The 134,290-nt window shown below is 32.5% G+C and overlaps 3 protein-coding genes across 5 annotated transcripts; 1 reads left to right on the top strand and 2 right to left on the bottom strand.

Annotated features, from left to right (window-relative positions):
• Positions 1-15,181: 15,181 nt before the first annotated feature.
• LOC141333616 (chemokine-like protein TAFA-2) lies at positions 15,182-40,897 on the bottom strand. The gene is made up of 6 exons (XM_073838668.1): positions 40,524-40,897; positions 24,341-24,432; positions 20,592-20,747; positions 19,297-19,421; positions 17,184-17,233; positions 15,182-15,642 (listed from the first exon to the last, which is right to left on the bottom strand). Exons 2-5 carry the CDS (start codon positions 24,429-24,431, stop codon positions 17,204-17,206), a joined length of 402 nt encoding a protein of 133 aa, XP_073694769.1. The 5' UTR covers position 24,432; positions 40,524-40,897; the 3' UTR covers positions 15,182-15,642; positions 17,184-17,203.
• Positions 40,898-43,489: 2,592 nt separating this feature from the next.
• Positions 43,490-70,465, bottom strand: etv6 (ETS variant transcription factor 6). 3 transcript variants are annotated; one of them, XM_073838226.1, is made up of 8 exons: positions 70,074-70,465; positions 65,092-65,218; positions 52,413-52,577; positions 48,927-49,058; positions 45,522-46,085; positions 45,310-45,452; positions 44,032-44,132; positions 43,490-43,948 (listed from the first exon to the last, which is right to left on the bottom strand). In XM_073838226.1, exons 1-8 carry the CDS (start codon positions 70,239-70,241, stop codon positions 43,846-43,848), a joined length of 1,503 nt encoding a protein of 500 aa, XP_073694327.1. In that variant the 5' UTR covers positions 70,242-70,465; the 3' UTR covers positions 43,490-43,845. The 3 variants fall into 3 exon arrangements, with proteins under 3 accessions (XP_073694327.1, XP_073694326.1, XP_073694328.1); XM_073838225.1 differs by having other exon boundaries at positions 65,092-65,221; XM_073838227.1 differs by lacking the exons at positions 65,092-65,218; positions 70,074-70,465 and adding an exon at positions 56,897-57,307.
• Positions 70,466-75,488: 5,023 nt separating this feature from the next.
• Positions 75,489-90,962, top strand: LOC141333692 (protein mono-ADP-ribosyltransferase PARP12-like). Its single transcript, XM_073838785.1, has 12 exons — positions 75,489-75,760; positions 77,351-77,486; positions 77,554-77,923; positions 81,783-81,833; positions 81,902-82,028; positions 84,588-84,753; positions 86,168-86,288; positions 87,580-87,676; positions 87,754-87,829; positions 88,289-88,419; positions 88,494-88,645; positions 90,107-90,962. The coding sequence occupies exons 1-12, from the start codon at positions 75,489-75,491 to the stop codon at positions 90,778-90,780; spliced, it is 2,373 nt and encodes a 790-aa protein (XP_073694886.1). The 3' UTR covers positions 90,781-90,962.
• The last annotated feature ends 43,328 nt before the right edge of the window (positions 90,963-134,290 follow it).

Below are 134,290 nucleotides of genomic sequence, written 5' to 3' on the forward strand. Positions count from 1 at the left end.
ATATATATATATATATATATATATATATTTTTTTTTTTTTTTTTTTTTAAGTTCCATTTTTCAAAATTCAACATTATTTTTTATGGTTTTAGATTAGGTTAACCTGCTTGATGCTGAAATAACACTGAGTTTAATCTCTCCAGATGATCTAAAGTCGATCAAAACTGATTTAAAACATAAAAAAACCAAATAAAAACATAAAGGCATAATAATAAATAACATAACAATGATGCATGAAAAATAAAAGCATAAAACTTTAACTAAAATTACAATTAAAGGTAATCCTAAAAAAAATATAATAATTTTAAATTAAAGTAATTTTGTTTCTTTAGTACATCAAGTTAAACTAAATGAAAATAAGAAACATTGCCCCAGCAACAAGCTGAAATAAAATAAGTTTAATAAAAAAATATTGCATTTTATTTTAATTTAAGATTCATTTTTCAAAATTCAACATTATTTTTTATTGTTTTAATCTCTCTAGATGATCTAAAGTCAATCAAAACATAATTTAAAACATAAAAGAACAAATAAAATTAATGGATAAAAATAAATAACAATGAATGCATGAATAATAAAAACATAAAAGTAAAACTTCAACTAAAACTACAATGAAATAAAATCCTTTTTTAAATTAAAGTAATTTTGTTGTGTTTTTGTTATTTTTATTAGTTTTTTTTTATATGTTTATATTTTTTTTAAATTCCTTTTAATTTCAGTTTTACTTTAAGTTATTTTAATACATCAAAGTCAATCAAAACTTCAAATCTGAAGCATTATGATCCATCAAAATCAACAGGACAATGAATGTGAATAGAGGCTGTATTTTGGCAACACTTTGGCATATTAAAACAAAACTTGAAATTTGCATTGCCACATATATCACCTCAAATATGATTTACAGGCAGGTCGACGTGTGTTTGTGTCCCTGAAGCCGAGAGTTTGACTTTAATCTGATTATTTTAATGGGCCGCTCAGATTAATTGAGATTATCCTAAATGTCAGACACCATAAGTGCTGGCAAATGTCAATACACAGAGAAAGATTTCATAGGTACAGATGAAATGTCATGGGCGGGTGATAATATTACAGCTTTAATTAAGCGCGTGTGTGTCTTTTCAGCCTCTCGAGGATCGAATGAGAGTCACATTCAGCTGATGGCAATGGAAAAACAAACTGTTGAACTTGATGTGGAGTGTGATTGAACACATGTGTTTGTCACCTCTGCAGGTGTCCGTGTCTCATTCGGTCCCCGGGCTCCTATAAACGCCGTTCGACTGCAGATGTTCCTCCAGGGGCCGAATTAAAGAGCCGTCGCACCGCTGCTGCTGCTGCAAGAGACACCGGGACGTTTATCGGGATCGGCTCTCGTTTCAGGAGACAGACGGAGACCTTCTGCTGAGAGACGACTGACTGTCATCAGACCATCCGATCAGACCCTGTCTCTCTCTCACACACACACACACACACACACACACTTGATTATTATATTGTCCAAATTATGAGATATAAGGGCAAAATAATGACATACTTAGGGATGATTATGATGTTAAATGTTGAAATTGTAACATAGAAAGACAACAGTCAAAATTATAAGAAAAGTCATGAAAGTTGTAAAACACAGTCACAATTTTGATTTACTTAATCATAATTTAGATGTAAACAGCTGAAATTACATTAAAAAAGTCCGAATTATGACAACGCCATAATTATGAGATACAAAGCTTGAAATATGACAGAAAGTCATAATAATGACAAAGTCAAAATTATGAGAAAAGTCATAACTATGAGATAAAAAGTCAAAATTATGACAGTGGTAGTTATAATATACAAAATATTGTATGAGATTAAGTCATAATTGTGACATAAAAAACAGAAAGTCATAACTATGAGATAAAAAGCTTAAAATGTGGCAAAAAAGTCATAATTATGAGACAAAATTTCAAAATTATGACAGTGCTAATAACAATATTAAACATTTTAATAATGAAGTCATAATAAAGATATAAAAAGCTCAAATTATGACAGAAACTCATAAATATGAGACAAAACGTCAAAATTATAAGTCATAACTATGAGATTAAAAGCTCAAATTATGACAGAAAGTCATAACTATGAAATAAAAAGTCAAATTTATGACAGTGATAATTATGATGTAAAATTTAAATCCTGAGATCAAAGTCATAATTATGAGATAAAAAGGATGAATTATGACAGAAACTCATAAATATGAGACAAAACGTCAAAATTATAAGACATAACTATGAGATAAAAAGTCAAATTTATGACAGTGATAATTATGATGTAAAATTTAAATCCTGAGATCAAAGTCATAATTATGACATAAAAAGGATGAATTATGACAGAAAGTCATAATTATGATAAAGTCAAAATAATAAGTCATAATTATAATTAAAAAGCTTACAATATGAAAAAATTATGACAAAGTCAAAATTACAAGAAAAGTCATTATTATGAGATAAAAGCTCAAATTATGACAGAAAGTAATAATTATGGTAACAAGTGATGATTATGATATAAAAATCGCATTTTTATATCATATAATAAAATATAATTTAAATCATGAGATCAGTCATGATTCTGACAAAAAGTCAATTATGATAATGGTATGTAATAATTATGAGATAAAAAGCTTAAAATATGACACAAAGGCATAATTATGAGATAAAAAGTCAAAATAATGACAGTGAAATGTATTATATAAAATTAAATCCATGAGATTAAAGTCAAAATTATGCCAATGTCAAAACTATGAGATTAAAAAGTCAAAATAACGACAGTGATAATTATTATGTAAAATTAAAATGATGAGATCATAGTCAAAATTTTGCCAATGTCAAAACTGTGATAAAAAGTCAAAATAATGACAGTGATAATTATAATCTAAAAATTTTAATGAGATCAAAGTCATAACTATGAGATAAAAAGTCAAAATTATGACAGTGGTAGTTATAATATACAAAATATTGTATGAGATTAAGTCATAATTGTGACATAAAAAGCTCAAATTATGACAGAAAGTCATAACTATGAGATAAAAAGCTTAAAATGTGGCAAAAAAGTCATAATTATGAGACAAAACGTCAAAATTATGACAGTGATAATAATAATAATATTAAACATTTTAATAATGAGATCAAAGTCATAATAAAGATATAAAAAGCTCAAATTATGACAGAAACTCATAAATATGAGACAAAACGTTACAATTATAAGTCATAACTATGAGATTAAAAACTCAAATTATGACAGAAAGTCATAACTATGAAATAAAAAGTCAAATTTATGACAGTGATAATTATGATGTAAAATTTAAATCCTGAGATCAAAGTCATAATTATGAGATAAAAAGGATGAATTATGACAGTGATAATAACAATATTAAACATTTTAATAATGAGATCAAAGTCATAATAAAGATATAAAAAGCTCAAATTATGACAGAAACTCATAAATATGAGACAAAACGTCAAAATTATAAGACATAACTATGAGATAAAAAGTCAAATTTATGACAGTGATAATTATGATGTAAAATTTAAATCCTGAGATCAAAGTCATAATTATGACATAAAAAGGATGAATTATGACAGAAAGTCATAATTATGATAAAGTCAAAATTATAAGTCATAATTATAATTAAAAAGCTTACAATATGAAAAAAATTATGACAAAGTCAAAATTACAAGAAAAGTCATTATTATGAGATAAAAGCTCAAATTATGACAGAAAGTAATAATTATGGTAACAAGTGATGATTATGATATAAAAATTGCATTTTTATATCATATAATAAAATATAATTTAAATCATGAGATCAGTCATGATTCTGACAAAAAGTCAATAATAATTATGAGATAAAAAGCTTAAAATAGGACACAAAGTCATAATTATGATAGAAAAGGCCAAAATTACGACAAAATCAAAATTATGAGATAAAAAGTCAAAATTATTACATAATTATCATATACAAATTTAGAGATCAAAATCATGCCAATTATGCCAATGCCAAAATTATTAAATATATAGAAAGTCATAATTATCACAGTCTCAAAATTATAATATAAGTCATAATTATGAGAGCTGAAATTCTGATAGTAATAGTTATGATAGAAATAACTGAATTCTTGAGATTGAAGTCATAATTATTACAATTCTAAAATTATGAGATAAAAAGACAAAATTATGTTTTACACATTCATAATTGTTAGATAAATAGCTGAAGTTTTGACAAAGTCACAATTATGAGACAAACAGTCAAAAGTATGACACACTTTGTGATAACTATATAATAAGTCATAGTTATGAGATCATGAAATATCTTGTCATATAATTATACCAAATGTCCGCCAATGGGGTCAGAAAAAGAAAACTTCATTTCATTTTTTGAGTCCAATGGCGGACTCAAACTCTCTCTTTTTTCGAACAGCAATTAATACCTTTTAATTGAGCTCCTCCAGTAAATGTGTCTTGATTTAATAACGTTTAGATGTTTGTCCTGGAAAACACGACCAAGATACTGAGTAAGAAAATCATATTTCGCAGTGTGAATGTTCATCTCTATGTACATTACTGATAAATGCAGACTTCAGATTTCATGGTTCCTGTGTGTGTTTGAGCGTGTTCCTCCCGACGTGAGCATCAGTCTGCTAATATTAACAATTAATGTGGCCTGTGAAAGCGAGGTCACCTGATCTCAGGCCGCGCGCTGATCAATATTACAAGCTCGTTAGTGCGCTTCGTGTTCTTCCTGCTGCAGCGCCGCATCCTGAGCTGCCATCTCTTCCAGTCACCGCCGTTATAAAAGACACCGAATGCGACGGCCGTTCCTTCTGCATCTTCAAGATCACTTTCGGTTCTGAAGGAGGAAGAAAACACTTGTGTGAATGGAAAGACGGAGCCGGTTCGGCAAACGCCTGAGTGGCTGCCAGATCCGACAGGCGAGCTTCCCAGAATCCCCGGCGGACCGGACTCCTGAGGTTGGAGGTTTCGGTTGCTATGTGAACTGCACGGATCCGCATCTCTCAATCTGCCGTGTGCAGCGGAGCGATCGTTACACCTCTGGAGCCGTGTTTCCATCAGAGCCGTGAACCGCCAGAGATACTCCACTCTTTATTTATTAGACTCAACTGGATTTTGAACAAAATGTGCCTGAGCAAAAAAACAGATACATTGTTGCATTGCAGTTGCTAAATGGCTTGGGCCCGTCCTTCAGTGTTTTTCGAACTTATATCAGCAGAGATGACATTTTAGGTTTCAGAGCTAGATAATAAATTCTGCATATAATGATTAAATTTGAATACGGGGTCAACAGTCCTCATTATTTTCTCTGAAATATTAAAAAACCTCTTAATATTTCATGGGGTCCCAAATCTGGAGATGAATTCATTTGGTTAAAAAATGTTTTCTGCTGTAAAAGTTTCTTTAACTATGAAAACCTACTTCCACCACATAAGAATGATATAGAAGTTGAAATTCAATAAAAAAAAGTCTTTATTATGAGATTAAAAGAATAAATTATGACATAAAAGGTCAAAAATGTAAATAAGAAAAATCATAATTATAAGATAAAAATAATGACATAATTAGTCATAATTATGATAAAAAATGCTGAAACTGAGATAAAAAGTTATAATTATGACAAAGTCGATATTATGAGATCATTCAAAATTCAAACCTAGTCATAATTATAAAAAGTTGAAAGTATGAGGTAGATAATCATAATTATAAGAAGTCATAATTTGGAGATATTTCATAATTATGAGATAAATAGTACAATTTATGACACAATTTGTCATAATTATTCAATAAAAAGACTAAATTATGACATAAAAGGTCAAAAATGTAAAAGTCAAAATTGAGAAAAATCATAATTATGACAGAAAAAAATTGATAGTTATGAATTATGAATATTACGTAAAATTATGAGGTAGATAATCATAATCATAAGAAGTCAAAATTCTGAGATATTTTACAATTATGAGATGAATAGTACAATGTGAGAAACAATTAGTAATAATTAAGATATAAAATGTTGAAATTATGAGATAAAAAGTCAGAATTATAACAAAGTTGATATTATGAGATAATTCACAATAATGAGATAAAAAGTACAATTAGTCATAATTAAAATATTACAAATGAAAATTATTAGATAAAAGGTAATAATTATTTGATAAAAAGTAAAAATATGACAGAACTATGATAAAAAGTATAATTATGAGATTTAAAAAAAATGAGGACAATCATAATTACTGTAAATATTATGTCAGAAAGTCATAATTATGAGTGCTGAAATGATGAGATATGTCATAATTATGAGATGAAAAGTTAAAATGATACAATAGAAAGACAAAAACTCAAAAGTCAAAACTGCTCAATTTAATAAATATGACATTAAAATTATGACATAATTAGTTATAACTATGATGTTGAAATTATGAGGTAAAAAGTCATAATTATGACAAAGTTGATATTATGTAATGTATGATACTAAGTCATAATTTTGAGATAAAAAGTTGAAATTATGCCGTAGAGAGTCATAATCAGTCATAATTAAGTTAAAATTATGAGATAAAATGCCATTTTGAGTTAACATTTTAATCAAATTTGTAACTATGAGACATTATTAGTCATAATTAAGTTATATAAAGTTGAAATTATGAGATAAAAACTGATACTTTGATAGTTGATATTCTGATATAATTTACAACTATGAGATAAAAAAAAAAGTCATAACTATAAAAAGACAAAACTTAAAATTTTGCCATACTGACTACTGTCATAATTCTGGTATAAAAGTCACACACTATAAGATGTTTCCTCCAATTCCCTGAAATAAATGTGATGTTCAGTGAAATTGCACTGCAAAAGCTGCTTTTCTTAGATTTTTTTGTCTTGTTTCCAGCCAAAATATCTAAAAATTCTTAAATCAGAATTTTCTAGACGAGTAAAAATAATTTTCTTGTTTTCAGAAAAGTTAAAATTCAAAATATCAAAATATAATGCCAATGAATTATTTCACTGATTATATCATTCATCAAAAAATCTTATTTCAAACAGAAAACAAGACTATTTTTCTTACCCCATTGGCATTTTATTTAGCTTGTTTCAAGCAGAAACACACTTAATTTTGACTTGATTTTTCTGAAAACAAGAAAATAAGTTTTACTTCTTGATTTAAGAATTTGTAGATATTTTGGCTGGAAAAAAAGACACTTTCTTGCAGTGTAGCGCTGTTATTCCATCATTATTCAGCTGATGGACGCTGGTCTGAGATCTGATCACTCCAGCACAGTTCCAGTGTCTTTATCTGTCCTGAAGGAGCAGATAAACACAAAGCGAGAGCAGAATTACCTCTGAGACGATGAACTCATCCGTACTAAACAATCCCTGCAGTGTTTATCCAACATCTCATTAGAGCTGCTCTGTTCATCAGCCTCGGCCTCAGCGGAGCGTCCCATCAGGGGTCACTGCATTACACAAAAAAAGCCTTTTCATTGTTTTATAGTGTGAAATATAACATGCTTTAATTGAGATCTGCTTGAGATCATCCTCTTACTGTCATCCTTCTGAGGAAGATCACGTCCAGTTTTGTCTCACAGTTTAAGTCGTTCAACCCTATAAAAGCAAAGAGAGGTATCTCATATCCAGCACTAAGACTTCTTGAATCTGAGGCTTTGCTCTGTTTGATTGGTTCTGAGTTTGAGAAACTCAAAGACATGAAGCAGACTGGAGTTAAGTGTTCCCTTCATGTCTCTCCTTTACGCTGAAATGCATCACAGAAGCTAATGAAAGCAGACAGTCCCACTGAGACAGAAAGTCCAACAATATTTCATCACCTTTGTTTTAAAAAATACACTTACTTCTTAGTATTTCCGTCATTAATTATGCCATTTTGCTTCTCCAGTAAATGTATCATGATTAAAGAATGTTTCAATGTTTGTACTGTTAATCAAAACCTCGTTTTTTGCAGTCTGGTAGATGTTTCGATGTTTTTACCGCAGTGTGTCGTGAAATCAATGGGGTCTGCTGGTCGAGGTCAGTTATTTTTAGCAGCTAAAGATACAGTAGTAGGCAAGCGAGAGGCATTAAGTAGCGTGTTTGTGGGGTCACATTAATGTCATCATTCATGAAAACAAGACGTCCTGCTGTTTACAGCGCGCAGCTCTGATGTCTGCCGGTCGATGCTCACGGATCGTTCTGAGACGTTCATTCATCAGTTACACGACGGCTGTGGTTTTCAAATGTTTTACTGTGACCCGACGTCTCTTACGGCCGGACCTGCTCAAGAAATCACAAATACAAAACAGAAATGTTCTGGCAAAGTTATCTCTCTCCGTTCTTCCACACTGCAAAAAAATGATTTTCTTACTTAGATTTTTTTGTCTTGTTTCCAGCCAAAATATCTAACAATTCTTAAATTAAGAAGACTTTTCTAGACGAGTAGAAATTATTGTCTTGTTTTTAGAACAAGCAAAAAAAAAAATCTGCCATTTTTAAAAAAATTTCAAACAGAAAACAAGATTATTTTTCGGACCCCATTGGCAGATTATTTTGGTGGTTTCAACTTTCAAGCAAAAACACGCTTAATTTTGACGTGTTTTTTCCTGAAAACAAGACCATTTTTATTAGTCTAGAAAATCCTTCTTGATTTAAGAATTTTTAGATATTTAGGCTGGAAACAAGTAAGAAAAGCATTTAAGTTTGCAGTTAAGTAACATTAGTGCAAACACATTATTTATACATTATGACATAAAAAAAAAAAAAAAAATTAGATGTTTGTAATATTTTTACAAACATTCTTATAAAAACATTTTATAAACGTTCAGAGAACATTCAAATGTAATGTTCCCATAATGTTTGCGAAATAATAAAACGGAACGTTCGCATAACCAAGAATTTTTTTTTTAAACTTTTTTTTTTTTTTTTTACTCAGAGAATGTTCAAAAATAATGTTTTCATAACTTAAACCAAAACATCAGCAAAACGTTCTCAGAACATACACTACCGGTCAAAAGTTTGGGGTCGGTAAGAGTTGTAATGTTTTTAAAGAAAGTCTCTTATATGCTCATCAAGGCTGCATTTATTTAATCAAAAATATAGAAAAAAACTGTAAAATTGCGAAATGTTATTACAACAAAAAATAATGGTTTCTATTGTAATATACTTTATAATTTTATTTATTCCTGTGATGCAAAGCTGAATTTTCATCAGCCATTACTTCAGTCTTAAGTGTCACATGATCCTTCAGAAATCATTCTGAAAGGATCGACTCACTGCCCCGAAAACAAAGTCCAGCGATCTGCTTGAAGGTTTAATGCATGTTCGGTCTTTTCACAGCGCTTCTACAAAAATCACTTATTTAACAAGGTTTAGTTTCAATTTTAGTCTGGCTCCGTATTAATCTGACTCCAATTTCAAATGATCATTAAATTTACACTGTATTTCCAATCAAAAAGTGATCACAAATATCGATTATGAATTAATTTAACTATTTGATTATTCTAGACATTCCATATCTTCAATTATTCGTTATGGAAGAGAAATTCACCCAGCCGATTAGTGAATCCACGGCACAACCTCGTCAGTTCTGGACTTATTGAGAGGATGAGGAGTGATTATAAAGCCTCTTAAGTGGACTACACCCTGCAGTCCCATACTATAGAGTGCCCTTTTTCTATAATCACGAGAACTATAACGTGTTAAGCCAGCAACAGTCAGAAATCGGAAGCCCTAATGGTGTTCCCCACACTGTAAAAAGTTTTCACCAGTTTCAACTTAAAAACTTAAGTTTAGCAGCTGCCTTAAGATTTTAAGTTAAATCAACTTAAGTCATTTAAACTCACAAGTTATATCAACTCGTTTTTATTGTATCAAGTTAAAATGACTTGTAGTTTTAAGCTGATTTAACTTAAAAACGTAAGGCAGCTGCTGAACTTAGGTTTTTAAGTTGAATCTGGTGAAAACTTTTTACAGTGCATGGTCCATCCACTGGTACTTCGGAAATACCAGACTAGTAGACTAGCTTTATTGTTTTGTTGCATGCCATTTGCATGAGTTCCTGGGTTTTAATTCCATGAGGAGATCATTTCACTCCTTACAATTTTAATATACTGATTTATTATTAGAATGATCTCTATTGGATCTATATTGGATTAGATATTGCAACAGTTGCCCTGAAGTATTTATTTAGAAATTGTGATATTTTTTCAGGATTCTTCGATGAATAAAAAGCTCAAAAGAACAGCATTTATTCAAAATATAAGTATTTTCAAACAATCTAAGTATTTGCTCACTTTTTATTAATTTAACACACCCTTAGTGAATAAAAGTATTAATTTCTTTCAAAAAAAAAAAAGAAGAAAAATTTACTGACCCCAAACTTTTGACCAGAAGTGTATTTCGAAAAGCTGAGAATTGCAAGAAAAAAAAAGCCGCAATAAAGGTTTTCTTTCTTTATCCCATATGTGCCCTCGTCTAGAGTTCAGACTTATTATTTGAGTTACTAGAACTTTTCAGAATCTCAGCTTCAGATTTTTAAAGGTCATGAATGACAGAAATCACTGTGGAGCTGTGAGCAGCAGCGTGAGCTTGAGTTTGAGGAACGTGAAGCTGCTGGTGTTCCTTTGCTCAAGCTCTGAGAGTCACGCAGCCTGAGATCCGTCAGCATGTTAATCAGACGGGTCTCTGTGAGCACAGGCGAGAGGTTCTGTTGCCCGCTGACATCCCGCGGATCATCAGACGGCCGAAGAGAGAGGACGCCGCTCGCCTGGAGCCACAGACGCCTGCGGTCTAGAGGCCATGAGCGCCGCGAGCGCCGCCTGTGTGTAAGGACTTCTGATGACGCTCATATCAGCACAGACACGTCACTGATCTCCACCGCTAACTTACATTTCAAGTCAAGTGGAACGTGAAACGTTCGCCTGCTTCAGTCAGATGCTCCTACAATGTTACTGCTTGTTTCTGCTATTTACAGTTGAGGTCAAAAGTTTACATCCCCCCTTTCAGAATCCGAAAAATGTTCATTATTTTAGCAAAATAAGAGGAATCAAAATAAATTGTTTATTTAGTAATGAATGAATAAGAATATTTCACATAAAAGATGTTTACATATAGTCCACAAGAGAAAATAATTGTTCAAAAGCACAAAATTTTACATCTCCTTGATTCTCAAAACTGTTGTTACTTGAATGATCCACAGCTGTGTGTTGTTGTTTCTTTTTTTTTTTGTCCTGAACAATTAAACTGCCTGCTGTTCTTCAGAAAAATCCCATTTTTTTGTGTTTTCCAGCATTTTTGTGCATTTGAACTCTTTCCAACAATGATTTTGAGATCCATCTTTTCACACTGAGGACAACTGAGGGACTCATATGCAACTATTACAGAAGGTTCAAACACTCACTGATGCTCCAGAAGGAAAAAACATGCATTAAGAGCCGGGGGTGAAAACTTTTGAACCGAATGAAGATGTGTACATTTTCCTTATTTTGCTTAAATATCATATTTTTTCATTTAGTACTGTCTTTCAGAGGTTACAGAAAATACTTACATGTTTCCCAGAAGACAAAATAACTTAAATTTACCCTGATCTTCAAATTCAAAAACTTTTCTTAATGCATGTTTTTTCCTTCTGGAGCATCAGTGAGTGTTTGAACCTTCTGTAATAGTTGCATATGAGGCCCTCAGTTGTCCTCAGTGTGAAAAGATGGATCTCAAAATCATGCAGTCATTGTTGGAAAGGGTTCAAATACACAAAAATGCTGGAAAACTAAAGAATTTGTGGGACCTGACGGATTTTTCTGAAGAACAGCAGGCAGTTGAACTGTTCAGGACAAACAAGGGGCTCATGAACAACTATCACTAAACAAAAAAACACAGCTGTGGATCATTCAGAGAACACCACAGTATTAGGAATCAAAGGGATGTAAACATTTGTACTTTTGAACAATTATTTTCTCTTGTGGACTATATGTAAACATTTTTATGTGAAATATCTTATTCAGGTCAGTACAAAATAAACAATAAAATGCATTTTTTTTGTATGACTGCTCTTATTTTGCTAAAATAATTTACATTTTTTCAGATTCTGAAAGGGGGATGTAAACTTTTGACCTCAACTGTATTTAATGTTACTACTATATTACTAATAAATTTTGAATGTTTTGTTCTAGGCCCTATTATTTATTGATTTGTTTGTTGAATGTTTTTAAAACTCTTTTTATTGGTTATGTTAAGGAAACATTCAATTTCATCATGTTGCAAACATTATGGGAATGTTACTTTTAAATGTAACATTCTAAAACAAGTTTAAAAAACATTTTAAAAAATGTTACATTTTTGAAATGTAACTGCTTGTTTCAGAACATTCATTTGAAAATAAATGGAATGTTTCTTTAAACGATCACATAACCAAGAAAAAAAAACGTTTCTACAACATTTAAAAAACTGCAACATTAAAAAAAACATTTAAAACTGCCTTTGCAACATCAGCTCTGTACATCTTTTTTTATGTTTTATGTCACAAAAAAATCACATTAGATTTAGCACATAACTGTTTTAGAATTTCTGACCGTGGTCGTCCAGATCGAGTCACACGATGAGAGCGAGAACTTCTGCTCCTCACGGCTGGAGAACAAACACCTGCGAATGAATGAGAGGTCTGCCAGATCTTTGCATGATCATCCTGTTCTTCTATTCTTTTCACACAAAACCACACAAAACGACGAAATCATCTTAATAGCACGCAGAATTTCATTATTTAATCACACTCATGTAATTACAAACCTGACTGACTCTTTTACACTTGAAAAATGAAAGTGAAGGAGAAGGTGGATGCTGTCAAACTCCTAAAAGGACAAAAAAAAAAACATCAAATGACATTATATATACAAACATGATTATAAATGAGTAATGTGTGGAGCTTTGTTTCTGAATGCATTGTAAGTCACAGTGAATATAAGCACTCCTGAAAGTTCATCTTGAGGTCTTCAGATGATCACAGATCAGTCATGACTAATCCTCATGCTTTTGTATCGTGAGCAATTACAATAATCATCCAGTGAGGAGAATCTGACAGTATAACAAAAGACTGTGAGGTTCCTCAGACAAACCCGACGCTTCAGAAACGCTCGCTCCTGCCAGTCAGATCTGAGGTGCTTTGTGCTGAAGTTCTTGTCAATCTCTTCCGTCCAGCGGCTCATTGTTACGAGTGTGAATAGAGGATTTCAGCACACAACAATGAGTGCAAACAATAGCTGCACAGACGAAGAAACTCTGTTCATGTTCGGCATTAAACAGGTGTTCAGGTGTTCATCACAGTTCATTACTGAATGGATAACTGAAGTGTCACACTGACAGTTTAAACATGTGAATTCAGCAGTGGATCAGTGTTTGTTCAGTGAATTAAACAGGCGTTAAACATCATCGTGATCCAGCCTGACACAAGCGTGTCCCGTCTGCCTCTGGGACCCCGATTAGAGGAGCTAACCGACCCCAGAGATGCGCTGACATGTCATCAAAACACAGTAAACCTGCAGTCGGTGTCCCGCGAGACTGGAGACCGCAGCAGAGACAGACATGTGTTTAATCACACTCTCCATCAGAGGGACAAACAATGGGGTCTAAAACGAAACAAAATTTAATAACATAAAATGATTAAAAAAAAAAAAGTACATTTCTAAAGAATAGGCTCTAGAATAAAATAATAAAATATAAAATAAAATTAAATAAAAATAAATAAATAAATAAATAAATAAAGATTTTTCAAATTAAAAAAATGTAAAAATCTATATAAAATAATAGTAACAAAAAAAATTAATAATCAAATAAATAAATGATAGAGTATAAAACTAAAAGTTGAGCAACATAAAATAACAATAAAAAAGAATAAAGAGAAGAATAGTAACAAAAAAGTACATATAAAAAACAGGGTATAAGGCAAAACAAAATTAAACAAAAAAAACAGTAACAAACAATACATATAATAAATAATATAAATAATATGGTCTAAAACTAAAAGAATAACAAATATATAAAACAATTTTTTTTTAAAATAAAATATCATTAAATAAATAAATACATGTAAAAAGGGGTCTAAAACATACAAAATAAAATAATACTAGCAAAATAATTAAATAATCAAATAAATAAATTATAGGGTCTGAAACAAAACAAAGCTGAGCAACATAAAATAATAATAAAAAAGAATAAATAAAAATAGTAACAAAAAATGTAACAGGGTCTAAAGCAAAATTAAACAACATAAAATACTAATAAATAATAATAATAATAAAATAATAAAGTAAAATAGTAACAAAAAAATAAGTTTAAAACAAAATAAGCAAAAAATATAAAATAAATTAATAATATAAATTAGTGCTGTTCAAATATTTAATTGTGATTAATCACATCCAAAATAAAAGTTTTTGTTTATATGATTATAAACATTTATGATTATATATAAATAGATTTAATATATAAACACAACATTTTCCTTATATATATATATACATGCATGTGTGTGTATTTATATATACATAATAAATATACACAGTACACACACACACTTTAATTTGCATGCGATTAATCACGAGCAATCATTGCCCAGCACTAAAATGAATAAAATATAACAAAAATATAAAACAAAAATAGCTAAAATAAAATAACATTAAATAAATAAATGTAAAACATAAATAACGGATCTAAAACAATAAAAGTGAACAATAGTAACAAAAAATTATTGGTTCTAAAAACAAAACAAAAAAAAGAAATAAAATAATATTAATAACTAGATTTTTTTGTAATCATTTCACCAGACTAAGGATTCTTTTCTAATGATTTTAATGCAGATTTCATATATTCTAAAAAGCATGTGTACACATTAAAGAGCAATCTTGTGTGTTAACCCCATCTGGGATTGTTTACCCGGCTGTGTAGATATTGCTGATATGAAGTAAACGTATCTGCTGCGTCTCATGGGGCGATTCTGCAGAGCTGTCACAGCGAATAAACGCTTCATCCACATCCAGCTCTCAACAGCAGCCACCAGCAGGCTAAAATTAGACAGCACCGTGTTAATCTGTTCATTTAGACTGAAAGCGTCCGTGGGAACATGAGTTTGCTGTGGTAGTGTGAATGACTGAGGGTCACCTGAGGGTCACGAAGCACTTCCTGCTCCGCCTAGATCACCTGGAAAACACCTGGACACAGAACAAGCCCTGAGACGCACAGAGAAAGCCAGCAGATTAAGACAATCATGGTTTATTATGAGCGTATGCATCATTTACACACAGATAAAACCTGCTGGAGTCTTCTTTGATATGATTTCATTCAGGAGGATATATGAACATTCATATTAGAACTTCAAGAAATGCAGGAACAAAGTGTTCATCTGTTTTTTTCCCATTATCCGTCTGGATACCTTCATCGGTCTAGATCCAGATCTGTCAGTTCAATCAAGGTTCATAATGAGAAGGTCTGAGTGTCACAAAGCAGCGCTGTGAGTTCACTGAGCCGTAAGAGTCTCACTGCACATCCTGGGCTTTTCAATAAAGGCTGAACCTGTGAGTCTCTGCTCCGTAGGATTCCTCGAGTACAGACGTGACGGACACAGAAGATGACCTGAAACAGTTAAAAACATTATTAGAAAAAACAGCTGAACCCTCAAAAAGCTCAAAGTCTAGCTCAGACACTTCCTCCTGAGATTTTACATACATTTTGTAATAATTTAACAACACATTTAGATATTCACAGTTCCCTGATGTTGGTCGTTGCAGGTGAACAGGTTCATGGTCATATGCTGGTAAACAAATAAAATCTTTTTACTTGTATTATTTTATTAATATAATTAATAATTAATACTGAAATTTTTAGCAAGTGATATTTTTAACTTATTATATAAAAATTTTTTAAAAAAAATTTGCAAGTTGTTTTCTTTTTATTTATTTTTTTATTAATATTTACATTTTTTAGCAAGTTTTTTAAATTTCTTTCAATTTTACATTTTTTAATTTTTTTACTTTTTACTTTTTTAACAAGTGTTTAATTTTATTTAAATTGTAAATGTTTTATTTAATTAATATATGTTAACTATTTTTTAATTAATATTTAAATTTTTAGTTTTTAAAATTTATTTTAATTTAATTTTACATTTTTTACTATTTACATTTATTGCAAGTGTTTCATTTTATTTATTTTAATTGTACATTTTTATTTACTATATATATATATATATATATATATATATATATATATATATAAAATAACTTTTTTATTAATATTTACATTTTTTAAAAGTTTTACATTTATTTTAATTTAATTTTACATTTTTTATTATTTACATTTTTAGCAACTTTTTTATTTCGTGTTTATTTTAATTGTTTATTTTTATTTAATCAATATTTACATTTTTAAAAAGTTTTAAAATTTATTTTAATTTAATTTGACATTTTTTATTATTTACATTTTTAGCAACTTTTTTTATTTTGTGTTTATTTTAATTGTTTATTTTTATTTAATCAATATTTACATTTTTAAAAAGTTTTTAAATTTATTTTAATTTTAATTTTTTTACTATTTACATTTTTAGCAAGTTTTTTATTTTGTGTTTATTTATTTTAATTGTTCATTTTTATTTAATTAATATTTACATTTTTAGCAAGTTTTTAAATGTTTTTTTTTAATTTTACATTTTTTATTTAATGACTTTTTACATTCTAGCAAAAATTTTTTTTTTAAATTGTCATTTTTTAAATTAACGTCTACATTTTCAGCAAGCGTTTTATTTATTTATTTTTATTAAAATATCTAAAATATAATAATTTGAGATATTTTAATAGTGTCATCAGTGAAAACCAGACAGTTTAGAGCTTCTACTTAAAGTTAGGTCTTACATTATGATTGATAAAGTGTGTTTGTGAACAGAATAGCTATAAACCACATTGTATTTGAGTTCAGGCACAAAATGTGATAAAGACGGTCATATATTCTGTCAGCAAATGTGCTGCTAATTCCAGAATTACACGAATCAGTGAGAAGGAAATAAACACAAACTTCACCATCTAAAGAGTTTTCTGGACGTTTCAATCCCCTGCTGCGTGAAGAAATCGCTCAAAACTCTTTCATGATGTTTGTGATGATGAAGATGATGAAGGCCAGCTCACCTGTATCATATTTCCAGCGGTTACCAGAGCTGATCCCGATCTGAGGAGATCTGTGGCGCACGAAACATGGGAAATGAAAGCAGGAAACGGCATTAGTTTAGTGTTTCATACGGAAAAGAAAGATATAGGCTCTTTGAGGTTGATACGGTTTATTTTGAATCGATGAAGACCACCGCAACGCCGGCCGATCGGGGAACCTGCGGATATTTAGGATCAATAATTAGGCTCCAGACAGGTTTGGCGAGGCCGTTTAAATAATTGATAGAAGTTGAACGGGCTCGAGTCATACAGTCGTCATAACCAGCGGCAGAAGGACATTTGCATTGGGTTTCTATTAAAAGCTTCTAATTAAAGCGCTGGTGATGTTCAAGGGTGTTGCGGTGACACACTAGTCATTAATGGGGCTAAAAGCTTCATCTGCTGGTAACAAATGATCCCAGAGACAGATGGATGTGAGCGTCCCACCGCTGACCTTCAGCAGAAGAGACCCGCCGAAACGACCCACATAGAGCTACACCTCACGCCGGACCAAAGACAAATAGCATCTTAAGATCATTCAGTCATCATTTACTCACCTTCATGTCGTTCCAAAACCTGTATGAGCTTCACTGAAGGCAAAAGAAGATACTCTGAAGAATGCTGGGAGTCAAACCGGTGACGGTACCCATTGACTTCCATTGTATTACTACGGAAGTCAATGACTGTCGGCGACTATTTAGATGCTGTCATTCTTCAGAATATCTTCTTTCGTGTTCAGCAGAAGAAAGAAACTCATTCAGGTTTTCTGTAATGATATTTTTATTTTTGAGTGGGCTATGTATTTAATAAACACATTATAAAAACATTCATATAAACATTCATATGATTCATATAATTATTACATCAATACATCCTATACGGAGTCTTAAACAAGCTTAAAACAAGAATAAAATATCTAAGAAAAATAATTTCTCCCTTTGAATTCAATTGATTTTTCTGACCCTGTTAGCAGATTTGTGTTCTAATTTTAAGCAAAAACTTTAACTTTTGATAACTTTTTTAAAAAACAAGACTTAATATCTAATAACTCAGTATCTCACAATTAACAAAAATATGTCAAAAGTATAAAAAAGGTTATTGCATTTTTTTTTTATTTTACAATTTTGACTTTTTTTCTCAGAATTGCGCGAAACAAAAACTTGCAATGGCGAGTTATATAGTCAGCATTGAGTGATATAAACTCGCAAACTTTATATCTTGCAATTGTGAGATTATATCTCACAATTCACAATTCTGAGAAAAAAAGTAAAAATTGTGAGATATAAACTGGCATTTGCAAGAATAAAAGTCTTTATTTCTCACAATTGTGAGATTATATCCCACAATTCTGACTTTATATCTCGCAATTGTGAGTTTATATTTCACAATTCAGGAAAAAAGTCAGAATTGCAAGATGTTAACTTGCAATTTCGCGAAAAAAAAAAAAAGTCTTAATATCTCACAATTGTGAGATCATATCCCTCAGTTCTGACTTTAGAACTCGCAATTGTGAGTTTATATCTCACAATTCGGAGAAAAAAAGTCATAATTGCAAGTTTAAATGATGCAATTCTAAGAAAAAAGTCATAATTGTGAGAGACAAACTTGCAATTGCGAGAAAAAAGTCATAATTGCGAGATGTAAACTAGCAATTGTGAGAATAAAAGTCTTTATTTATTATCTTTTCCTGCAATTCTGACTTTATATCTAAGTTTTTATCTCACAATTCTGAGAAAAAAGTCAGAATTACAAGTTTATATAATGCAATTTTGAGAGAGAGAAAAAAAATCTGAATTGCAAGATGCAAACTTGCAAGAAAAAAGTCCTTTTTTATTTTTTATTCTTTATTTTTCTTTATTTAATTTTTTATTATTTGAACGTCCAGTTTCTTTAAATGCAAACATTAAGTGAATTGTATCATTTTGAAACATTATGAGAATGTTACTTTTGAATGTTCTCTGAACATTCCGAAACAAGTAGATACATTTAAAAAATGTTACACAAACATCCAACTGAAACATTCCATAAGCAACGTATTAATAATGTTTCAGTGTGCTTTGAGAACATTTACTGTGTTTTCTGAGGGTTTTTATACCTTTGTGGTCTTGATCTTGTTCCCTGTAGCGCAGCTCCAGCCTTTGAGATCCGGCAGGACTTTACACTCCTCTCCATCCAGACACGGATGCATCTGACACCACCACTTCTGCTGGACTATAGAGGCTGAAAACACACACAGAGCTCAAGATAAATCACTGCTTTACCCTGTTTTGACCTGAAAGATATACATTAAAATGCATATGCAAATACATATGTTTGTAGAAGTTTTTTTGGTGTGGTTCGTGTAAAAATTCTACATTTTTGAATTAAATGAAAAGAAGCAAGTGCAGTAATACATGGTAAGATCTTTAACATCAGTAGCTGGTCAGATAGAGGCTAGTTTGAGTTGATGTGGAATGCATTATTAGGACTAAACCCGTCAGAACGAGGCGTGATGATGGAGGGAATCATTACCAGGTTAAGCACTGATGGTTTTTTAGAGATGACCCGCCGATGGAGGACATTAGAAGCGCGCTTTAATTTGCAGAGAATGTCAGAGACTAAATGTCAGTGAATAGGTCAGACGGCACTCAGGGGCCCGAACCCATCCGAACGGATCCGTTAACATTCATTTCACACAGATAAAGCAATACGCCTGGAAAGATTAGAGGCGATCAGAGTTTAATCAGCTTCTTCATTAAGCGACAGACGTTAAACACGGCGCTAATGACGCGCTCAGAAATGCATTTGATAATCCACTCATTAATTGAATTAAAAGATTTTATTTCCAGCGTTTAGAGGTTATACAACCAAACGTAAAAACGTTGTTGTTTCAAGTTCTATTGTTTCTGTTAATATTTTTAAATACAAATAATTTTTTTTTTTTATATTTCCTGCCTTGAAATTAATTTTAGTCATTTTTATTAGCTTTAGATTATTTAGTTATTTACTTTAATTTAAACTAAATGAATATTATTTCAATAAATGTATATTCTATTTTAAGTAACAAAATGTTTTTAATAGTTTTAGTAAAAAAGTAAGTAAAAAAAATAAATAAATATAAACATTTCAATACAAGTAGCTTAGACAATCTAATCAATCACACAAACTATTTTCAGTGATACAATGCAACTCTATATTAAATGTTTAAGAAATATCATTCATATTTTTATTTAATATTGCAATCCACACTGATTTTATTTTTACTTTGAAACAATTTTTTTTGCTTAGAAACTGCTAGTGAATGTTACATTTCTTAAAATTTAAATTTAAAAAGTGATACTTTTTTAATGTGAGGATTCATTCATGCTTTGATGAATATCTCCAAATGACCGTCTGGTGCGTTTTTAGTACCGTCTACGCAGGACGGAGCCGCTCTGGTGGTTCCTGCCACTTGTCCCGGGAAACACGAGCACTTGACGGTCTGCGAACGCTCCTCGATCTTGTTCTTATTGCAGCATCGGTGTAACGCCACCACCTCACACGTGCCTGTCCGCACGTGATGCACCACTGAAACCAAAACACAACACAAACAGAAATGTAACATACATATAATAGGGTTGGGTCGATAGTCGATCCTCGGCCCCGCCGCAGCAGCAACCCGCTCGCGAAAAACACACTTAATCACACTATATAGCCAAATGAAATGCATGCTTTCAATTTCCGCATCTTTACTTATTTTATTACTATTATTATGAGGAAATAATAACAAGGAAGTTGTTGGCGATCACAATACAAATTACAGCGAACTCCAAACGAATTACACGAACTAGTTCGTTTACATTAATAAATGAGGCATACAAAAACAGCTGAAAAAAATCTAAATAATTTTAATTAAATTAGATTAAATAAACTACACCAAATATGCCTTTTTCATGGTTTTACCATAACGAACAGAGCTTGGAACAAAAAACAAGTTTAAATGTGAAGATTTCTGAACATTTTTGCTGAAGAGAATATAATTTTTTCCATCGAAATACGAACGTACAACACAAAGCCTAGTATACATTATAAATAATAGTTTTATCATTCAAATACATTGGGAATATGGAAACACTTGGATTTGTGTCGAATTACAGAGGTACGTGAGCCCAACGCCTGCTATTTCTAGTTTCGCTTTGTTTTGGTTTCTTAACTTTATATATTTTGTTTCATTCCTGTTCTGTTCTGAATACCGTTACATTTAACTGATTCGTTTTGGAGTCAGGGTAACTCACTTATAGCTATGTTTATAGTGTTTATAATGTTAATATATAATAATATTTCGCTTGATTTGGTATTATTTCTGATATTATACTTTCTCTCTAAACATTCTGCTGCTCATTAGATGCGTTTGGAGAGAGTGGGTTAAAGGTTGTATCAGCGATTTCTAGCCTGAAACATAAAGCGTCAAATTCAGCTGACCTTTCATCACGATCCGCTCGCTGCCTGCCCCATAAATTGTCTGTGAAAAAAACGCGTCTCTCTGGTCAGCCTAGGGTCCGAGATATGCCAAAAAAACAATCGGCACTACCAACCTTTCCACACATAAACAAACAGTGTTCTCTGACCCTAGGCTGACCAGAGAGACGCGGTTTTTTCACAGACAATTTATGGGGCAGGCAGCGAGCGGATCGTGAAGAAAGGTCAGCTGAAATTGACACTTTATGTTTTAGGCTAGAAATCGCTGATACAACCTTTAAGCAGTAAGCAATCAATGAGAGCGATTTTGAACTTAAAAAAGCTGTTTGGTCGAAAATATGTTAAGGACCAACACATCCTCCAAATACATCGACATAAACCCGCACTTGCTCTGTCTCGTATGCACGCATGCATGCACTGTCACGATCTAATGCACTTGTTAATGCCGGATCTTTAAAAACAAATACCGGAACACAAAAATCCAAAATCTGACAGGATGCGGCTCAAATTAAGCACTGGTGGAAACGTTAGGCTACAATTAATTAATTTGTTATGAATTAATTATTTAACAACAACCCCCAACCCCCCCACTAGACCACAATCATTATCATAGAAGAATCATTTTCATAAAAGTCACATGAATAGAAAATATAAAAATTCAAGGCACACTACTTTTGGTATGCGTTCTTTAGTTTTTTGTCATCCTTTCCTTTCAAAATGCTTGCGACAGATGCGAAAACGCAAAAACATCGATCCTCAACATGAAATGTTACGTTGTATTATAAGAAAACGTAGATATTTGAGTTGAGTAAACTTAAAATTTTAAGGCAACACGAACACTTACTTTTTAAAGTTTAAGAACTCTTTTCTTTTACAGTGCAGCCCTAATTCAGTTTATCACCTTCATAAATTGAACATAAAGAGAAACAAGCAAAAACACAATGACGCACATTCTTTATTTGTCATTCTGTAGACATAGAGTTAAAAAAAACATTGAATTTTATGTAGAAAAGGTAAATCGCCATCTTATTTCGACCAAAGTGACTTGAACGCACCTGATGTCATAATGACGACTTGTCAACTCGTAAGTACGAACGTCCCACAAGGACTTTAACGCAGCAGCAGTGAGTGACAAGCTCAGCTAAACTCTGTTCACACACACACTTCAGTATCGATCAGGAGAGAAACTGCATTCATGAAACTGCGAGCGGCTGGAGGAGCGCAGGAGGAGGTGCCGCTGAGTCTCGGTCACTGTCCTTCCTCCCGCTGAGCGCTCGTGTTGATCTGGTGACGCGTCACTCCAGCCGCTCAATTATTCACACGCTGCGGAGCTCGGCACTTTTAATTGCTGCTGACATTTCTATGAGATGCCTGTGTGTGTGTGTGTGTGTGTGTGTGTGTGTGTGTGTGTGTGTGTGTGTGTGTGCTGTAAACAGCTAATTAAGAGTTTGGATAGCGGTCTCAGAGCGGACAAGCTTTTCTAATTAAACTGCATTTGCATGACTAATACTAGTGAGATCTGCTGGGATCGGTGGTGAGGAAACAGGAAATGCACTGCTGTATTTCCTCTGTTGTGTTTCTAAGCGGCTCTGATCATACACTGCATAAAATCATGATCTTTCTCAGTATGTGTGTCTTGTTTTCCAGAAAACTAAACATCTGTAAATTAAGATGCATTTCTCAAAAGTTTGGGATCAGTAAGATTTGTATTGTTTTTTATTAAAATCTCTGATGCTCATCAAAATTCCATTTATCTGATCAAAAATGCACAGAAAAAAAGGTAATATTATTGCAATTCAAAATACCTGTTTTTTTATTTTAATATACTTTAAAATATAATTTATTTTTGTGATGCAAGGCTGAATTTTCATTCATCTTCAGTGTCACATAATCCTTCAGATATCATTCTAATATACAGATTTATTACTTTTAAAAAATATTTTAAATATTAAAAATTTTTTTGGAACCTGTGATACTTTTTTCAGGATTCTTTGATGAATAAAAAGTTAAAAAGAACAGCATTTATTCAAAATATAAATCTTTTCTAACAATATAAGTCTTTACTATCACTTTTGATCGATTTAACACATCCTTGCTGAATAAAAGTATTAATTTCATTCAAAGAAAAAATACTGACCCTAAACTTTGAACGAGGTGTTTATTATTACAAAAGCTTTCTATTTTAAATAAATGCTGCCCTTTTTAACGTTTTATTAATCAAAGAATCTTGAAAAATGTATCACAGGTTACAAAAAAAACTGTTTCCAACACTGATAATAAATCTGAATATTAGAATGATTTCTGAAGGATCATGTGACACTGAATACTGGAGTAATGATGCTGAAAATTAGCTTTGCATCACAGAAATAAGTAATATTTTGAAGTATATTCAAATAGAAAGCCAATATTTTAAATTGCAATAACATTTCACAATATTACCGCTTTTTTTGTATTTTTAATCAAATAAACAAAGCCTTGAAGAGCAGAAGAGTCTTTAAAAAGCATTACAAATCTAACCGATCCCAAACTTTTGAGTAGCGGTGTATTTATATTTAGTTTTCTAAGAAAGCATCGAAAAATAAAGTGAGTTTGAGCTTAGAAAAAACCTTAGTTGCGATATTTGTGTTTGTTTTACACATAATTTTGATTTTACAGAATATCTTCCGTCATTTTGCATTTGAGGCAAGGAGAACAAAACCCACCTTGATGTCCTCTGGATTGTGCTGGAGATCCCAGGAGGAGAACCAGCAGCAGGACCTGAGTGAGGACTTTCTGAAGATCTCTCATGCTCATCCTGCACACAAACACACACAGAGAGTCAGGACTGTATCTTATCACATCACCTATCTGCCTACATTTGATTCATTTGATGTGAATTTTTACAGGAGTCAGGGGGAAAAATCCCTGATTTTCTTATTAGACTTGTGCAGAAACACAAAGAATCCAGAGCTGAGCCTCGTTAGGCGTCATGTAAACGATCTCACTCACACTGATGGTAATTACTGGCAGCTGGTCGTATCGTTTACACTCTGGTTATGAACTGATATTCACCTTCTATATTCCATTACGGAGGTGCTGGAGATCCGACCGTTTGTTTTCCGATCGGTATTAGGATTGTGGTTGAGTAATGAGTATTAGATCATCTGAGACTGACACACACACACACACACACACACACACGCACACACACACACACACACAGACAAAAAATATTCAAAATATTTAAAAAAAATTAAATATTGAAATCAAAATTGACATTGCAATTAATAAAACAATTTTTATTTTGTTTTAAAAAAATCGATATCTTTCTCTCTATATAAATTGATTACATTATTAAATTAAATGTGTTTAGTTAATTCAATAATAAATAAATAAAGTACCATAGTAATAAATACTATTTAATAATTGTTATATTAAATGTTTTTAAAAATAAAATAAATCGGTAAGATTTTTTTATGGATTTTAAAGACGTTTCTTCTGCGCAATCAAGGCTGCATTTTTTTTTTTGGTCAAAAATACAGAAAAAACTGTAATATTGTGAAATATTATTTCAATTTAAAATAGCTGTTTTCTATGTAAATCTATTTTAAAATGTAATTTATTTCTGTGATATAATTCATTACTCCAGTCTTCAGTGTCACGTGATCCTTCAGAAATCATTCTAATATGATTTATTATTAAACAGTTTTGTTGCTTAATATTTTTTTGGAACCCGTGATTTTTTTGAAAGAAATGAATACTTTTATTCAACAAGGATGTTTTAAATTGATAAAAAAATGATAGCAAAGATTTATATTATTAGATTTATATCTTAAATAAATGCTGTTCTTTTAACCTTTTATTTATCAAGAATCCTGAAAAAAATATTAAGCAGCACAACTGTTTCCAAAATTGAAAATAAAAGTAATAAATCAGTATATTAGAATGATTATTGAAGAACCATGTGACACTGAAAACTGAAGTAATGGCTGGAAAAATTCAGCTTTGCATCACAGAAACAAATTATATTTCAAAATATATTAATATAGAACACCATTTTTTTAAACCGTAAAAATATTTCACAATATAAAAATTATTTTTCTGTATTTTTGATCAAGTAAATGCAGCCTTGATGAGCATATAAGAATTCTTTAAAAATATATTAATAGATATTTAAATAACCAATCATTTAATAAATTGCTGTAGTAATTAATATATGAATTAACATATACTATTTAAAGAGTATTATTTTATTTTACAACAGTGAAATTACAGCAAGATTAGAAACTTGCCAAAAAATAAATGATCATTAATGAAACATTAGATCTGCCTTACAAAAGTTCCATATCTTTCTGTTATCATTACTGTTATTATTAATAATCTCTACTTTTCTCTACAACACAAAGGTAAATAAAGTGGACTCATTGATGCTGTAATTAATCATCACATATTTAGGTGTTATAAATTCTCAGAGGTGTGAATAGTTTTCCGGAAGCTGTTACAACAACATGAATTATATATTAAACACTAAATCTGAGGCCGTACTAATATTTATGTTCATTCGCACTCATAAACGGCACGTAATTGCTTCCAAGCGTCTCCGTACAGTATCACCTTGGGAATCTGATCGAATGACCTTATAAAAGTCTTTAATTTGAGCGCCGGAGGGGAAGAAACGCAGACTTATTTTCTCATTAAGAATCTGTCAGAGAGGAACGAGCCGTTTCTAATTGTGTGTTTTATTCTAAAAGCTCTTCATGTTTAATTCAGGCCTTTGTGTTGTACTGCAAACCCTCAGGACATCTGCATAATTTATGCAGCGAACAAGAGAACACGCCGTTAAAGTTTGGACTATTGCAAACATTAATAAACTCACGCGCATCGGCGGGATGAATTATTAAAATAAGAATCGAGTCTGGTTCTGAAATGAGGCTGTCAGGGCAAGTTCCTCCATCGCTCCTCATTTCCAGCATGTCATTCATCTTCATTACGTCTTTCAGAAATCAAAAGACTCAATCTGACACACCTGAACCTGCATCCTTCAGCTAAAGCCACTTTAGAGCCACTTCAGAGCCTTTTTAGAGGCGCTTTAAAACCACCTTGGAGCCACTTATTTTCAACATTGATTCTCTGATATAACAGAAAAACATGAGCAAAAATATTTGTTAATGACCATTTTTGCACGAGAAATTCCTAAAATGTGACCCTGGACCACAAAACCAGTCTTAAGTCGCTGGGGTATATTTGTAGCAATAGCCAAAAATACATTGTATGGGTCAAAATTTTTGATTTTTCTTTTATGCCAAAAATCATTAAGAACTTAAGTAAAGTTCATGTTCCATGAAGATTTTCTGTAAAATTCCTTCTGTAAACATATCAAAATGTAATTTATGATTTGTAATATGCATTGTTAAGAACCTCATTTGGACAACTTTAAAGGTGATTTTCTCAGTCTTTTTGATTTTTTTGCATCCTCAGATTTCAGAATTCAAATAGATGTATCTCGGTCAAATATTGTCCTATCCTAACAAACCATACATCAATAGAAAGCTTATTTATTGAGCTTTCATATGATGTATAAATCTCAGTTTTGTCAAATTTAACCTTATGACTGGTTTTGTGGTCCAGGGTCACAAATGACACTGACGTCATTATTACACCAGCTGAGACTACACTCTTAAAAATAAAAGGTGCTTCATGATGCCAAAGAAGATCCTTTTTTTGTTTAAATGGTTCCATAAAGAATCTTTAACATCTGTTTCACAAAAAGGTTCTTTGTGGCGAAAGAAGGTTCTTCAGATTATAAAAAGGTAAGAAAGAGATGGTTCTTTAAAGAACCTTTAACCGAATGGTTCGTTGCAGAATCAAAAGTAGTTCTTCTATGGCATCACTGTGAAGAATCTTTTAAGAAGAATCTTTATTTTTAGGAGTGTTTATCAACACTGTGATGAAAAAATAAGACTAAAATGTAGTTTAAAACATAAAAAAACCTCTATATCTAAAATTTCACTGCACTTTCTTCTACAAAAAATGAGGAGAAGAAATCTAAACCTCCATCACATGCCTCAGATAACAAATGAATTTTATAAAAATGTGGGGCACGTACCTAAAATGTTAAAATTTCCATTTTTCTTGTATAATATAACGTTATTTAAAGGTTACAAGACCCCCCCCCCCAAAAAAAATAAAACGTTATTGAAACATTAAATGTAAATATTCTATGCTCTGAGAATATTGTTCTGAGAACGCTTTCTCTCAACATTATGAGATCGGATATATCACATATTAACAACGTAATAAGAACGTTACATTAACATTATCTTAAAGGGGTCATTAGATGCCCATTTTCCACAAGTTGATAATGAGAAATCTATAACATACTTTGGTTAAAATTTCTCAATGGTATGTAAAAACCCTTATCCTCACTTCTGCTGTGGGTAAAGCTGCATCACGAATGATTTGGACAAATGTAGATCAGGATCAGCACTTTCCTTTCAAAAACGAAAGCAACATTAATCCTCTGCATCTTCAGCAGCTCAGATGTCGAGGCTAAATGACGACAGCTATGTCCATTATTACATCCAACAACAGAACACCTCAATCTGAGAGATTCTTTCGGAGCTCGGTGAGGGCGGGGCTAAGGTAAGGTGCTCCTGTCAATCAACTATCATGGGAGGGGCCTCTGTCTGTGTGTCGTCACACCCACAAGAAGCTTTTAAAAAGGGGATATTACTTTTAAAGATTAAAAAAATACCACTGCACTGCAAAAAGTGCTTTTCTTACTTAGATTTTTTGTCTTGGAGGAGTAAAAATTATTGTCTTGTTTTCAGAAAAAACATGACAAAATAAAGTGATTTTTTGCTTAGAACAAGCAAAATAATCTGCCAATGGGGTAAGAAAAATAATGTTATTTCAAACAGAAAACAAGATTGTATTTCTTACCCCATTGGCAGATTATTTTGCTTGTTTCAAGCAAAAATACACTTAATTTTGACTTTTTTTTTCTGAAAACAAGACAATAATTTTTACTCGTCTAGAAAATCCTCCATGATTTAAGAATTTTGAGATATTTTGGCTGGAAACAAGACAAAAAATGTAAGTAAGAAAAGCATTTTTTTGCAGTGTGGGTGGATTTTTATCACTGTAGCACTGCAAAAAATGTTTTTCTTACTTAGATTTTTTCTTGTTTCCAGCCAAAATATCTAAAAATTCTTGAATCAGGAAGGATTTTCTAGACAAGTAAAAATTTGTGTCTTGTTTTCAGTAAAAACAAGTCAAAATTAGGTGAGTTTTTGCTTAAAACAAGCAAAATAATCTGCCAATGGGGTAAGAAAAATAATCTAGTTGTCTGCTTGAAATAAGATTTTTTTTCTTATCCCATTGGCAGATTATTTTGCTTGTTTTAAGCAAAAACACACTTAATTTTGACTTGTTTTTACTAAAAACAAGATAATAATTTTTACTTGTCTAGAAAATCCTTCCATGATTTAAGAATTTTTAGATATTTTGGCTGGAAACAAGACAAAAAATCTAAGTAAGAAAAGCATTTTTTGCAGTGTGGGTGGATTTTTATCACTGTAGGGTGGTTGTGTACACAAACTGCCAACACACATAAATGTTCAAACAACATGTAAAAGTGTGTATTGCATCCGATGACGCCTTTAAGAATGTTTTGTCCTCACATTTATATCACTAAAAAAATGTTAGTGAAAGTTGTGAGAATGTTACCTGTTTTCTGGATGATCAGAGTCTAAATAAGAGCTTCTCTCTTAAAAGGACACATTTTCTGTCTTGTGTTTAATTAATCTGCCAACCTGCTCGCTCTAAGCTGAAGGAAAAAACACTGATGATCTGAAAACATCGACAAACATAAGGTTAAACATACTTGCGTTGTTTTGATAGAAAGAAGTGAATATAATTATTGAAATTAATACTAGTTTTCACTGTTGAGAGAAAGGACATCTGACACTGGACTAAGACTAACTGAAAAACAGCTGACACATTGAACACTAGTGTGATTGTCACTAGAATATATGAGATCTTCTCTGATTCCCTGCAGGCCTTCGAGCTGAAGTTAAGCTCTAAAACCGCTGCGGTGAATCACAGCATGGACCTCGACCCTGAACCTCACCGACACTGACAGACGAGACAGGTCTGATCCAGAGCGCTTCTGGAGTTCACAACAGAAACAGATAACCAGACATTACTGCTGTATTTGACATTTAGCAGAGGAGTCTCTCCAAATGAGGAAGACTACAAAACAAGTCCAGAAACCAGAACTAAACCGACTCCAATAGGCTTTCATGGCTCATATTGGCTGATATAGTGAGAATAAAACAGCTAAAATTTATTCAAAGACTCAAACTAAGAAAAAAATATGCAATTTGCCACAGATGCTGACATTTAAATGATGAAATTCCGATGCTTGTAATGTAAATCAATGAGATCTTTATAACAGTACAGCAGATACTGACATAAAATTATCTAAATGTCAGTTGTCACTCTATATTTTCAATAACATGTCTTGGTAAGATGAGATTGAAATGATCCAAACATATAATGCAATGCAATCCAATGATGATTGAGAGATGAACAAATAAACGTTCCTCAAGAGATGTGAGATGTTTTGGAGGCTTGGGAAGATCATTCAATGATTTTTCTACAAAATGATTCATGGAGAATCAAGTAAAGCCAAGCTGATTCAGTCTAGTAAGTGTTCATCTGGAAATATGTGACCCTGTACCACAATTATGGGTCAAATGCCAAAAATCATTAGGATACTGAGGGGAGACACTGCAGGCAAAAACACTGTTTTTTCATGCATCTGTCAAAATTTTGGGCTTTTTGGTGTTTCGTATAGTGTTTTTTCAGATTAATGGAAAGAAAACACCCAAAAGACACTGTGAAGTGTTTCTTTTATAGCACTTTAGCGATTTGTGTCAATAGATTTCAATTACAATACAGATTTTTAAAGGCTGTTTTCTCAAAATGAGTTTTTTTCTCCTACACTGAGCCGTAAATCTCCACTCCGGTAACACTTTTGCACATCAAACTTTACATTTTTATTCCTGTCTATATTCTGAAAGTTTTTACAGAGGGATTTGTTCATATATATACAACATTTTTATACAACATTTTATTCCCCCCAAAATGGTAAAAAAATAAATAAAAATACATTGTTTTCTCTCTCTTCTAAGTTTTTTTTCTTCAGTATTATGGAGTGACAAAATGAGATACCCATTCCCTCTGTAAAAACATTCAATAAAACAAAAATTAAACAAGAATTTTGAAACTGACTTCATCCAGTGTTTTGATTTTTGTACTAGAAATGTATGCAAATTAGCACATATTTCAATAAATATTGCCTAATTTGCATATTTAAACCTAACATTTAAAAAAACTTGTAATACAAAAAATGTTTGCAATGATCAATATAATCAATTAAATGGGTAAGTATGGTGACAACTATTAGTTGTTGTTTTTTACCCTATTTACCTGCAGTGTCTTGCCTTAATAAAGGTCATGTTCCATTTAGATACTTTGTCAATTTCCTACCATAAATGTATCAAAATTAAATATTTGATTAGTAATATGCATTGCTAAAAACTTCATTTGGACATTAAAGGCGATTTTCTGAGTATTTAGTTTTTTTGCACCCTTAGATTCCAGGTTTCTAAATAGTTGTATCTCAGCCAAATAGTGTCCTATCCTAACAAACCACACATCAATGGAAAGCTTTATTCAGCTTTCAGATGATGTATAAATCTCAATATCAAAAGATTGACCTTTATGACTGGTTTTGTGGTTCAGGGTCACATATTACTGAAGTTATTCTGACGTTTACTTGAAGTTTCTAAACTCTAACGTGGAGACATGAGGAGAATAAAGCGATCCGAGCGGCATGTCCTCCATCCGCGCCTCTAGTTCCAGTGTGATGTTTCAATCAATGTCTGTGAGATTCAGTGTGCCACCATTAGCTCTTCACCTCACACACACTAATCAATGTCAATCGCTCTAATGTTTGCCTGTGTAATATGAACGCTCTATTTCTGATCTGCTTTTAATTGCTCTTTTTGTGATGGCAGCATCAATAATGAATACGCTACAGAAACAGGAAAAAATAATGTTCGCTTTATATTGCAGCGGAGGAACGAGCATCTAACCATCTGTTTGTGAATCTGCCGTTACAGTCCTGCAAACAGCAAACATTCTCAGAGAAAACGTTCAGGAGAAAAATGTTCTTAAAGTAATTCCTACGGAACCTTCTTACAACGTTAAATATTTGACACGTGTTCTCATAACATTCATAACATTCCAAAAAAAATTTAATAAAGTTCTAGTCACAAAAAGAAAAAGGAACATTTTAACATTCTTTGAATATTAAAAATAAACACTCAAAAAATATTTTACACAAACATAAAGTTAGTAAATTGTTGCAAAATCTCTTAAATAAAGTTCTGTTCACAAACCGAAACATGGACATTTTAACATTCTTGGAATATTAAAAATAAATGCTTGAAAATATTTTATGCAAAAATAAAGTTAGTAAAATGTTGCAAAAAACTATTAAATAAAGTTCTATTTACAAAAAGAAAACTGGACATTTTAACATTCTTTGAATATTAAAAATAAACACTCAAAAATATTTTATGCAAAAATAAAAAGTTAGTAAAATGTTGCAAAAAACTATTAAATAAAGTTCTATTCACAAACCGAAAAATTGACATTTTAACATTCTTGGAATATTAAATATAAACGCTCAAAATATTTGGTAACACTTTAGAATAGGTAACACTTATTCACTATTAACTACGACTTTTCCCTCAATAAATTCCTAATTTGCTGCTTATTAATAGTTAGTAAGGTAGTTGTTAGGTTTAGGTATTGGGTAGGATTAGGGATGTAGAATAAGGCATTAATATGTGCTTAATTAGTACTAATAAATGGCCAATATTCTAGTAATATGCATGCTAAAAAGTTGTAGTTAATAGTGAATAAGTGTTACCTATTCTAAAGTGTTACCAAATGTTGCCAAAAAACTATTAAATAAAGTTCTATTCACAAAACGAAAAATTGACATTTTAACATTCTTGGAATATTAAATATAAACGCTAAAAAATATTTTAGACAAAAATAAAGTTAGTAAAATGTTGCAAGAAACTATTAAATAAAGTTCTATTCACAAACTGAAAAGTTGACATTTTAACGTTCTTGGAATATTAAAAAATAAATGTTCAAATAACTATATTTTGTGTAAAAATAAAGTTAACAGGTAGAAAATAGTATTTCAGTGCCTCTACTTCAAAAATTCACTCTTTATTCAACATGTTACTTGCAGTTTCTTTATGATTATTTGTGACCCAGGACCACAAAACCAGTCATAAGGGTAAATCTTTTTAAATTGAGATTTATTTATCATCTAAAAGCTAGATAAATGAGCTTTCCATGGTATGGTTTGTTAGGATAGTGCAGTATTTGGCTGAGATACAACTATTTAAAAATCTACAATAATCTGAGGGTGCAAATAAATCAAAATATTGAGAAAATCACCATTAAAGTTGTCCAAATAAAGTTCTTAGCAATGCGTATTACTAATCAAAAATTATGTTTTGATTTACGCTAGGATCTTTACCTAATATCCCAATGATTTTTGGCATAAAATAAAAATTTATAATTTTGAGCCATACAGTGTGTCTTTCTTTGGCTATTGCTACAAATATACCCATGCTACATAAGTCCAGGGTCACATTTGTGAAATTTACTAGTATTTCTGAGTGAATCTTTTCTGTGTACAGAAGTAATAAAGAAGCTTTGTTTAATAATCCCCTTAAATCATCGTATTTGCCGACAACGAACCTTTACGGCTTTTGTTTTGTGTCTCGTCAGCAGTGCGTCGAGCTGTTAGACACGTCGTCCCAGCATGCTTTGTGTTTTCATCGCACCTCTGAGAGAAGCTGAACTGAGCTTTAATTATAACACACGTGTGTTTAGACGAGCTCAGAATCCATAGCAGAATCTGATTTATCCCTCCAAAATGAAGCTGTGCGTCTGCATTTCTGACAGCTTATTAACAGCAACCGTTGATTTTCTGCAGCTGTTGATGCCTCAGAAGGACAGACGTTTTGCACACAATGAGTTTGGCTGCTCGAGTCCGGGATTCTGCAGAAAGTGGGTCATTTCACAGCAGATCCTGGACTCAAAACACACCTGTGAAAGCACAGAATCCACTAAGCTAACCGGGTTGTGACCTTTCCATCTTATAAAACGCTTCAGCTGTCAGAATCACTCAAATTCACCTGCAGGTTTTTTAGAGCAGGAACAAACTGTTATACAGTGTCCGTTTCCTTCAAATGTCCTTCCAGTTTACATCAGCGCTTGCTTTAATGCTTCTAATAGAAACGCTTGTTTCTTTACATTTATATTTGTTACATTTGTGATTTAAGGCACCGTAGTTCCTCCTGCATCTTGCCGCAGCATCAGCAGCATCAGCATGAACTTGTTTCTCTGACAGAAGTGTGATGAAAGGTGTCAGAAACGCTGCCTATTTTTATCCGCGTCGTGAGCACGCTCTTATTGGACGCAGACGGGACAGGAAATGACGAACGATTATGTAACGCACTTAGCTGCTCCAAGATTCCTTTTAGACAAACTCAAACTGTACGTTTAACCTGCTATTTTTATAGTTTTCCAGTCCAAATATCTAAACATTCATCATAAAGATGCATTTACAGTACTTGAGAAGTATTCAGATGTTTCTAAAAAGCAATACAATTATGTGTAAAACAAATATCTGTCAAAGGGGTGAGAAAGGTAATCCTGTTTTCTCTTTGAATTGATTTTTCTAAGCCCACTGGCAAATACTTTCTTGTTTTAAGCTTGATATTGATCGTTTGTCAGAAAGAAGACATAATATCTTAAATCATTTTCATTTAAGAATATCTGTACTGGAAAACGAGACAAAAATACTGAGGACGAGCATCTGTTTTGAAGGATTTATTTCTCTGGAAGGTAGGGTAAATTATTAATGGCTCATTATTGCATTTTACGTTTTGTTTTTGCATTTTTTGACAAATGTATTTTGTTTTTTAAAGGAAAAACTTTACACAATCTTATAAACCCCAATCGTCACATATGACTAACAAGACATCAGCTGAAGAGAAAGCCTGTAAATACGTAAACTACAGCAGATATGACATTAATATTATTCTGCTAGTCATATTATTAAATGACAGATGAATATGTGATGTTTGATTAAACATACAGCCTCAAACACAGAATTTATGAGAGAGTCTGTCCTCCCAGGTGACTAATTTGGGTTATAAAAGCATTGTAGGAACATTTTAAAACTTTAATAAAAAGTTAAAATGTCCAGTTTTCTTGTCATCATAACGTTAGAGCGTTATTTAAAGGTTACAAATTTTTTTCGTACAAACATTGTTGGGGGTAACATGTTACAAGTAACAAGTTATGTAATTAGATCACTTTTTTAACTTATTACTTTTAAATTTACAAATTTCTTCAAATCAGTAACTCAACTTACTTTGTTTATTCATTTTACTTCATTACAGTTGTCAAAAATATAACTTTAAAAAAATGAATGCTCAAATAACTATATAATGGAAGCATATGTGTAGCAAAATTCAATTTGCAATGCAATATGCAAAATGGCAATACAATATGCAAAATGACAATGCAATATTCAAAATGGCAATGTAATTCTGTTTTTAAATTTACATTTTCCACCAAGCGTGCAAAATTTGGTGCAGAATGAAATTGAAAATTAGATTATATTATTTACATTTGCCATTTCCAACAGTAGCCTTAAGTTGTAAAGTGCATACTATTTTAATGCTTTATAAGTAGCAAAATGAAAATGAAAATGTATAGCCCAAACTGATTTGATATGTGTAACGTGTCCAAGCAGAAACAGTAGCAAAATTATCATTTAAATGTTATTTGTCCTAAATGCATTTAGACTAACAGTTAGGACACTTACGATTGCATTTTCATCATGGCGCCGTGGGATATTTGTAGCAAAATTCAATGAGGCTTTGAAAATGCATTCTGAGCTGACCACGCCCACCCTACGTCAATCATTGCGTCAAGGCGGGGATTGGCGGGAACGTGTTACGTTTAGATCGTTTGAAACATGGCCAAATTTTTGGCCAAAATGTCTAGTTTTCTTGTCATCATTAGAACGTTATTCAAAGGTTACAAAAATGTTTCTTACAAACATTGTTGGGGGTAACATGTTACAAGTAACAAGTTATGTAATCAGATTACTTTTTTAACTCATTACTTTTAAGTTTACAACAAAATATCTGAGTAACTTATTTAAATCAGTAACTCAACTTACTTTATTTATTAATTTTACTTCATTACAGTTTTCAAAAATATAACTTATGGGTTGTTTGTTATCAAAAATATGTAATTAAGCCCAGCCCAGGTGACAAGAAGTAACGCAAATGTAACATAATGCATTACATTCCATAAAAAGTAACTAAGAAATGCAATTAGTTACTTTTTATGGAGTAATGCAATATTGTAACAATCACTTCTAAAAAAAAAAAACATTAAAATGTCCAGTTTTTCTGCTATTATTATACGGTTAGCTGTATTGTTTTTCCACAGAATCAGTTCAGCACTTCCAAATTGAGTCTGACCCCAAAGAGAGCGAGGCTGCACGCCCGTCTCTCTCATCAGGGTCGAGCTCTCCTCCATCTCAGCAGGGCACAATATGTTCAGAGACCAACATGAGTCCAGATTAATGCAGGACTCAAGGTGATGAGGACGGCCAATAATAGCAGCGACACACACCACTATGGAACCACAGCTAAAACATCTCAGGAAGCCTTGTGTGCTTCATTAGCAGGTTCAGGTGTTTGTGTGTCAGATCGCCAGCGTAATAACCAGGGTTAATGGAGAAAACAAGAAAAGAAGTCAATGTAGTTACAGCATCTGAAGCGGCGACTCAGCAGTCTGTGCATACGCAGTCATTAGTCAGATAACGTCTATTTTTCACACTCTTGCCGGGTTGTATTTTCGCTCATAATAATGGTGTGCCGGCAGCTAAACCATCTCTGGTGGGAGTAATAATCTGCGTTCAGTGACATTCAGGATTTGGGATATTACGATGTATTTCCAACTTCTTAAATGAAAAGAAATATAGCGCGAGACTTGATTTTAAATGGAGGGGTGTGGCTTGCTGTGATTGACAGGTCACTGAAGGGGAGGTGCTAATATTATTGCCCCGCCTTCATGTCACTGCACGCATCATCAGAGGTGAGATGTTGTTTCAAAGAGAAGAAGGCAATGTTTTACATTTAGGTTTATGCATTTTATCCAAAGCATTGTCAAAGAGTCAACAATATTCATAAAATACAATGCCAACTTAATGATTAATGAGAAGTTCAAATGATTAAATGTGATCATGATTCAAAATGATTGATTATAAGAATTATGTTTTACAATAAAATACTTTTTCGTTTTTTCTATATTTCATGTTTTATTCCATGTGCACTTTCCGTGCAATTTCTAAGTGAAAATGGCTTTTTTTTTGTCAGTGTTTTAAAAAACACTGCAATAATCATAAACAAATAAAAATTGGTTGTTTTTGGTTTCAACCAGTTCGTTTTTGCGAGCGGTAGTAACAAGCACTGCGCTCACATACAGACGAGGGAAACTGCATGTGTCACACTAACCTGTCATTCCAGTCATGAGGTTTAGTAATGTACGCTAAAATATGACTGTGGCCGTCAAGATGGAGACAGGCAGCTGAAGTTGGTGTGTTTGTGGCTTATTAATGTCATCTGGAATCAACCGGAGCACATGTGACGTCTTATAAATAAGCAACAGAAAAGACATCCAACCTCAGAATAAGGGATCGTGACCTCAGAATAACAAACACAAACTTCTGACCAGCAATATGACGCTATACAATCTGATTATTGTTTAATAGTCACTAACACCCTGGTGCAGTCACGTTTTGTTCTCCACCTATGCTTTTGGGGTTATTTTTATGTTTGTATCTAACAGCTTGCTGCATTTGCTTTGTGAACACAAAAAAATTATGGACATGATTTGGAAATGTTAAAATGCCGAAAAATGTCAAACTAACACTTGATAGAATGGAAGCTCATTTTCGCCACTGAAAAACATAAAAAACGTAATTGTGACTTTTTATCTCACAATTTTGACTTTTTTCTCAGAATGTCAAAATTGCTAGATATTAAGTCAGAATTGTAGGATATAAACTCACAAATGTGAGATATAAACTCACAATTCTGACTTTTTTCTCGCAATTGTGACTTTATTTCTCAGGATGTCAAAATTGCTAGATATAAAGTCAGAATTGCAGGATATAAACTCACAAATGCGAAATATAAACTCACAATTCTGCCTTTTTTCTCGCAATTGCAAGCTTGTATCTTACAATTCTGACTTTTTTTCTCAGAATTGTGAGATATGAACTCGCAATTGCAAGTTAAAAAGTCCAGTTCTGAAGTGAAAAAAAAAAGCAATTCTGATTTAACTCGCATTTGCGAGTTTATGTCACACAATTCTGATTTTATTTCTCAGACTTGCAAGTTTATATCACACAGTTGCGACTCTTTTTCTTAGAATTGCACGTTTATATCTTGCAATTCTGACATTATGACTTGCATTTGTGAGTTTATATCTCACAATTCTGGGAAAAAAGTCTGAATTGTGAGATAACAAGTTGCAATAACCTTTTTTTTTTTTTAATTCATTGGCAGAAACAGGCTTCCATAGCAAAGGTACCAAGTGTGACCCAAAAATAAAGAGGCCCAGATGGTTTTAAATCTTTTAAATTATAATGTTTGTTAATTGATTTTGTTAAAAATCTAAATTCAGCCTCACTGTCCTGATAAAGTCACGCTCTTTATTTACTCAAAATGAATCCGGTTATCCAGCTATCTGTAATGTAACTATCCATCTGAACGCTCAGTGTTCGGTGATTCCTCTGCCACTGTGATCATTCAGCATAAACAGTAAAATGATAAACACAGCACTTTCTTTCGCGATATGAAGCATCTGAAATGCCGCATGAATCAGGAATCAGCTGATACTCAGCGGGCAAAAAACACACACTATCACACGCGATTACACAGCTAATGGGAACATCCTCACAATGTCTTTTCAAGTTACATAAAAGTTAAGACAAAATGCTCGTAAAGTAATAATTTACGGGAATGATTTGGGGTTAGAACAAGTTTGCAAGAAATCTTTTTGTAACCTTTAAATAATGTTTTAATCACAAGAAACATTTTAAGATTTCAGAAACATTTCGAAAAATGTTCTCACAGCATTTCATAACCTAAATTACCCAGAATCAACCAGAATACGAAGAAACTATTTAAAAAGAGACACTTTAGCTAATCTGCATACTCAGATTTGGAACTGAATTGATTCATTGTAATTCATGCGTGGATAAACAGAAGTCTTGGAAAGACCGTTTAGGATTAATTATTAATTACTAACAAGCTAACTTTGACATTCACAGTGATTTCTCCTGAAATGCACATTGCTTATTTACATTCACAGTCGCTGACTCCTGAGTTTTCCTCCACTGAAACACTCCAGGATTCATATAGAAAGCTCTGCCATCCACATTATTCTCAGTAAACAACACGAGTGACATTTTGTCACATACGGTTTCAGGGTTTCTCAGTCCTGTTTTTTCTCTCGGGTCAGATCTGGATGAGCTACGGCTTTCACTGCCACTCAAAGTGTTCATTTTCTGAACGTCAGCGGCACTGGGACTCAGAGATGCAGAAAATAGTCATTAGTGACTGCAGAACGACTTCGCTGACGCAGGATGAGATTCTTGACTATTTTCACTCTAAAGACTGGAAATGATCAATGCAATTCCAGAAAACTCTAACTAACGAGATGGCTTGTTTTCCAAGACCAAAATACAAATTACAAACAAAACATATGTGACCCTGGAGCACAAAACCACTCATAAGTAAGTAGCACTTATGACTGGTTATTGGTAACAATAGCCAAAAATACACTGGAAGGGTCAGAATTATTGATTTTTCTTTTATGCCAAAAATCATTAGGATATTAAGTAAAGATGAAGATATTTTCTACATTTCCTACCGTAAATATACCAAAACTTCATTTTTGATTAGTAATATGCATTGCTAAAAACTTTAAAGGCGATTTTCTCAGTATTTAGATTTTTCTGCACCCTCAGATTCCAGATTTTCAAATAGTTGTATCTCATTATCCTATCATAAACCATACATCAGTGAAACACTTATTTATTTGGCTTCCAGATATATAACTTAAATCTCAATTTAAAATTAAAATCAAATTTACCCTAATGACTAGTTTTGTGGTCCAGAGTGACTCTCAAACATGCAATAAAACAAGAAATCAGTACAATTACCATTTACAAAAAAATTAAATAAAAACATTTCTAAATACTGTTATTATATGGTGCTTTTACAGTATTTCTACAAAAATCAGTTTCCAAAACCACTTTTCAATATGTGTTTATGCATTAATACTGTTTATAGTCAAGTACACTATAAGTAGCCTACACTATACATGGTACATTGCCTCAAATGTATCCTGAACAAATACTATAATTTATATAGCCTACTGAATGCTTAATACTGCATATTTATAGCCTAAATAGCACGCAAGCAATAAAAATGTCAAACATAAACCAAAACAAACAATACTGTATTACACATCATTTGTAGGCTTTTGTTTTGCGGAGTGTAGCGAGTGTTGACTGAATGTCTAAAACAAAATCGTGATGTCAGTCACCAAACAATCAAATAATAACCCACTTTAAACTCGTCTGTATATTTTTAAACTGTTGTTGTGTTTGTATTCGAGGTTCTGATTGACTGATTGATTGATTCTCACCTGCACTCGCGACAGATTGAAGACCGACTGAAGAAGCGGCATGAATGAGCTCGTACCTGCCGCACCTGTGCCGCTCCTGATCAATCCATCCGATCAGCTCGATCAGTCAATTCAATCAGTTAATCGCTCCAGGGTTCCGCTTTGGGTCGGTTCTGCTCGGTTCAGTTGGGTTCCCTCAGCGGCGCTTCACATGATTCAGATCCGCGCGCGAGTTGAGCGCGTAACCGTCATTAACCGTCACTAACCGTCCCAGAACTGGACAAATGAGATTATTCCGTTGAACGCTTCCCGCGTCTCCTGTTTGAATTTAAAATGGGATGTTAGTAATGAGCAGTAAAAATAGAAGGCAAATAAAAAAGATTGAGTGAAAAACAGATGCTGCTCTTCCCTGAGCTTCACACTCACTACTGACTCACTCAAATATACACACAATCAAACCTCTCTCTCTCACCATCTCTCTCTCTCTCTCTCTCTCTCACACACACACACACACACACACACACACACACACATCTACAATTCATTTACATTTAACACTCCCCGGATAACAAAAAAATGTTGTAAGAACGTTTTGTCAACGTTTCCACTAAAACGTTATTTCTGAATGCACTTTAAACGTTTAAAACGTCGTGTTTTTTGTTTGTTTGTTTTTAAATCGCGGTTATAAGAACATTCAAGGAACGTTCCATTTTACCACTTTGCAAACATTACGGGAACGTTAGCGCAAATGTTCTCTAAACTTTCTCAAGTAGGACTTCAGAAACATCATATAAACAAAATATTATCGGATTATTGAACATACATACTGAACAAATATGCCACTGAATGATTCATTAATTGTTACGAAACAAAAAAAAGTCTTAAAAATGAACCAAAACAAACCATATCATGGCAGGTCAATTGAACGCTGACTCTAAAACAAAATGTATTGTTTAATAATCAATCTATAATCCATTCTTAATATATTTCTTAACTGTGGCGACTTCTAAACGTTTTTTCTTAGTTACACAAACTGTGAAGTAGTGCTCCGTTTCCTAATTTTGCAGACATTGTGATAATGTTACGTCTGTCTGAAACTTTTTTCTACGTTTTGAGAACACTATTAAAGATCAAATGTTCTATTAACGTTACCTGGCGAACGTTTGTTCGTAACTTTGAGAGAACGTTGCCAGAACGTTTTGAGAACATTCTGGGACCATGGTTCTACCATCATACAAGTCTGAAAACATGGGTTAACTCCAACATTTTTCGTGTGACGTGTAGCCTATTATCCTTATTAACACATTTAGCACACGATGATTGTCGGTGTTTATTCTTATACTCACTATTCTTATTGGATCATCCGAATACCACAATACTTGACTTTGGCGGTCATTCACAGTCATGCTATGTATTTTTGAAAAATATAATCACTGTACCATAGTAGCAGCGCTGGATTTTCCTGTAAAGCTGTATGATACTGATGTAGTTGAGACTGGTATTAGTCAATATTCCATTGTGTGCTCGTTTGGCGCCATCTTGCGGACGCGTTTGATCCTGCATGCTAATCGATGCTTATTTTCACTTCAAGAGTTTTTCATCATGAATAAGGGTTAAAAAAGAAGAAAAAGCGTTTACCTTCAAAAACAGCTTGTATAAAATGACTGTTGTAAAAGTGTCGTTTTATTTAGAATATTCACTAGTTAACTGTGTAGCAATAGCAGCTAGTGCGTTAAACAAACACAACATTAGCTTCATGTTATCGTCCTCAATCCCTCACAGACACTAACTAGCTGTTTAGTGTCCACAATAAGTGTCTCAACTGTTCGATCACAGCAGTGTAATGGACTTCATTATAGAATCATTTATAGACGCGATAACTCTGTAAAATGTCCTTTAGAAATGAATTTTGTATTGGAATTGTCATTGTGAGACTTACCTCTCTTCACGTTGACTTTTAATGAAATACAGACACATCACCTGTGAGATTCTCTTCGATGAATGAAATTAGCTCAGCACTCATGTTAATATTATTAATACATTAATCAATTGAGCCTTATATATATGAAGAGACGAGTTTATTTGCAAAAACAAAGAACTTTTTTTTTTTTTTTCCAAAATCATGTTTATTATGTTATCGTGTTTTTATTGTGTTAGCTGTATTTGTTATTTTTACTTTATATCAAAATATCTCAGTGGGTTTAACGGATATTTTAGAGCTTGGCTAGAAAGCAATATTCATTCGAGAAATTTCCATTAGTCTTTAGTTTTTTTTTTTTAGATCCTGTTAGTCATTAGATTTTATTAATTTTCATGCCTTTTTCTGATTATTATCACTTTCTCAGATTTAATAAAGTAATAATCCACGACTTTCTCAGACTGTTATTTACTTTTTTAGTTTATAATTTCATAAATTGTTCAGTCTTTATTAACTTTCCTGACTTTTACATATTTTATTATTTCCGTGGCTTTTTTAGATTTTCTTATTTTTATAGGTATTCATTATTTTCTTTCAGATTTGATTAATATTCATGAATTTGTAAAGATTTTATTATTTTAATGACTTTGTCAGATTTCATTCATTTTCATGCCTTTTATAGATTTTCATTATTTTTTCATATGGTATTAATTTTCATGATTTTTTCCAGATTGTATGTTCATGACTTTTATGTATTTTATTGTTTTACATGACATTTCATTCATTTTCATGACTTCTATAGATTCAGTTTCTTTCAGATGTTATTTTCATGAATGTTTCAGATTGTATTCATTCACTTTTTTTTTTTTCAATTTTATTGTTTTACATAAGTGTATCATATTTCATTTATGTTCATGACTAGATTTTAATTCATTTTATTTCCATTTTTTTATTTGTAAATTTTTGTTTTATTATGTTAGTTGATATCAAAATAACCCAAACAATATATATATAGACAATTTTTGCAAGCAAATAAATGCACATAGAACAAACTCAGCAAACACACCTGTGTCACTCAGTAAAATTTATTGTAGAATTGAATCACATTTTCACCAGCATTCTAGTAATCCCACGTTTATACAAATCGCAACAGGTCTTCGTACAATATACTTACCAAAGAGAAAAAAAAAGCTGCACCAACAATTTCTAGATCTGATTTGAAAAAAGAGCATCATTTGTCGTTAAAATGATTGTCACCGTGAAGTTTGCTGAAGTATAAGACTAAAAAACAGCGAGTAGGATGGGCATTTGACAGACTGAGAGCAGTGCAGTGCAGATCCTCCGTGATCCGGAGGTCACACGGAGGTCAAAGGTCAGACGGACCGACCGAGGCATCTGCGGCTTTAGAAGTTCATGCTGTGGAGCTCAGCACTCCTCCTTCACGTAGATCTGATCGTCTGTGTCCGACTCCAGGTGCTCCAGACGATCCGTCTGCCCGCTCATGATCTCGTCCGGAGTCTTCATGAACCTGCGGCACACACAGACACACCTGTTAACGAGTCGTGACCTCTCGATTGACCTGTGTTTGTGAAAGCTATGTTCCTGACTGACCTGAACAGCAGTCTCTGTCCCGGCTCCTTCCTGATGATGTTGAGTTTGTAGTAGTGTCTCAGCGCCCGCGACATCTTCTCATACGTCATGTTGGTCCTGTTCTGTGTGAGAAACACATCACAACACTAATGTGAACACATGCCCACTCACAAACACTCATTTTAGCTCAGGAAACATTATAGTGGAGTAAAATTATATATATATATAAAAAAAAAAAAATAATAATCAATAAATCAATAAAATAACTTAAAAAATAAATAAATAAATAAAGTAAAACTTTAAGCTAGACAACATCTCTTTTTTAATTAGTTTAACTCAAAGTACTAAAGAACCTATTTAGATAAACTATAAAGAAATATATAACAAAAAAACTCAAACTGACAAAACTATCCAACAAAAGTTACACAATTACTAAATTACTAAATGATTAACTAAAATCTAAATGATTTTAATGTTTAAAAACATTGTATTACATTTTAATGTTTGGTTACGTTTTCAACACTTATTTTCATAAATTTTAATATTAAAACGTTTATTTACATTTTTGTTCATTCAATTTTTTTATTTTTTACATTTTTAATATTTAATTGTAAATATAATTACTTCTATATTTAATTAAAGATTTAGATTTGCAATATTAAACTGTTTTACTTAATTTAATAATTAATATACTATATTTGATTGTTTTGTTATTTTGTCATTAAACTTAATTTTAATTTATTTTACTTATTTCATTTTAAATGTACAGTAATGGCTTATTTTATTTAAATTTTGATACAGACTTTTTATTTGTATTATTTATTTTAAATATGTAATATTGAACTTTGTTTTATTTCAATTCTGTTATTTTATTTACTTTTTTATATGTAATAGTTAATATATATTATCTGAAATATTTGACTATTTACTTGTCATTTGTAATTCTGCTTTTCATTATTATGCAATCATTTTTATTATTAAATATTTTATTATATATTATTAAATTCATTCTTATGTTATTTTGTTTACTTTTTTATATTTCATTTAATAATTAATATGCTATTTTTAATATTTGACTGTTTTTAAACTTTTTTTGTTGTTTTAATATTTAATTATTTATTTGTAATTACGCTTTATTTTTTATTTATTTTCATGCTAATGATTTAATTTTATTTTTGATATTTAATTACATTTTTATTTGTATTTAAAAATTAAATTAATTACAAATTGTAATATAAAACTTTTTTGTTTTTAATTCACTGAGCAATGAATCCGGCAGGTTTTCTGAAAGTCTGGTACCTTATGGTTTCCCCAGAGGCGGGCCAGTCCATTAGGGTCCATAATGCGGAAGACTTTGGTATCGCGGTCCTCCCAGCGGATGTAGTTTTCGTAGCGACTGTCTGACAGCAGCTGATAGACGTAATCCCACAGGAGCCTGCAGTCTGAAACACGACACCACAATCACAAACCATCCATGACTGACCAATCAGCAGAGGGGGGCGGAGTCTCACCTGCAATGCGGCCTATGGGCGTGGCCTGCTCCTCAGGTGGAGAGACGGGCATGATGATGTGGTTGCGGTAGTGGCGCTCGTCCTGCAGGGGGAGCTGGAGAGGCGTCTGATGGGCCGCGAGGTTCAGGCCGTGCGAGGCGTAGTGGACGGCGTTGTGTTGTTTGCCCTCGCGCCCGTTTTCCTGAGGCGTGCCGCGGCCGTGCCTGAAGTCGCCCGGATTGGGCCCGCGGCCCGGACTCAGCAGCGGGTGCATGATGGCGCTGGGCATGAGCTGGATGACGCGCGGCGGCGCCGCCTCCTCCTGACACGGGCTGCCGGACCGCTGGGCGTCTCGAGGAAGCGCGCAGTGGCCGTTAGCCGTGGCCGGAGACACAGAAAGCGGGTACACGTCCTCCGGCAGGTGGTGGTTGCTGTCGGGCAGCTGCGAGGACGCCTGCTGGAGGTCCTCGGCCGAGCGCAGCGGCGCGGGCGGATGATGGGGCGACCGAGAGCGATGGCGCAGCTCGATGGTGGGCGGCTGCAGGGAATGACTGTCTGTGGCGCGGGGCGGCCGGCGTACCGTTTCTGACACACACAGAAAGAGTCAACATTAAAACACATTTTACATAAGGGTCAAAGACGAAAAAGGGTGTAATACTGCTTTAAATTGTTGTTTTCCCCCCCCCCAAAAAAAATTGCATTTTTGATTTGTTTATTCTGAGCGAAACATTTGTTCCCTAATTTACAGAAGCCACCCACTAAAATGTCATTCAGTGTCAATCCTGTCGGACATATTTACGACAAAAATCAATTTGTGACATATTAAAAGATGAATTACTTTCACCCCAAATACTAATTATTTGTAATTCTACATTTTAAAAATTGGCCACTGTCCTAGGTTTTGGTTTTGGTTTACTTCTTTAAAACACAAAATTTAATATGCTTCGTTATTCTTTTATACATTTTAATATGTGCAAGTCATAATAAACATGTTTGAATTTTGATATAAATATTGTTTCACTGAATGACAATGTAACCTTATTTCAGCATGTTATTCTCCAAAAACATGTTTGAAATCTTAAAAGTAGACACTTTACAGACATTTAATGTGCTTTCTATGGACATCACTTTTGTAAATTTCTTTTGATGTGGACATCTTAAGGTCTTTTTAGCTACTTAAAATAAACATTAACAAAGTTTACAGATAATGTACTCAACCTGTTGTCATCCAAGATGTTCATGACTTTCTTTCTTCAGTCATAAATAATTGTTTTTTGACGTAAACATTTCAGGATTTCTCTCCATATAGTGGACTTCTATGGTGCCCCTGAGTTTGAACTTTCAAAATGCAGCTTCAAAGAGCTCTAAATGATCCCAGCTGAGGAATAAGAGTCTTATCTAGTGAGACGATCTTTCATTTTCTAAAATAAATAAATAAATAAATGCATATACTTTTTAACCTCAAATGCTAGTGTTGTCTAGCTTTGCGTTTACTCTGTGTATTCTGGGTTCAAGGTATGTAAAAAAAAAACTCCCATCTCATTTTCTCCTACCACTTTTACAATTTACAAATTTATAAATTTAAATAAACAATAAAATATTAAAAATAATATATTAACTGTTAAATTACATATTGAAAATTTACTTAAATAATATTAGAATTAATTAAAAAAGTAAAACAAAGTTTAATATTACACATTTAAATTTAAAATTAAATATAAAAAATAATTATGTAAAAAAAGTAAATAATTAAAATATAAAAATGAATTACAAAGTTAGTAAAAATGTTATCAAACATTACAATTTTATGAAATGAAATGAAAAACTTAAATTAAAAAAAAAATCAATAATTAGGAATTGGTCATTTAAAAAAATAAATTCTGGAATAATCATGGAAATGACTAAAATGAGTATTTTGGTATCATTTATGTGCTATTATAAATGTTGTCAATATTTTGAATGAGCTTCTATTTTCATTTAGACTTTAGTTAAACTTTTAGTAATTTTGTTGCATGTTTTTGTCAGGTTTATTATTTTATCTAGCAAAACAATCGATCATTTTCTAAAAAAAAAAAAAAAAAAAAAAAAAATGTATGTACTTTTCAACCTCAAACACTCCAGTTCAAGACAGTTAGGGTATGTCAAAAAACTCCCATCTCATTTTTTACTTCAAGATCGGCCTACATCGCTTATTTACCTTTTTTTTTTTTTTTTGTAAAGGACGTTTGATCTTCTTTGCATGTTTACTTTTTAAACACTGGGTCGGTCCGTCTGCAGCGATGTAGGATGATTTTGAAGTTAGAGGAGAAAATGAGACGGGAGTTTTTAGACATACCCTAACTGCCTAGAACTTCTTGAGCAGAGCTAGAGAAGACGAGCATTTGAGATTTAAAAGTATATAAATTGTCAGTTTTTAAAGAAAATAACCGTTTGACTAGATAAGACCCTTATTCCTCGGCTGGGATCATTTAGAGTCATTTGAAGCTGCTTTTAAACTGCATTTTGGAAGTTCAAATTCACAGGCACCATAGAAGTCCACTATATGTGACCCTGGACCACAAAACCAGTCATAAGGTTAAATTTTACAAAACTGAGATGTATACATCATATGAAATCTCAATAAATAAGCTTTCTATTGATGTATGGTGTTGTTAGGATAGGACAATATTTGGCCGAGATACATCTATTTGAAAATCTGGAATCTAAGGGTGCAAAAAAATCAAAATACTGAGAAAATCACCTTTAAAGTTGTCCAAATTAAGTTCTTAACAATGCATATTACTAATCAAAAATTACATTTTGATATATTTATAGTAGGAATTTTGCAAAAAATCATCATGGAACATGATCTTTACTTAATTTCCTAATGATTTTTGGCATAAAAGAAAAATCAAAAATTTTGAACCATGCAATGTATTTTTGGCTATTGCTACAAATATACCCCAGCGACTTAAGACTGGTTTTGTGGTCCAAGGTCACATATGGAGAAGATTCCTGAAATGTTTTCCTTAAAAAAAATGGATGACAATTTTGGATGACAATGGCGTGAGTACATTATCCGTACATTTTTGTTCTGGAAGTGAACTAATCCTTTAAAATAAACATGTTCTTGCAGCAGTGGCCGCAGCTCACATCTGAACCACTAGAGGATCCCAGAGATCTTCAGAGTCTAGTGATGGTCTGAGATGAACGTGTGTTTAGAGGCGTCAGGTGACGCATGCGATCGTCTTTCAGGAAGTCTTCTCATATATTCCTGTTGTTTGTCTCTTGGTGCTCGTCAAACGGCTGTTTAACTACTGCAGCGCTTCCTCGTCCGACCGGTTTTTCTGTCAACATTCCAGACGGGCACTTCCTCCGGGATCGGCTCAAATCTGAGTGTTTTTTTCAGCCTAAACAGTCGCTCATGGAAGCAGGAGAGCAGCTCACCTTCGAGTTTGTGCGTCTGCAGCGGCGCGTCGTTCAGCGAGTGGAAGGAGCCGATGGGAAAGTACGGCGATGAGAGCGAGTGAGGCTTCCTCTGCTTCAGAATGTGCTGCAGGAGCTCGTACAGAACATCACCTGTCAATCAACAGCACAAACACTCATGTTATCAACACTTCACTCACTAATGCATGAGCATTAATGGACATGCATGAGGCTGGCGCATGTCTGTGCAATGCACAAAACAAAATAAAGACAATATGATATTTAACTGAATTAATAGGTTGCAAAACCTAAATAATTTTGATAAAAAATAAAATGAATTATACTAATGAATATAATAAATAAATAAAATGCATAAAAAATTTTATATAATATGGGCAAACCAAGTGACTGGGTTAAATGTTTTTAACTCATCTATTGTTTGAAAATTACTACATGGCCGTCTTAAAATGAACCCAGAATAGGTTGTATATGAAAACCCTGGAGTCTTAAGTAGCACAGGTATATTTGTAGCAATAGCCAACAACACATAGTATATATTATCTATTTTTCTTTTATGCCAAAAGTCATTAGGATATTGAATAAAGATCATGAGGATATTTTGTAAATTTCCTACCTTAAATCATAGAAGTTTCACTTTGAGGGCAATTTTCAAGATTTCAGATTTTCGAATAGTTGTATCTTAGACAAATACTGTCCTATTCTAACAAACCAAACATTAATGATAAACTTATTTATTTACGATGTATACATCTTTGAATGTTTATTCAAATTTGTAATTAAACTTTATTCAAATTTATTTTAATTTAAATCATTCTAATGGTATTTTATTTAAATTTTAATATTTGATTATTTCAAATTGTAATTAAACTTTAATTTATTCTAATGATATTTTATTTAATTGTTAGTATTTTTTTTAACTTCATTTAAAAATGTTTTAATTAATTTGAATGTTTTTTATTTTACTTTTAATATTTAATTTAATAGTTATTTTTATTATTTTATTTTTAATTATTTATTTTCATTTACACTACTTAATTGTATTTCAATTTTAATGTTTCGTTTAATTTATGTTTTTATTATTTACTTTACTGTTGTAATATTAAACTTTGTTTTATCTGAATTATTTTATTTTAATTTTATTTAATAGTTAATATATTATTTTTAATATTTGAAAATTTATTTAAATTTGTCATTACATTTTAATTTAATTTATTTTACTTGTTTTGCTTTCATTTACCCTATTGCTTTAATTTTATTTGAATTTTGATATTTAGATTGCAGATTTTCAAATAGTTGTATCTCTGCCAAATATTGTCCTATTCTAACAAACCATACATCAATGGAAAGCTTATTTGTCCATATTATTAAATATGTCAACCTATTAAGAGTTAATTTTAAGCAAGAAATACAGTATGTTTTAACCAATAGTTGAGTTACATAAAACTACCCAGAATGTTGGGTTAAACATTTAGCCCAGCCGCTTGGTCAAAACAACCCAATCAACCCAAACAAAAGGAATTAAAATGTGTCAAATCAATGAATAAAATAGAGTAAATAAATAAAACTAAATTAATAAAAAATAAAAGGAATAAAATAAAAATAAGAACAAAAATAAAATATTGACTTTTTGTCATTGTGCAATCACAGACAGAAGTTTGATGCATTATAAAAACAGACACACAAACATGAGACGCACTATAAATCATCTGGGGGAAGTCGTCCGTCTTTATGTTGTCTCATGAAAATTATGCATCCTATTTTAAAGAGCTTCCTGAAAGAACTTCAAGGAAATGATTCTCAGAAAGGAAGTTCGCACACACACAATCAAACATGCACACACATGTTTTAACGTCTCAGTTCTCAGTTTCTGGTCAGTTTGCTCACAGGAGGGAAATTCCTGGTTCGAGCAGGTGACGGTTGTGGCTCGATTACGCACCAGCACTTCCTTATCGGCCGTTTACCCAACTTTCAACTTCCTCTAGTGACAGTGAGCACAGAAACGGCCCTGTTTCATTCCAGATTAAACACTTTTACCCACAATCCATCACTCTGTGACTCTCATGCGCGGCTCTGTGTTTGTAAAACAACGACAGTAAAAACACCATTCATTCCTTCATTCTCTTCATTCAGAAAAACTCATAAAGTGTTCAGGACAGAGAGTCTATAATTAGATATTAGTATAATATTTATATTATTAGAAATGATAATAATGATTACGATAAAAACGGACAAAAATGACAAAAGCACATTAAAACTAAGAATTAAAAATGGGCGTCATTTTAAAATATTAATAAAAATTATAATTGTATTTAATTAGAAATAACGCTAAAATTTAAAAAAAGGAAAAACCTACGTTATTATTAAAAATTGTAATATTTTAGTATATATATTTTCCAATAAAGTTATATTTATATTTTCCAATAAAGACAATGAAATTACTAAAAATGCAAAAATTAAAAGTAAAAGATAAAAGCCAAATTAAATATGAATTTTAAAAATGATAATAATAATATTTTTATTTAATTATTTAATTATTTTTTAATTTTAATGAAATGACTAAAAAAATGCATAAAATTAAAAGTAAAAAATAAAAGCCAGCTTAAATATGAAAAAAATATATATATAAATATAAAAAATATAGATTTTTTTAATAATAATATAAAGGTACAAAGCAGACAATGAAATTACTAAAATGATAAGTAAACAATAAAAGCCAGTTTAAATGTTAATTTAAAAATTAATAAAATAAATGAATAATAATATCATTTTTAATATTTATTTATTTATTATATTTTTTCTTCAATTAAATGACTAAAAATATTTAAAGCCAGTTTAAATATTAATAAAAAAATAATATAAATATTTTAAAAAATTGATTTTTTTTTCAATAATAATAAAAAGGCTAAAATGCAAAGTAAAAAATAAAAGCCAGTTTAAATATTAATATATTAAATAGCAATAATAATAATAATAATATAGGAATAATAATGTAATTAATATTTAAACTGGCTTTTATATATATAATTATTATTAATATTTTTCCATATTATTATTATTATTATTTATTATTCATAGATATATATTTTTTCAATAATAATAAAAATAAAAAAGCAGACAATGAAATGACTAAAAATGCAAAACATTAAAAAAGTTCAAATATTCATAAAATAATAATGATAATAATATAATTTTTTTTCATATTTAAACTGGCTTTTATTTTTTTACTTTAAATTTTTGCACACACACATTTCAAATCAGAGTTTATAAAGTAAAGTAGTGAAGATTTGGGAATGGGTAAAATGAATGAAAAAATACTTCTGGAACATGACAAAACACTGAAAAAGTGGGCGGTGCCGATGCACTCAGTTTAAAACAATGAACCAATCAGGTGACTCCAGGGGCGGAGCAAGCAGCAGCAGTTTGTGAGTGACAGCAGCAGTGAAGTGTGTGTGTGTGTGTGTGTGTGTGTGTGTGTGTGTGTGTCACCTGAGTGAGGAGAGCGGTATCTGAAGTCCTCTTTGGTGAGCAGCAGCAGGGCTTTCCCGTTCATCTGGAAGCTGGCGCTGGATATGGGCCGCAGGGCGAACTCTCTCTCAGCCCACCGCAGCCACTGACACACATCCTCACGGCTCCAGAACACCGGCTGCATCCCTGCACACGCATACAGACACGCGTTACACAGTCCGCCTCATATGAGCAAATACACTCACTTCCATCCACATCTCAGCACTAAGAGATATCAGAGATGTGTTTGGGCTTCAGCGTGGGAAAAACACACAAACATCTGCACGACTGCGTCTGCCAAAAGCTTCCCATCAGCCCCTGTGCTGGATCTGCTCCACTGATGGGAATATAGCCGCACTCCTGTTTGTAAATGTGTGTGTGTTTATACCGCTAACCAAATCGATTACAACGTCTTTATCAACCGTAATAACACAAAACATCAATATTGGATGGAAAAGCAAACTTAGCTGCCAAGGAAACATTTCTAAATCTTGTTTAAGTTGAAGCACTAAAACTACTAACTGGAAATAAAAACTAAAACCTTCCTAAACAGTCATATCTAGAAACACAAATACACACACTGCCAGTTTAAAAGTTGGGATTAGTAAGATTTTTAATGTTTTTAAAACAAAAAGTCTCTTATGCTCATCAAAGTTCCATTTATTTGATTAAAAATACAGAGAAAAAAAGTAATATTATAAAATATTATCGCAATTCAAAACAACATTTTTTTATTTTAATATGCTTTAAATTATAATTTATTTCTGTGATGCAAAGCTGAATTTTTTTTTATCAGCAATTATTCTAGTTACTTTTATTATCAATGTTGAAAACAGTTAAAAAATTCCAACCTGTGATACATTTTTCAGGATTCTTCGATAAATAAAAAGTTAAAAGGAGTAGCATTTATTCAAAATAGAAATATTTTCTAACAATATAAGACTTTACTATCACTTTGTTTCAATTTAACACATCCTGAATAGAAGTATTCATTTCTTTCATTAAAAGAAAGAAAGAAAAAATGTACTGACCCCAAACTTTAAACAAGGTGTTTATTTTTACAAGCATCTCCTATTTTAAATAAATGCTGCCCTTTTTAATGTTTTATTTATCAAAGAATCCTCAAAAAAAGCATCACAGTTTCCAAACAAATATTAAGCAGCGCAACTGTTTTCATGTAAATGATTATATTGTTTGAAAAGATTTCTATTTCAAATAAATTGCTATTCTTTTGAACTTTCTATTCATCTGTGAATCATGAAAAATAAATGTATCACAGTTTTCACCGTGATACAAAAAATTGTGCAGCACAACTGTTTTCAACATCGATAATAATCAGAAATATTTCTTGAGCAGGAAATCAGCATTAGAATGATTTCTGACTGGAGTAATAATGCTGAAAATTCAGCTTTGACTCTCAGAAATATATTACAGTTTAACAGATATTCACATAGAAAACAGCTCTTTTAAATTCTAAAAATATATCAGATTTTTACAGAATTTCTGATCACATAAATGCAGCCTTGGTAAACAGATGAAACATTAAAAATCATACTGATCCCAAACTTTTGAATGGCAGTGCTGGTGTTTGTTATCAGCAGTAACGCATGTTTCCTCATACGAGCTTTTATTATCTTCATAACGCCACATGTGATGAGCAAACAAAACATTTACTACAGTATGTGCAACTCTTCATCTCAAAGGTTCAAACAGCATCACACACACATCAGAAGAGCAACCATGCAAACCACTTTTTGTACCAGATATATGTTTTCCCGTCTCTGTTCAGTTCTGAATGGTTTTATCCTCTTTCTAAAGCTGAAAACAGCTTTACATCAGACTCACACACCCTCAACCTGTCTGACACGATCCTGAACCACTGCCTTCCGCAACAAAACACACACTCATGCTTTCTTTGTGGTTCGTGTCGGCACACGTCACACTCCACATCATCACCTCCGGAGTTTCAGTTACATCCCATAATAGTGGATTAGTGGATATGAACTCACTCAAACTCATTTAAGGTTTGGCTTCATCTGTTACAACAACATTGTTTACAAAAAAAATTCAATAATTAAATGAAAAAATTAATTTAAATTTTTTTTTTTTAGAATATGTACAGTGCCTTGTGAAATACATAAAATTACTTTTTTCCCACATCAGTCTACACTCCCTACTCCATAATGGCAAAGCAAAAAATTGGTTTTTAACATTTGTGCAAATTTATTAAAAGTAAAAAACGTAAGTATTCATACCCTTTTCTGGGACACTGTAAATGTATCTCAGGAGCATTCATATTGCTTCTAGATGTTCCTACACTTGGAGTGGAGTTAAACTGTGGCAAATTGATTTGAATGAGTCTGATTTAGAAAGACACACACCTCTCAGAAAAGGTCTAACAGCTGAAAATGCAGATCAGAGCAAAAACCAAGATAACTGCCTGTAGAGCTCAGTGACAGACTTGCGTTAAGGCGATGATCTAGAGAAGAGTTCAGAAACAAATCTGCTGCATTGAAGGTTGACAGAAGCATTCTCCATAATGGAAGACGACTGGAACAACTAGGACTCTAGAAAATGTCCAAGCTGACAGAGATGGAGAGGTGAAAAGGTGAGGCAAAGAATGGCAGATAATTGCCAAATGCAGATGTGCAAAGATGCTCACATCAGACCCAAAAACACTTGAGGCTGTAAAGCTGCTTCAACTATGGACTGAGTTAAGGGGATGAATACTTATGCAATCTACTTACTTCAGTGTTTGATTTTTAATGCATCTGTAAAATTAGCAAATCAGGTTTTTGCTTTGTCATTATTATGGAGTATGGAGTGTAAACTGATGTGGGGGAAAAACTCATTTAAAGCAGTTTAACATAATGCTGCAACAAAATGTGAAAAAATGAATTTAAAATCATTTAAAATATTTATTTGATTTATTTATTATTGTTATAGTAATCCATGACCCATCTAGACAGAATAAACCTGTGCATGTCTGCAGCATGAGGTCAAAGGTCATGTGACGTTCACAGAAGCTCGTTTAGATCCGCCGTGCGTCTCAGCATCTGCTCCCACAGAGACTGTTACCCCTGACAATGCCAACTTGACTTCCCACAACGCACCCTGACAGGAAGTCAAGTGCACACACACACTCACACACACACACACACACACACACACACACACACACACACACACACACACACACACACACACACACACACACACACACACACACACACACACAGAGGAAGTTAGGAAGAGCTGCGTTGCTCTGCAGTGATGCTGAGGACTATAAACAGCAGCAGAAGAGGAACAGATGAACATTACGGTCAATATGAAATCAAAGCTCAAATGATCTACACTGATATTATTCCACAGAAATCAATGCTGACCTTTCTTTCATTGGAACATAAAATTCAATTCATCTTTGTCACTGTATATATATATATATATATATATATATATATATATATATATAAATATAAAATAATATAAAATAAGTTAATTATATATTATTTAACGTATATTTAATATATATTTATTTTTTGTAATTATAAAAATACATACAATATAATATAACTTTATATGTATTATGTTTTATTAATTGTTTTTCATTATTTATATGCATTTAAATAAAAATCTAAATTAATATAAAATAAAACAAAATAAACATTAATATAATACAATTAGAATAACTGTAATTGAATCTATACATTTTACATTTACTAATTTTATTTGTATTATTTATTTATGCATATGCATAAGTTAATATAATTATTTGACTTTTTACATTTTATATTAGTTATTAACTTATTATTTATATACATTTAAATAAAAATCTAAATTAATAGAAAATAAAACTAAATAAATGTTAATATAATGCAATTATAATACAATTTTATTTAATATATACATTTTACATTTGACTAATTATTTTATTTGTATTATTTATGTTTACGCATTAGCATAAGTTAATATAATTATTTGACTTTTTACATTTGATATTAATTATTGTATTATTTACTTATTATTAATATACATTATTTACATTTTAAAACAAAATACAATAAATGTGTATTTGCAGCATTAGCCAAAAATACATTGTATGGGTGCCAAAAATCATTGGGATATTAAGATCTTCCAGATTCAGATATTTTGTAATATTTCCTACTGTAAAACTCAAAACTTATTTTTGATTATAGTATGCATTGCTAAGAAATTTGCACAACTTTAAAGGCGATTTTCCCAATATTTAGTGTTTTTTACACCCTCAGATTGCAGATTTCCAAATAGTTGTATCTCAGCCAAATATCGTCCTATCCTAACAAACCACACATCAATGGAAAGCTTTATTCAGCTTTCAGATGATGTACAAGTCTCAAAAAATGACCCTTATGACTGGTTTTGTGGTCCAGTGTCACAATTCTAAAATATATACGCATTTCAATAAATACCAATATATGTCGCTTCACCTGTGAAGTCACTTTGGTCTTCATCTGACATCATCAATCGCTCTGATTGATCTGGAGACACTTTCAGCATCACATCAGCTCATTCTGGAGAAAACCTGAAGTCCTTCGCCGCCAATAAATCCAGTCAATCTCAGAAAACAGCGGCTCACGTTACACTCTTTCACAACCACCTTTAATCATTAAACCGGAGCAGGAAACACACCAATGAGGAAACAGAAATCCCAGCAGCTCGTCTTACATGTCAAACACACTCCGACCGATCGCTCGCCGTTGTGTGTTCGATTCCCACAGAAGGGAAGAGGGAAACCTGTCGAACGAACACATCTGCTGAACGTGACGAGAGCCGGCGGCCGTCAGGAGCGGGACACCAGCAGACGGTTGGGAACAGGAAGAGACGCCGCGCTCGCTCGCGGCCGCTGGCACCGGAGAACAGTTTCCCTTTCAGAGCCCAGCAGAAAAAACACGGCCTGCAGGAAGTGCTGTCTGCCCACACAGGAAATTCCTCAGGATGAGAGCGGCTTCCAGCGCAGGAAATTTCCCCACTGAAAGAGCATGTGTGTGTGCTTAAGTAAACACACTCTCTCTCAAACACACACACACACACACACACACACACACACACACACACACACACACACACACACACACACACACACACACACACACACACACACACACACACACACAATCTGGATGCTGTTCAGGAGCGTTTAGAGGACGTTACAAACCCAACGGTCAAACACTGATGCTCAAAGACTCATGACACTGAAAAATGAAAAATGTGCTTTTCTTACTTAGATTTTTTTGTCTTGTTTCCAGACAAAATATCTCAAAATTCTTAAACCAAGAAAGGATTTTATAGACGAGTGCAAATGAAGTGAGTTTTTGCTTGAAACAAGCAAAATAATCTGCCAATGGGGTAAGAAAAATAATGTTATTTCAAACAGAAAACAAGATTATATTTCTTACCCCATTGGCAGATTATTTTGCTTGTTTCAAGCAAAAACACTTAATTTTGACATGTTTTTACTGAAAACAAGACGATCATTTTTACTCAACCAGAAAATCCTTTTTGATTTAAGAATTTTTAGATATTTTGTCTGGAAACAAGACAAAAAATCTAAGTAAGAAAAGCATTTTTTTGCAATGCATTTATATCCACAGATGATTGCTCTTTCTGTGTGTGTATATGTGTGTGTGTGTGTGTGTGTCCTTAGCAAGGCTTATTTTACTTAGTATTTTTGTCTTGTTTCTAGTCAAAATATCTAAGAATTCTTAAATTAAGATGAATTTACTGATTCAGGTCAGGAGTGTTAGCACACTGCAAAAAATGCTTTTCTTACTTAGATGTTTTCTTGTTTCCAGCCAAAATATCTAACAATTCTTAAATCAAGAAGGATTTTCTAGACGGGTAAAAAACAAAACAAAAACAAGCCAAAATTGAGTGCATTTTTGCTTGAAACAAGCTAAATAATCTGCAAATGGGGTAAGACAAATTATCTTGTTTTCTGTTTGAAATAAGATTTTTTTTCTTACCCCATTGGCAGATTATTTAGCTTGTTCTAAGCAAAAACTCACTACATTTTGGCTTGTTTTTTTCTGAAAACAAGACAATAATTTTTACTCGTCTAGAAAATCCTTCTTGGTTTAAGAATTGCAAGATATTTTGACTGGAAACTGTTGAAAAAGTTAAAAAAGCACATGTGAAGTTTGAGGCAGATCGGACATTGAATTTTGCTTATTTAGTAAATGCATCTTAATTTAAGAATTCTTAGATATTTTGACTAAAAGCAAGACAAAAATACTAAGTAAGATAAGCCTTTTTTGCAGTGCAGCTAGATTTAGACCATCGGAGTGAGGACAATTTAGTAAAGTAAGGACAGTTTGATTGATCTTCACTTTTTGAGACTCTTTAAAGACCTGTTTGAGGGTCAAGACTTAGTTTTATTAGGATTGGGTTATAATTGTGTAAAGGTTAGGTTTAGGGTAAGAAGCTAGAGACTGCATTATGTATGTCCTCACAAAGATAGCTATACAGAGTTACATCTTATATTTCAGCACAAAAGTCACTAGGGAACAAATCTATTTTGCACGGAGAAAATTAAGGGTGTTTGCAGCACTAGCAATCATTTTTTGCAGTGATGCTTTATGACTAAAAACACATTTTAATGCTCATCAATTAGAAATGAAAATCATGCATGAATGCATTAATGGTTGAATGAATAAATTAATTAAAAAAAAACACTGAAGTCTCCATTCTTACTACGTTCTTAAAATGCTAAATTTATTTATTTATTTGCATTTAAATTTAATATACTGATAAATGCATACTTAAAAAAATAAAAAATAAATAAAATAAAATGCATTTATTAATTTAATATAATTATTTCATAATTATATTAATGTATTGTTTTAATTAAAAATATCGATATAATTATTATAAATACACAGTAAGTAAATAAATTAATTAATATTTAGTAGTATGTTAAATATTTAAAAAACATTAACATCTATATTAAACAAAATAAATATGTAGCATTTATATTTTTGAAAAAAAAAAGACAAAATAGAAAACAAAATTTCCTTAAAAAACATATAAATATAAATATAAATATATATATATATATATATAATTTTTTTTAAAAAGTAATATATTTTTTTTATTAAAAAAGAATTATAAAATTTTAAAAACAATTACTTAATTAAAATACCGTTCATAATTTTTTATGTGAGTTCTGTGAATTTTAAAAATATTTATTAGTATTTTAAATATTAAAAAAACATTCAAATATATATTAAACAAAATAAATATGTAGCATTTATATTTTTGAAAAAAAAAAGACAAAATAGAAAACAAAATTTCCTTAAAAAAAAACATATAAATAAATAAATAAATTAATAAATAAATTAATTAATAATTAAAAAAAAAAAAATATATATATATATATATATAGTTTTTTAAAAAAGTAATATATATTTGTTTTATTAAAAAAGAATTATAAAATTTTAAAAATAATTACTAAAAATTGTTACTTTGTTGTAAATTATGAGCTTATTCAGTCTCTCATTGGTCAGCGATTCGCTGCTGGTTTTACTGGTCGTGTCTGAACAGAGTTTGTTTCTCTCCATCCCATCATCTTACACACACACACACACACACACACACACACACACACACACACACACACACACACACACACATCAGTTTTCCAGTATGTTTGCACAATGAAGCAACAGTTAAGCAGATGCAGGAACAGACCAATCACGTGCCAGCATACTAATGTCAACAATGACATCATCCGAACATCAAAGCTTCCATCAGCGCAAGTCGTAACAAGCTTTCATGAGTGTGTTGGACTGTGGGTCGTGAAGGGTTAACAGAGAGACAAGCTCATCTCACACACACACACACACACACACACACACACACACACACACACACACACACACACACACACACACACACACACACACACACACACACACACACACAAGCTTCCTCTACAGGAAACCAAGGAGAAGCATTTCTGCCCACTCCTCAATTTCCTTCTTCTTTCTCTGCTTTTTTTTTCTCTATCTTCCTTCCTTCCCCCGGACAAATTCATCATGAATGTGAGACTGATGGCGGTTTGTTCTCGAGTCTCAGACTGCACACACACACACACACACACACACACACACACACACACACACACACACACACACACACACACACACACACATTCTGGACTGAGGCAATAACATGATTACACACACACACACCCATCCATCCATCCATCTCTCCATCCCGCTGAACGAGTCCTGCTGGAAAACAGGAGATTCGATCACTGTCAGGAAAACAGAGCCGCCTCCAGCCAAGAGCTTCTCGGAAGTTCTTGTCATTTTCCCTTTCTCTCCCTTTCTCTCTCTCTCTCTTGTGTCTCATCTTGTGTCTCTCTCTCTCTAGCTCTCTCTCTCTCTCTCTTCAGTCTAATGCAGGTAAGAGAGTTTTAGTGCAGAAGCAAACGCTCTGTACATCCATCAAGCCATCAGAGATTTACCAACATTACTACATCTCCAGCACTTTCTGCAAACCAAAAATCTAAATCAAAGCCCATTTCATAAGTGCATAAAGAATGACTAACATGAAGTTGCAGCGAGACAAGAATGAAAAACTCTAAATTCTAAATCATTTGCTATGAACTGATTTGAAACTGCAAAAAAATATATTTTAAATATATTCAAAAAAGTATCATTTTAAAAACTCAAAGAAAAACAATAAATGTACAATTGTTACAATAATAATAATAGTTAATATTATAGAATATAATATTATTGACATATAATTAATAAATAATTATAAATGCAAATAAATTTATAATGCATATTTAATTTTTTTTAACAGATTTAAAGAATTCTTTAAGGATACATTTTTAGTAATATCAGTAAATATCATGTCTAGTTGTTTACCTTATAGAGGCTAATGAATATTAATATTTTAGAATGAATGTCTAGTTATTTACCTGTAAAGGCTAATGAAGATTAATTTATGAGCATTAATGTCTAGTTATTTACTTATATAGGTTAATAAATATTAATATTTTAGAATTAATATCTAGTTATTTACTTATAGACGCTTATGAATATTAATTTATGAGCATTAATATCTAGTTATTTACTTATAGACGCTTATGAATATTAATTTATGAGCATTAATATCTAGTTATTTACTTATATAGGCTAATAAATATTAATATTTTAGAATTAATATCTAGTTATTTACTTATAGACGCTTATGAATATTAATTTATGAGCATTAATATCTAGTTATTTACTTATAGACGCTTATGAATATTAATTTATGAGCATTAATATCTAGTTGTTTACTTATATAGGCTAATAAATATTAATATTTTAGAATTAATATCTAGTTATTTACTTATAGACACTTATTAATATTAATTTATGAGCATTAATATCTAGTTATTTACTTATAGACGCTTATGAATATTAATTTATGAGCATTAATATCTAGTTATTTACTTATAGACGCGTATGAATATTAATTTATGAGCATTAATATCTAGTTATTTACTTATATAGGCTAATAAATATTAATATTTTAGAATTAATATCTAGTTATTTACTTATAGACGCTTATGAATATTAATTTATGAGCATTAATATCTAGTTATTTACTTATATAGGCTAATAAATATTAATATTTTAGAATTAATATCTAGTTATTTACTTATATAGGCTAATAAATATTAATATTTTAGAATTAATATCTAGTTATTTACTTATAGACGTTTATGAATATTAATTTATGAGCATTAATATCTAGTTATTTACTTATAGACGCTTATGAATATTAATTTATGAGCATTAATATCTAGTTATTTACTTATAGACGCTTATGAATATTAATTTATGAGCATTAATATCTAGTTATTTACTTATAGACGCTTATGAATATTAATTTATGAGCATTAATATCTAGTTATTTACTTATAGACGCTTATGAATATTAATTTATGAGCATTAATGTCTAGTTATTTACCTAAACTTTTATTATTTTAAAATATTTTAGTAGAAATTCTATGAATGCACTTAAATACAAAATCAGAATTGAATTGTATTGAATCAAATCATTCTGAATTTGAAAAAAATGGAATAATCAGGATTTCAAAATTTATTTATTTTTTACAGATTTAAAGAATTTTAAATAATAATAATTTTGCAATAATATTGTGTAAAGTAATTATAAAATATTGTTATAAAAGTATATTTATATTAAATTTATCTAATATACATTTATATTAATATATCATATAAATTAAATATTTGATTAATTCAATATTGTTACATCGATCTAAAAAAAAAGCCAGGATCGTGCACCAGACTCATCCAGATAAACGTGGATCACAGGGATTCAGTAGACAGGAAGTGGAAATCAAATCAAAAGCTGGCTCAATAAGTAACTTCCTGAATGAAGTGCACTGGATGAGGATGGAGAGCAGTGTCAAACACACGCTTAAATATTGATCGGATCTTGTTAGCTGGAGCGCGTCCAACTCCACCCTGATCCGAGCGGGACGCGTCCAGACCTGCCGCTCCGCCACACGCACACATTCACTCACAAAGGGTTGTGTTTGTCTGTGCGACTACACAATGTAGCCTATAAAAAATTACTATACACATATCTCAATATGGCCGTAAAATAACAACAAAATAAAGTTGATTGCTATTAAAATTAGAGGTTGGTTATGCAAAATTTGTCCGGAAAAAAATAATAATGATGTTAAGATTTTAACAATGTTAAGACGTTTTACAAAAATTTACAAAAGTGATTTTACGTCTATAGAAAGCATATTAAATATAGGTAAAGTGTCTACTTTTAAGGTTTCAAATACGTTTTTGTAGAGTAAAATATCAACATTTGGTTGAAATAATGTTACATTGTCATTTAGTGTAACACAATATTAATGTAAAAAAAAACATGCTTATTCTGACTTGTAAACATTAAAATATATAAAAGAATAAGGGAGCATATTCCATTTTATTGTGTTTTAAATTAATTTCTTACTGACAAACTGGAAAATCCTACAAAACTTAGGATAGTAGCAAATTTAAAAAAATGTAGAATTTCAACTAATTAGTATTTGGGGTGAAAGTAATTTGTCTTTTAATATGTGATAAATTGATTTTTGTTGTAAATATTCCTAACAAGATTGACACTGAATGACATTTTAGTGGGTGGCTTCTGTAAAGTAGAGAAAAATGTTTAATATTTATTATTTGCTCAGAAAAACAATGAAATAAATGCAATTAAATTAAAGAGAAAACTTTTTAATATTTTTTGGGGAAAAACAGCCACAATTTAAAGCAGTATTGCACTTATTGTTTTTATGCCTAATCCTTTTTTCGTCTTTGACCCATATATAATTAAATAAATATCCAATGTAATAATTACTCCTAAAACTCCTAAAATAATATTTAAAATAAAATACATTTAACTATGTATATATGTGGGTCAAAGATGAAAAAGGGTTTAAGCATAAAATCAATAAGTGTAATACTGTTTTAAATTGTTCTAAAAAATATTCAAAAGTTTTCTGTTTAATATAATTGCATTTTTATTTTTGTCTTTCTGAGCAAAAAATAAACATCCTGCATTTTCCCCTAATTTACAGAAGACACCCACTAAAATGTCATTCGGTGTAACAATCTTATCAGGCATACTTGCGACATATTAAACGAAGAAAATTGTCACTATCCTAGGTTTTGCCCATTTGTCAGTAAGAATGTTTTACTCATTTAAAACACAATACAAGTTATTATTATTCTATTATATAGTTTAATCTTTACAAGTCAGAATGAGCATATTGCTTGAATTTTTACATAAATATTCTTACACTGAATAACAATGTAACATTATTTCAACCAAAGGACATTTTATTCTCCAAAAACCTATTAATTTACACTTTACTTACATTTAATGTGCTTTCTATGAACATAAAATCACTTTTGTACATTTCTTTTGACACAAACATGACATCACAAAGATGGTTTGTAAGTAGCTATACCAATATGTTTAGTTTTAAATAAAAATAATTGTTTTATATTTATAGTTTAAAGCTATTAATGAGACCATGTGATCATATTATTGATTATTTCAACCAAATTCTGACATTTTATTCTCCAACAATGTATTTGAAACCTTTGTTGAAACGTTTGCACATTTCTTTTGACGCAGACATCTTAGCAGCTTTGACCCATGTATGCATTTATCAATTTTTTCATCTATATTTGATTAAATCACAGTCTTTGTCATGTAAAAATGGCACAGAGTCATATCCTGCTGGTTGTTTTTAATGTTGATTAACTGAGGCGGTCTAGAGCTGTCTCAGCTTGAGTGTGTTCAGTGACGTCAAACTCAACCAGCGCCTGTAAACGTCAGAACAAAAGCATCTGTGTGTGTGTGTGTGTGTGTGTGTGTGTGTGTGTGTGTGTGTGTGTGTGTGTGTGTGTGTGTGTGTGTGTGTGTGTGTGTGTGTGAGAGAGGGAGAGAGTCTCAGGTTGTTGTATGAAGCATGTAGGTGTGTGTGTTTGTGTTAGTAATTATTTCTGGGTGAGTTTGGTCTGTGTGTGTGTGTGTGTGTGTGTGTGTGTGTGTGTGTGTGTGTGTGTGTGTGTGTGTGTGTGTCACTCACGCAGGTGTGCAGGCAGTCTGGTCGGTTCCTCTTCTGTCCTGGCATTAGCTGAAGAGGGCGGGACATGGCCGGGAGAGGAAGTGGAATTTGGCAACGGGCTCGCGGACGGGCTGAAAGCACTCCTCTCCTGCTGAACACACACACACACACACACACACACACACACACACATGTTGTGTTTACATGTTTTATGGGGACATTCCATAGGCGTAATGGTTTTCATACAAACCGTATTTTCTATCGCCCTACACCTAAACCTAGCCCTCACAGGAGATTGTGCACACTTTTACTTCCTCAAAAAAACTAATTGTGCATGATTTATAAGCCTGTTTCCTCATGGGGACCTGAGAAATGTCCCCACAAGGTCAAAATCTACTGGTATTCCTATCCTTGTGGGGACAATTGGTCCCTATAACGTGATGAATACCAGGTACACACACACACACACACACACACACACACACACACACACACACACACACACACACACACTTGAACACTCACCAGATCAACAAACACGAGCAAACAGTGGCATAAAGTCATAAAGTCCTAAACTTCCTTCAGAGTTGTTTTGCTCAGAAGGAACGCGGAGAGACAAGTGAAGCTGCTCACTAACGCTCGCTGACCCCAAGGACAGGTCAGGGGTCACGCAGAGGTCATGCAGACGCGTCAGTGCTTAAACTCACTGTCTGACTAACATTATCCACCTCCTTTTTAACGGAAAAGCGGGAATTCGAGTGTTCTGGTGTCATTCGCCTCCAGTGACAAAAACAAATTGATATTGAAAACTGGTATTATTATCATCTGATCATATTTCCATTGACTGTTTACTGCATTCTTCTAGTTATTCACCTATATAGGCTAATGAATATTCATTTTGAGCATTGAAATTTAGTTATTTATCTATAGATGCAAATTAATATTACTTTTTGAGAATTAATATCTAGTTATTTACCTATAGAGGCTAATGAATATTCATTTTTGAACATTAATATCTAGTTATTTACCTATAGAGGCTAATGAATATTCATTTTTGAGCATTAATATTTAGTTATTTACCTATAGAGGCTAATGAATATTCAGAGGCTAATAGAGGCTAATGAATATTCATTTTTTTTGCATTAATATCTAGTTATTTACCTATAGAGGCTAATGAATATAATTTTGTTGCATTCATATCTAGTTATTGAGCTATAGAGGCTAATGAATATTCATTTGTGAGCATTAATATCTAGTTATTTACCTATAGAGGCTAATGAATATTCATTTTTGTGCATTAATATTTAGTTATTTACCAATAGAGGCTAATGAATATTCATTTTTGAGCATTAATATCTAGTTATTTACCTATAGAGGCTAATGAATATTCATTTGTGTGCATTAATATCTAGTTATTTACCTATAGAGGCTAATGAATATTCATTTTTGAGCATTAATATTTAGTTATTTACTTATAGAAGCTAATGAATATTCATTTTTGAGCATTAATATCTAGTTATTTACCTATAGAGGCTAATGAATATTCATTTTTGTGCATTAATATCTAGTTATTTACCTATAGAGGCTAATGAATATTCATTTTTGAGCATTAATATTTAGTTATTTACCTATAGAGGCTAATGAATATAATTTTGTTGCATTCATATCTAGTTATTGAGCTATAGAGGCTAATAAATATTAATTTTGGAAAATTAATATCTAGTTATTTACCTATAGAGGCTAAAAGTATTAAGTTCTGAACATTAATATGTAGTTATTTACCTGTAGAGGCTAATGAACATTAGTATTTTAGCACTAATGTTTAATTATTTACTAATAGAGGCTAATGAATATTAAGTTTGGAACATTAATATGTAGTCGTTTACCTATAGAGGCTTATGAATATAATTTTTTTAGCATTAATATCTAGTTTTTCACCTATAGAGGCTAATGAATATTCATTTTTGAGAATTAATATCTAGTTATTTACCTATAGAGGCTAATGAATATAATTTTGTTGCATTCATATCTAGTTATTTACCTATAGAGGCTAATGAATATTCATTTTGAGAATACATATCTAGTTATTTACCTATAGAGGCTAATGAATATTCATTTTGGAAAATTAATATCTAGTTATTTACCAATAGAGGCTAATGAATATTCATTTTGTTGCATTCATATCTAGTTATTGAGCTATAGAGGCTAATAAATATTAATTTTGGAAAATTAATATCTAGTTATTTACCTATAGAGGCTAAAAATATTAAGTTCTGAACATTAATATGTAGTTATTTACCTGTAGAGGCTAATGAACATTAGTATTTTAGCACTAATGTTTAATTATTTACTAATAGAGGCTAATGAATATTAAGTTTGGAACATTAATATGTAGTCATTTACCTATAGAGGCTTATGAATATAATTTTTTTAGCATTAATATCTAGTTTTTCACCTATAGAGGTAAGTGAATTTTCATTTACTGGCATTAATTTCTAGTAATTTCCCTATAGAGTCTCACAGTAAACAGCTTACTTCTATATTCCACAGTAATGTGAATGTGAGTTATATGAGTGTTGATGATGCTCTGAGATCATGGACCTCAAACACATCTGAATGTTGTTGAGCTGCTGTGATTTCCCGTCTGTCAATCACTGCTGATTTCCTGTCCAGTTTCCTGCTGACTTTCTCTCTGTCCATATAGGGCGACTGTGGCATTTGCTCTGAGAACTGAAATTTCCAGGGTAAAAGCGAGAGCCGGGAAGCACAGAGCGATTCTCTGGAAACTTCCTCAAACGCTGCCCGGCTCTCAAAGACACCACCGGCGTTCAGCAGCCTGTGCAAATGAAAGCATGCAAAATCAAACGCGACAAGACCGCAGCTCTACCGGCTCATTTGAATGCGGCTGCATTGAACAAAGCCGCTCGACCCAAGAAAGGATGTTTCTACAACTGTCAGAAAGCTCACGGCGGTCGCAGGGACACCTGGAGATGGAGGGCCAAACATGCAAATCACAAACCCATCATGTTTGCATTAAAAACGCTCAGTATTATTAATTGTAAGCATCAATAAGAGCAGCAATGACAGGCTGAAAAAACTGAATCTCATCATGGAAAAACATTGATTTTAACGACATAGCCTCTCGTTAGACAATTACGCTCTAACAAAAGCATTTTCACAACACATATTATTGCAAAAAAGTTTTTTTTTTATTATGAGAAAACGTTGTTTTAAATAAGAAAATATTGTTTCAATTGCACATTATCTCACTATTATGATAATGATTAGGTGCAAATGCAGTTTAACGAAAACTATGTCAACACATTATCTCATTATTATGATGAAATTATGAGAAAATATATTGTTTTAACATCACTTTATCTCTTATCATGAAAAAACATTTTTAATGAAAATATTTCTTCTCGTTGTTATGAGAAAATGTTGTTTTAATGAAATATACATTGTTTTAATGACACAATATCTCACTATTACAAAAAACATAATTTTTCACAACATAAAACCTCATTACGAGAAAATCCCATTTTATCTCAACACATTAGCTTGTTATTACGAACAACAGCATATTGTTATTATGAGAAAATGCTGTTTTAACAAGAATATTCAGCGTTTTAACGACACATTATCTCTTATTATAAAAAAATTATATCTCATTATTACAAAAAAGTGTTGTTTTACCAAGAAAATATAACTTTAAGGACATTATCTTGCTATTACAAAATTTTGCTATATTATAAAAAAATTATTTAACGACACAACCTCGTTATCGCAAGAAAATTACGTTTTAATTAAAAGTATTTAAAAAACACCTCTTAGTATTGTGAAAAAGCATTGTTTTTATGGGTTATTACGAGAAAGTGTTGTTTTAATATTAAAATATAGTTTTAACGAAACTATTGCGAAAAAATATTGTTTTAACAACGTAAAACCTTGTTTCAGTAAGGTTTTACGTTGTTAAAAACAATATTTAACGAGAAAATTATCTCAATAAATGATCTCTTTATTACGAACAACATAGTGTTTTGTTATGAGAAAAAGCTATTTTAAAGAGAAAATACTTGTTTTTATTGAAACACTCCCTCAGTATTTATAGTAAAAAGTATATTTATTTGTTCGTTTTTAACGTTTTAATAAAATCTCCTGTTATTATTAGAAAATATATTGCTTAAATGATGTCTAATAATATAATAACACAATACATCCAAGAGTAACGAATTATCCCAAAATAAACACTGTGGGCGGGACTTAGTTCTAAGATGTGGGCGTGACACTCAAACTATACAGGGGCGGAGCTTAAGAGCACTAAATGATTGGAGAAGTCCTGACTACATCAGCAGTGAGTAGACAGAAGTTTCACTGGAAGACTCTGTGACTACATTGCGATTAAACGCCACAAATTCCAAACTATTTAAAAGAAAAAAGCACGAAAAGACCTAAACGTGCATTTCATAACAGGTTGGCAGTGCCAAGGTCCTTCAGGACCATAAAGGTTGTGATCGCTCACTATTAAGATGCCATAAGGAAACGGCAATTGCAGTGCGGTCAAAGAGCAGCGCTGATAACAACTGTGTTTCCAGCGCAAAGTCTGTGTTTCCGCGAGCCTGTTACTAAATAACCAATGCAAACTAATGTTATTGTTAGAGCTGCTGCTGCTGCTGCTTCCAGACCAGGTTAAAGTCCTCGAGCTGCTGTCCAGCTGCGCCATGTGCAGTCAAACTCATTCTCAAAGTCGTTTGTGAACTTTTCCCACTGCTGGCTCGAGCTCAGTGAACGCACGAACCGTTCCCAGTCACGTTCGGCGCAAATGAAGTCATGAGAGCCCGTTCACAAGCGAGAGACTCACGCACGCACGCGCGCACGCATCGATCCCGATCCCCGATCGATCGATCGCAGCAACAGATGATCAGTGTCAAATGCGCGTGACAGCGACCCGCATCCCACCTTCCGCGTTCCCGTTCGAGACAAGAAAGAAAAGGCAGAATTACCTTAATAATGAGCTGCGAGGGGGAATCGGACATGTCTCGTTGAAATTCAGGAAGTTCTTCTGTTTCCACTTTCCTCTCCCTTGTTCTTCCGCGAAATAAAGCCGCAAATGCGCCTGGATAATAATGTTCCCCTCGCGACGCGCAGGCGATTCTAACGCGCTCGCGCATCCATTGGCCTCGCCCCGCGCCGAATACTTCAACTTCTCCGTGTTCTTGTTTGTAAACGCGCAAACAGGCGCTACATTGCGGCAGCGCGATGGTTAACACCTTCCTGGAAGCGTCGCTCGCAGGAGCGCAACGCAGCGCGCAGCCTCATTGATCCGGACGCTTCGCGGCGAAATGACGTGAATTCCAGGCAGAGCGCGGCGCCTTAAAGGGAAACGCGACGCAGGAAATCAACGCTCGTGCTCGGCGCTGTGGGTGTCTGCGTTCGTCACTCACGGAGCGGCGGCCTTTTTGAACGGACACCGGATCAGCGCGACGCTCTAGCGCGACGCTTCTGCGACGCCGAGTGAAATCCGCCGCGCTGATCCAGAATCAGCTCAACACGGCAACTGGGAATGGAACTTGTGTTTGCACGACGCTTTCACAATGTTCAAAACATCCAGTCAAATATAAAACATGCACCGAGAAATGCGTTTATTCCCCCACAAACGTTGAATAATCAATAATAGGATCACGTGGTCTCATTAAACTATTAATATAAAACTATTATTTTTATTTAAAACTAAACATATTGGTATAGCTACTTGCCAACCATCTATGTTATGTCATGTTTATGTCAAAAGAAATTTACAAAAGTGATTTTATGTTCACAGTAAATGTAAGTATGTGTAAAGTAATAGGTTTTTGGAGAATAAAATGTCTTTTGGTTGATATAATGTTAGATTGTCATTCAGTGTAACACAATATTTGTGTAAAAATTCAAACAACATGCTTATTCAGACTTTTATATTTATAAATATATAAAAACAAAAGGGAGCATATTCCATTTTATTGTGCTTTAAATGAGTAAAACATTCTTAGTGACAAATAGGCAAAACCTAGGATAGTGGCAAATTTTAGAAATGTGGATTTACAACTAATTAGTATTTGGGGTGAAAGTAATTTGTCTTTTAATATGTCATAAATTGATTTTTGTTGTAAATATTCCTGACAAGATTGACACTGAATGACATTTTAGTGGGTGGCTTCTGTAAAGTAGAGACATTTTTTGATATTTATTATTTGGTCAGAAAAACAATTAATTAAATGCAATTGAATTAAAAAGAAAACATTGTAATATTTTTTTGGGAAAAACATCATTCTAAAGCAGTATTACACTTATTGTTTTTTACGCTTAAAGCATTTTTCGTCTTTGACCCATGTATATATAAATGTATACAAACACATATACTAATTACAAAAGTGATTTTATGTTCATAGGAAGCACATTAAATGTAAGTTAAGTGTAAAGTAATAGTTTTTTGGAGAATAAAATGTCTTTTGGTTGAAATAATGTTACATTGTCATTCAGTGTAACACAATATTTGTGTAAAAATTCAAACAACATGCTTATTCTGACTTGTAAACATATATATATAAATTTTTTTGTGTTTTAAATGAGTAAAACATTCTTACTGACAAACCTATAGGATAGTGGCACATTTTAAAAATGGGGAATTAGTATTTGGGGTGAAAGTAATTCATCTTTTAATATGTCACAAATTGATTTTTGTTGTAAATATGCCTGACAAGATTGACACTGAATGACATTTTAGTGGGTGGCTTCTGTAAATTAGATAATAAATGTATGATATTTATTTTATTGCTCGGAAAAACTAAAATGCATTTAAATTAAACAGAAAACTTTTTACATTTTTTTTTTTATATATATTTTTTTAAATAACAACAATTTAAAGCAGTATTACACATACATAATTACAATAAATGTAGTACATATCAAACTTCAAGTTTTTCCTTTTGGATATTCTTTTCAAACGTATAATTTTAGTTTTTATTTTAATTAACTTAACGATCAATTATAATTAAATCAAATGCAAGATGTTTAAAAAATTTAGCAACTTCTCAAACTATAAACGACTCATTTTGGTTAAAGTGCGACACTTGCTGGATAATACAGGTATTACACGGATTATTGTTGCAGATTACGCTGGGGCTAGTTGTCACACTTTTTTTTAGTTTTGAAACTAAAATGTATAACTGTTGCCCACAATTTACCTATTGCTGGTAATGAATATTAATGAACACAAATGAATATCTATTAACCTATGTAGACTAATGAATATATATTTTTGGGATAATTATCTAGTTATTTACCTATAGAGGCTGATGAATAATAATCTTTGAACATTAATATCCAGCGCAATAAGTCAAAGCTGAATTTTCCGCATCATTACTCCAGTCTTCAGTGTCACATGATCCTTTAAAAATCATTCTAATATACTGACTTGCTGAAAAATGAACCTGAAAAATTCTACTCATCTGTTTTCAACATAACAATAATTATAATAAATGTTTTTTGAGCAGCAAATCAGAATATCAAAATGATTTCTGAAAGATCATGTGACAATGACGACTATAGTAATGATGCTAAAAAAAATCATCTTTGAAGTCACAGGAATAAATTAAATTTTAATATATATTTAAATAGAAAACAGTTAATTTAAATAGTAATAATATTTCAACATTTTTACTGATTTTGTTCTACTTTAGAACGGGTTCGCGAATCATTTGATGTAGTTCGAAGTTTCAGAATTGGTTCGCGAATCATTTGATGTAGTTCGAAGCTTCAGAATGGGTTTGTGAATCATTTGATGTAGTTCGAAGCTTCAGAATGGGTTTGTGAATCATTTGATTCGCAGTTCGAAGCTTCAGAATTGGTTCGCGAATCATTTGATGAAGTTCGAAGCTCCAGAATGGGTTTGTGAATCATTTGATTCGCAGTTCGGATCTTCAGAACGTGTTCGCGAATCATTTGATGTAGTTCGGATCTTTCAAACTGGTTCGCGAATCGTTTGATGCAGTTCGGATCTTTCAAACGGGTTCGCGAATCATTTGATGTAGTTCGGAGCTTTAGAATGGGTTTGCGAATCATTTGATGTAGTTCGGATCTTTCAAACGGGTTCGCGAATCATTTGATGTAGTTCGGAACTTTAGAATGGGTTTGCGAATCATTTGATGTAGTTCGGATCTTTCAAACGGATTTGCGAATCATTTGATGTAGTTCGGAGCTTTAGAATGGGTTTGCGAATCATTTGATGTAGTTCGGATCTTTCAAACGGGTTTGCGAATCATTTGATGTAGTTTGGAGCTTTAGAATGGGTTTGCGAATCATTTGATGTAGTTCGGATCTTTAGAATGGGTTTGCGAATCATTTTATGTAGTTCGGATCTTTCAAACGGGTTCGCGAATCATTTGATGTAGTTCGGATCTTCAGAACGTGTTCGCGAATCATTTGATGTAGTTCGGATCTTCAGAACGTGTTCGCGAATCATTTGATGTAGTTCGGATCTTTCAAACTGGTTCGCGAATCATTTGATGCAGTTCGGATCTTTAGAATGGGTTTGCGAATCATTTGATGTAGTTCGGAGCTTTAGAATGGGTTTGCGAATCATTTGATGTAGTTCGGAGCTTTAGAATGGGTTTGCGAATCATTTGATGTAGTTCGGATCTTCAGAATTAAAGGAAATGAACGATATGTTTACATTCATGTACAAATCACATCGGTGGTCTGTTAAAACTTGTTTAATTTGACATGAAGCAGTGCACAGCATGATGAAGTCACATGACTGTAATTTTTTTTTCTCGTGAACTGTCCTTTTATTGAACTTTAGTAGCTTTAAATTGTGAATTTAAAATTTAAATTGTAATTCCGCATTTGCGCCACTAGATGTCAGTGTAAGTCCAGCAATACACCTAATACTTCATGAAGCACCTGATGATGATTTGTGACCTAAAGTAGCACATATTTGTAGCAATAGCAAAAATACATTGGATGGTCCAAATTAATCTTTTATGCCAAAAATCATAGGATAATAAGTAAAGATCATGTTCCATGAAGATATTTTGATATTTTGTACATTTCCTACCTTTGTGCGTATATATATATATATATATATATATATATATATATATATATATATATATATATATATCAAAACTTAATTTTTGATTAATAGGCATTGCTTGATTTGGACAACTTTGAAGGAAATTTTCTCCACATTTAGATTTATTTGCACCCTCAGATTTTAGATTTTCAAATAGTTGTATCTCAGCCAAATATTGTCCTGTCCTAGTATCAGACAAAGGAAGGTGCAGTTCAGATCTTCAGAACGGGTTGGAGAAAATTTCCTTCAAAGTTGTCCAAATCAATACACACACACACACACACACACACACACACACACACACACACACACACACACACACACACACACACATGTTGGGTTTACATGTTTTATGGGGACATTCCATAGGCGTAATGGTTTTTATACTGTACAAACCGTACTTTCTATGGCCCTACACCTAAACCTAGCCCTCACAGGAGATTGTGCACACTTTTGCTTCCTCAAAAAAACTCATTGTGCATGATTTATAAGCCTGTTTCCTCATGGGGACCTGAGAAATGTCCCCACAAGGTCAAAATCTACTGGTATTCCTATCCTTGTGGGGACATTTGGTCCCCACAACGTGATGAATACCAGGTACACACACACACACACACACACACACACACACACACACACACACACACACACACACACACACACACACACACACACACACACACACACACACACACAAACAAAGGTAGGAAATGTACAAAATATCTTTACTTAATATCCTAATGATTTTTAAGACATTATGACATAAAAGAAAAATGTGGACCCATACAATGTATTTTTGGCTACTGCTACAAATAAACCTGTGCTACTTTAGGTCACAAATCATCATCAGGTGCTTCATTATGAAGTATTGAGTGTATTGCAGGACTTACACTGACATCTAGTGGCGCAAATGTGGAATCACAATTACAATTTTAAATTCACAATTTAAAGCTACTAAAGTTCAATAAAAGGACAGTTCAAGAGAAAAACATGACAGTCATGTGATTTCATCATGCTGCACTGCTTCGTGTCAAATTAAACAAGTTATAACAGACCAACGATGTGATTTGTACATGAATGTAAACTTATCGTTCATTTCCTTTAATTATGATAAAAATCTGAGTTGAACCTTTGACTTCCAGCTTGTTTTGAACTGCTTTTGTTAGCGACCTTTAATATGACTGATAACGATGATGTTCGCTTAAGCTCCTCCTTTGTGTTTAAGTTTCGTTTTCCTTTCCTCACGATTCGCTTTTGTTCCCCTGTCAGTCCATAACTCGACTCTGGACTGATTCTCTTCTTCATCATGACGGAGGCGGCGATCGTCAAGAAGATCTGCGCTCATAATGGATCTTTGAGTTACGAAGCTTTAATATCAATATTCGGTCTCTACGATGAAGCTATGGATTCGGTCGTCGGCAGAAGTGAATCGTGTGCGGTCGTGTTCATGAACGGAGAGAAGAGAGTGATCGCCCGAACCAAAGTGCGCCTGTGTCGAGCCCAAAACTGCTCTGGCTGCTCGAACCTGCACCTGTGCAAGTGGTTTCTGTTCGGCTCCTGCCGCTTCGACAGAGGAAGGTGAGTGTTTACAGCCACAGGATATCAGAAGGAATCATGGTTCACACGGTATCAGCTGATTCATGAGTCACAGAACATTTGCTGACACTGTTAGTGTTGTTTATTCAGTTTATATGCGTTGTTAAGTCTCTATTACTGCACACATCATTAGATTATATACAGGGAATTTTGAAAAGTTTACAAATGAAGAGTTCATTTGCCAAAACAGGTAACTCATGTTTTTCATTGTGCATGCCATTTGATCTCAACCAAAGTTGGGTTATTTTGATATAAAGTAAAAATAAAACAATAAAACATGATAACATTATCATATTTATCTGTTATCTGAGTTATCTGTTTTGTAAATAAACTCTTTAAATATTATAATAAGTAGTAAGTAAATAAATAAATAAATAAGCCCAGACAAAAGGATATGTGTGTGTGTGTGTGTGTGTGTGTGTGTGTGTGTGTGTGTGTGTGTGTGTGTGTATGTATATATATATATTTATTTATTTTTTTATTTTTTTCATTTGCAAGAAATAAATAACAAAAAAAATAAAAAAATAACAGAAGAAAGTAAAAGAAGAAAAAAATAGACAATATGGTCTTCTAATAGTTTAAATCCCTTCAATAAACTATAAAGTCTTCTTCCATTTTTACATTTAAAAGTCAGATTTACAGAACAACCAAAATTCTGTTTGAAAAACAGAAAACAATGGCTTAGTTTTAAGGCACTTGCATTAAAAATATATGATATATATGGATTATTGTGATGTTTTTATCAGCTATTTGGACTCTTGTTCTGACGGCACCCATTCACTGCAGAGGATGCAGTGACACATTCCTACAAATCTGATGCAGAAACAAACTCTTCACCATCTTGGATGGCATTTTTCATTTTCAGGTTCCTTTAACAAAACCAACCAGCTAAACCCATCTGATGTATTTACACTGCAAAAAATGCTATTCTATCTTAGATTTTTTGTCTTGTTTCCAGCCAAAATATCTAAAAATTCTTAAATCACGAAGGATTTTCTAGACGAGTAAAATTATTTTCTTGTGTTTAAGTGAAAATTAAGCGAGTTTTTACTTGGAGCAAGCAAAATAATCTGCCAATGGGGTAAGCAAAAAAATATTATTTCAAACTGAAAACAAGATTATTTTTTCTTACCCCATTGGCAGATTATTTTGCTTGTTTCAAGCAAAAAATGCATTTAATTTTGACTTTTTTTTCCTGAAAACAAGACAATATTTTTTACTGATCTAGAAAATCCTTCTTGATTTAGGAAGTTTTAGATATTTTGGCTGGAAACACGAGCTAGAAAAGCATTTTTTGTAGCGTATAGTTCATTCACTGTTGCATTTAAATAAAAAAGTTGACGTTTAAATAGAAATGGCTCATTCCTAAGATTTGGTGCCTTTTGTGTCCCCAGTAAACATCATTATATTATCGCCTTAAAATTTTTAACTACATCAATTTTAAAGTTGTCTTTGACATAAATAACACCAAAATGACCTTTTTTAATAATTCTAAAGAAATCTGTGAAAGAAATTGAAAGTAACTGCAATGCAAAATCTGTCTGTTCCCTAAATAAATGTTTTGATTTGCAGACGAGGATGTCGTTTCAGTCACGATCTGCTCTCGGTTCAGAATGCGTTAGTTCTGACCGCTCATGGTCTGGACACACTGGATGTAAAGGAGCTGTGTATTCTGCTCATGCAGAGCGATAACTCGCTTCTGCCAGCGGTGGGTATCTCTCATATTTGACTCAAAGTTCTTGAGTTGAGCCTGACAGCTGGTGTTTGTGTATCAGGTGTGTCATTCGTATAATAACGGTCCGGGGCCGTACGGCCGCTGTCAGGAAGCGGAGAACTGTAAGAGGCTCCACATCTGTGAGAAATATCTGCGTGGATCCTGCGACTGCACTCGCTCTCATGACTTCTACGAGCCGCATCCTCTGAAGACGCTGCAGGACAGAGGCGTCACTCCCGAACTCATGGGCATCATGAAGGAAATGTACTCTAACATCGAAGTCCTCAGGCGTCTTTCCAAAGCATCTTCAGGTCCAAACGCAGCAGGACCGAATCCCAGAAGAGGCCCGAATGCACAGAACCGGAGGCCGTCGACTGGTTTTAACGCAGGAAGAGGACAGGAGGCTCAGAGACCCTCATACAACAACACAGGTAACACAAACATGTTTTTATGGAACGCTTACACCACTGAATAAAAAATACAATCTCAAAATTGCAAGATTAAAACTTGCTATTGCAAGAAAAAAATGCAAATGCAAGTTTATATTTTGCAATTTTGACTTTTTCTCACAATTCTGACTTCTTTTCTCAGAATTTGAGAAAATTTCAAGAATTTTTGTTGCAAATGCAAATTAGTTTTTTGCAATTTTGACTTTTTTTTAAGATATGAAGATAAGATATGAAGAATATGGGATATAAACTCACTATTGCGAGAAAAAAGTTTATATCTTTTTTCCCACAGTTGCAAGTTTACATTGTCCCAGAATTGTGTGTATGAACAGAATTTATAAAGCCTTTTTTTTCTCACAATTGCAAATTTACATCGCACAATTCAGATTTTTTTTCTTGCAATTTTGACATTTTTCTTGTAATTCTGACTTCTCTCTGAATTGTGATATAAACTCGCATTAAGTGAAAAAAGTCAAAATTGCGAGATTCTGACCTTTTTTTGCATTTTGCAAATTCACGTTTATATCTTGCAATTTTGACTTTATTCTCTCAATTCTGACTTTTTTTCTCAAAAATGTATAAACCATAAATTATTTAAAAAAATCATAATGGCATTTAAAAAACTTGATATTGCAAAAATGTAAATTTTTCTTCCAAATGCGAGTTTTTATTTTGCAAGTTGGACTTTTTTTTTTATCTCAGTTCTGACTTCTTTTCTCAGAATTTGAGAAAATTTCAAGAATTTGTGTTGCAAATGCAATTTTGACTTTTATTTCCCCAATTTTTGACTTTTTTTAAGATATGAAGATAAGATATGAAGAATATGGGATATAAACTCACTATTGCGAGAAGAAAGTTTATATCTTGCAAATCTGACTTTTTTTCCCACAATTGCAAGTTTACATTGTCCCAGAATTGTGTGTATGAACAGAATTTATAAAGCCTTTTTTCTCTCACAATTGCAAATTTACATCGCACAATTCAGATTTTTTTTCTTGCAATTTTGACATTTTTCTTGTAATTCTGACTTCTTCTCTCTGAATTGTGATATAAACTCGCATTAAGTGAAAAAAGTCAAAATTGCGAGATTCTGACCTTTTTTTGCATTTTGCAAATTCAAGTTTATATCTTGCAATTTTGACTTTATTCTCTTAATTCTTTCTTTTTTTTTTCAAAAATGTATAAACCATAAATTATTTTAAAAAATCATAATGGCATTTAAAAAACTTGATATTGCAAAAAAGTAAATTTTTCTTCCAAATGTGAGTTTTTATTTCGCAAGTTGGACTTTTTTTTATCTCAGTTCTGACTTCTTTTCTCAGAATTTGAGAAAATTTCAAGAATTTGTGTTGCAAATGCAATTTTGACTTTTATTTCCCCAATTTTTTACTTTTTTTAAGATATGAAGATAAGATATGAAGAATATGGGATATAAACTCACTATTGCGAGAAAAAAGTTTATATCTTGCAATTCTGACTTTTTTCCCACAATTGCAAGTTTACATTGTCCCAGAATTGTGTGTATGAACAGAATTTATGAAGCCTTTTTTCTCACAATTGCAAATTTACATGGCACAATTCAGATTTTTTTTCTTGCAATTTTAACATTTTTCTTGTAATTCTGACTCCTTCTCTCTGAATTGTGATATAAACTCGCATTAAGTGAAAAAAGTCAAAATTGCGAGATTCTGACCTTTTTTTGCATTTTGCAAATTCAAGTTTATATCTTGCAATTTTGACTTTATTCTCTTAATTCTTTCTTTTTTTTTTTTCAAAAATGTATAAATCATAAATTATAAAAAAAATCATAATGGCATTTAAAAAACTTGATATTGCAAAAAAGTAAAGTTTCCTTCCAAATGCGAGTTTTTATTTCGCAAGTTGGACTTTTTTTATCTCAGTTCTGACTTCTTTTCTCAGAATTGTTATATAGAAATTTGAATAAGTTACTTATTCGAAATCAAATTAAATAAGTGAATTGCACGGTATAAACTCGCAAATGAGAGTTAGAAAGTCAGAATTGCAAGAAATAAACTCGTGATTCTGACTTTTCATTCAGACATTCAGACATTTTTCTTGTAATTTCGACTTCTTTTCTCAGAATCGTGAGATATAAACTTGCAATTGTGAGAAGAAAGTCAAAATGGCAAGATAAAAAAGTCAGAATTTAATTGTTGTTGCAAATGCAAGTGTATATTTTGCAATTTTGACTTTTTTCTTTAATTCTGACTTCTCTCTGAATTGTGATATAAACTCGCATAATGTGAAAAAAGTAAAAATTGTGAGATATACACTTTTTTCGCAATTCTGACCTTTTTTTGCATTTTGCAAATTCAAGTTTATATCTTGCAATTTTGACTTTATTCTCTCAATTCTGACTTTTTTCTCAAAAATGTATAAACCATAAATTATAAAAAAATCATAATGGCATTTAAAAAACTTGATATTGCAAAAAAGTAAATTTTTCTTCCAAATGCGAGTTTTTATTTCGCAAGTTGGACTTTTTTTTATCTCAGTTCTGACTTCTTTTCTCAGAATTGTTATATAGAAATTTGAATAAGTTACTTATTCAAAATAAAATTAAATAAGTGAATTGCACGGTATAAACTCGCAAATGAGAGTTAGAAAGTCAGAATTGCAAGAAATAAACTCGTGATTCTGACTTTTCATTCAGACATTTTTCTTGTAATTTTGACTTCTTTTCTCAGAATTGTGAGATATAAACTTGCAATTGTGAGAAGCAAGATAAAAAAAGTCAGAATTTAATTGTTGTTGCAAATGCAAGTGTATATTTTGCAATTTGGACTTTTTTCTTTAATTCTGTTTTTTTTTCACAGTTATGTATAAATTTGCATTTTGCAATCACATGTTATAAAGGCAGAATTGATATAAACTTGCAATTCTGACTTTTCCCCCAAAAATGCAAGTTTATGTCACAATTTTTTACTTTTCTCTTGCAATTCAGACAGCAAGTCTCAGAATTGTGTGATTTGAGTTATAAAGTCAGAATTGCAAGATATAAACCAGCAATTCAGACTTTTTTCTCACAATTCCAAAATTTACATAACACAATTGTTTATATTTTGCAATTTTTACTTTTTTTAAGATAAAAAAACTTTTGCAAGATATAAACTTAAACATGCTATTGCACGAATAAAAAAAGTCTAAATTTTTTGTTCTTGCAAAAGTTTAAATTTTGTTTATATTTTTACTTTTTTTTCTCTGAATTGTTATGTATAAATTTGCAAACGTGTGTTATAAAGTCACAATTGCAGGATATGAACTCGCTATTGCAAGAAAAATGACTTTTTTCCTACAAATGCAAGTTTATATGTCTCAATTTTTTTCTCACAATTGCAAATTTAATTTACATTGCCAATTCTGAATTTTTCTTGCGATTTTGACACTTCTTAGAACTTATGAAGTCACGACTGAAAAATTGTGAGATGTAAACTTGCTGTTGCGAGAAAAAGTCTTTTTCTTGTAAATGCAAGTTTTTATATTGCATTTTTTACTTTATTCTCAATTCTGACCTTATTTTATATATCTGGCGATTTAGACAATTCTGAGAGAAGTTGTCAGAATTACAAGAAAAAGGTCAAAATTGCGAGAAAAAAATTCTCGTAAATGCGTTTAAATCTTGCAATTTTGCCTTTTCCTTTCAATTCTTATTTTCTTAGAATAGCGAGGCTATATCATGCAATTCTCATTTTATAACCTGCGATTACGAGTATGTATCCTGCATTTTAATTCAGTGGGTTCCATTTGTTTTAAATATGAGATTGCATTTTAAAGACAAAATTAAAAAGGTGTTTACAGATGTGTGTGTCTCTTTTCTTAGAGAAAACGGAGATCTGCATGTACTTCATCAAAGGACACTGCAAGCATGGTGGTAAGAACAGCAGCAGCATTCACTGAATCATGTTTACTGTGAACAGAGCTGAACGCTTGTGTTTCCAGGCTCGTGTCGGAGGGAGCACTCCATTCTGCCCTATAAATGGGAAGTTAAGGAAGGATCCGAATGGAAGGCTCTTCCTGACAACGAGGCCATCGAGAAAGATTACTGCAGTCCTGCCAGAACATACAGGTTAGCAGCGGTTTTTCTTGCAATTTTGACATTTTTCTTGTAATTCTGATATTCTCGGAATTGAGCGGAAAAAGTCAAATTTGCGAGATACTTTATAAACTTGATATTGCAGGAAAAAAGTCGCAATTCTGACTTTTTCTTGCAAATGCAAGTTTATATCTCACAGTTTTTACTTTATTCTCTCAGTTCTGACTTCATTTCTCATCATTGTTAGATATAAACTATATAAACTTAAAGATAAAAAGATATAAACTCAAAATTCTGAAATTTTTTACTTTTGTTTCGCAATTCAGACTTTTTCTCACCAGTGCAAGTTTACATTGTCTCAGAATTGTGGGTTTTGAATTATAGTCAGAATTGCAAGAAATCTCACCAATTCTCACAATTGCACAATTCAGATTTTTTTTTTCTTTCAATTTTGACATTTTTACTTGTAATTCTGACTTCTTTTCTCAGAATTGTGATGTAAACTCTCAGTTAAGCAAAAAAAAGTCAAAATTACAAGATATAAACTTGCTATTGCAAGACTCGCAATTCTGACTTTTTCTTGCAAATGCAAGTTTATATCTTTTTTATCAGTTTTTACTTCATTCTCTCAATTCTGACATTTTTCTCAGAATTGTGAGATACAAACTTGTTATTGTGAGAAGAAAGTCAAAATTGTGAATTAAAAATATGTACAGTATATGTGACAATTTTTGACTCTTCTCTTGCAATTCAGACTTTTTCTCACAATTGCAAGTTTACATTTTCTCAGAATTGTGATAGGAACTCAATTGCGAATTTACTCAGAATTTTTTTTTTTTTGCAGTTGTACATTTTTTTTGTACTTCTGTTTTCAGAATTGTGATATAAAATTGTGAGATATAAACTTGCTATTGTGAGAAAAGTCAGAATTGCAACATTAAACTAACATGAACGTTTATATCTCACAAAGGGTTTTTACAGTTGCCAAAAATATAGCTTTTAGTTAACCCTTTAGAACGTACGATCACACCGGTGTGATTTGTCTTGGCTGGTCCCTGAAGCGTACGATCACACCGGTGTGATTCGAACGTTCGCCGCATCACGTCATCAGCTGTTAAATTCAAATCTGTTTTGGCGCTTTGGCTGGCTCTGAGCCAGATCGGACGCGCTGACTGCTTGTCATATTATCACAACTATTCAGTGTTTTCAACCATATAATGCTTATTTTAGGTTTCAGACATTTAAATAAACATAAGTACTAGCAAAACCATACATTTATAGTTTGTAAAATACACACTGATGTCTATGGAAGCGGCAATAATGATCCTACAAATATATTCTGACAGCATAATTTATTGATATCATATACAGATTATGCAGGTAACTATAAAGTTCACTCTCCTCTTCTCCCAGCTCACCAGAGACTTACTTTTATGTCTTTCGGGAGGAGAGGATGAATTTGCGTGTCTTAAATCCCACAGCTCGGATTCAGCGCGAACAAACATGGCGGCGCCCATCACCCGGTATAGATTAACTAACGCGGTCATAATAAAAGTATTTGGACTTTTAAATACATTTACTTGCACATATTTCGAAATCGGAATATCAGATATTTCAAAATATAGCGAGAATGCTTGTGAATATTAATAATAAAAAAAGGAAAACGAAATAAAAGCGATCCATGTGTCTTAGGGTGTACTCACACTAGGCACGGTTGCCGTGAACCGGGCCCGAGTACGATTGTCCCCCCTCCCCACTCCCCCTCTGGCCTGCACTCACATAGGGTTTCAGCATTCGTGCCGGAGCACGCTTACGTCATTATGGTTTGACGGTTTCGGGATAAACAGGAAGAGCGCGCTCTCGCTGAACGCAGTTTAGTCGATCGCTCTTTTTACTTTGTGGATAGTAATTTTGAGTCGTTTGTTCCGCGGTTGTCCACAGCCTATTGTTAAACATGTCTATCGCATTTGTGGCACGAAAATTTTCGCGCAATCGTGCTGCTTGTATGAGGAGGTTTGCAAGGTACCAGCTGAAGTGCAACAAGGACTTTGCAGCTTTGATTATGGACTATAAACGCTGATTACCTCGCAAAAACGCGACATCACACGTCCTGTTCCGTGCTCCAGCACGGTTAGCGCTCACACTGCATGCGAACCGCGCCCGAGTCCAACTGAACCGTGCTCTGGCCCACCTCTTCCAAGCGGGCCAGGGCCGGCTAAACGAGCCGCGCCCGGGCACGGTTCGGAGCACTCACACTAGTCAAACGAACCGCGCTTTGGTGGTCAAACGCACTTGGGCACGGTTCAAACTGCCTAGTGTGAGTACACCCTTACAGTGCTGTTGTGGCTGCGGTGTGTCACATGACGCGTCGCCATGGAAACAGTAATGCGAAACATTCCAAAATAACGGTCGCCTAAAAAAACCTCACTCTTTGGGGTTAGATAGAGTATTTTAAACTCACGTGTGAAAAGGTTAAAAAAATGAATAAACAAGCCCAGTCCAGGTGACAAAAAGTAACGTAATGCATAAAAAGTAACTGAGTAGTGCATGAATAATTATTCAGTGTTCTTATGGTTTTTCTGTCTCTCAAAGCTCTGGAATAAACCCGGTTTATTTCGATACGATGACCCAAGGCTGTTACCACGTGCGGCGTCTGTCGACCTTATCATCGGTTCTCCAGCCCACCTTCATCCTGACCACAGAGTGGATCTGGTTCTGGGAGGACGAGTATGGAAACTGGATTGAGTACGCTACAGCGGTACGTGTGTTTTTGCAGATCCTAACTATACTATTCAACTCTTTTGGGGGTGGTTTCTAGGATAGGGTTTAAATTAAGCCAGGAGTAGGCTTAATCTTATGGAAGACGAGAAATGACTTAAGTATAAATAAATAAATGAATAAATACATAAATAAATAAATGAATAAATGTAGAAATACATAAATTAATTAATTAATCAACAAATAAATTAAGAAATAAATAAATAAACACACGCATGCTGATGTAAATAAATAAACAAATGCGGAAGTAAATAAATGCAGATAATTAAGCACAATTAAAAATGACACTTTTGACAAATTTATGTATTTATGCATATGTGCATTTATTTATTTCCGCATTTAATTATTTTTTATTTAGTTTTTTTTTCTGAAAACAAGACAATAAGTTTTATTCGTCTAGAAAATCCTTCTTGATTTAAGAATTTTTAGATATTTTTGCTGGAAACAAGACAAAAAAAATCTAAGTAAGAAAAGCATTTTTTTGCAGTGAGAAAACTGCACACATCAGTTGCCGAATAATAAAAAAAGGAATCTCTTTGTAATAAATTCTTGCATAAATTATTGCAAACAGCTGTTGTCAGTTTTGCTAAATTATAATTATTATTAATTATTATAATATTATACATAAATCAAATGTTTTAAAGAGATTTGCTTGTCATGGTCAGTTTACATTTATTTATATTTATATAGCCATTTTTTTTTTTTTTTTACCAAAATTACCAAAGCGGATTGTAAAAATAAATCTATCTGTATTGTTTATCCTTCTGAATTTTCATTAAAAAATAAATAAAAATACATTAATAAAAATATATGTTTACTCTTACATGTTTACTCAATTATTTGTATTCCTAGAAATTATTATGAGTAAAATTTCTAACAAAAAAATTTTAGAACACCAGGGTGACTAGGAACATGAAATTATCCAGCCATGACTTCCTGTTTCACATGAATATAAATAGGAAGGAACATAAAGGCCAAATTCCGTCCATTGTCATCACAATGAAACAAAACAAAACAAAACAAAACAAAACAAAACAAAACAAAGAATGTAGTTGTGTTGTGCAGCAACAGATTCATGAGCTTTACAAAATATGAAACCATTTTTCCACCATTAGGACAATAATTCCAATTCCAATCAATAGGAAATGTTACAGTTTGTTAAATATGCCTAAAGACTGGAAACACAATCTTAATCTGAAGTTAAACCTGCCTCCTGAATTTAGTCCTGAAGTATAGTCTTTCTCCAGGAAATCAGCCTATATTCAATTCTGGACTAGTCTAAGTCTAACCTTCAAACCTGTTCATCTAGATTAAAGGGCCATTTTAGTCTAGTACTAGGCTTAATTTCTGTTTGGGAAGGCCTTGATGTTCTATTTTTTGTCTTTGTTGATCAGGACGGAGGTCATAGATTGTCCTCTATCTCCAGTACTGAGCTGGAGCACAAGTATCAGGCCGATAATAACGCAGCGGTGGAGTTCACAGCCGGATCACAGACATACCAGCTCAGCTTCATGGGTAAGCTAAAAAAACTCTGTACATTTTGGAGTGTAAAGTTGTTTTAATGATGTGCGAGCTGACGTTATTGAGTACGTCACTCAATATGCAAAAACACACTTTGGGTCTTGAGAACCCAAAAGCATTGACTGTGTGGTGAAGCCTATTAACCTGTTTAATCCCACATTTTTCGATCCATGAAAATATCCAAATCATTTGTCATTAGTAACCCTTTGAAATAGTCAATAATTATTTTTGCACAATTTTTTTGAACAAATGTGTGAAAAACTTTGTTTTATAATTGACCAGTGGGATTTAATGGGTTAAAGGCAGTTAAAAAGCCCTTATAATTCAAGTTAAGAAAGCACAAAATATTCCTGTAGGTTTTTATTTTTTTATGTTCATAACATATGAGTCATAGAATTTTATTTTTATATTATATATAAATATTTAAGAAAAACTATGGATGATTGACAAAATTCCCTTTTTAATATTCATTGTATTTATTGTATATTTAAAAATATTTTATTATAAATTATATTTGCTGAATTTAAATAAACAATTTTATATATAATTTAAATTATATATTTTATTTATTATTTATATTGCGTAACATATATTAAATATAAATTTGTCTATATTATTTATTTATATATCATATATAAATGTTTAAGACAAAATATTGATGATTTACAAAATTCCCTTTTTTATTATTTATTTTATTATTGTATTTTAAATATTATATTATGCATTAATTGTATTTTCTGAATTTATATATGCCAACATTATATAACATGTATATATATATATATATATATATATATATATTATATAAAATATATTAAAATGTTTTTTTATCTATATGAAATATCTTATATGAAATATTTATATTACATAACATATATAAAATATAAATTATACAATTATAATTTATATAATTATAAAGGTCAAAATCAGAAAGACAGGATCGTAAAAATAATCTGTCATAATCCATATACATTTAATAGTTTCAATCAAAGCTAGAGCAGAACATTAGTGTCTCGGAGCAGCACTGCAGTGTTTTATTACTAAATGAATCGAATCATTTGAGTCAATGATTCAGTGATCCACTCATAAAGACAGACACTTGCTTAGTTTCAAAATGAATCAGCCGTTTTGAACGAATCATGTGAATGAATGACTCAGTGAATTGATCATATTTTTACATCCTTATTAATTAAATATTGTAAAATATGGTCAACATTGCACACCCCTACATACGTTATACTTATAATAGTCTTCACATGTTGTCTGAACTAATCTTGCTCCTCAGATATGATCCAGACAAACAAACAGTACACAACCAAAAAAGTCGTCAGACGTCGTCCCAAGTTTGTGTCGTCAGCTGATGTTCAAACCATCAAGACAACGTAAGAAAACACTCCTCATTCTTTCTTAAACTCTCTGAAAGCTGTATGATGGAAAAACCTCTTGTTTTTTTTCTCAGTAAAAGGACGCCTAACAATTTCAAGGCTTTGCCGGTTCACTGGGATAAAGCTCTGACTCCTGAAACCGGATACAAGGTGAGTGGAATCGTTTATCGCACTGCAGAAAATGCTTTTCGTACTTAGATTTTTTGTCTTGTTTCCAGCCAAAATATCTACAAATTCTTAAATCAAGAAGGATTTTCTAGACGAGTAAAAATTATTGTCTTGTTTTCAGAAAAAAATGGTCAAAATTAAGTGTGTTTTTGCTTGAAACAAGCAAAATAATCCGCCAATGGGGTAAGCAAAATAATCTTGTTTTCTGTTTGAAATGGGATTTTTTTTCTTACCCCATTGGCAGATTATTTTGCTTGTTCTAAGCAAAAACTCACTTCATTTTGACTTTTGAAAATAATTTTTACTCGTCTAAAAAATCCTTCTTGATTTAAGAATTTGTAGATATTTTGGCTGGAAACAAGTTGGAAAAGCATTTTTTGCAGTGCGGTCACTTTCTGATTCTTTCCATTTGTTTATACTGTTCTACGCTGTTTCGAACAGAGGGTGTCGCTGCAGAGCGTGTCAGCCGAATACACCAAAATCAAAGATCTGTTCACTTCCACTATGTTCGGCTTCAAAATCCTGAAGATTGAGCGGATCCAGAACAAAGCATTATGGGAAGTGTATCAGTGGTAAGTCCACATGACATCTAAACTTCTGGTTTGAGATCAAATACAGCACGTCTGATGTTTTACGCCACTTGTAGGCAGAAGGACTGTATGAAAAAGAACAACGGAGGCAGAGACGTGACCGAGAAGCAGCTGTTCCACGGCACAGACGCCAAGCATTTAGACGCCATCTGCCACAACAACTTTGACTGGAGGATTTGCGGAACTCACGGCACGGCCTACGGAAAAGGTGGAGCTCAGATGAGTTTGTCTCTTCAGCAGATCTCGAGAAATCACTTGCTCATTCCAGCACTTGCTCACTGCAGTCAATGGGTGCCGTCAGAATGAGAGTCCAAACAGCTGATCGAAACATCACAAGCATGTTTACACCACTGAATAAAAAAAAAACTTTAATAACTAGCTTCTTTTCTCAGAATTGTGAGATATAATTTGCAGTTTTGATAAGAAAGTAAAAAAATTTTCCTTTCCTACAATTTGGACTTTTTTCTAGATTGCACATTGATATAAACTCACAATTGAGCAAAAAGAGTCAAAATAGCAAGATAAAAAATATGTATATGTGACCATTTTTGATCTTTCGCTTACAATTCTGACTTTTTCTCACAATTGCAAGTTTACATTGTCTCAGAATTGTCATATGAATTATTATAAAGCAGGATTGCAAGAAATAAACTTGCGATTCTGACTTTTTTCCTCAAAATTGTGAATTTAGATCGAACAATTCCGATTTTTATTCTCGCAGTTTTGACATTTTTCTTGTAATTCTGACTTCTTTTCTCAAAATTGTGATAGAAACTCACAACTGAGTGAAAAAATTGAGTTTTTTTGCAAATTAAATTTTTACTTAATTCTCTCAATTCTGACTTTTTTTCTCAGAATGTTAGATATAAATTTATGTTATTGTGAGAAGAAAGTCAAAATTGTGAGATAAAAATATGAAAAATATGAATAAATAAATAAAAAATACTTTCAAACAACTGCAAGTTTACGTTGTCTCAGAATTGTGATATGAAATTTTTCTTGTAATTCTGAATTTTGAAATTAACTCGCAATTGAGTGATAAAAGGTAAAAATCGCAAGATATAAACTTTCTATTGCAAAAAAAGTCAGAATTGCGGATTTATGTTTCAATTCTGACTTTTTTTTGCAAATGCAAGTTTATATCTTTATGTCAGTTTTTACTTTATTCTCTCAATTCTGACTTCTTTTCTCAAAATTGCTAGATATAAGCTTGCTATTGTGAGAAAAGTCAGAACTGAGTTTTAAATTCCAGTTCTGAGATAAAAAAGATTGTTTGCAATTTTGACTTTTGACTCCCAATTGCAAGAGTATATCTCCAATTTTTTTACCTTTTTTGCTCAAGTGTGAGTTTATATCGCAATTCTGAGAAAATAACTCAAAAGTCAAAATTGCAAGGAAAAAATTATAAATTACAGACTTGTATTTTAGTTAAAAAAACGACTTGATGGATTTGTTTCAGCTTTTGTCTTCTCAGGATTACTGTGATGTTTTTATCAGCTGTTTGGACTCTCATTCTGACGGCACCCATTCACTGCATGATACAATTCTCCAAATCAAAGACTCACTACATCTTATCAGTTGATCTAGTCTTTTAAATACAAGTGACATCCTTCCCCGTCTTGATGTTCTTAGATGTTCCTAAGTGCCCAAACTGTGTCTGGTTTTGCAGGTAGCTATTTTGCCAGGGATGCCAAATACTCTCACAGCTACACCAAAGACTCTGGCACTCGCACCATGTTCGTGTGTCGCATCCTGGTCGGAGACTACACCAAAGGTGAATCCGGCTTCCTCCGGCCTCCATCCAAAGACGGAGGAGACACCATCCTCTACGACAGCTGTGTGAACGACGTCTTCGATCCGTCCATATTTGTAGTGTTTGAGAAGCACCAGATCTACCCCGAGTATCTCATCGAGTACAGAGACTCCAGCGGATTTGGTTCACCGACAGTTCCTGCGGTGGCAAAACCATCAGTGCCAGTGAGGAGACATGTAGCTGTTCCTGCAACTCCCTCACACACCCCCTTCTACAATCCCCCCACAGCTGCAGCTTCTTCACACTCCTCCTCCTCCTCAAACACCTCTTTCTATAAACCCTCCTCAGCTGTGTCATCTTTTAACACCTCTTCCTCAAGCGCCTCTTTCTCCTCCTCAGCATATGTTTCTTCTCCCCCACGATCCTCTTCCTCATATGCCTCAACATCTCCAAGATCCTCTTCCTCATATGCCTCAACATCTCCAAGATCCTCTTCCTCATATGCCTCAGCGTCTCCACAAACCTCTTTTTCAAGTGCCTCAGCGTCTCCAAAGTCTTCAAAGTCAGACAATCCGTGCATCATCTCCTGATTTTAAGATCAGGCACCATGCAATCACACTGTTTGCTTTAGAGGAGGCCAGAAAAATGTTAAAGGGGTCATCAGAACAAAGTCTCTAATATACTTTGGTTGAAAATTCTCAATAGTAGTGTAAAAAAAACACCCTTTTACCTTGTCAAAATCAGCTCTGTAAAAAATCAACTCATATTACGTTATGGCCCTTTAAATGCAAATGAGCTCTGCTCGCCCCGCCCCTCTCTGCCTGGGATGGTGCGCTATAATGTTAACTTTAGACACTTTTATCAGTGAAACTTGCCAACAAGCACATTATTAAGAAAGGCCATTTGCAAAGATGCATTAAAACCCTTATCCTCACTTCTGCTGTGGGTGAAGCTGCATCACGAAGGATTCACACGAACATAAACGCATGTGTAGATCGGGATCGGCTCTTTCCTTTCAAAAAAAAAAACGTTAATCTTCTGTGGCTCAGATGTTGAGAGTAAATGACGACTGCTGTGTTCATTATTACATCCTCAATCATTAAATTAGAGTCTTCCTCTGCACCTGAGTCACACAATGGCGATCGTATTCAGACTGTTTCAGCTCGGTGAGGGCGGGGCTTAGGTAGGTCGCTCATGTCAATCAACTATCGTGGGAGGAGCCTATGTCTGTGTGTCATCACACCCACAAGAAGCTTTTCAAAAGGGGATGTTACTTTTAAAGTTAAAAAAACCACCACTGGGTGGATTTGTATCATTGTAGGGGTGGTTGTGTTCTCAAACTGACAACACATTAATGTTCAAACAACATGGAAAAGTTAGTTTTGCATCTGATGACCCCTTTAATTGTTACAATCGAGTTATAAACATTATACAATAACCAAAAATGCCATAAAAACAATGTATTAAACTCTCAGGTTAATATCACGATGAAACTGGAGTAGCGACAGATCTGCAGAAATGTAACAGATTATCAAAAAAAGAAAAAAAAGTAGGGTGGGGCTTGATTCTGTGCATCAGCTGTTGATTGGATGTTGGGATGTGGGCGTGGCTCTCAAAGGTGAATGCAGATGAGCGTGAGCTTCCAGGGGGCGGAGTTTAAGAGGATGAAATAACTGGAGGTTGTGGCTAGAAGGAATACAGCTAATAATTAATTAATGAATTAATGTAAATACAGTAATTATTGCTGTTCAGCGTGACAAAAATGCCTTCTAGCCTCAATTGTAACTGGAGAAAAACCAATGCTTGACTGAAACATCCAGTTGTGACTTACAAAATCATAACTAAAAAAGATATCAAACATGCATTTGGAAAACAGTCAGGGTGAATTTATATTTCATGCCAGCTTTAATGGCAATGTATAATTTGTCTTGATCTTTACTTGGATCTTTGTAATGATCTCAATATTTGAGATACTTGTCACAATAAAGCTTTCCCAATACACAACATTAATGAAATGTAGTATTTTTTCCCCACATTGACCTTTTTGCTATAATCCTTAAATATAGACTAGTTGTTCTTCATCGATGTGAATGGCTGCTTGAAACGACTCACTATTGATTTTTGTTTTCCAAATCTCCATGTGTCTATTTATCCTACATGTTTGGTGTCAAGTATTTTGTGCAATGATTAAAAAACTATAATAAATCCATGGCTTTATGCTGATTGGTCCATAAAGCTCTAGAATGTGTTCAACAAATCAATCTTTTGTAATTTTATAATGTTGTGGACGATAACCCAGGTATCAGGAATGTTTTCACAATTCCCGCTAACGTTTTTCAAAAGTTAACAAATGTTAGGACAAAATGTTCTTTAAATAATGTTTTATAATAATAATAAATACATAAATAAATTCAAATAAATGTAAAAATATTACATAATTTATATTATATATAATTCTAAAATATTTCCTTAATATAAACACGTGTGTGTGTATTTATATATACATAATAAATACACACACACACACATAGTATGTAAACAAACTTGTATTTGGGATGTGATTAATTGTGATTAATCATTTATATTTTATCATTAATATATATATATATGTATGTGTGTATATACATAATAAATATATATAGTAAACGTATTTTATGTAAACATTACCTTTTATTTTGGAGGCAGTTAATTGTTTGACAGCCCTAATACATATATATATCGATGTCTATGTATATATATATATATATATATATATATATATATATATATATATAGGCCTCTATCTATCTATCTATCTATCTATCTATCTATCTATCTATCTATCTATCTATCTATCTATCTATCTATCTTTAAATAACATGGATATAGATATGTATAGACAGACATCGGTATAGATATATACATATTTATACTTGTACATAATTTATATTATATATAATTCTAAAATAATTATATATAAAAAATATATATTTTTTTTTTAATTTCAAAAAAATACATTCACATGTCAAATTTGAAGAAAAACTGGTTGATTAGTTCACTTATAATTAATTTGAATATATATAATTCACCAAATATCATACTTTAAAATGTTATAAAAAAATTTAAATACATAAAAAATGTAAACATTAATCATATAAAAATAACATAAATAATAATATTAAATCATTAAAAATCTTTAGTAGGCTGTCAGTGTCCAGATTTGCATTTAGTCTAAATGTAGGTTACTGTCATTTTAAAACTTTATAAGTAAACTTTGATATATGTTATATTAACGTTGAAAGAAAAAAATATTTTGAGATCAACGTTCTCTTAACGTCCTTATGATGTTATTTACTTGACGAACGTTCTCATAATGTTGCGTAAACGTTCTTAGAACATATTCAAATCGTCCTCATGTTAGCCTACTTCTACTTGATGAACGTTCTAAACAACTTTCTGTCAACTTTAAATAGGTTAATAATCATATTATGGTATAATAAAAAAATGTAGATTTAAACAGATTTAACCCTTGTGCGACCTTATGGACATTTTTGTCCATTTGAGTTTTGTTTTTTGTTAGAAGTGTGCCCGTGTTAATGCCAACTGCATACATTTTGGCTCAGGTGTTTATTTCACCCTCATTTCCTTCAAAAAAACCTTCCATACCTTAAATGCTCACACTCAGGACCTTAAGGACAAAAATGTCCAGATTGAAACCCATTTAAACTGCAAGTTTTTTTTTTTTTTTTTAACCCAGGGCCATTTGACTATAAAATGATGCAATATTTGCTAATAATCATTCATTCCATTGGCAAGGCTTCAAATTGTACATTTTTACAATTTTTTACTAGATTGTGCCATTTTTTAAAATTTGGCATATACATTTTTTTAAAATCTAACACTACATAACAAACATAAATGCCTCAGAATTAATGTTGTTGTTCTTCACGGACACACCCAAGAATCTAATAAGCCAAGAGAAGAAATTCTTCTCAGCATTTAGTATATGGAAACTATATTTTCATAAAAAAAACACCTGTGGCATTATACTGTCATTTTATAAGTGTTATTTACTTGACGAACGTTCTCATAATGTTGCGTAAACGTTCTTAGAACATATTCAAATCGTCCTCATGTTAGCCTACTTCTACTTGATGAACGTTAAATAAGTTTATAGTCGTATTATTATCGTATAATAAAAAAACGTGGATTTAAACAGATTTAAACGTTTTAGAAACGTTCCCACAACGTTTTTATAACCTTAACTTTTTTAACCTGTGATTGAAGGCGCTCTTGGATCATTGGAATTTAATTAAATCACTGCTCATATTTTTTTTTCATATTTCTCGTGAATGATTTTGGTCATATTCGATGTACCACACAGGTTACACCCATATTTGCATAATAATGTTGATAGTTTAAATGTAATCTTGTGATGATGTGATCATTTAAACCAAACCGGGCGGGAGTTTCTTTCCTTAAGTTTCGTTTTCTCCGAGTGACGCGCTGATCTGGAGTCAGTGAGTCAGTGTTCAGAGACATTCACTCGGATAGAAACCCTCCCCGGTTCGGTCGGTGTCAGAAATCATGGCGGAGGAAACTATCCTGACGGTTCTGTGTGGGAATCACGGATCGATGGATTATGAGCGTCTTCTGGACATTTCATACGGGCTGAAAGAAATAACCGCGGACAATTCACTGGATCAAATCCTCCGCCGCAGCGACATCTTCACCGTCATTGAGCGCGACGAAACTAAAGAGGTTTTCGCACAAACTACCGTCAAACTGTGTAGAATGAGCGAGTGTGACAACGAGCTATGTGAAAACATCCATCTGTGTAAATATGAGCTGATGATCGGACGCTGCAGCAGGTACATCTACACTCTGGGGCAAGTTGTCACAACAGTAATGAACGAAAGGCATTGATTAGATCACAAAAATGGTGTCAGGTGTCATTGATTGTAAATAAAGGCGCACAAACACACTTTACAATCAAAACAAAAACAAGTTTGAACTTCTAAATCAACAAATGTAGTGTTTAAGATGAAGACACTCAGTGTTGTGTGTTCGTGTTTATTTTAGTTAGACGATAATGTAACGTCATGAGCAAATAACGTTCCTCAAGTAACGTTAATGTAACGTACAGTCACGTGTTCGCGCAAAAACATCATCGAACGTTTTTTATGTCGCTGCTTGTTTAAGAATTTTCAGAGAATAAATAAATAAATAATAAAAAAGCCAAAATATATATATTTACTAAAATATTCTTCAAAATATATTTGTAAATATACTTTCTACCAGTATATTTGACCATATTTTCTATATTTTCTAAAATATATATATATATATATATATATATATATATATTAGTGGTGGGCCGTTATCGGCGTTAACGTGCTGCGTTAACGTGAGACTCATATCGCGCGATAAAAAAAATATCGCCGTTAATCTATTCTCAAAGTTGGGTTGGGAGCTGGGTCTAAACTACGCAAGATATGATGACTTTCACCTTGATATTTTAGCGCGGATGACGTATACCTAGTTGAATTGCACTGTAGGGGGCGAGAACAAGTCTTCAACTTCTGTGAAATTACCACATCAAACGAGACGCGCAGACATGGATGCAGCTATGAAGCCGCTTCAGGGCAGGTGCGTGCGTTGCTAGACCCTTTTTACTGGGGCACGTGCCCCAGTGAAAATCTGCTGTGGCCCAGTAAAATCTCAAGTTTGAGTTATAATTTACTTTGATAATCCCGAAATAAAGACATTAAACTATATGCAACAACTGAATTGACGCTTCTAAAAGCAACGCAGTTTATTGGAAGACTATGCGCGCAGATAGGCTATCCATACCCGCGCGCCTGTGTATTTTACTGGAACGCGCACGTCGTACAGCCTTTTGCGCAGAAGTACTTGGTTACACAAGTTTGTATAGTTAATTGTGTTGTAAATGCAATTGTCAAGCAGTTTGTAATGCATTTTGGAAACAGGAGATGAGCGCCTGGTCTAATGCGCCACCTGGCTTGAGAAACCCGTTCTCAAAGACTTACTTTTAGTCATTATTTGGATAGCACACATATTCTGAATGCCTTCAGCAGAATTTAAATTAGCCATTTTAATCTAGATTAATCTAGATTAATTTCAAGATTTAATCTAGATTAATCTAGATTAAAAAAATTAATCTATGCCCACCCCTAATATATATATATATATAATATGAAATATTAAAGATGAAGACACTCTGTTGTCTGTGTTTGTGTTTAGTTAGACGATGATTAAAAAGTTTTAAACAAATAACGTTACCCCAGTAACGTTAATGTAACGTACAGTAACATTATGGAACGTTTAATGTTGCTGCTTATTTAGGAACATTCAGAGAAGTAGCACTCCATTAACCCATACAGGAATTAATGAATAAATAATAAAAAAAAGCCAAAATATATATATTTACTAAAATATTCTTCAAAATATATTTGTAAATATACTTTCTACCAGTATATTTTTGACCATATTTTGTATATTTTCTAAAATATGTATAAAGAATATGAAATATTAAAGATGAAGACACTCTGTAGTCTGTGTTTGTGTTTAGTTAGACGATGATTAAAAGTTTTAAACAAATAACGTTACTCCAGTAACGTTAATGTAACGTACAGTAACATTATGGAACGTTTTTTTAATTTAGGAACATTCAGAGAAGTAGCACTCCATTAACCCATACAGGAATGAATGAATGAATAAATAAAAACATATAAAATATGTTAAAAAAAAAAAAAAGCCAAAATATATATATTTACTAAAATATGTTTCAAAATATATTTGTAAATATGCTTTCTACCAGTATTTGTTTTACCACATTTTTGTATATTTTCTAAAATATATTGAAAAATATGAAATATTAAAGATGAAGACTCTCAGTATTGTGTGTTTGTGTTTAGTTAAAGGATTATTAAAGGTTTTTAACAAATAACGTTACTCCAGTAACATTAATGTAACGTACAGTGACGTTTTAGTGCAAAAACATTATGGAATAGGTTTTTTAATGTTGCTGCTTATTTAGGAATGTTCAGAGAAGTAGCACTCCCGATAACGTATACAGGAATAAAAATGTAAAAAATAGGCAAAAATATATATTTACTAAAACATGTTTCAAAATATATTTGTACTTTCTACTAGTATATTTATAATTATAAAATATGTATGTATGTCTTAAGCAATATATATATATATATATAGAATATCCAAGAAAATACATTCACATGTCAAGTTTGAAGAAAAACTGATTGATTAGTTGCCAGTAACAATAAACTTATAATGCATTTGAATAAAATTCACCAAAGAACATACTTTCAAATGGTCCAAGAAATTACAACATTAAAATACATAAAAAAAAATATTAAATTATAAAAAATTGTTAGTAGGCTGCCCAGATTTGCATTTAGTCTAACTGTATGTTACTGCGAGATTGGAAATGTATTTTTTTCCTCTCATGAAATACAATTTGAAATGTACTTTAGTGTATGAGAAATCTATTTTCTATTTCAAAAGTATAATTAATTGAGCTTCACAGCATGCAGCGTATATTTAAAATATATTTTGGCCATGAAAACATATTTTAATGCTGGACATGAATGATAAATGGAATGTTTTCCTAACGTTCATATGTGACCCTGGACAACAACCCTGGTTCTGACAACATTCAGAAATAACAAAATAACATATCCTGGTGATCCTAGACGACATTCAGACTATTGTAAGTATGACTAGTGAACCTATATCTGTTTCTAAAGGCACGGCTGCAGTTATGGACACCAGCTGATGTCTGAACACAACACGAGGATCCTGAGAGCTCATCGGATGATCAATCTGAGTCGAGAAGATCTGCGTGTGATGTTACTGCTGTCCGACAGCAGCCTCCTGCCTCCTGTGAGCATCTGACACACATACGACGATTCCATCTCAATCCCAGCTCGCTCACCTGTCGCTCTGTTCCTCAGGTGTGCATCATGTTCAACCGGGGCCACGGGCCACATGGGAAATGCCAGGAAGGAGAGAAGTGTGGGAAGCTGCACATGTGCGAGAACTTCATCAGAGGATGCTGCGGCGACACGGACTGCGGACGCTCACACGGTTTCCACGAACCTCACGTCAGAAAAATACTGCACTTCAGAGGAGTGTCCAATCAGCTCATGCCCTCGCTGCCCTTCATCTATCGCAACATCCTCACGCTCAAGATGCTCAAGACTCAAGCGGACCGCAGGAACACAGATGTCCAGCCTCACACAGGCTCTGATGGAGGTATTTTTGTCACATTTTGTTTTGTTGCAGCATTATGTTAAACTGCTTTAAATTAGTTTTTTACCATAATAATGACAAAGCAAAAACCAGATTTGCACATGTTACAGATGCATTAAAAATCAAACACTGAAGTAAGTAGATTGCATAAGTATTCATCCCCTTAACTCAGTCCATAGTTGAAGCAGCTTTACAGCCTCAAGTGTTTTTGGGTCTGATGTGAGCATCTTTGCACATCTGCATTTGGCAATTATCTGCCATTCTTTGCCTCACCTTTTCTCCTCTCCATCTCTGTCAGCTTGGACATTTTCTAGAGTCCTAGTTGTTCCAATCGTCTTCCATTATGGAGAATGCTTCTGTCAACCTTCAACGCAGCAGATTTGTTTCTGAACTCTTCTCTAGATCATCGCCTTAACGCAAGTCTGTCACTGAGCTCTACAGGCAGTTATCTTGGTTTTTGCTCTGATATGCATTTTCAGCTGTTAGACCTTTTCTGAGAGGTGTGTGTCTTTCTAAATCAGACTCATTCACATGAATTTGCCACAGTTTAACTCCACTCCAAGTGTAGGAACATCTAGAAGCGATATGAATGCTCCTCAGATAAATTTCAAGTGTCCCAGAAAAGGGTATGAATACTTATGCAACAGGATCTTTTCAGTTTTTTATTTCTAATACATTTGCAAAGTTGTTACAAACCTGTTTTGTGCAGTCATTATGGTGGATGAGATGTAGATTGATGTGGAAAAAAAAGTAAATTGAAGCAGTTTATCATAATGCTGCAACAAAACAAAATGTAAAAAAAAAAGGGGGGTATGAATACTTTTGCAAGGCACTGTATCAGGGTTCCTCCTCAGTGGTTTATTGGTTGTGTTAGTTTCATATTGTGATTTAATATGTTCTGTTTTGTCTTCTCAGAGAATGAGATCTGCCTGTCGTTTGTCTTCAGAGGATTCTGCGGAGCAGGTACGAGTGAAAAATGCGTCTGTTTAGTCAAGTCACACTTATTTATAAAGCACTTCTTGCAAAACAGCTTTACAGTAATAAAACAGGAAAGTGACTGTGAATGTTGTGAAATTGATCAAATATTAAAAAACTAAAAATCAATTTCAGTGTTTGCCCAGCGAACAGGGAACGCTTTTTTCAGCAAACAACAATGTTATTTTAGCAAATTAGTTTTTTATTAATATATTGAATTAGTTTTCATTTCTGTATTTATTTAACACTTTGGTTTAGGCTGTACTCATTTTTGTTAGATTTTATTAATATTTTGGAATAATTTTTTTTTTTTAATAAATTTTTTTTTTTAAATTAAAGTTTATTTTATTTCAAGTAACGAAAATGTTTGTATGCTTTTTTTGTAACTTAATTACATTTTTTGATGTTTTACTAACGCGTTCTCACTCAGTAAATAGTCTTTTGGATGTTTCTTTTTCTTTTATATTCTAAGAATTTTAAAATATCCCATTTTCTTGTTGTAATTAAAACATAATTTAAATATTGCAAAAATGTTTTTGTAGAACATTCATTAAGCACAAATATCTTCTAAGAACTTTTTCTCAACATTGTGAGAATGCATATCAAATTTTAGTTAAGTTTAGTTACTTAAAAACTTAAAATATTAAATTATTTTTATGTTTTTCATTTATCACTTTGGTCTGGGTTTTTATCTTTTTTTTTTTTTATATTTTGAAGTTGTTTTTATATTTTCTGTTTTGATTTTAATTTTAATTAAAATATTAAACTAAACTTTACAATTTTTTTTAATTTGATGCACATTCTCATAACGTTAAGAAAACGTTCTTAGAACAACATTCTCGAAATGTCCTCAAGATATTTGTGCTTAATGAATGTTCTAAAAAAAAAATCATTTTTGCAACATTTAAAAAATGTTTTAATTACAACAAGAAATGGGGACATTTTAAAATTCTAAGAATATTGAAAAGAAAATTTATTAAAACTTTAAATTATTAAAACTTAAAATTGAAAATTTGTAAGCTCTAAAATGATGTTCTAATTGCAACAGTGCAGCCAAATCAATAATATTAATGATTATAAATTTCCTTTTCTTTGTAACGCTGATAACTGACTGTATGTTATATGGCCAATCAGCAAACAACAATCTTATTTTAGTAGAGTTGTTTTTATTAAAATTAAAATAGGTTTTATTAAAATAGGTTTTTGTCATTTTTGTTAGTTTTTATTAATATTCTGGATTCATTTTAACTTTTATTTTTTCTGTTTCCATTTTAAATTGGAGTTAAAATTGTAGTAATTTTGTTACTTTTAATTAAAATGATAAATGTTGCATTGGAAGCTTAAATAAATTAGCTAATAATAAATAATAGATACATTTTTTAAATTTCATTATAAGTTTATTTTATTTTAAGTAACGAAAATATTTGTATGCTTTTTATGAAACTTAATTAAAAATTGCTATACATCCTCATGTTTTTTAAATAATGTTCTATTTACAACAAGAAAACTGGACACTCTTAGAATATTAAAAAGAATTAAACATTTTGAAATCATTTTTCATCAGCAAATCACCAGCAAACAATGTTATTTTAGTAAAAATTAAAGTTTATATACAATATATATAATGTATATATAATATACAGTATTAAATTAGTTTAATTTTTTATCACTTTTTTTTCTGGGTTTTTATCATTTGTGTAATTTTTTATTAATATCTTAGATACATTTTTATACATTCTGTTTTCATTTTCATTTGTTAAAATTTTAGTAATTGTTTATTTATTTTTGAAAATATGTCTGCATAGTTTTTATTATTTTATTTTAGTTTTAGTTATTTTAGTACATGAAGTTAAACTAAATGAAAATGAGAAATGTTGCACCTAGCTGAAATAATTTGTTTATTTTATTTAAAGTAACGACAATGTTTGTATGTTTTTAGTTTTAGTTCACTATAGTAACTCACCAGTGACGTCTTGCACTGGACCAACCGGATTAATGATAATTCCAGTCATGTTTGAACACCACGTTGTTCATAACAAATAAACACACGCCTGTTTAAAGTTACAGTGTGAACAGAAATAAGGCACATTGCTCTTTATTAATTTGTGCACAGTCATCTTTCATAAACCACTGCACAATACATCAGTGAGCGAGATTGGGATCTCAGTGTGTTCTTCTGTCCATCAGATAAATGCAGTAAAACACACTGGAAAATGCCCTATAAGTGGGAGGTGAAGGTGGGCCACATGTGGCACAACTTACCCAACGGTGAACAGATCGAGCAGGATTACTGCCACCCATCCAACATACACAGGTAACATTCACAGGACAGGAAACTGTGCTTCCAAACTCACAAAATCTTCAAAACACCCAGAATATATGACTCTGGACCACAAAACCAGTCATAAGAGTAGTTTAAAAAAAAAATTGAGATTCATACATCATCTGAAAGCTAAACAAAGACAAAAAATAAGACAATATTTAGCCAAGAAACAATCTGAGGGTGCAAAAAATAAATAAAAATATACAGATATGAACAAAATCGCCTGTAGACTTGTCCAAATGAAGTTCTTAGCAATGCATATTACTAATCAAAACTTAAGTTGTGATATATTTGTGGTAGGAAATTTACAAAATATCTGGAACATGATTTTTAATATCCAAATGATTTTTGGCATAAAAGAAAAAATCTATTTTAACCCATACAATGTATTTATATACTTCAGACTGGTTTTGTGGTCCAGGGTCACATATTATAAATTATATACTTTTATGGAAACCTGTAGGATTTCTGTCCCATCAACTTTTATGCTTTAAAATGTTAAAATGTTCAATAGTTTATATAAAAGGTTAAAATATATTTGTTTATCACATAAAACTATTGTGTCTTATATGCAGTTGTATTATACTGCAACAAAAATTGTTTTCCAGAAATTTAACTTTAATTTATTTAAAGAAATAAATATACACATCAAAAAAACAAACATTTTTTCCCCTTACAATTGCTTCAAACTTACGGAGAAATTTAAGCTCCCTTGTTCTTATTGTAAGCAAAATCATAATTAATTTTAGGATATTTTACAGAAATCAGGACTTAACATCTTCAGTCGTGTTACTTCTAAAACAAATGTGACTTGATTTAAGGATATTTACATATTTGTACTAGAAAACAAGTCAAATTTTGCCAAATGCATGAATGTAAATGTAAATCACATTTTCCTGGATTGTTTAAAATGCATTTTAATTTCCGTCTAGCATCAGAATTTAGAGATTTGTGACTCTGGAGCACAAAACCAAAGTCTTAAGTAGCACAGGTTTATTTGAAGCAATAGCCAACAGTACATTGTATGGGTCAAAATTGTCGATTTTATGCCAAAAATCATTAGGATATTAGGTAAAGATCATGTTCCATGAAGATATTTTGTAAATTTCCTACTGTAAATATATCAAAAGTTAATTTTTGATTGGTAATATGCATTGCTAAGAACTTCATTTGGACAACCTCAGAGGTAATTTTCTCAATATTTTGATTTTTTTTAACCTTCAGATTGCAGATTTTTAAATATTGTCCTATCCAAACAAAACATACATCAATGCAAAGCTTATTTATTAGATGATGTATAAATTGCAGTTTTAAAAAGTGGACCCTTATGACTGGTTTTGTGGTCCATGGTCACATTTGAGAAACCTAACTAAACCATTTGAGCCCCAAACTGCTAGTACTAAGATGAATGTGAAACGTGAATGAATAATGTATGCGTCTGCACAGTTCTGGAAGCGAGCCCATTTATTTTGAGGAAATGACTCTGCGTCGAGCTGAGGTCCGGCGTCTCTCCACAAAATCTTCTGTTCTTCTGCCCAACTTCGCCCTCACCACGTCCTGGAGCTGGTACTGGAAGGACGACTACAACCGCTGGATCCAGTACGCGTCCATAGTATGTCCTGACTCCCATTGGTCTGTTTGTTTGTGATCAGACAGGATCTGGGGCTGGATTCACGAACATCTTCTTAAGAAATAAAATAAGACATTTCTTAAAATGAATTCTAAGAAGTTTGTGAGAATGTTCTTAAAGGGGTCATGGGATGGCCATTTTCCACACGTTCATATGATTCTTTAGGGTCTCAATAAAAAGTCTCTGACATACTTTGGTTAAAAATTCTCAATAGTAGTGTAAAAAAAACAACCTTTTACCTTGTCAAAATCAGCTCTGCAAAATTTCAGCTCTTTTTAGGCATGGGCCCTTTAAATGCAAATGAGCTCTGCTCGCCCCGCCCCTCTCTGATGAGGGATTAGGAAACATGTTTATACATGTTACACATGCTGCGTCCCAATTCGCCTACTTATACTATGCCCTAAAAGTATGTACTCTTTTTGTGAAGAAAAAGTACATACTTTTGAGTATGTAGCAGAATAGTAGGCAAGCTTTGGGACATACTACTTCGTCATAACTGTGTCTGTAACGGACGCTCTGTTGCTTAGTTACCTTAATCCTGTCACTGTTTAAACTGCCCTGTCAATCATCACAGTTAACATTATCTACATTTCGTTTAATTTAATTTCCTACCGTATTAGAGAGAAATGAAGAGGCACGTTCTTTCAGGAGTCTTTCACACCGAGAACTCTGCTACTGTTTGCATAATTATGCATTTAAACGTTAATGACCAAACATACCATTATAAAAGTTCATAATGTTGCTGCACATGAAATATAACGAGGATAACATTTAAAAAAATAGTTTTTTATTAGGTTACACACTGATTATTTATCACTCAAACCCCTTTCTCTACCTGTCCGTTGGTCGCGCATTTCCTCCATGTTTGTAGTTTTTTAACACTTTTTATGCGTGTTTGTAGTTCTAATCGAATCCTCGTTCACCGCGCAATGTGTTGTGGGCAATATTAGCCGTTAGAGTGTGCATTGATCCGCACTTCGAATTCCGAAGTTAAGTAGTAGACCATCCGGGAATCTTTGGAATACTTTTTTAAACATACTACGATTTGGGACATACTAATTCTATTTTCGAATACTATTTAGGACGGATAGTATGCGAATTGGGACGCAGCATACAGCTTGTAATTCCTCATCAGAGAGGGGCGGGGCGAGCAGAGCTCATTTACATTTAAAGAGCCCATGCTTAAAATGAGCTGAAATTTTGCAGAGCTGATTTTGACAAGGTAAAGGAGTGTTTTTTTACACTCCTTTTGAGAATTTTTAACAAAGGTAAATTAGAGACTTTTCATTAAGACCCTAAAGAATCATATGAACTTGTGGAAAATGGACATCCCATGACCCCTTTAAGAATAAATGTCTTCTTAAGAATGTTTGGTTAATCTGTCCTCTGTTTATGATGCTGTTCCTCTCAGTCAGAGATGCACCGGTTGTCTTCGGTCAGCAGTGAGCAGCTGGAGCTCAGATATCAGGAGTATCTACAGCAGGATCGGGAGAACACTGTGAAGTTTACAGCGGGACACCACTTTTATGAACTCTGCTTCAGAGGTTTGTTCTGTGGAGACTGTACCCAGATCTTGACTAATCCAACATGACCATCTTCTTCATCTCCAACCAAATTTGTAAACGTAGCTTCTTCTAAAGCTTTTAAGCTACAACCAGTGTTGCCAGATTGGGCGGGTTTCCGCCCAATTGGGCTTCTTTTGATCGGCTTGGACCGGAGAATAACGCATTGGGCGGGTAGACAAAATTTGGGCTGCTTTAAAAAAATAAAAGCCGCCCAATCAGCTGCTTTTTTATTCGCTTTTATCATTAGTGATTGTTATTTTAATACCTTCAAGCTCAAAGTATCACAGTAATATAATGTGTAGTGCAGTCATCAACTCATTTTTGCTTAACGCAACCCTTACTGGTTTAGTTTAACAGAGACTTGTCAATCAATTTACGTCTTTAACGTTAGTGAGATGTGATGACTTGTAAGTGACGAGGTTTTGGCCCTATAACGGGCAAGGTTCTGAATATGCAGCTTATTCATTTATTCATTTTAAGTAATTGCGATGGCAAAGTGGCCTAAATATAAGTTACACGATAAAAAGTCTAAGTGGATTACACGTGGTGAGAGATGAATAGAAGACTTCTAAATATAATTGTAACTGAAATAAGAAAACGTGGGTGTGTGCATGAACGTAAATGCCAGCTACATTGTTTCTCATCGCTTTATTGTGCACTTTTTGCACAGAAATTAGCATATTTTTACTGTGGACATTGAAAATGATGCATGTGTTTTTCCAAGGGTTAAAGTCATCGGTTAATTTCCACTTTGAAAAGAAGACATTTTACGCATATTTTCGGACTGTTTTGATCCATATTCCTGTGAAATTGATTTATCTTTATTTTATTTTGTCATTATTCTTTTTTAAAGAGATAAAAATGGTCCTTATTAACCTTGACATGGCAATAAAATTCTCATTATTTTGGCAGTTAAAATTTGGGCTGGTTTTTGTTGAAGTGGGCGGGTTTTGGTGAGCTTTTGGGCTGGAAATCGTCAACCTGATCTGGCAACACTGGCTACAACCACTAAACTTGGGTTTGGCCTTCAGACTGTTCTGACTCCATATGCTGCTTCTTTTCTAACTGATCAAACTTACGGTTTTCGTAAAAACCAGACGAGCAAAGTTACAAAGTAAACATGTTAGGAACATGTTAATTCATGTTAAAAAAATCTTAGAAACATGCTAGCAACATGTTAATTCATGCTAGCATTGTGCAAATAATTGTTAGCCATGTGTTACCACATGCTAGCATAGCATACCTCACGTTAGCACCATATTAATCGAAAGAAACCTGTTATAAACAAGCTAATTCATGTTAGCACTTAGCAACATGATAAACATGGCAGAAACATGCTAGCATCATGCTAATTCATGTTATCAATGTGCAAATGACTGTTAGCCTTGTGCTACCGCATGCTAGCATAGTGTTAACATGCTAACAACCTGCTAATTCCTGTAAACAACATGATAAACATGCCAGAAACATGCTAGCATCATGCTAATTCATGTTATCAATGTGCAAATGACTGTTAGCCTTGTGCTACCGCATGCTAGCATAGTGTTAACATGCTAGCAACATGCTAATTCATGTTAGCCAATGTGCAAATGACTGTTAGCCTTGTGCTACCGCATGCTAGCATAGTGTTAACATGCTAACAACATGCTAATTCATGTAAACAACATGATAAACATGCCAGAAACATGCTAACAACATGCTAATTCATGTTATCAATGTGCAAATGATTGTTAGCCTTGTGCTACTGCATGCTAGCATAGTGTTAACATGCTAACAACATGCTAATTCATGTAAACAACATGATAAACATGTCAGAAACATGCTAGCAACATGCTAATTCATGTTATCAATGTGCAAATGACTGTTAGCCTTGTGCTACCGCATGCTAGCATAGGGTTAACATGCTAACAACATGCTAATTCATGTAAACAACATGATAAACATGCCAGAAACATGCTAACAACATGCTAATTCATGTTATCATTGTGCAAATGACTGTTAGCCTTGTGCTACCGCATGCTAGCATAGTGTTAACATGCTAACAACATGCTAATTCATGTAAACAACATGATAAACATGCCAGAAAAATGCTTGCAACATGCTAATTCATGTTATCAATGTGCAAATGACTGTTAGCCTTGTGCTACCGCATGCTAGCATAGTGTTAACATGCTAACAACATGCTAATTCATGTAAACAACATGATAAACATGCCAGAAACATGCTAGCAACATGCTAATTCATGTTATCAATGTGCAAATGACTGTTAGCCTTGTGCTACCGCATGCTAGCATTGTGTTAACATGCTAACAACATGCTAATTCATGTAAACAACATGATAAACATGTCAGAAACATGCTAACAACATGCTAATTCATGTTATCATTGTGCAAATGACTGTTAGCCTTGTGCTACCGCATGCTAGCATAGTGTTAACATGCTAACAACATGCTAATTCATGTAAACAACATGATAAACATGCCAGAAAAATGCTTGCAACATGCTAATTCATGTTATCATTGTGCAAATGACTGTTAGCCTTGTGCTACCGCATGCTAGCATAGTGTTAACATGCTAACAACATGCTAATTCATGTAAACAACATGATAAACATGCCAGAAAAATGCTTGCAACATGCTAATTCATGTTATCAATGTGCAAATGACTGTTAGCCTTGTGCTACCGCATGCTAGCATAGTGTTAACATGCTAACAACATGCTAATTCATGTAAACAACATGATAAACATGCCAGAAACATGCTAGCAACATGCTAATTCATGTTATCAATGTGCAAATGACTGTTAGCCTTGTGCTACCGCATGCTAGCATAGTGTTAACATGCTAACAACATGCTAATTCATGTAAACAACATGATAAACATGTCAGAAACATGCTAACAACATGCTAATTCATGTTATCATTGTGCAAATGACTGTTAGCCTTGTGCTACCGCATGCTAGCATAGTGTTAACATGCTAGCAACATGCTAATTCATGTTCTCAATGTGCAAATGACTGTTAGCCTTGTGCTACCGCATGCTAGCATAGTGTTAACATGCTAACAACATGCTAATTCATGTAAACAACATGATAAACATGCCAGAAACATGCTAGCAACATGCTAATTCATGTTATCAATGTGCAAATGACTGTTAGCCTTGTGCTACCGCATGCTAGCATAGTGTTAACATGCTAACAACATGCTAATTCATGTAAACAACATGATAAACATGTCAGAAACATGCTAACAACATGCTAATTCATGTTATCATTGTGCAAATGACTGTTAGCCTTGTGCTACCGCATGCTAGCATAGTGTTAACATGCTAACAACATGCTAATTCATGTAAACAACATGATAAACATGCCAGAAACATGCTAGCAACATGCTAATTCATGTTATCAATGTGCAAATGACTGTTAGCCTTGTGCTACCGCATGCTAGCATAGTGTTAACATGCTAACAACATGCTAATTCATGTAAACAACATGATAAACATGCCAGAAACATGCTAGCAACATGCTAATTCATGTTATCAATGTGCAAATGACTGTTAGCCTTGTGCTACCGCATGCTAGCATAGTGTTAACATGCTAACAACATGCTAATTCATGTAAACAACATGATAAACATGCCAGAAACATGCTAGCAACATGCTAATTCATGTTATCAATGTGCAAATGACTGTTAGCCTTGTGCTACCGCATGCTAGCATAGTGTTAACATGCTAACAACATGCTAATTCATGTAAACAACATGATAAACATGTCAGAAACATGCTAGCAACATGTTAATTCATGTTATCAATGTGCAAATGACTGTTAGCCTTGTGCTACCGCATGCTAGCATAGTGTTAACATGCTAACAACATGCTAATTCATGTAAACAACATGATAAACATGCCAGAAACATGCTAGCAACATGCTAATTCATGTTATCAATGTGCAAATGACTGTTAGCCTTGTGCTACCGCATGCTAGCATAGTGTTAACATGCTAACAACATGCTAATTCATGTAAACAACATGATAAACATGCCAGAAACATGCTAGCAACATGCTAATTCATGTTAGCAATGTGCGAATTACTTTTAGCCTTGTGCTACCGCATGCTAGCATAGTGTTAACATGCTAACAACATGCTAATTCATGTTATCAATGTGCAAATGACTGTTAGCCTTGTGCTACCGCATGCTAGCATAGTGTTAACATGCTAGCAACATGCTAATTCATGTTATCAATGTGCAAATGACTGTTAGCCTTGTGCTACCGCAGGCTAGCATAGTGTTAACATGCTAACAACATGCTAATTCATGTAAACAACATGATAAACATGCCAGAAACATGCTAGCAACATGCTAATTCATGTTATCATTGTGCAAATGATTGTTAGCCTTGTGCTACCGCATGCTAGCATAGTGTTAACATGCTAACAACATGCTAATTCATGTAAACAACATGATAAACATGCCAGAAACATGCTAGCAACATGCTAATTCATGTTAGCAATGTGCGAATTACTTTTAGCCTTGTGCTACCGCATGCTAGCATAGTGTTATCATGCTAACAACATGCTAATTCATGTAAACAACATGATAAACATGCCAGAAACATGCTAGCAACATGCTAATTCATGTTATCATTGTGCAAATGACTGTTAGCCTTGTGCTACCGCATGCTAGCATAGTGTTAACATGCTAGCAACATGCTAATTCATGTTATCAATGTGCAAATGACTGTTAGCCTTGTGCTACGGCATGCTAGCATAGTGTTAACATGCTAACAACCTGCTAATTCCTGTAAACAACATGATAAACATGCCAGAAACATGCTAGCAACATGCTAATTCATGTTATCATTGTGCAAATGACTGTTAGCCTTTTGCTACCGCATGCTAGCATAGTGTTAACATGCTAACAACATGCTAATTCATGTAAACAACATGATAAACATGCCAGAAACATGCTAGCAACATGCTAATTCATGTTATCATTGTGCAAATGACTGTTAGCCTTGTGCTACCGCTTGCTAGCATAGTGTTAACATGCTAGCAACATGCTAATTCATGTTATCAATGTGCAAATGACTGTTAGCCTTGTGCTACGGCATGCTAGCATAGTGTTAACATGCTAACAACCTGCTAATTCCTGTAAACAACATGATAAACATGCCAGAAACATGCTAGCAACATGCTAATTCATGTTATCATTGTGCAAATGACTGTTAGCCTTGTGCTACCGCATGCTAGCATAGTGTTAACATGCTAGCAACATGTTAATTCATGTTATCAATGTGCAAATGACTGTTAGCCTTGTGCTACGGCATGCTAGCAACATGCTAATTCATGTAAACAACATGATAAACATGCCAGAAACATGCTAGCAAAATGTTAATTCATGTTATCAATGTGCAAATGACTGTTAGCCTTGTGCTACCGCATGCTAGCATAGTGTTAACATGCTAGCAACATGCTAATTCCTGTAAACAACATGATAAACATGCCAGAAACATGCTAGCAACATGCTAATTCATGTTATCAATGTGCAAATGACTGTTAGCCTTGTGCTACCGCATGCTAGCATAGTGTTAACATGCTAGCAACATGCTAATTCATGTTATCAATGTGCAAATGACTGTTAGCCTTGTGCTACAGCATGCTAGCATAGTGTTAACATGCTAACAACATGCTAATTCATGTAAACAACATGATAAACATGCCAGAAACATGCTAGCAACATGCTAATTCATGTTATCAATGTGCAAATGATTGTTAGCCTTGTGCTACCGCATGCTAGCATAGTGTTAACATGCTAACAACATGCTAATTCATGTAAACAACATGATAAACATGCCAGAAACATGCTAGCAACATGCTAATTCATGTTATCATTGTACAAATGATTGTTAGCCTTGTGCTACCGCATGCTAGCATAGTGTTAACATGCTAACAACATGCTAATTAATGTAAACAACATGATAAACATGCCAGAAACATGCTAGCAACATGCTAATTCATGTTATCAATGTGCAAATGACTGTTAGCCTTGTGCTACCGCATGCTAGCATAGTGTTAACATGCTAACAACATGCTAATTCATGTAAACAACATGATAAACATGCCAGAAACATGCTAGCAACATGCTAGCAACATGCTAATTCATGTTATCAATGTGCAAATGACTGTTAGCCTTGTGCTACCGCATGCTAGCATAGTGTTAACATGTTAACAACATGCTAATTCATGTAAACAACATGATAAACATGCCAGAAACATGCTAGCAACATGCTAATTCATGTTATCAATGTGCAAATGACTGTTAGCCTTGTGCTACTGCATGCTAGCATAGTGTTAACATGCTAACAACATGCTAATTCATGTAAACAACATGATAAACATGCCAGAAACATGCTAGCAACATGCTAATTCATGTTATCAATATGCAAATGACTGTTAGCCTTGTGCTACCGCATGCTAGCATAGTGTTAACATGCTAACAACATGCTAATTAATGTAAACAACATGATAAACATGCCAGAAACATGTTAGCAACATGCTAGCAACATGCTAATTCATGTAAACAACATGATAAACATGCCAGAAACATGCTAGCAACATGTTAATTCATGTTATCATTGTGCAAATGATTGTTAGCCTTGTGCTACGGCATGCTAGCATAGTGTTAACATGCTAACAACATGCTAATTAATGTAAACAACATGATAAACATGCCAGAAACATGCTAGCAACATGCTAATTCATGTTAGCAATGTGCAAATTACTTTTAGCCTTGTGCTACAACATGCTAGCAACATGCTAATTCATTTAAGCCATGTACTAAAACATGCTGGCAACATTTTAATTTATGCTAGCAGCATGTTAAATCATGTTAACTTAGTGTTAAAACATGTTGGGAAAATGGTAATTCATGTAAATAACATCCCAAAAGTTGCTAGCAGTCTGCTAAACATGCTATCAACATGCTAAAACATAAATTGTCCTTCTTCTTTGAGTAAAACCTTTAAACCTTCAAGCATTTCAGTTATTTTAAACTTTCAGATGTGTGTTTTTGTCTGATCTAGTTACTGCTAATCTTGTTCACAGACATGAAACAAAGAAATGAAGTGAGCGGCACAGAGAGACCCGTCAGGCGCCGGCCCGCGTTTGTCTCGTCGGTCGACGTCCAGATCACCAAAGCGAGGTGACGCCACTCACTAGCAGTGTTGAGGAAAATTACTTTAAAAGTAATGCATTACAATATTGAGTTACTCCCTAAAAAAGTAACTGATTACGTTATTTAGTTACTTTTTATGGAAAGTAATGCGTTGCGTTACTTTTGCGTTAATTTTTAAATCTGGGCAGAGCTCGCTTGGTTCAAATATAAAAAGTCCTACTTTTGTCAAATGTAAAAGCTTTTTCACAGCAAAAGCCTCAGGCTTAGAGAAAAATAAATTGACGTCTGAACAGTAGACCGCAGAAGAACAAATCAACTCTTCAGCAATATAACAAATAGGAAAACAAATGTTAGATTATCTTGAGTAATTTTTGCTTATTAGTATGGATGAAGTGGATTATTAAAGGTTAATAAAATGGGATTAAATACATAAAGGATATTTGTATTATTTAATATATTTAATCATTGCAGGTTTGCGTTGAATTTGACTGTTTTTATTCATTTTGAAGAACACTGTATTGTTTTTTTTAGTGAGTGAGATGAATTAATGCATGTTCACATTTATTCTAGAACTAAAGGAACATCTTACTCACAATTTCTCTCAAACATGGGGACAGGAGAGCTTTTAATCAATAAATGAATGGGAAAAGTAACAGGCGTTACTTATTTGAAAAAGTAACTCAGATATTGTCTTGTCAATTAAAAAGTAATGCATTACTTTACTAGTTACTTGGAAAAAGTAATATTATTACGTAACTTGCATAACCCCCAACACTGATCCCCGGTGTGTTTATGTCATACATCTGCCTGTTGTTTTGTGTTATTCTGACTGATCTTGTTTTCCAGAAGTTGCGGCTCCCGTAAGACTCGCTTTTATAAAGGCGTTCCTAAATTTTGGAATCAAACAGCCATTCCTGACTCTGGATTTCAGGTTTGGATTTTATCGTTGTTGTTGTTTGTTTCACCACCACTGCACACGAATACTACAGATCTCTGGTTCATCTGCAGAGAGTCCGTCTCCCGCCGTCTCACAGAGATTACATGAGAGTCCGTGAGCACTTCACCCAAACTCTGAGCGGTTTTACCATCCGACAGATCGAGCGCGTGCAGAACAGACAACTCTGGGAAGACTTCATGACGTGGGTATCAGAACTGATCGTCTTTCGCAAATCATCCACCTTTTAGTTTGCATAATCATGTGTTTTTTCCACAGAAAAAAGGAAGAAATGAAAATTACAAACAAGCAGGAGAAATACGGCGAGCGGCTTCTATTCCACGCCACTAAATGCTCTCTTGTTGAAGCTGCGTGTCAGAGAAACCTCGACTTTGAGGAGTCAGATACAGCAGTATATGGACAAGGTGTGTTTCTGATTCCTGGAAATGATTCAGATTGACCGTATTTGTTTTAAAGGGGTCATCGGATGCAAAACTCACTTTTCCATGCTGTTTGAACATTAATGTGTGTTGGCAATCACCCTGCAATGATAAAAATCCACCCAGTGGTATTTTTTTAATCTTTAAAAGTAATATCCCCTTTTTAAAACCTTCTTGTGGGTGTGACGACACACAGACAGAGGCCCCTCCCACGATAGTTGATTGACATGAGTGTCTTACCTTAGCCCCGCCCTCACCGAGCTGAAACAGTCAGACTCTGATCACCACTGTGTGACTCCAATGTCCCTAATTGAGCGATTGAGGTGTTCTGTTGTTGGATGTAATAATGAACACAGCAGTCGTCATTTACTCCCGACATCTGAGCCGCTGAAGACGCAGAGGATTAACGTTACATTCGTTTTTAAAAAGGAAAGCACTGATCCCGATCTACATGTGCGTCTATGTTCGTGTGAATCATTTCTGATGCAGATTCACCCACAGCAGAAGTGAGTTAAAGGGTATTTTATGCATCTTTGCAAACGGCCTTTCTTAATAAACGCGGCTAAATGAGGCTAAAGTAAACATTACGGCTCATAATCGAACAGCAGAGAGGGGCGGGGCTAGCAGAGCTCATTTGCATTTAAAGGACCATGCAATAAAATGAGTTGATTTTTTTGCAGGGTGTTTTATTACACTACTATTGAGAATTTTTAACCAAAGTCTTCATTAAGACCCTAAAGAATCATATGAACTTGTGGAAAATGAGCATCCGATGACCCCTTTAACAAACTGATGTTGTTTTCATCTTTTCTGACAGGGATTTATCTCTCCAAGGACGCCAGCTACTGGAATGAGCGAGCGGATGGGTCTGCGGAGAGGCTGATGTTCGTGTGCAGGGTGCTGGTCGGACACTACACCAGAGGAGCGCCTCATTTCCGCCACCCTCCCGCCAAAACCGCTGAAGGAAGGCTGTACGACAGCTGTGTCAACGATAAGCGCGACCCGTCCATTTTTGTAGTGTTCAACAGGTGTCAGATCTACCCAGAGTTTCTTATCACCTATGAGGACAGTAACAAGCGTTTACCAATGTTGCAGTTTGGTGACACTCAGGTAGATGCAGAAGAAACGTGTCAAACCCATAAAGACACACAACCACTCATCTTCACCAACTCAAGCAGATGCAGAAGCTCTGTCAGGTCACGCAAGCGTCCAGATTCTAAACCAAAACGCACTTCATCCTCCTCTAAACGAACAGAACCTCTCATTACAGTTTTAGGCACAATTGTGGACGTCTCTACTGACTTTTCAGATAAAAAAATCACAGCAATTCCTGTCTCAACCGAAAGTGCCTCGAATGCACTTCCTGTCTCTACTGAACACATCTCCTTTGCACTTCCTGTCTCAGCTAAAAGTGTCTACACTACACTTCCTGTCTCAACCGAAAGTGCCTCGAATGCACTTCCTGTCTCTACTGAACACATCTCCACTGCACTTCCTGTCTCAGCTAAAAGTGTCTACACTACACTTCCTGTCTCAACCGAAAGTGCCTCGAATGCACTTCCTGTCTCTACTGAACACATCTCCACTGCACTTGGAGCTAAAAGTTTCTACACTGCACTTCCTGTCTCAACTGAAAGTGCCTTGAAAACACTTCCTGTCTCTACTGAACACATCTCCTTTGCACTTCCTGTCTCAGTTAAAAGTGTCTCCACTGCATTTCCTGTCTCAACCGAAAATGCCTCGAATGCACTTCCTGTCTCTACTGAACACATCTCCACTGCACTTGGAGCTAAAAGTTTCTACACTGCACTTCCTGTCTCAACTGAAAGTGCCTTGAATACACTTCCTGTCTCAGGGAAAAGCATTTCCACTGCACTTCCTGTCTCACCTAAAAGTGTCTACACTACACTTCCTGTATCAACTGAAAGTGTCTCCACTCGACGTCCTGTCTCTACTGAACACATTTCCACTGCACTTCCTGTCTCAGCTAAAAGTGTCTACACTACACTTCCTGTATCAACTGAAAGCGCCTTGAATACACTTCCTGTCTCAGGAAAATGCATTTCCACTGAACTTCCTGTCTCAGCTAAAAGTGTCTCTACTGCACTTCCTGTTTCAAGTGAAAGTGGCTTTAATGCATGTCCTGTCTCAACTAAAAGTGTCTCTACTGCATTTCCTGTCTCAGCTGAGGACATTTCCGCTGCATTTCCTCTTTCAGCAAAGGGCATATCCTCTGCACTTCCTGTCTCAACTGAAAGTGTCTCCACTGCACATTCTGTCTCAAGGAAAAGTGCCTCGAATGCACTTCCTGTCTCAACTGAAAGCATTTTCTCTGCACTTCCTGTCTCATATGGTCCTAGAATGGATGTCAATCCGGTTCTGGCAGCTCAGAGACTGGACCATTCATCGTCTCAGCGGTCCGTGACTCTGTTGAACAGTGAAGCCACAGCGGTGAAGTATTCCGTGAAGAGTGCAGACCTGAACATGAACCGGACCGCTGTCCGTCCCGCTCAGAGTCTGTCTCGCTCCAGTGGATCTGCGTCAAGCTCTTCAGCGCTTTCCTCTCATCAGCGTGTGCTTCCACGTGATCACACTGGAAACTCTTCAGCAGACGCACACAGGAGCGCAGGGACAAGCCCACAGAAACCAGCAGCGCAGAAGAAGAACTGTGCTGTCATGTGATCTGTTACTGCACTCATATCATTATTTGTATAAGGTTATATTGAGATAATATTTGTTTTGACTCTTCATTAAATCATCAGTTGAGTTCAAAGGTTATTTATGGAAATGTGTTAATTATTGAGCTCTCTCTGGTTGAACAGATGGAGTGCATGTCCACACTGATACTGAAAAGCTTTCCAGATGATTATGGGAAGAAATCATCTAATTATCTAGCCATATAACTGCATGATCACAGCCACAGCATTTATAAATCTGATATTTAGTTCTGTCCAGGTCAGACTGGCTTTGGTTCCTGTCAATAAGAATGGATTTCATCACAGAATAAAAGCTGACACCAAACAGCTCTCTCATGTCTTTGGTCTTTTTACACTTTCCTTTACATGCATGCATTTGTTAACATTATCAGTGTATCTTTGCTTAAAATAATACATTTGCATCCTAATAGTTTCATATTTTGCTCTGGACTTGCTGGTGGTTTAATCTCTTCAGCATGTTCTTTTTTATTTTTAGTGCATTGTGGCATTATTTTCATGCAAAATAATTATAACTTATTTATTGACTTTTGATTTTGCATGTGTTTCTGTTTGAGGAACAAAATCAAAATTCTACACGAAGAGCTGGACCCACACAGTAATTGTTTTGTTTTATAACATACTTAATTTCTGGTAGCTGTTTATGAACTCAACAGGTGATGCTTTTGTACAGTTGCCTAAATTAGCAGCTCATTTGTGACCCTGGAGCACAAAACCTTAAGTAGCACGAGTATATTTGTAGCATTAGGCAAAAACACATTGTCTGAGTCAAAATTATCTATTTTTCTTTTATGGCAAAAATTATTAGGATGTTAAGTAAAAATCATGTTGCATATCTTTAGTCTTTTTACACTTTACTTTACATGCATGCATTTGTTAGATTCTTTTGTCCTCAGTGACTTGCACATTTACTTTATATCAGTTCTTGTATCTTTTCTTAAAATAATACATTTGCATCCTAATAGTTTCATATTTTGCTTTGGACTTGCTGGTGGTTTAATCTCTTCAGCATTTTCTTTTTGATTTTTAGTGCATTGTAGGATTATATTCATGCAAAATAATTATAACTTCTTATTTATTGTCTTTTAATTGTGCATGTGTTTCTGTTTGGAAACTGTTTGGAAAACAGTTTGGAAACAAATCAAAAAAGCCGGACCCTTTGTGTTTTTCACAGTAATTGTTTTGTTTTTGTTTTATAACATACAAACAGCGTTTGGCACAGAATCACTTTCTGGTAGCTGTTTATGAACTCAACAGGTGCTGCTTTTGTACTGTTGCTTAAATCAGCAGCTCATTTTTGACCCCAGAGCACAAAACCTGTCTTAAGTAGCACGGGTATATTTGTGGCAATAGGGAAAAAAACATTGTTCACATTCACAGAGTGAAAATCATCAATTTTTCTTTTATGCCAAAATTATTAAGTAAATATTAAGTAAAAATCATGTTGCATGAAGATATTTTGTAAATTGTCCGGCCTTGAATTCATTTGATTAGTAATATGCAGTGCTAAGAACTTAATTTAGACGACTTTAAAGACTATTTTCTCAATATTTAGATTTTTTGCACCCTCAGATTCGAGATTTTCAAATAGTTGTTTCTCTGCCATGCATAAATGTATGCATAAACCTCAGTTAAAACAAACAAACAAAAACAAAAAAAACTCTTGTGACTGGTTTAGTAGTTCAGGGTCTTGATTTACAGTATGTAAAAAATCATGTTTTTCTTTTTTAAGCCAAAAATGATGTTGCATGAAGATATTTTGTAAATGTCCTACTATAAATTTAATTTCTGATTAATAATATGCATTGCTAAGAACTTCATTTAGACAACTTTAAAGGCGATTTTCTCAATATTTAGATTTTTTTGCACCCTCAGATTGCAGATTTTCAAATAGTTGTATCTCAGCCATGTATAAATCTCAGTTTTGTTTTGTTTTTTATTTATTTTGTGGTTCAGGGTCACATTTCATTTCACTGATTATTCACTGATTTACAGTATGTGCGAAATCTGATGCAACACTGTGCTTTGATAGTCCACAATAAGAGGAATAGACACTGAAATACAACAATGAAACAGTCAAGGATGAACATATGGTACTGTAATGAGCCACAGACGGGTGTCGGCTTATTTATCAATGGTATTTCACTAATCTAATCGATATAGCTTTGCATCTCTTCCACTGGTGCAGATCCCTAGGCAGCGCATCCATCACAGCTCTGCGCTTGCGCATGTGAGCGCCTCTCATTAAATATTCATGAGGAGCGATCGTTCGCCCAATCGGATGCGAGTGAATTAATGCGGCGAGTCCCGCACGTTCCCGTCATGCACCGTGAGCGCGAGCGCTGCTGCTGGAGTCGGTGTGGCACGAGCGCAGACGTTACAGAGGTAAATAAAGCAAATCTGCTGTTATTTCTATTACGTATTTAATTTTCTTATTGCATTTCCTCGTTTGTCAGCACTGAGTGTTATTATGTATTTTAATAAACACCCCGAATATTGTGTTTTTCTTCTCCCGGGTGGATATTTAGAGATGCTCTGAGGTAAAATAACACATTTGAGTGACGGATAATTATGAAAACGCCATTATATGTGTGTACACAGATATTAGCGGTGCTGTGATTGTTATAACGGATATTGATATTGCTGTCGGTGAGGGAATCCCTTCACATATCGATTTATTCTTCCTCAAGCCTCACAGCCGCCCTTATTCACTTCTGCTTCGTTTAATCCTCGTTAATTATTGATTGTGAAAATATCTGAGCACTTGTAAGTCTTGCGTCCGGCGGTCAGTTGTGAATAAACGAGCGTTTATTCTCTGAGAGAAGCCGTTAGATGTCGCGTCCCACTGCGCATGCGCTCTCGTTTCTCATTTGATTCATGTGTTTGGACTGAGCTGTCAATCAGCCGCGGCGCGTCCGTCAAAATCAGCGCTGCTGTCCTGGTGACGTCATCGCGTCACACTCCAGCTGGTTGGCATGTTCTAGTTAGTGTAGTTAGCTGTGGGTGGGTGTTATTGTTGTGTGTGTGCTGGAGCTGTACACTGACATTCCCCATACTGTGTTCACTTGACATTGGTATTTTTCTTTTGTTTCTATGCTGATTTTATTGTTAGCATGGGGTTTAACCTACAGACCATCAAAGATAATTTATTGAAGATAATGATTTTGGATAAAAGTCAGCCGTAATGGGCCCCTCTTCTCTGTAGCTCATTCCACATATATATCATATTATTATTAATATAAATTAATATATATATGGAAAAAAAAATCTTTAAATAGCAATTATGATAAATGTTTATTTTTATATAGTGCTTTTTAATTTTTTTAAGCTTATTTCTTCTACTTAAATATTTATTTATTTGTTTTAACTTTATTCGTCTGACATTTTCTCTTTTCTTTAGATAGAAAAAAATCTTTTTCTAATCTTTAAATAGCAATAATTATAAATGTTTATTTTTAATTCAGTACTTTTTATGTTTTTTTTAAGCTAATTTATTTTCTCAGTTTTTTTAGAGACTCTCCAAAAATTATTTATTAATTTATTTAAACTTTTGTTTTCTTTTTTGGAGAACCTCCACAAATTATTTATTTAGTTTAACTTTAATTTAATTCAAATTTTATTCTTCTGACATTTTCTCTTTTCTTTGAATAAAACAAACATAATTTTCTAATCTTTAAATAGCAATAATGATAAATGTTTATTTTTATATAGTGCTTTTTATATTTTTTTTTCTGGAACTAATTTCTTTGGGGTTTTCTCAGTTTTTTTGGAGAACCTCTACAAATTATTTATTTATTTCAACTTAAATTCAATTAAAATTTTCTCTTTTTTTGGAAAAAGAATCTGTATTTAATCTTTTCTAATCTTTAAATAACAATAATGATAAATGTTTATTTTAATATAGTGCTTATGTTTTTTAAGCGTCTTTGTTTTTTTGTTTTGTTTTTTTTTTCGAACCATTTTTTGTAACTTTAATTCAAATTTTATTCCTTTGACATTTTCTATTTTCTTTGCATAAAAAAAGAATCTGGAATTTATATTTTCTAATCTTTAAATAGTAATAATGATAAATGTTTATTTTCATGTAGTGCTTTTTAATTTTCTTTAAGCTCATTTATATGGGGTTTCTCCCCTTTTTTTTTTTGGAGAACTTCCAAAAATTATTTATTTATTTAGTCATTAATTAATTGATTTATTTGACATTTAATTTAATTAAAATGTTATTCCTCTGTAATTATTAATCTGGAATTAATATTTTCTAATCTTTAAATAGTAATAATGACAAATGTTTATTTTTATTTTGTGCTTTTTAATGTTTTTTAAGCTCATTTATTTGTATTTTTCTTCTTTTTTTTGGAGAACCTCTTTATTTATTTAGTCATTTATTTATTTATTTATTTGACCTTTAATTTAATAAAAAAAAATATTCCTCTGACATTTTCTCTTTTCTTTGAATAAAATGGAATCTTTAATTAATCTTTTCAAATTATTAAATAGCAATAATGCTAAATGTTTATTTTATATATAGTGCTTTTTGTATGTTTTTTTATATTTTTTTAAAGCTTATTTCTTTAGGGTTTCCTCGGTTTTTATTTAGTTTTAACTCAGTTTTAACTGATCTTTTTTTCTTTTACATAGTGTTTTTTTTTTCAAAACTGATTCCTTTGTTTTTCTCTCTTTTTTTGGAAAATTTTATTAAGAAAGATTTTTAAATTTGTTTTTTATTAAACTCATTAAGTTATTACATTTTTAATAACATTAATGTTAAATGTTTACAAAGAGTTTCTATAGTTTTTCAAAGCTCATGGACACTTTATTGTGTTTATTAAGATATGCAGAAGTATTTGAAGAAGCGTGCAACAGAACCAAAGTAAAATAAATAAATAATGCAAAATAAGCAATAAATAAGAAGGTTTTCATGTTCCAGAAAGGACAATCAAAGTCTTGCTGATGTGATATCTGAGTGCGAGTGTGTTGATGAGGATCACTCATGATGGTTTCCTCACGCTCGTGTCGTTCGTAACCCGCGTGTTGGAGAATCTGAGCTCAGAAAGGCGCTGAAAGCGTTCCGCTGTGAGTCTGTATGTGGAGTCCTGCAGCGTGTTCAGTATTTTTAGCTGGTCTTTGTAATGACAGCAGCATTAATACACACACGCTCGCCTCCAAAGCGCCTGACGGGGATGAGACAGAGCTTCTGCAGCTGTAATGTGCTGCGATACGCCTCATCCGCTCACAGCATGAGTGTGAGAGTCAGTGTGTGTGTGTGTGTGTGTGTGTGTGTGTGTGTGTGTGTGTGTGTGTGTGTGTGTGTGTGTGTGTGAGCTGGTGAAAACTCTACAGCTCAACTCAAAACTTTCACAGTAATCCAGTGTTTACCTGCGTTGGATTTCAGGAGGGGATTCTGGGATTGCCGGAGACACGTGATGTGTGTGTGTGTCTGCGGTGGGCTGCACACCGCTGTGTGTGCCATCTGCTGTGTGTGTGTGTGTGTGAGTGTGTGTGAGAGAGAGAGAGAGAGAGAGAGAGAGAGAGAGAGAGAGAGAGAGAGAGAGTGTTTGTGTGTATGGAAATTATTTACAATCTGACAAAATGTATGATAATTAAATAATTAATTATCAAATCTAACAAAATGTATGGAAATTAATAAAATCTGACAAAAAGTTATGAAAATGTATTAATAAAATCTGACAAAAAGTTATGAAAATGTATTAATAAAATCTGATAAAAAGTTATGAAAATGTATTAATAAAATCTGACAAAAAGTTATGAAAATGTATTAATAAAATCTGACAAAATGTGTGGAAATTAATTAATAAACAAAATCTGACAAAATATATGGAAATTAATAAATAAATTAATTAATTAATTAAAATCTGACACAATATGCTGAAATTAATCAAATGTGACCAAAATATATGGAATTTAATTAATTAATAAAATATGACAAAATATGTTGAATTTAATAAAATCTTACAAAAGTTAAGAAAATTAATTAATAAAATCTGACAAAATATGATTAATTAATAAAATCTGACAAAATATATGGAAAAAATTATTTAATAAAATGTGACAAAAAGGTATGAAAATGTATTAATAAAATCTGACAAAATATGTGGAAATTAATTAATTAATAAAATGTCACAAATATATGGAAATTAATTAATTAATCAAACCTGACAAAATATATTGAAAATAATTATTTATGAAAATTAATTAATAAAATATGATAAAATATATGGACATTGAATAATTAATAAAATCTGACAAACAATTATGAAAATTAATTAATAAAATCTGACAAAAATATGTGGAAATTAATTAATTAATAAAATCTGACAAAATATATGGAAATTGATTCATTATTAAACTCAAACTCAAACTGTATGAAAATTTAATGATTAACAAAATGTGACGTGAAACGTTATGAAAATTAATTAATATCTTTATTTAATTTAGTTTATTTTCTGCAAAAATTCAGTTTTATTCTGTAACTATTCTATTCTGTATTTTATTGAATTCATTCTTTATATTCTATTTCATTATTATATAAAATCTAAGATAAATTCTTATTGTTTAATTTCTTTCCAAGACTTTTAGTAATTTAATTCATTTAGAATTTTTTAAACGTTGAATCTTCATTAACATGCTAAAATGAACATGAACTAAGATTAATAAATGCTGTAGTATTGTTCATTCTAAGTTCATGTTAACTAATGAACCTTACTGTAAAATGTTACTGATCATTGTATATTTGAGATATTTTCTTTTCTGCATCTATTTGAATTTCTCTTCAATTCCATTGTTGATTTTATGTTGTGTTGTGCAGACTGTGTTCAGTGTTAGCTCATTAGCTGCTGATGCTCCATCATCTGATCAGTGAGAGGTCATGTGATCAAGCGGAAGCGGTTGCTAGGCGACTGCTGTGTTAATGACACTGCTGCTGCTTAATTAAGATCTGCAGATCTTCTAGAAGTGAGCGCGCTCTCGCATGGCTTATGTAAGACTGAGAGTTTTGTTGTGTTGATCAGTGAAGTGGACGAGTTTCATTAGAGTCTGCTGTGGATCCCTGCGGTCAAACGTTCTTTATTCTAATGACTCATTAAGACAAAACATTACTGCTCTCTTTTTACTTCACCAACTTCAACTTTTACTGAACAACACAATTCAGTCTCTGGAAAACCTGGATATGTGACCCTGGACCACAAAACCAGTCTTAAGTCGCTGGGGTATATTTGTAGCAATAGCCAAAAATACATTGCATGGGTCAAAATTTTAGATTTTTCTTTTATGCCAAAAATCATTGAGAAATTAAGTAAAGTTCATGTTAAATGAAGATTTTTTGTAAAATTCCTACTATAAACATATCAAAATGTAATTTTTGATTAGTAATATGCATTGTTAAGAACCTAATTTGGACAACTTTAAAGGTGATTTTCTCAGTCTTTTTGATTTTTTTGCATCCTCAGATTTCTGATTTCAAATAGATGTATCTCGGTCAAATATTGTCCTATCCTAACAAACCATACATCAATAGAAAGCTTATTTATTGAGCTTTCATATGATGTATAAATCTCAGTTTTGACAAATTTAACCTTATGACTGGTTTTGTGGTCCAGGGTCACATATGTGAGAGAATATTGGATTACTAGAGCTGGAAAAGAAATTCTTCATATCTGACAAAAAAGTTATGGATATTTATTTATAAAATATGAATAAATGTGTGGAAATAATTAATAAATTCTGACAAAAAAGTTATAGAAATTGATTAATTAAAATCTGACAAAATGTGTAAAAAAAAAAAAAAAATCAAATCTGACAAAAAAAAAAAAGTTATGGAAATTAATTAAAATCTGACAAAAAAAGTTATGGAAATTGAATTAATGTAAATCTGACAAAATGTATGGAAATTAATCAAATCTGACCAAAAGAGTTACAGAAATGCATTCAAATCTGACGAAAAGTTATAGAACTTAATTAATTTATAAAATATGAAAATGTGTGGAAATTAATTCATTGACAAAATTTGACTAAATTAATGGAAATTAATAAAATCTGACAAAACGTTATGGATATTAATTTATGAAACATGTTTGGAAATAAATTAATTGATCAAATCTGACTAAATGTGTGGAAATTATTCAAATCTGACAAAAAAAAGTTACAAAAATGAATCAGATTTGACAAAAATATTATGGAAATTAAATTAGTTAAATTCTGACAAAAGTTATGGAAATTAAATAAATAAAATCTGACAAAATGTGTGGAAATTATTCAAATCTTACAAAAAAGTTACGAAAATTAATCAGATTTGACAAAAATGTTATGTAAATTAAATTAAATTCTGAAAAAAATTATGGAAATTAAATTAATTGAATTCTGACTAAATGTGTGGAAAGTATTTAAATCTGACAAAAAGTTTTAGAAATGAATTAATTGAAATCTGACAAAATATGTGGAAATTAATCAAATCTGACAAAAAAGTTACGCAAATTCAAATAATTAAAATCTGACAAAATGTATGGAAATTAAATAAATAAAATCTGACAAAATGTGTGGAAATTATTCAGATCTGACAAAAAAAGTTATGGAAATTAATCAGATTTGACAAAAAAAGTTATGGCAATTAAATTAATTAAATTCTGACAAAAGTTATGGAAATTAAATAATTAAAATCTGACAAAATGTGTGGAAATTAATCAAATCTGTCCAAAAAGTTATGACAATTAATTTATTAAAATCTGACAAAATGAATAAAAAATAATTAATTAACAAAATCTGACAAAAAGTTATAGAAATTAATTAATTAAAATCTGACAAAATGTGTGGAAATTATTCAAATCTGACAAAAAAGTTTTAGAAATGAATGAATTGAAATCTGACAAAATGTGTGGAAATTAATCAAATCTGACAAAAAAGTTATGGAAATTCAAATAATTAAAATCTGACAAAATGTATGGAAATTAAATACATAAAATCTGACAAAATGTGTGGAAATTATTCAGATCTGACAAAAAAAGTTATGGAAATTAATCAGATTTGACAAAAAAAGTTATGGCAATTAAATTAATTAAATTCTGACAAAAGTTATGGAAATTAAATAATTAAAATCTGACAAAATGTGTGGAAATTAATCAAATCTGACCAAAAAGTTATGACAATTAATTTATTAAAATCTGCCAAAAAGTTATAGAAATTAATTAATTAAAATCTGACAAAATGTGTGGAAATTATTCAAATCTGACAAAAAGGTTTTAGAAATGAATGAATTGAAATCTGACAAAATGTGTGGAAATTAATCAAATCTGACAAAAAAGTTACGCAAATTCAAATAATTAAAATCTGACAAAATGTATGGAAATTAAATAAATAAAATCTGACAAAATGTGTGGAAATTATTCAGATCTGACAAAAAAAGTTATGGAAATTAATCAGATTTGACAAAAAAAGTTATGGCAATTAAATTAATTAAATTCTGACAAAAGTTATGGAAATTAAATAATTAAAATCTGACAAAATGTGTGGAAATTAATCAAATCTGACCAAAAAGTTATGACAATTAATTTATTAAAATCTGACAAAATGTATAAAAAATAATATATTAACAAAATCTGACAAAAAATTTATTGAAATTAATTAATAAAATCTGCCAAAAATCTTAACAAAATCTAATTAATAAAAAATGCATAAAAAAGTCACAGAATTAACAATAATATCTGAAACAGCCCTGAAAATAAATGAAAATAAAGTATGAAAGTCACTGAGGTTAACTTGTGTGTGTTTCAGGTAAATCAACGGCGTCATCATGAATTACCTGCGCAGGCGTCTGTCGGACAGCAGTTTTGTAGCCAACCTGCCCAACGGCTACATGATGGACCTGCAGCGTCCGTCCAGCTCCACCAGCTCTCCAGCGTCTCCGGCTACAGAGCGCCGCCCGCCTCCAGTGGCCCCGCAGAGCCAGCAGACCACAAACCAGACCCCGGCCCCTGCTCCGGCCCCGGCCCCAGCCCCAGCCCCGTCTGCCGGCCCCGGGGGTTTCCTCAGCTCCTTCTCCAGCGTGGTGAAGACGGCTCAGATCGCCAGCGCCGTTCAGGCCAAAGCCTCCGCCGCACACGCAGATGCCGCCGCTGCCGCCGCTCCGCCTGCTAAACCCACCGTACGCAAACCCAAAATCCTGCTGGTCATCGATGAGCCGCACACAGACTGGTGAGAGACACCAAACACAACACTCACAGATCACTCAACACATATTTACACTAGTAACAGTGGCATTTGATCTAAACTATAACATCACAGTATTTTTAGAGCTGCTTTTAGGAAGTTATTCATCTACAGCAGGGCCTCAAGATGTTTAAATCACCATTAGATTCTAATTTACCCCTCGACAACTGCTTTTTTTATTTAAGAATTGAATTCTTAAAAATGCTGGATAATAAAAAATTCATAAAGTTTCATAAAAAAGTCATAAACATTAATAAAATAAAAAAATATGTAAAAGTCATGAAAATTAATCAAATCTAAAAAAAAATTATGAAAATTGATAAAAATCATGAAAATGAATCAAATCTAAAAACAAAATAACGAAAATCTATAAAAGTCATGAAGATAAATAAAAACAAAAAATTAATGAAAATTAATACAATTTAAAAAAATAACAAAAATCTATGAAAGTCATGAAAGTAGTTCAATCTGAAAAATAATGAAAATGTATAAAAGTCGTAAAAAATTAATAAAATCAGAAAAATGTATGAAAATGAATGAAATATGAAAAATAATGAAAATCGATAAAAGTCATAAAAATGAATAGTCAGAAAAATTCATGAAATTGAATAAATTATGAAAAATAATAAAAATCAATAAAATCTAAATTCTAATAAGATCTAATAATCTAATAAAATAAAAAAAAGGAAATTGCTCAAATGAATATACAGTTTGCTAGTTTTCTAGCCAAGCTCTGAAATATTTTTTGACTTAAAACTGCTGAGAAATTGCCATTTGTATGTTTTAAATCGTTTTTCAAACAAATAATTTTTAAATTCTTCATTTTTAAATCAAGCAAGTGTAAAAATCATATAAATGTATTATTAAACCCTGAAAAACATTACATTAATAATAAATTCATAATTTTATTGTAAATGAATATATTTTTGTGAGCTGAAGCAGTGACAGTGTTTGTCCACTAGAGGGAGTGAGAGTCCATCAGAGCACCAGCAGCATTGATGGACATCACAATCATCCAATCAGATCCACACTGAGAGTTCATGTGAGAATGAGCCGGAATATTCCCTCATATAGAGCCGCAGTGAGTCAGGCTCCTGTGAAACACATCGCCGCTGTCTGTGGAGCGACAGTCTCGACCAGCGGAAAACAGACCGAGACAATTGAACCACGTCTCCCTCACAGAATAGTCCTGAAGAATAGCTCTCTCTCAATGCGTCATTATGGAGACGTCACACACACATGAGGAGAACAGATGCTGTCTGTCTGTCTGTGTGTCTGTCTGTCTGCGCATCCGTCTGTCTGTCAGCTCCTCTGTGCATTCCTGAGCGCAGCCAGAGGGTCTCTGGGAGACGACGGGCCCCTGATGGACAGGGCCTCTTTCCCAGCGCTGCTGCTCGGTGTGAGGATACAATCGCTCCACACAGACCGGCTCCGCTTCTGTCCGTCCTTCTGTCTGTCAGCACACACACACACACACACACACACACACACACACACTCTCTCTCTCTCTCACCTCAGTCCATCTGCACTCACGACGCCTCGATCGCCCGCTCTCACACCAAACAGCATCAGCACTTTGACTTTGTAGATTCAACAAGCTGTTTCCATCTAAGTTTGATTCGGTTTTATTTGATAACACACTGAAGATGATGCTACAATAAATAATAATAGCAAAATAAATGTAAAATAATTTAATAATAATTTAGAAATACAATTTGGTAAATAATAGTAACAATTTATTTCATAAACATAGTAAAAATAATTAATATAAAATAATAAACCTAAAATAAATGCTATTTTATGAATAGAATATACTAACAAAATAAATAATAAAATCATTTATAAATAAATAAAAATAATGAATTTATATATATATATATATATATATATATATATATATATATTTTTTTTTATAATTATGTTTATTATTTATTTTATTACTTATAAATTATAAAATAAAAAATAGCGTGCATAATAATAATAATAATAACAATAAATAATAATAATTACTGAAAACATCATGGAAATATGTAAAATAATGAAAATTAATAATCTGAGAAAGTCATGGAAATAATAAAATATGTAAAAATTATGAAAATAAAATCTGAAAAATTAATGAAATTGAATAACATCTGAAGAAATTATGAAAATCTATAAAAGTCATTAAAATAATAAAATATGTAAAAGTCATGAAAAATTTAAATATGATAGTCATAATCTCTGAAAGTCATGAAAATCAATACAATCTGAGAAAGAAATCTCAGAAAAAGTCAGGAAAAGTAATAAAATGTAATAAGATCTAATAATGTAATAAAATCTAACAAAAAAGAGTAAAACATAAATAAATAAATAAAATAAAAATGTTGAAATAAAATATAATAAATAAAAGTAGCAATTAATATAATACACATAATCAAAATTGTTAATATAAAATAATAAATCTAAAATAACTTCTATTTTATGAATATAATATAATAACAATATTGTAATAACAAAATAAATAATAAAATATATAATTTATAAATAAAGTATAATAATTATAATGCATTTATTTATGTATTTATTTTAAAAATGATTGTTCTATATTTTATTACTACAATATGATTATTCAATTAAGAAAATCAGTGATTTTTAAATAAAATAAACAATAATAAATGTATTATAAAACAAATGAAATTATAAAATAAATTATTAAATAAAAACTAGTATACATATAATAATAATAATAATAATAATACATATAAAATAATAAAAATAAAATAATAAATCAATCATTTATGAAAGGGTTAAGTGTAATGCTGCAGTGTTTTCAATGAGTGTGTGCTGTGAGCTGATGGATGTGAAAATGAAACGTTGAGAATGAATGTGAGAGAATAACACACTAGTGTACTACTCCTGCTAGTGCTGGGCGATATGGAAAAATCATGTATCACGATATGGATTATTTTATATCACGATAACGATATATATCACGATATACCAAAATAAAGTAGATTTTCAGTTACTCTAAAAAGTTTGACATAAATATCATTGCATAATTTTTTTTGCAACTTTATTTTTATTTGTTATTTGAAGTGACATTTAACTGAACTGTCTTTCTGAACTGAATTAGAAAAATGTTTTAGTGCAGCAATATAAATGTATCAAATGACAACAGATGTGGAGGTAGAGCTACAGTAGCCTTCACTTTTTTTTTTTATCCACATCATAGTTAAAAAGTAGGCTATTATCAAAATAAACTCTATTTTTTGTTTTATTAAAGTTATTTTAATTTCAAATCCAAACGTGCTTTTTCAGCATTGGGATACTTTTATCACAGTACACTAATACAATAATACTAGACATATTCTCGTTTAAACTCAACGTATTATAAACAACGTAGGCTGTTATTCAATGCACTTGACTTCTCGATTTGTATATTTGCTCAAGCAAGCTGCAACACATTTAAACACAGCATAGGCTATAGCTTCCTTTTCATATTACATTTGGCCTATCACAAAAATATTTTAAATTAAAACTTACCACAGACCGAAACAGTCGGCTCTCTGTGCCTTTCGTTTGCATTAAATCTTTATTACGAAACCATATTTTAAAGAACTTTTCTACCTGGATAATTGCATCTATTATGTTGCCTTGTTTATTTAAAACTGCACTATTTTAAACCTAGCCAAAAATCCACGTGTTGACTGTGAAACACAGTAGACTGCATTTAAGGAACATTTCTGTGTCAATCCATGTTCATTTTTACAGCGAACAATGCGCTGTCACTTCCCTTCAGCGCATGCAACGCAATGCAGCACAGCAAAAATAGACTCTGTGCCGAAACCATCGCTCCACTGCTGCAAACTCACCGCTTCTGGAACGCATTACCGGATCGCAACCGCGTGCAGTGTGAACGCTCTAATCCGTTAACATGGGTGCGGAAAAAAATACACAACGCAGACGGAGTATGTGTGAAACAGGCGTCAGCGTCGGACGCTGAAACAGTCTTTTGGCAGAGTTTGCACATGACTGTCTTCTGCTCCGTGTCGGAGCTCTTGAAGCCAAAATGCCCCCCAATCACTGACGTACCCCACGTTTCGGTAAAAGTACTTCTTGGCTGCTGCCTGCTTAGCAGTTTCAGTTTGTTTCGGGCATTCATCTTCAACCTCTTGCGTCTCCATCTTTAGGCTAAGCACTCACGAGTTAAAGCATGTCGCAACAACGTAAAGCATCACGTCGCACAAGACGGAGTTTCTTTGTGAAAAACTTCATTTTTATTCCTGATTATCACTTATAGGGAGGTAGAGTATGCATTGCATAGGCTATGACAAATGTATGATAATGTCTTGTTGCTATTTAATGCAATATTTTCTTCAGTAATTGATAAAATAAGGTTAGAAACGATAGAAACGATAGAAGAGAAATAGGACGATAGACACTTTTCTATCGTCCCCGCGATATATATCGTCATATCGCCCAGCACTAACTCCTGCTATATACCGCAGTCTCTCTGCATGTCAGAAAATCTGGAGATGATCCGGTCGTGTCTGGGATGCTGTGTGTGTGAGTAACGAGATTCCTGTGCTGTTTTTCAGGGTGAAGTACTTCAGAGGAAGGAAGCTAAATGGAGATTATGAGATCCGCGTCGAGCAGGTGAGTGAGTGTGTGTTTGTGTGTGTATGTGTGTTTCCCGTCCTGCGTCTAGACGGCCACCGCTCCAGCGCCGATAGCATCTACAACTCTACATCTGTCAACCATTGTGTGTGTGTGTGTGTGTGTGTGTGTGTGTGTGTGTGTGTGCGTGTGTGTGTTTCCTGAACACTGTTGCTGCTGTGGTTTAGGTAACTGTGCTTCTCTTCAGAGGAATAAACACACACACACACACACACACACACACACACACACACACACACACACATCATCATCATCATGCTGCTTTAACACATCTATCTATCTATCTATCTATCTATCTATCTATCTATCTATCTATCTATCTATCTATCTATCTATCTATCTATCTATCTATCATTTTATAAGTACTTTATAATTATTTAATTGGACTTTTTTATGTTTTTATTTTAGTGCATTAGTGTAGTTATATTTATTAATTATATAGTATTACTTTATGATTATTTAATTGGACTTCTTAAAGTATTTATTTATTATTATTTAGTTCAATGAATTAACATTTATTATTTTTTATTTGTTTATATTTATTTATTTTAATAGTACTTCATGATTATTTAATTGGACTCTCTAAAGTTTTTATTTATTTAGTTTAGTTTAATAATTCGTTTATATTTATTATTTATTTAGTATTACTTTATGATTATTTAATTGGACTTCTTAGTTTTTACCTTATTTATTTATTTCAGGTAAATAATTAACCTAAATGTATTGTTTATATAATATTACTTTGTGATTTTTTTTATTGGACTTCTTAAAGTATTTATTTATTTATTTATTATTTTTATTATCATTTTTTTAATTAATTAATGTTTATTATTTATTTATTTGTTTATTTTTCTTATTTATTTAGTATTACTTAATTTAGGATTATTTAATTGGACTTCTTGAAGTATTTATTTATTTGTTATTATTTATTTTATTTTATTATTTTAATTTAGTATTTATTTATATTTATTGTTTATTTTTATCAGTACTTTATGATTATTTAATTAAACTTATTAAAGTTTCTATTCAATTATTTATTTTAGTTCATTAATTTGTTTATATTTATTATTTATTTAGTATTTCTTTATGATTATTTAATTGGACTTCTTAGTTTTTACTTTATTTATTTATTTCAGGTAATTAATTAACTTAAATGTATTGTTTATATAATATTACTTTGATTTTTTTTTTTAAATTGGACTTCTTAAAGTAGTTATTTATTTATTATATTTATTATCCTTTATTTTAATTAATTAATGTTTATTATTTTTTTTGTTTATATTTATTATTTATTTCATTAGTACTTTATGATTATTTAATTGGACTCTAATGTTTTTATTTATTTTTGTTCCTTAATTTGTTTATATTTATTATTTATTTAGTATTACTTGATGATTATTTAATTGGACTTCTTAAAGTATTTATTTATTTATTATTATTTAGTATTTATTTATGTTTATTGTTTATTTTATTAGTACTTTATGATTATTTAATTAGACTTATTAAAGTTTTTATTCAGTTATTTAATTAATTAATTTAAATCTATTATTTATATAGTATTACTTTGTGATTATTTAATTGGACTTCTTAAAGTATTAATTAATTTGTTATTTTTTGTATTATCATTTTATTTTAATTAATTAATATTTATTATTTATTTATTTGTATATATTTGTTATTTATTTTATTACTACTTAATGATTATTTATTTGGACTCTCTAAAGTTTTTATTTATTTATTTTTGTTCATTAATTTGTTTATATTTATTATTTATTTAGTATTACTTTATGCTTATTTAATTTGACTTTTTAAAGTTTTATTTTGGTACGTAATTAATTTTAATGTATTATTTGTATAGTAATACTTTATGATCATTTAATTTGACTTCTTAAAGTATTTATTTATTCTTTATTTTAATTCATTTATATTTCTTATTTATTTTATTTTTACTTTATGATTATTTAATTAGTTTAAAAATCGTATTTATTTATATAATATTCAGTAAAATATTTGACTTATTGACATGGATTTTTTCATGTCTGTATTCAGTGGCAGAAGTGGCTGTTGTGATGGAAATATTGCAGTGTATAGTGTTGATTCTGCTGCTGGTTTAGTGTTTGTCAGTGTTTGCCATGTCATATAACGACTCATTTAGTGCTCAGCAGGAAGCAGCCAAATCACACACACTCAGCCTACTGCACACTACACACTAGGTACTGCGTGTTCTCAAGAGTACATAAAGCAGCATGCAGGAAAAAACAGACAGATATACAGCTGAACTTCAGCCTCGGTCGACCCTCATCTGTATGCAGTGGATCAGAGCTGATCTCCAGATGAGGTTTGTTATCTGAGGCTCTTAATAACACTCCGCAGACCCGCACGCCTCACAACAGACTCTTTGTGCTCCACCGCTGGCTGTGCCGCTTGTGTTCTTGCGTCAGCGCTCCGGTAGCGTGTTTACAGTCTTGTGAGGTCCTGCTGTTTGTCCAGATGTTCTGATGGAAACATCTGCGGCCCACCTGAGCCTCATCTGCTGCTGGACGCTCCACGTGTTTGTCCTTCTGTCCGTCACGCGTGTCCTCTTGACCTCAGAGCACCTCAAACTAAAAATATAAAGCAGAAAAACGCTTTACATCTTTTTACATTTTTGCTTTTATATTATTATTATTTTTCTTTTTTTTAATTATTTATTTATTTATGCATTAATTAGTTCAGAATTTTTATGAATTTATATGTATTATTTATTATGTTATGATACAGTTTGTATACAGTTTGTATTCATATTTAACATTATTTTTAATTTTAGTTAACATTTTATTGTTTTTGTTCATTTAAAAAAACTGTTTTTTATTAATATTATATTAAATATATATTTTTAAATTTTATGTTTTATTTAAGGGTTTGTTAATTTTTTTAAATGCCTGTATAGCTTTTATTATTATTATTATTATTATTATTATTATTATTATTATTATTATTTTAAATGAGTCTTTTTTAATGTTCAGGATTTTTTATTTTTTGACTTTTTTATTTGCTTGTATATTAATTTTTTTTTTCATATTTATTTTTTGATTATTTATTTATTTATGCATTAATTAGTCCAGAATTTTTATGAATTTATATGTATTATTTATTATGTTATGAATTTATTGCTATTATTATGTGGACTTAATGTTTTAATTTTTATTCTAGTTCACATT

The sequence above is a fragment of the Garra rufa genome, chromosome 4 (genome assembly GCF_049309525.1).
Source record: "Garra rufa chromosome 4, GarRuf1.0, whole genome shotgun sequence".
Taxonomy (NCBI): Eukaryota; Metazoa; Chordata; class Actinopteri; order Cypriniformes; family Cyprinidae; genus Garra; species Garra rufa.

Coding starts and splice junctions, on each gene's coding strand:
- LOC141333616 (XM_073838668.1), bottom strand. CDS start 24,431: ATGAGCATGAGAGATCTTCAGAAAGTCCTCACTCAGGTCCTGCTGCTG. Junction 20,748..24,340: donor ACAATCCAGAGGACATCAAG/GTGGGTTTTGTT, acceptor TTTTGGTTTCAG/TGGTGCATCACGTGCGGACA. Junction 17,234..19,296: donor ACAAGATCAAGACCACAAAG/GTATAAAAACCC, acceptor CGTGCGCCACAG/ATCTCCTCAGATCGGGATCA.
- etv6 (XM_073838225.1), bottom strand. CDS start 70,241: ATGCGCGAGCGCGTTAGAATCGCCTGCGCGTCGCGAGGGGAACATTAT. Junction 49,059..52,412: donor ATACCGCTCTCCTCACTCAG/GTGACACACACA, acceptor GTTGATTGACAG/GTGATGTTCTGTACGAGCTC. Junction 46,086..48,926: donor GCAGACGCACAAACTCGAAG/GTGAGCTGCTCT, acceptor TGTGTGTGTCAG/AAACGGTACGCCGGCCGCCC.
- LOC141333692 (XM_073838785.1), top strand. CDS start 75,489: ATGACGGAGGCGGCGATCGTCAAGAAGATCTGCGCTCATAATGGATCT. Junction 82,029..84,587: donor AGTCCTGCCAGAACATACAG/GTTAGCAGCGGT, acceptor TGTCTCTCAAAG/CTCTGGAATAAACCCGGTTT. Junction 84,754..86,167: donor GGATTGAGTACGCTACAGCG/GTACGTGTGTTT, acceptor TTTGTTGATCAG/GACGGAGGTCATAGATTGTC.